The following is a 135,393-nucleotide window of genomic DNA, read 5'->3' on the forward strand; positions in this document are numbered from 1 at the left end:
CATTATCTGAGGTTTTAAAATAAATATTGTGCCAAAAAACTAATCAATTTTTATCATATGACTTCTCAAACTACAAATTCCCTCTTGGAGACTCTGTATGTTCCCCTAGATGAAAGTCACAGCTACAGTTATACTAAATTGCCTGTCCTCTATATGCATGTGGGTTGTTTTTTCTTTTTTCTTTTTTTTTTGCCTCCACTCCTGTTTTTTATTCATGCTATTGCCTTAGTTTGGAATATTCTTCCCACTGTTCTCTGCCTGACTGGCTAATTAATTTTCATCCTTCAGCTTCAAACATCCCACCCACCCTCCCTCTGCCCCTGTCTCCCCCACTCCACACCCAGACAGGAAGCCTTGTCTGAACTCCCAGCTTCCCTGACCGGCATCCTGTGCTCATTTCTATCACCACATTGTACCATATGGTGCTCTTCTCCTCCACTCAGTTTACTGGAGAGCAAATGCCATTTCAGTCAACTTGGTATGAACAAGGTCTTGATGGAAAGTGAGGAGCCTGTGTACTTGAGGCAGGAAATACAACACAGGCAAGCAGAAGTGTGTGTGGTGTGTAGTAAGGACAGGTCAGGACTAGAGATTCAGTTTGGGCATCACAACATCCAGGAAATTGAGGAGTGACAATGCATCAGAGGGCTTCATAGCTGAGATAATTCCATCTGACAAATGTAGAAACTGGTATCAAGATAAGCAATATCCCCCAAATTACTTGGTTAGTCATTGAGAAGGCAGGCTCTTAGTGACAAGTTCTCTGCACTTTTCCACTTCACATTGGAGAGAAGACTGAAGTTGGGTGCTCTTGTTTGCTTTCCATTTTTCAGACAGAAGCCTCTTATCTGCTGGTACCTCCTATCCTACGAGGAGTAAGGTGACCAAGACTCCTATCTGCTATTCTGAGGCTGGTGACAATGCTCTGTCCCCTTACTGGAAAGGGTGGGGTGGGAGTCGGTGACAAAAAGAACCCAGCCCACCATTCCTGCAAGGGCTCTAAAATCCCTCCTCTTTCCTGTTGCCTTTCTACCAGGAGACACAGTTCCCCATACTCCAGACAAGAATCTTCTCTATCTAAATCCTGCCCAATGTCAAGATTCATACTGGGAGAGCTGGGGGGAAGTCATTTAACCAGTAGGTGCTAAACCCAGCCAGCCGTACCCCAGCGACACAGAAGCAAAATCTCCAAAATAAAGAAATCCTGATTGGGTTCAAACTTCTTTTACAGTGACCCTCAGACAGTAAGCAGCCTGCCTTTGGTCACAGAGAGAGTCCTGCTGCTGCTAAGTCACTTCAGTCATGTCCGACTCTGTGTGACCCCATAGACGGCAGCCCACCAGGCTCCTCGTCCCTGGGATTCTCCAGGCAAGAACACTGGAGTGGGTTGCCATTTCCTTCTCCAATGCATGAAAGTGAAAAGTGAAAGGGAAGTCGCTCGGTCGTGTCCAACTCTCAGCGACCCTATGGACCGCAGCCTACCAGGCTCCTCCATCCATGGGATTCTCCAGGCAAGAGTACTGGAGTGTGGTGCCATGGCCTTCTCTGAGAGAGAGTCCAGGTGGTGATAAATTTGGAACTGAGGCTTCCAACATCACCCCTGAGGCTCTCCTCAGGACATACTCTCAATGCTACATCGTGCTCAATAAACATTTACTGGGTCACTGAGCTGCTAAAGATCTTCTAACATGATGAGAGGAAAGAACATGGATTTTCAAGTCAGGCAGATCCTGCTATGGAAGGCCAGTGGCAAGCTTCAGTCACCTTCACTGTAAAATAGGGCTAATAACTATCTCCTGGGGTTGTCAGTGAGGATTAAATGACATATCCCAGGTAAAATCCCTAGCCCAACCCTTGGCACAGAAAAGGCACTTAAATGGTAGCAGTTATCAGTGACAGGTGCTAGAACAGAGTGACAGGATAAGAACACAGAGTGTGGAACCAGGTTGGCTCCACTTTGTAAGATGTGTGATGTCAGAAGTTTCTTTTGCCTATTCCTTCATCAGTAGGATGAAGCTATTGGAGACGATGAAATGAGTATAAATAGAATGCTAAGAGCAACGTCTGGCACAAGGAAATAAGCATGATATGCTAGCTCTAATGATTATATCATTTGCAGTGGCCCTAAACACAGTAATCAAGTGCAGTCTGGAGAAGCATGTCAGAGAGAAAGAAGGGGAATAAAAAATAAAAACCCCACAACTCCACATTCACAGAAAGAGGATACAGGTATAGCCAGTAAAAATAGCCCATGGAAGCTATGGAAAGCCTTCCCAACAAACTTGTCAGGCCCCTTTGAATTGTTGCACACTTTTCTGCTCACTGTACTTTCGATTATCTGTTTTTGGTGTATGAACTGTGTCTCCTGTGAGGGCAGGGATCCTATCCCATCCCCACCTCAGGTATAAGGCTGGGCACGAGGGAAGAGCTGAGTTGATGGAAGCAACAGAGGGAATGTAAACAGAAGGTAATACTCCTGGACCCCAAGACCCCACCACTCCCACCACCACCACCAAAAAAATAAAAAAATAAAAAAGAATTCCGAGCAAAGCAATTGCCAAGATAAATCACTTTTATCTCTATAGGAAAAGAAGGATCAAAAAAAAAAATATAAATTACATTAGTAACACAACATAAGAAAAAAACAGGGGAAAAAAAAAAAAAAACAACAGAGAAGTCTGTATGATGCTATTCTAACCTGTTTATAAAAAGGCCCTGCATCAGAAATTCACAATCCTACCCACTTCTAAAAATATATTTAGACATGTACAGAAGCGGTGGGTTTGTTTTTAAATTGCTTTTCTGTAAAAATATATTAAAGGTAAATAGAAATCCTCTCTCCCTGTCCCCTTTCCAACCCCCAGCTCTGTGCTGGGGATTAGAGACCAGAGGTAACTCTCTCACAATGTTCTAAACCTTGGTTATGGCCACTCCCAGTCCCTTCCCAACTCACTTAGAACCTGAAACATTAAAAAAAAATACACTAGCCTCTTTGGAAAAGCATAAATCTGAGGGTAAACTTGCTTTTCATTTAAAACACAAAACAACAAACAGCAGGCTCTGAGAGCCCAACTAAATTAAACAGAAACCCAGTCAAACTGAGGTTGGGTTTCAGCTCCACAGAAACTTTTAACAAAGAAACAGAGGGGAAAGAGGCCTGGAACCAGGGGGAATATGCTAGTAATTAGCTGCCTTTGAAAGAGCAAGGGGAGGAAGTTGTTAATGGGCAGAAGGGCTGGGGTCCTGGTCTTGGTTATAGCAGTCAGGGCCTAGTCAGGCAGTTGCCTACATAGGGACACAGGCTGCCCTCCCTCCCTCCCGTCACTACCCTCTGTTGCTCTGAAATCCCCAAGAAAAGCAAAGCTGGGCAGAAACAGAGGGGAGGGGAGTGGTAACCCCAAGTGCTGGGGGGAGGTAGCCAGGCTTTTCTGCCTTTGGTGTAACTAGATGGAGGACTGCTTGGCCCCGGGGTCCCAAAAGACAGAAAAGGCAAATGGGGCTAAGGGACCCCTGATTCCAATGAAGGAGAGTAGATGTGGGGCTGTGGAGAAAAGAAAGACAAAATGGTGACATGAAGATGACTAAGGAAGCCTCACATATTCCCTGCAGCCTGCATGGTAGCTGTTAGGTTCCCCAGAAGCACTGGGAAAACTGAGGTGACATTAAAGTGGGGTGAGGGGTAGAGGACAAGGAAGCACTCCACTTGGGTAGTGCCAAAAATGGAGAGAGGGAGACATTCTCCATCCAGTCCAGGTCACCAGGGAGGGAAGACAGGTGGAGGTGGAGAGAGCTAGGGGAGGGCCAGGAAGGGGGTGGGCTCTGTCTGGACAATAGAAACATTCACAAAGGGAAGAGAGGGTGGGAGGATCATGATCTGCTCCTTTACAGAGGGGCATCACCACTCCTATACTCGGGGTTCTGAGTGACCTGTCAGCACTCTGCTTGAGCATCTACCTGACATCTGGGAGTATAGAGCCCCAAGAGTGAAAGTGTGAGTCCTGTAGCCTTCTTCAGACCAAGACCTCAAGGTGAGGAGAGAAGCAGGGAGGCTCCTGATGGAGAACCCGAGATGAACTGTCCTGCCACATCCTCTCCAGGAGGTCAGGCTGTGCTCCGTGGTATAGGTGAAGGGATCAGGCTATTGAGCAAGGGCTATCTGCTTCAGTGGCAGATGCTTTCAAGCTTCTGGGAGATGGTTTTTGCCTTCTGGTGCCCAGCCAAAGCTATGTGGATAATGTTCTGCAGTACCTCAAACTCAAGGCAAATCCCTAGAGCTCACCCTGGGAGAGGTGGCTTTGTCTATAGTCACCCAAAAGTAGCTTCCTCCAACAGGCTACAAAGTCTCAACCAAAGTCTTGGGTGTTGGTCCTGTCCCCACCTTGAGAAGTGACAGGAATCTTTCTTCTTTCCAAAGATGAATGAAGTCAGCCCATGGGCTTTCTAGGCCACCCTGGAAATGGGGCAGTAAGACAATTCTGGGCCCTCCTCTTTATTTCCATAAAGCATTTGGCAAGAGGGGGCTGAAGCCAGAGCCTTCTCCCAGGAATGAGTCTTGAGTGAGACACATCCACTGGGCTGAGGGGAGGAAGGAGAATGGGCAGAGATGGGTAGGCTTCTGGAGACAGGGCTAGAACTGCAGAAAGTGTTGAGTGCTGGGCCTCCCACTTCATGACCAGGGAAACACCAAGGAGCCCAGGCTCTCCTCATGCTTCTTCTCACTCTGCCTTCCAGCTTTAAATAGGGATGAGAGTAAAGGGCAGACAAGGCTGGTGAAAGGGGAATGGATTGGAGTAGCAAAAAAGAGGGCTCTAGTCAGCTGGAAAACTCTCTCATTTACCTGCTACTCAGAGATATGGAAAAGAAAGGCAGGATGCTCTAGTGGAAGTGGGGAAGGGAGTTGTGGGAATAGGTGAAGTGGCCCGTGGAAGAGTCCGTGCCTTTGGTCAGTTCCAAGAAAGCAGGACAATGCGCCTCAGCACCTTGTCCGGGGCAGGTAGGATCCAGGAGTGCCCCGAGAGTTGACAATGGAGAAGGCAATGGGGATGAAGGGGTGAGGGGCAGAACACAAAGGGGCTCACAGAAGCAATTTGCCATTTCTGTGGATTTTCAGGATACGGCCGAGTCTCTGCTTTGCTGTAGCCAGGCCCTTTTTGGGACGCTTTCCTGTGGGGGAAAGGAGAAGTAAGCAAAGGCTATGGTAAGGGTGATGGCAGCAGCTCCAGCACCAACTGTCCTTGAGCCATCCCCATCCTGTTCCTCTGCCTACAGAGCCTCCCAATCCTTATGCCTGTCTCCAGGACCATCTTGGGCCAAGAAGCCCTCCTTAATTACTTCCATCCAACACCACATGCTTTGGCTCTTCCTTCTATGACCTCCTGCAGTGGCTACAGACTTTCTGGTTACTCTGTCTGATTCTTTTTCCCCACTGATTTCTTTAGTCCCAATCATTTTCCTTCCTAAATTCTGCAAGGAGGTGATTGTGCCTCCCCATCCTCTTATCCTGCCCATCAGGATTGAACAAGTGCCTGGTTAGTGATTATAGCTCAGTGTCCCTGAAGCTGCCACCCCCCGGGCCTTGCTTCATGAGAAACCCTTATCCTCTTCACCCCAATGCCACACCAATCTCATCACCCTTGAGCTGTGTACTCTCAGAGCCAAAGTGAGGAAAAGGAGGGCTTGAACCCTCCCCATCCTTTTTCCCCATGTCAAACTACCTCCTACGTCCCACATGAACTCTTCCATATTTGATCAATTTATCCCCTCCTTCATTCCCTCTGCCAGAGCCCTAGCCTCTCTTCACTACAGCTTGGGCTTGTGTATGCATCTCCTTCCTAGACTTCCCATCTTCAGCTCACCCTCCACTTTGGCCCACCAGAAAGATCTTTCCAAACTCACATCTGAGTTAATCTCTGCTTAACACCAATGTCTCTTCACGAACTATGAGGTCAAACCAAGCATCTTAGGTTGCCCATCAGTGTCCTTCCTGGGTGTTTTAATTTACCAGAGGGCTTAGGGTTTGAAGCCAGTGATCCTAAGATCTTTCTCAGTTCTACAACCATGTGGCAGTCATACCTTGTCCTGCTTGATTGCTCTGGGAGCCAACTGAAGGGCGCCGCTGGGTCAGGAAGACACCTGGGGCCATGGGTGTGGTACTGCGGTTTGCTTGGGCCATGCCAAAGGCATTGGGACGAGCAGTATACTCATGGTCAGCAAGACTTCCTGAGAGCGCTTCTTGTTTAGGCTCAGGAGGAGGCAGGGGTGATGAGGAGGTGAGAAGCTGGGGTGTAGCAGCCAGAGTTGGGGCTGGTACTGCCATGCTGAGATTGGGCTCTTGAGGGCGAGGCTGTTCTACCTCCTTCAACAAAGGCTTCTTCTTGATGTATTTCTTCTTTTGGGCCTTCTGTAGCTCCTAAAACACAAGCCAAGTAAGAGAGGAGAATTTAGGAATGAATAAAAGAGAAGAAAATTCCCCAGAAAGGAAACTAAATGGTGGTCAGTATGGTTCCCCCCCAACTACCCTGCTTAGCTTGGATGTATGTACATAGAACACACAGGCCTTCCAATACCACAGGTCCTTTAGTACCATCCAATCTTCAGTCATCACTGCTACTAATTAGTACAGTGGCAACAGAAGGATAAATGAGTTCAGAAACTTGGGTTTTGGTCCTAGCATTGCCATTTATGAGGTGGACCAAGGACATGCCTAATAATAATAGCTAAATTTATGCTAGCAGCTGAGGCACTTTGAATGTTTGACCTCATATAATCCTTAGAACATCCCTGAGAAGGAAAATCTCTCAGTTTACACTGAGAAAACTGAGGTACAGGGATATTAAGTAACTTGAGCCCAAAGCCACACAGCTGAAGAGTTGTTGGGTTCAGGTTTCAACTAGGTATATTAAAATACCCACCCTGCACACTTCTCAAAATGGGACATCTGCAAGTGAAAGAGCAGCAGCTTTAGAATGAACTAAATTTGGGTTTAAATCTATGCTTGTGCTCCCTAATTTGGATGACCTTGGTCAAGTTACTAACCTTTCTGAAATTCAATTGCCTCATCTGTAAAATGAGCAAAACAATAGCTGTTTTCCAGGGTTGTTGGCAACATCAAATAATATAAAAACACATAGCAAATAATAGGTACTCAGTAAGTGGTAAACTTATTATTTTATCTTCATCTCGTACATCTTCTTTCTGGTCTTTTTCTTTTAATAAAGGACAGTCCTTCAGGTTACTAGATCTTAAAATCTCAATTTTGGATGGAAGGGATGAATAAGGAGTTGTGTCACTTCTTGCAATATATTGGGTTTCACCCATCCATCCCTCTATGGATATACTATCCACTGTGTAGTGAGTACCTTTATAATGAGTACCCGGACACCTGAGAACCTGGAAAAGTGGTGCTGGGAGCATGTGAATGACTTCACCTTCTGAAATGCTACACAGCCACACAGACCAACTTAGTGATTACATTTCTTTGCCTTCTCTTGGCAACAGAGGCCTATTCTTGCCTTTGGAAGATCTGACAGGCTATGGCTACCATAGGAATTTCTAGGACAAGAATAATAATATTAGTAATACATGCCAAGCACTGTTCTATAATTTAACTCATTTAATACTCATATGAAACATAAGAAATAAGAACTATAATTTCAATTTTATGAGAAGAAACTGGCACAGAAAGATTGTCATTTTCCAGTTCTCTTGCCTAGAGAATTCCATAGACAGAGGAGCCTGGTGGGCTATAGCCCATGGGGTCGTGAAGAGTCAGACATGACTAAGCGACTAACATACACACATATAGGAACAAAAATGGGAGGGATGAATAAAGAGTTGTGTCACATAATCCCAAATTGGGAACCATCTGTCTTCAGAGTCTCTTTTCTCAGCCAAAGTGCTTGCTACGCCATCGATACCAAGAACCCTGTTTCTGACCCCATTTCTCTCATCTGAAATCCAGAAATTATCTCTTCATACCTAGGTCACTTAAATTTTTCTACCTTTGTTGCTAATCTCCTTCTCATATATTTCATCCAGATTCCCCCACAGAAGACTAATCTATCTTATGACAGGGCCACTTTTACCTTATCAATTCCCTTGTTCAAAAGGCCATTAGCAAGTCCCCACCCAAATACAAACTCCCTGGCCTGACATTCATGGTCTTCCACAGTCTGGCCACTTATATCTAGCTAACCTGTAATGATAATGATGAAAAGTTAATGTGGCTATAGTATTTACTCTGTGGCAAGTGCTGTTCTCAGAGCTTTTACACTTATTACCTCAGCTAATCCTCAGAGTCTACGAGGAAACTGAGACACAGAGAAATTAAGTTACTTGCTTAAGTGAAAGGGTGAAGATTTGAACTCAGGCAGCTGGCTTCAGAATGCATTTTTTAAACTCTGTCTTACTCCATTCCCCAACAAGAAGTCTATAATCCAGAAAAATCTGTTCATCCATCCATTCATTCATTCAATCAACAATGACTAAACACATGCTTAACATAGTAGGGATACCAAGTTAAATTAGACATGTCCCCACCCTTGAGGCCCTTACAGTTTAATAAGAAACACAGAAAAGTACACACTATAAGTATCATGAGAGAATGCTATGGAAGCACAGAAGGCCACTGAAATAAACTGGTGGTGGATGGTGTGAAGGGGTGTTAGGTAAAGGCATCTAAGAAGGTATGATTCCCAATGTGCAGAGGGAACAGTTTGTGCAAAGGCACAGAGGCCTGAGACAATCTGATACACAGAATGAATATAAACACCGTAATGCAACAGTATGACTGGTATAAATGGCATACATGAAGGGCTGACACAAGGTCAGGGAGGAGAGGTAACCAGAGAGCAAATCAAGAAGGCCTTGTGTGCTGTACCAAGGAATTCCCTTATCCTGGAATGCCTCCCTATCCCCTCCAAAAGTTTAGCTTGCAAAACCCTTCCCAAATTCAAAACTTCTTCTTTGAGGTCATCCCTGATGAACTCAACCAGAAGTGAACTCCTCAGAAGGGACAACTTTAATTAATTTGTTTATTTAAAGCAGTCAAATCTCTCTCTTTTTTTTTCAAATTACATCTTACATGGTACACATAACAGAGAGAAGTTCTGGACAAAGAATGGCCACTTGGCCTGGTTGGTTTCTGCTGGCTCCCATCAAAAGTCTCCAAGACATTTCTAAGTAACTCTAGAACTTCACAGAACATCATATTAAAACCAACATTCTATTAAAAGTTAATTTATTTATTTTTATTTTTTTATAAAAGTTAATTTAAATAGGATGTAACTACTGAATCATATGGACATTTAATTATTTCATTTTATTTAAACAGCAAGTAACATGAAATTTGAAGTTAGAGGATATGAGTTTGAATCTTGTCTCCTCCATTTACTGGCTGTATTATCCTGGACTAGTCACTTAAAGAGAGCCTCATTTTCTTCACCTGTAAAATGATGAAAATATCGCCTATTGAACAGGGCTATTGGACAGATTACATGAAACACTGCACATGGAAACACCTAACATAAAGCTGATGGTGAATAAATGCTCTAAGCTATAGGATGTGGGATATAAGGGGATGTTGATAAGGAGAGAACCATAAGACTCGCCTCCAACTGCTCCCAGGTGGAGCACATTTAAGAACTTTGAAAACTATAACATGCTAGGAAGTCAACTTGGTTCTAGGGCAAAACTTGGTGGGTGGAGCACATTTAAGAACTTTGAAAACTATAACATGCTAGGAAGTCAACTTGGTTCTAGGGCAAAACTTGGTGGGTGAAGCTTTCTTGGGAAGCAGAGGGTGAAGATCAAGGCAGTAGGATCTGGTATAGAGGATAAGAAAAGCCTCTTTCTGAAAAAAGAAAAAAAATTCCCATACTAATGGGAGACTGAGAAATTGAGTGCACTCAACTGAGTCACCTCCTCAGAGCTTCATCTGAAGCCAAATGTTCTCACCCAAGGACACCTGGTCCTTCCCATATGAGAGGTTTTTACACACCCAAGTGATATATGCAAGCACTTTTCTCTGGCCCCTTATTTTCTTTCACCGTAAATCATGTCAACTGTGTGACCTGTGGAAGTAGCTTTGTCATTTGGGATATGTAGGATATAGGAGAGAGCTGGAATACTGCCATGGATAAAGGTCACAAGTTACCCACTTCCCAATGAGAACAGTGGGATCCTATCAGCCCGAAGGTCTGAGTTTTGAGACTCTAAATCAAACTATGATCAGTGGCAGAGCCATTGCCTAAGTGTCAGCACCTACCTGCTGGGCCAACTTTGCAGCTGCTGCAGCCAAGCCTGTCTCAATGGAAGCTACCCGGGTCCCCTCACGCACAGGACGGTCCTGCTTTGGTAAAGTTGGGGTTACACGGGCTGCAGAGAGAACAGGATGAAGACATTTATCTGAACGCCAATCATATTCATGACCCCTGAGCCCCCAAAAGGTGTCTCCTTAGTTTTCCTCCATCTAGCTTTTTACAAAGCCAGATTTTGCTTCCCAGTGGGTAAAAGGCTAATTTACAAATGCCCAAGGTACACAAAACACACACTGATTAAAAGATAAAAGTTAATATCCCTGAACTGGCATGTAAAGTTGTCCATGTTCTACTCCCTACCTACCTCCCCAACCTTATTTCCACTCCTATATCCTCAGCTTCTACAGACAGAATGGTTTCCTTATTATATATACCTCCAGAACATATACAGCTCATCCTCTCCCCCTGTGCCCTCATCCCCAACATCCACACTGCCTGGAGTACCCACTTCCCTTTTGTCCACCTCTTTAAAACCTGCCCATTATTCAAAGGCAAGCCAAAATCAATCTTCTATGCAAAACATCTAGGGCTTCTTTGGCTCACACTGACCCCTCCCTCCTTTGAACTTATGTACAAGTCACTTAATACATAACACATACCATCCAGTCTCATTCCCTAATGCTAATGTGTGCTATTTTGTCTAATAACCAGGCTATGAATTCCTGAAGATCATCTTTTTGTAAAACCTTTTTTATACTGTCTTAACAATCTTGAATGAAAAAATAGTTATTCATCCTACATTTTATATAGGAATTGTATTTCAGGATAACCAAACAGCCCCAGATGATGAGGGAAAGCTCTTTACAGAAGATGGCAGCTAATAAATGTAGAAGGAATAACGAAATTGGAAAATCACAGGTTTGACATTTCTCCAAACACATACAGATGGCCAGTAAACACATGAAAAGATGTTCAACATCACTAATTATTAGAGAAAGGCAAAGCAAAACTACAATGAAGTATCGTCTCATACCAGTCAGAACAGCTATGATCAAAAAATCTACAAACAATAGATGCTGGAGAGGATGTGGAGAAAAAGGAACCCTCTTGCACTGTAGGTGGGAATGTAAATTGATACAGCCACTATGGAGAAGAGTATAGAGATACCTTAAAAAAACTAGGAATAGAACTACCATATGACCCAGCAATTCCACTACTGGGCATATACCCTGAGAAAACCATAACTGAAAAAGACACATGACCTCAATGTTCATAGCAGCACTATTTACAACAGCTAGGACATGAAAGCAACCCAGATGTCCGTCAACAAATGAATGGATAAAGAAACCGTGGCACATATGTATATAATGGAATATTGCTCAGCCATAAAAAAGAATGAATTTTAGTCAGTTCCTGTGAGGTGGATGAACCTAGAGCCTATTATACAGATTGAAGTAAGTCAGAAAGAGAAAAACAAATATCACATATTAAAACAAATATATGGAATCTAGAAAAACGGTACTGAGGCAACTATTTGCAGGGGAAGAATGGAGACTCAGATATAGAGAACGGACTTGTGGATACAGTGGGGGAAGGAGAGAGGGGGGTGAATGGAGAAAGTAGTGTTGACATTATATACACTACCTAATGTGTAAAACAGATAGCTACTGAGAAGTTGCTACATAACACAGGGAGCTCAACCTGGTGTTCTGTGATGATGACCTAAAGGGGTGGGATAGAGGGAAGGGAGGGAGGCTCATGAGGGAGGGCATATATGTATAATTATGGCTGATTTGTGTTACTGTATGGTGGAAACAAACACACATTGTAAAGCAATTTCCCCCAATTAAAAATATATTTTTTTTTTTAGGGGAGGAGCCAAGATGGCGGAGGAGTAGGATGGGGAGACCACTTTCTCTCCTACAAATTCATCAAAAGAATAACTGAATGCAGAGCAAACTTCACAAAACAACTTCTGATCGCTAGCTGAGGTCATCAGGCGCCCAGAAAAATATTTTTTTTAAAAAGGAAGAAAACCAAAGGTTTGCAAGCCCTAATGAATTAACTGATTTTAGGGAACTGGATATTCAGATAGTACCAAAGTATTATTTTACGGATTACTTGCTAGTCTCAAGAGAAAAAAAAAGAATTTTATAATGGTGAGATCAGGAGTTCACCTCTTACTGTCACTAACAGCAAGATGGCAAGCTTCATGCACCTCCTAACATAATGCAATAGGAAATTTACAGCATCACCCGGGAAGTAGTTTTGCCAAAGACCTGACATCAAGTAAGCAGTTCATATTACTTCCAGTTTTCAGGAAACAACAGATTTTTAAAAAATTAAATGACACTGAGGGCAAACAATCATCCTACAAGATAACTGGCTTGGTTTCTTTAAAAATACAATGTCACAAGGAAGCAAACAAATCTAGAAGGTGGGATGTGCTACAGGACAATTACACTAGTTTTTGTAACAATTCAACAGCATCAAACAAGAAAGGAAGGGCTTTCTCTCGATTAAGAGAGATTCAAAAAACAAGAGAGCCAAATGACATATGGACCCTGTTCAGATCCTGATTTAAACAAATCCACTATGAAAGTGCTTTTTTGTTACACAGTTAAGGAAATTTGATTACAGAGTTAGTATTAGGTAACATTGAGGCAAATTATCAAATTATTATATTGTTATATATGATGACAGGACCGTGGTTATGTGAGAAAATGTATACTTTAGAGATGCATACTGAAGTATGTGGTGGAGAGGGAGGGAGTGACACTACCTGGGATTTGCTTTAGACAGTTTTAAAAAAAGAAAGTTATAGATGAGTCAAATATGGCAAAATTTTTATAACTTGATTCTCAGTGGTGGGTATATGGAATTTCACTTTTTTTAATTAATGGAAAAAATGTCATAGAAAAAAAGAAGTGGTGGTACTATTGGATCTATATTTAAAGATTCCTTGGTTGGTTACCTATTGTTATTACTATAAAGGAGACTTTCTGTATAAGCAGTATGCCAATTCTAGAACAGGCAATTCAGGAGGGTGAAGTCCTTTCTTTAAAGGTGATGTTTGATTTGTTTTAAAAATGATCTGGAGCCAACCTAGCAAAAATGTTACTGCACAATTTTCAGTCATGGATTCTTGGGGTGTATTTTATAGTGTTCTCTATAGTTTTGCAGAGATTCCCTGGTGGCTTAGTGGTAAAGAATCCGTCTGCAATGTAGGATATGCAGGTTCGATTCTCGGGTCAGGAAGATCCCCTGGAGAAGGAAATGGCAACCCACTCCAATATTCTTGCCTGGGAAATTCTACTGACAGAGGCTCCTAGAGGGGTCCATGGTGTTACAAAAGGGCAGGACACAGCTTAGCAACTAAACAACAACATAACTTTGTATGTGTGGTGGTTTTAAAACAAGATCCCAAATTCTTTGACACTTTTCCTATTAATAGGTGGGGGGGGGGTCTATGTTTCCTCACATTGAACCTGAGAAGACTGATTTGTAGCCTATAGAATGTGACAGAAGTGACACCGCATGACTTCTGAGACTATGTCAGAAAAAGCAACTTTAGTTTCTATGTTGCTTCTTGGAACAGTCACACTTAAGAGCCCTAAGCAGTCACATAAGAAGTCTGACTGCCTTGAGGCCATCAGGCAGTAAGGAAGCTATTAACCATCACATGCAGAGGTCACATAATGGCACTCTGCTTGGTACTTCTAGCCTTTGAGTCTTCCCAGCCCAGGCACCAGACATGAGTTAATGAAACTTCAGATGATCCAAACTCTTGATCATCCAGTCTTCAAATTATTCCAGCTGAGATCCCAGACATCAAGGAATAGACACAAGCTGTCCCCCTTGTGTCGTTTCCAAAATCCTGACCTGTTAACACATGAGCAAGTTATTTTAATCTGAAAAAAAAATTAACCTCCTGACCAGACCCAGATTTTGGGGGGGAAACTATAAAAGACATTTTGTAGGGATAGTTGAGGAAATCTGATCATGGACTGGGTTATTAAAAGATCTTAGAGAATTATTAACTGTTAAGTATAACAAAGGTAGTGTGGTTATGCAGGAGGGTGTTCTTATTCTTAGGAGATACTGAAGTACTAAGGGGTAAGATACTATGTTACAGTGGCTGCACATTAAAGTGGCTCAGCAAAAACTATAGACAGATAGATACAGATAATGAAGCAAATATAGCAAAATATTACAACTGTAGGATCAAAGTATTGAGAATATGGGTGTTCATGTTCTCTCTTACATTTACACACTTGAAAATTCTCATAAAATTTTAAATAATGAATAAGATTAAGTGGAAATGAAATGTATAGTTCTTGAATAGATTCTGGCTTAAATAAGCAAATTATATAAGATATTTTTTATATAATTGGGGGAAATTTGAATAAGCATTTGGTATTAAATGATATTAGGAAATAAATGTTACTTTACTCAGGTGTCAAATAATAGTACTATGATTATAGAAGAAAAAGTCATTTGCATAGAGATGAATACTGAATCATTGATATTTAGTAGGTCATGATGGAATGACATCAGCAAAAATGGCAGTTAAGGGCTTCCAAAATCTCACTTCTGCATGCAGAGGGGCTGTGAGCATAATCTGGAAAGGCTGACTTTGAGGCTGTGCAAAGCAGGAAGTGAAGGCTAAGGCAGAGTTGTAACTTGTCTGCCTGAGTGCTGAAGGTATGTCCCAACATGCACACAGAGCCCCTTGTCAAGTCCTGGAAGACTTATTGGTTCCAGGCATTTAAGGAAATCAACATCCAATTATCAGCTGACCACTAAGCTAACTGAGTAGAAACTTCTACTTCAGTGATTTTTCTGAATAAATTCCATGAATAAATAACAAGTAGCAACAAAACAAACCCTGGGGATTGAAGTGGGGAGTATCTGATTTCCAGAGTTGTTGCCACATTAACTTAAACATTTAGTTTTCAAAAATATTTAGAAGATATGCAAAGAAACAAGAAAGGGTAGCAACACACAGGGAAAAAGTAACCAAGAAAAAAAAACTATCCATGACTTTCTAAACAAAGTTGGACCTACTAGACAAGGACTTTATACCACCTATTTCAAACATGTTAAAAGAGGTAAAGGAAATCATGTCTAAAGAACTAAAGGAGAATATGAGGATGATATTTCACCAAATAAAGAATACCAATAAAGGGACAAACCATAAACAGGAAGCAAATGGATATTTTAGAGTTGAAAAGTAACTGAAATGAAAATTTCACTAGAAGGTTTCAACAACAGATTTGAGTAGGCAGAAGGAAGATTCAGTGATCTTAAAGAGAGGCTATTTGAGATTACCCAGTCTAATAAGCAGAAAGAAAAAAGAATGAGGAAAATGAGCAGAGCCAAAGGGATCTCTGGGATGTGATCCAATTTATCAACATACACATATGGGAGCCTCAAAGGAGAGAAAAAAAGGGAGTGAAAAGACTATTTGAAGAAATAATGGCTGAAACATTCCCAAATTTGATTAAAAAAACTAACCTACATATCCAAGAAGTTCAACAAACTTCATGACAGATAAACTCAAAGAGTTTATATATCATAACCAAAGACAGAGGATCTTGCAATCAGCAAGAGAAGTGACTCATAAAAGACTTACAGTTTACTGATCATCAGAAGCCATGGAATTAGATAAAAAGCAGTAGGATCACATAATGAAAGTGCTCAAAGAAAATCACTTTCAACCAAGAAATCTAAATCCAGCAGAATTATCCTTCAAAAAAGGAGAAATCAGAATATTCCCAAATAAACAAATATAGGACTTCTCTGGTGACCCAGTGGTTAAAGACTCCACACTTACAAAGTAGGGGGTGCAAGTTCAATCCCTGGTTGAGGAAGTTCTGCATGCCACCCGGTGTGGCCAATAATAATAATAAATGATCACTCTTAAAAAATGGCAAAAATATTCCAGAGAGTTCACTGCTAGTAGGCCTGCCCTATAAGAAATACTAGAGAGAGCTCTTCAGCTAAAAATGAAAGGACACTATACAGTAAGTCAAATCCATATGAATAAAATGCACTAGTAAAGGTAACTATATATAAAAGGAAGTATAAACATATTTTTGTTGTATCTCATTTTTTCCTCCTAATTAAAGACTGTTGCATAAAGCAATAATTATAACCCTATGCTCATGGGCACACAATTTATAAAAATGTTGTATTTAACTTGTGACAGTAATAACATAAAGTTTAAAAGGAATGGAACTATTAATATACAGGAGCAAAGATTTCATATACCATTGAAATTAAGTTGATGTTAATCTGAATTCAAACTGTATAAATTAAGATATTAATGTTAATCCCTAGATCACTAAAAAAATAACTCAAATATATATATAGAAAAGAAAAAACTAAAATGGACAATAGAAAGTAGCTTTTAAGCACAAAAGAAGGCAGAAATGAAGAAATGGGGAACAAAACAGAAATAAAACAGAGAAAACAGAGAAATGGACAATGTGAACCCTACTTTGTCAGTTATTACACTGAGTACAAATGAACTAAATTCCCCAATTAAAAGGCACAGATTGGCAGAATGGATAAAAAACCATAATCTTAATATATGCTATCTCCAAGAAACACATTTCAGATTCAAAACTATACTAATATCAGAAAAATAGACTTAATTGCTTAAGAAAAAGACTGTTACTAAAAACAAAGGACATTTTTTAATGATAAAAGGGTCAGTAGATCAAGAAGGTATGAGAACTATAAACACATATGCACTTAACAGCAGAAGGCCAAAATACATGAGGCAAAAACTGAGTGAACTGAAGGGAGAAACAGAAAATTCAACAATAGCTAGAGATTTCAATACCCTACTTTCTCTAATGGATAGAACAATTAGACATAAAGTAAGCAAGGAAACAGAAATGTCCTGATGTCTGAAATTTCCCATAAAATGCTTACAAAAAACAGATGAAGCAAATATAGTAAAACATTAGTTGTTAAATCTCAGTAATAAATAAGTATATGAGTATTCATGATACCAGCCTCGTTAATTTTGTGTATATTTGAAATTTTTCATAACAAGAATTCTTCAAACACAAAGGAAAAAATATTCACTATTCTTGTACTTGTAACCATTTAATTTGATTATTATAGAAATACAGTATATTTAAATCTTAAAAGGCTAATTTCTTTTCATCATATCTGTTTACTCTTTTAATCTTAGAATGAGTTCCCCACAACATTCCATTAGGATTTTGATTTAGGATAGTATTAAGTATATATATTAATTAAATGACCCTTTATAAAAATCAGTCTTTATAATCAGATGCATGCTATAACTCTATTTATTCAGGTCTTCTTATATGTTCCTCAGTAATGTTTTGAAGTTTCTTCACATAAGTCTCACACATATCTTCTTAAGATTATTCTTGGGTATTTTATATAATCATTGTTATTGTCAATAGGATCTTTTATCCCCCTCAGTGTATTATGCTTATTACTGATATTGGCAATTCCTGATTCTTAGATATGTGGCTTATATGCAGAGATTGCCCAATTTATTAAATTCTCATATTAGTCTTAGTTGTTTTTCAGCTGATTCCCTTACATTTTTCTAGTTATACAATCATATCATTTCTTTCACTTGTCAAATACCTATTATCTCCCATGTGCCAGGCACTCTGCAAGTTGCTACAGATACAATGATCAGGATTGCCACCCGTATGGTGCCTCATATCATGATAATTTGGTCTCTTAATTTCTAATAATTATAGTTCTTATTCCTGCTTCATTCCTAATTATGCTGTCTAGAACTTCTACAGCAGTGCTAAATAACAGCAGGGATGATGGGTATATTTGTCTTATTCTTGATTTTAATGAGAAAATCTTTAGTAGACTGCCTCAATCTTTTCTGAGTTAAGAATCTACTTTGAAAATGTGATAAAAGTTATTGGCTTTCTCTTTAGAGAAATATACATGCATATATGCATATTTATATTAAAAATACAGTGGTGTGCATTAATTATCTGCTCTCTGAAAAGGGAAACAATGGATAAGATCACATTTTGACATAGAAATATTCATATTTTTTATGTAGAATGAGGAAAAAGTATAAATAAATTATATATATTTGACTACTTATTATATATAAAGAGGGCCTCTGAAAAATCTTGAAGACCTACATGAATAAATGAGAAAAAGTCAGACATAAAATTTACAAAAGAAGAAATTCTAATGCTAATATAAACATATAGGAAATGTCTAATCAAAAAATTCAAATTAAATAGGTGAAATGCTATTGTTTGCTTGTGAATCACCAAAGGTCAAAAAAATAGACTGCTTGTTTTCAACCCAGTATCATTCTCCCTTTCTTGCTTACTAATAAAAAATATAACTTTGTGGAACAACTTAGCTAATTGGTATCTAACTAAAAACTACACTTCCTGGCCTTTTTAACAGATAACATTGGCCATGACACAATTTCAGCCAAGGAGTTTTTTTTTTTTAAGTAGAACTTAAAACTCCTTGGGGAGGGATGCCCATCAGGCCTATTCCTTTCTCTTTTTGTTCTTCCTCTTCTTCCTAACTGCAACTCAAGTCCCTTCCACTGGAGGGATAAGCACTCACTAAGGATGCCTGAGAGGTTCCTATTACTCATAGACAAAGACTATTCTTAGCTATATCCTCAATAGCTATGAGGATTCATAAACAAATATTCTCACACATGGCGGCATGGTTGGTGGGAGCGTAAACCAGTAAAACCTTTTCGGAAAACAATTTGGTAATACATATCAAGAGCTTTTAAAACATTCATATTAACAAATTATATTGGCAAGAGTGTAGGGAAACAGGCAGACTCATGTATTGCTTGTGGGAGTGTAAACAATCTTCAACATGTAATTGTTAAATGAGAAAAGTAAAGGCACATAACAGTATACAAAGTATGCTTCCAACTGAGTTAAGGGGGGAAAGAAAATATATACATGCATTTACTTGTACATGCATAAACCAAGTCTAAAAGGATACACGTGAAACTGGTAACAGCAGTTGACTCCAGGTGGGGAATTGGAAGGCTGTGGAACAGGGGTGGGAGGGAGACTTTTGACTCGGCCCTTCAAGAGTTTCATGGGAATCTATCCTAAGCATATAAATAGAGACACATTTACATAGAAAAATGTTCACTCCAAATGTTATCACTAGTTGTAAAAATTTGGCGATTGGCTAAATGTTCCATATTAGAGAGGTTAGGTAAATTAGGTATATTCATGGAATAGAATATTTTGTAGCCATTAAAATACTATTTATAAATAATGGCATAGGGATATGTTTACACTGTAATATTTAAAAGGCCAGATATATTTACTTGTTTTCAACTTTTACAGTCAACTTCTAGTCAACATGGAGTATTAATTACAAGACAGTGTTAACAACCGTGACAATATAAACAAAAATGTACAGCTTATAGAAGGTTGTAGGAAGAAATAAAGAATAGCAGCATTAATGTACACATCTTAGACAGTAGGTAATCAAGAGAGACTGACAAAAGCCAATGGAAGGAGAAATAGAGGTTAAGACAATAAATCAAGAAATGGTAGTATAAACCCTATCATCTTGGGTTTTGGACTCAACTACCAGAAAAATGAAAATGACAATGTTGCCTCTCAAGCATGGGATTGGAAGTAGGGAAAGCAGAGGCAGACCATTGTATTTCATCCTAAACTCCTCTATACTATTTGCTACCAGATATAGACATTATTTTGACTAAAAGGCAAAAAAAATTTTAAAACAGGATATATGACTGTGCTTTCAACACTAAAAAGAAAGATGCATAAAAAAAGACTAGAAGGAAATATAGCTGTTTCTGGGTAGCAGAATCATGGGTGATTTCTTCTTTATCCTTTCCTTGATTTACTGTATTTTCCAAATTTTCTATTATGCTAAAAGCCAGAAAGTATAGGAGAAAATAAAATCATAAAAGAGGCCTGAAGGAAGAAAAAAAGAAACATTTGCTGACTGACTCACTAAGAGAACACTTCCCAGGACTGTCCTGCCTGCCCACTCCCCCAATCCTAAGCAACTACCAGAAAGGTCAAATAAGGCTGGGTGGGGACAGAAAGCCCTTTATTTCCTAGAAAACCACACGGATAAGATAATATCCAGTACCCTCTATGGCAATGCCAGTACCCTCTATGGCAGACTATTGCAATAATGGCTCTCAATTTGTTCACATGTCATTGCATGCAAAGGAAGACACTACAGCTCCCACACCCAAGAAATAGAATCTACTTCTCCACTTTTGGAATCAAATCTTGGCCATGTAACTTGCTTTGACTAATAGGACAATAGAAAACAACACAGCAGAGGCTTGCAAAGTGCTCGCACATTGGGCTTATCCTCTCTTGCTCCTGGATACCCTTCTCCTACCATGTGAAAAAGCTACGGCTGACATCCTCCTAGTGGATGAAAGACCCCATGGAGAAAGGCCCTAGCCACCCCAAATTAGGTCCCAGATACCTGAGGGAGATCTTTTTAGACCATCCAGCCCCAGGCAATCTGGTCCAGAACTAGAATAATAGTTCAACCAATGCACAGAATCATGAGAAACAATCAACTATTGTTGTAAGACACTAAATTTTGAGTGGTTTGGCTAACTGACATACCATCCACTGGAAAAACCACCCAACCAGTGAGATGAATAAAATTGTTTTATTACCCTCTAAATTCCATATTCAACTCAACAATCATTTTTCCTTCCTTCCTCAGAGGTGGACTCTCAGCCAGTACAGGTAACAATCTAAGGAGCCTTGAGCCTTGCAGAGCTCAACAGTCAGCAGAATTTCCCTCCTTTGACAACAATATAATTACCAAAGGGCTTGGATGATGGTAGCTGAATGTTCTCAGGAGCCTTTGACTGCTTGCTGAACTCTGTTCAAGGTCTTCCTCCTTTCATCTCAAGCCATATAATATCAAAAGCAACATGCTCCATTACCTCTGGCTTTGCTGATCTGAGTGCATGAACTTTGTTTTTTATTGATCATTTTTGTTCCAATACCTAACATGGTACCTGGCATACAGCAGACACTCATCAAATGAGTGTCTTCCTATATTAAATGTCCCACCTAGCCAGTCTATCTCCTCCCCAACAGCCCCCACAGAGTTTAAGGACAGAATACCCGGTCACCTTTAGGACTCCATGGAGCATCATCTGAATTCTTCTTTTTCTTGTGTCGAGATTTCAAAGCAGGGTCATCATCATCAGACTCCAGGGAAGGGTAAACTGCAGTGAGAGGCAAAAGCAGGGTAAACTGAGATCTCATCCAGAATAGTGACAACAGAATGATACCTACCTGGGCTCCTCCCACTCCCCTACATGTGGACCCTTTACCTAATCCATACTCAACTGTAGGAATTCCTGAATATGCCACATACTTTTCATGTCTTTCTACTTTGTGCACCCTGACTGCAAATGTTCTCCCAGCATCATCTAACTTTGATTTCACTCGCCCAACAACCATTTAAACAGTAACTTCATGAATTAATGACCCTATAAAATTCAGCTTTAGATTCACGTCCTAAATAAGCTTTCCCTCTTCTTTTAATCTCTTTCAGATGCCTCCTCAACTCTCCATATGTATACCTCTACCTCTACTGGAGTTGTTATATAGTATTTAAGAGATGATTAGTAAATCTGCCACCTCCAATTTACTGTGAGGGCAAGGATATGTATTATCTGATTTTAAACTAAGGGAGCCAAACACAATGCAGAGTAGCTGCTCAGTAAGTGTTTGTTAAATTAATGGAAAAAGAAGTGGTTCACACATTCGTGCAAAGGGAACAAAAAGACCACTTAGGCTGAACTGGGAATAAGATTACTGGAATTGAATGATGTGAATGACAACACACACACATATATTTTATCCTATACAAATACATACAAACACCCAGTTTTATCATATATATACAACATCTATATGATTTAATAGGAAGAAAGTCTAGAAAGGTCCTACTGATGAGGTTAAGCTCTACTGCTACTAAACCTAAAAGAAAAGCAAAATGAGAGGGAAAATCTCTTCTTAGTGAAAATTTCCTCCTAATTTTCCCATTCCTACTAATGATCAGTTTCAAACTTCTCTAGAATTCTACTTCATCAGAGAGAGGAATCCACTCTCATAGTTCCTTCCAGATGGGCCTCTCTGTAGGAAAATGAGTCTGTTTTTCAGGCCTTCTTCCTTGAGCAAAGAAGTAAAACCTCTGCCTCCTGACTCATTAAATTTTTAAAAAATTTTATTAATTGTCCCTAGAAAGAAAAGACTACTAGTAATAGAGTTGTTTGACAAAGGTTCCATCCCTACTGGCCTAATGGCTGTCAATGTTGGGTTGGTCGATTATTTCAATGAGTTTGAAAAGTTTTTTCCACCTAAAGGAAAGAAGAAGTGTGGTATGGTAGAAAGACCTCGAGTTTCAGGATCAGACAATTACTTTGAAATTTGGACTGACATACTAGTTTTGTAGCCAAGGAGAACTTCTGTAAGTCTCACTACCTTCAACCATAAAATTGAAATAATAGATGCTATCTGCCTTGCAAAGTTCTGAGGACTGAGAGATAATAGGTATAAAGTAATATACAAAAGGAAATCTACTCTAAGGTTCATGTCTTATTCAAGATGAAATAAGATGTAGATAATAATTAATTTCAGACATTTAAAAAACACAAGTTAAAATATACATATTAAAAATATGAGGGTGGGAGGAATGATGCCCCCTCCAAAAATGATGGACTTAGGAGCTCCAAGGATCTGTTGTTCCTCCAGTGAAGCAACCATTAGGGTGTCAAAAACTTATATAATAAACTTTTGGGGGATTCTGTAATCCAATCAAAAACTTACAACAACAAAAGGAATGCTTAACAAAGAAAACACCTGCTAAATTAAGGCACTTATAGAAACTTTCAGGAAACGTCAGCTGACTGCTGAGGCAATGAAATGGATACTTCAGTGACCACACACAACAAGAACACAGTATTTGCAAAAAATCGTTTGTAAAGTCATTAAGTAAATAGATAACTGTAGCTCATAATTAGCAACAACAGTTAATCTCTAGGGAGAAAGGAAAGTATGATTTCCAGTTATCACATTATAATATTCAAAATGTCCAGGTTTCAACAAAAAAATTTATAAGGCATGCAGAGAAACAGAAAAGTATGTCCCATTTACAGAAAAAAAAATTGATAAAACTTATCCACGAGTAAGCCTGGACATTAGACTTACTATACACAAAGACTAAATCAATTGTCTTAAATATGATAAACAAAATAACCATGTCTCAATTTAAAAAGAGACTATCAATCAGGAAATAGAAAATATAAAAAGAAACCAAATAGAAGTTTTGGAGTTGAAAAGTACAATGGCTTGAATAAACAACTCACTAGAGGGATTCAAAAGCAGATTTTGAGTAGGCAAAGACTCAGCAAACATGAAGAAAAAATTATCTAATCTGATGAGCAGAAAGTAAGAAAAAAGAAAAATGAACAGAGGTAAAGGGACCATTGGGACACTGTCAAGTTTAACCAACATATTCATATGGGAATGTCAGAAGGAGAGGAAAGCATGAAAAAGGCAGAACAACTATATGAAGATACAATGACCAAAAACTTGCCAAGTTTTATGAAATACATGAAAATATACATCTAAGAAGCTCGACAAATTCCAAGTAGGATAATCTGAGATAGTCACACTGAGATGCATTATATTTAAACTGTCAATAGACAAAGATATGGAAGAAGAAAATATAGAACTACTTTATCAAAAAAAGACAAAGAAGAGGATCTTGAAAGCAGCAAGACAGCGCAATAAAACAACCAATTTCTCATCAGAAACAATGGAGGCCAGAAGACAGTGGGATGATATATTTTAAGTGCTGAAAGAAAAAACTGTCAACCAAAAGTATATCTGGAAAAACAATTCTTCCAAAATGAAGGCAAATTAAGACATCTCAAGTAAACAATGGCTGGGGTAGTCCATTAATAAATCTGCCATTTAAGAAATGCTAAACAACGTCCTTCAGAGTGAAATAAAAGGACATTTGAGAGTATAGAAAAACATCAATAAAAGCAACTACAGAGGTAAATATAAAAGTCAGTATTGTTGTAGTTGTGATTTCTAACACTTTTTTTCTACATTATTTAAGATTCCAATGTATAAAACAGTAACCATAAATCTATGTCAAAAGGAGCACAATGTTTAAAGATGTAATTTGTGACAAAAATAACATACATGGGTGGGAGAGCTGTATAGAAGCACAGTCTTTGAATGCTATAGAAGCTGGATTGTATTAATTCAAACTAGATTGTTATAAAGTTAGAATGTTAGCTGTAATCCTCAGGGTAACCATTTTTGAAAACTAAAAAGCATAAAAAAGGAACTGAGTGAGTCAATTTGGTATACTACCCCAAAATATCAATTAAACATAAAAGAAAGCAGTAACTTAGGAAATGAGGAACAAAAAAATATAAAGACATATTGAAACAAATAACAAAATAGCATAGGTAAGTCCTTCCATACCAGAAATCACTTTAATTGTAAATGGTTTAAACTCACTCTTCAGGACTTCTCTGGTGGCACACTGGGTAGGAATCTGCCTGCCAATGCAGGGGACACAGGTTTGATCCCTGGTCTGGAAAGATTCCACATGCTGCAGAGTGGCTAAGATCATGCACCACAGACCGTGCACTGCAACTACTGAGCCTGCAAGTCACAGCTATTGAGCCTGCATGCTGCAACTACTGAAGCCCACATGCCTAGAGCCCATGATCTGCAACAAAATAAGCCACCACAATGAGAAGCCCACACACCACAACGAAGAGTAGCCTCCCACTCACTGCAACTGGAAAAAGCCCACACAAAGCAACAAAGACCCACTGCAGCCAATAAATAAATAAAATTATAAAAAAATTCACCCTCCAAAAGGCAAAGAAAGATAGAATGGATCAAAAACAGGATTCAACTGTATACTACATATGAGAGATTCACATTAGGTCCAAAGAAACAACTAGGTTGAAAGTGAAAGGATGGAAAAAGGTATCCCATGCAAACAGGAACCAAAAAGAGAGCTAGGGGTAGCTATACTAATATCTGGCAAAATAGAATTTAAGTACAAAATTGTTACAGGAGATAAGGAAGGGTATTACATAGTAACAAAAAGGTCTTTCAACCAAGAACATATAAAGCAAATATTGACATACTTGAAAGGAGAAACAGTTCTATAATAATAGTTGGCAACTTCAATACCTTACTTTCAATAGTGAATAAGACATCCAGGTAGAAGATCAAAAAAGAAACGGAATACTTGAACAATACCATAAGCCAACTAGACCTAACCAACAAATAAATACAGAAAACTTTACCCCAAAACAGCAAAATATACATTTTCCTCAAGTATACATGGAATATTCTCCAGGATAGACCATAATTTAGCCTACAAGTCTCAATAATTTAAAAGAATGAAATCATATAAAGTATGTTCTCCAAAAACAATAGAATAAAACTAGGAATCAGTAACAGAACTGGAAGATTTATAAACTGGTGAAAATTAAACAATATACCCAAAAAAATCAATAGATCAGAGGAAAAAATCACAAGTTGATTTTTAAAAACTTTGAGAGGAAGGAAAACCAAAACACAACATACCAAAACTTACAGGATGCAGCAAAAGCAGTGCTCAGAGAGACATTTATGTGTGTAAATGCTTACAACATTAAAAAAGAAGAAAGATATCAAATCAGTAACCTAATTTTACAACTTAAGAAACTAGAAAAAGAACAAACTAAATCTGAAGCTAACAGAAGGAAGGAAATAATAAAGATCTGAGCAGAGATGACTGAAATAAAAAAAGAAAAATAGAATCAACAAAATCAAAACTTGGTTGCTTGAAAGATAATCAACAAAACATGCAAATATTTAGCTAGACTAACAAAGAAGAAGAAAGAGAAGACAACGATACTTGAAATGAGAAATGAAAGTGGGGACATTACTGCAAACTTTACAGAAATAAAAAGGATTATAAGAGAATACTATGAACAATTGTATGCTAACAAATTAGATATACTATACAAAATGACAAATTCCTAGAAGCACACAAATCACCTAAACTGACTGAAGAAGTGGAAAATCTGAACTCACATATATTAAGTACAGAGATTGAATCAGAAATCAAAAGGCTTCCAACAAAGTAAAGTTAAGGTTATTTGATGGTTTCACTGGTGGTTTCTCAGTTCAGTTCAGTTCAGTTCAGTCACTCAGTCCTGTCTGACTCTTTGCAACCCTATGGACTACAGCACACCAGGCTTCCCTGTCCATCACCAACTTCTGGAGCCTATTCAAACTCATGTCCATCGCATCAGTGATGCCATCCAACCATCTCATCCTCTGTCATCCCCTTCTCCTCCCGCCTTCAATCTTTCCCAGCATCAGGGTCTTTCCCAATGAGTTGGTTCTTGGCATCAGGTGGCCAAAGTATTGGAGTGTCAGCTTCAGCATCAGTCCTTCCAATGAATATTCAGGACTGATTTCCTTTAGAATTGACAGGTTGGATCTCCTTGCAGTCCAAGGGACTCTCAAGAGTCTTCTCTAACACCACAGTTCAAAAGCTTCAATTCTTCAGTGCTCAGCTTTCTTTATAGTCCATCTTTCACATCCATACATGACATTTAATGAAGAATTAACATCAACCCTTGTCAAACTCTTTCAAAAAACAGAAGAGGAGAGAACACATGCTAACTCATTCTAAGAGATCCTGATACCAAAGCCAGAAAAAGATACTACAGGAAAGGGAAACTACACATTAATATGCTTTATGAATACTGATGTAAAAATCCTCAACAAAATACTAGCAAACCAAATTCAGCAGCCTATTAAAATGATTACATGCTATGACCAAGGGGGATTTATCCCAGGAACACAAGAGTGGTTCAACATAAGAAAATCAATCAAACAACCTAAATGTCCATCAATAGACAAATGGATAAAGAAAATGTGATACACACACATACACATACAAATGAATGAATACTACTCAACCAAAAAAAGAAGGAAATCCTACCATGTGTGAACTGAAGAGCATTATGCTAAGTGAAATAAGTCATATAGAGAAAGGCAAATAATATATGATCTTGCTTATATGTGGAACCTGAAAAAGAAAGCCCAAAGTCATAGAAAAAGAGATCAGATTTGTGGTTACCAGCGGCAGCAGGTGAGGAGTAGGGGAATTGGATGAAGGTGGTCAAAGGCACAAATATTCAGTTATAAATAAATAATGTATAAAGTAACTAACTTCAGACCAAGGAAAATTAGCAGGGATGAAAAGGGATAGAAAAGATGGTAAACAAGACAAGAAAACATAGCAATCTTTAAATGTGGATGCACCTAACATCAGAGCTTCCAACTGTACAAAGCAAAAACTGATGGAACTAAAAGGGTAAACAGATAAATTCTCAATTATTCTTGGAGACTTCAACACATCTCTTTCAGAATCAAGAAAATAAGTAGATGAAAAATTAGCAAAGATATAGATTATCACTAATCAACATGATTAAACTGAAACTGATAGAATATTCAACCCAACAGTAGCAGAATACACATTCCTCTCAAGTTCACAACACAAAATTATCAAGATAGACTAAATCCCATGTGAAAAAACCAAATCTTAATAAATTTTAAGTGAAACCAAAAGCTGTTCTTTGAAAAGACCAAATTGATAAGATGACAGCAAGAATGACAATAAAAGATACAAATTACTAACATTAAGAATAAAAATGAAAAAAAATAACATCAAATTAAAAATATCACTAAAGGCCTTATGGACACTAAAAGGATAATAGAGGAAAACTACAAACAACTCTATGCTCATAAGTTCTACAACTTAGCTAAAATGGACCAATTCCTTGAATACCACAAACTATCAAAATTTACCCAAGACAAAATAGAAAATCTGAATAATTCTATATCTACCAAAGAAAATAAATCCATAGTTAAAACCTGAAAAGAAATTCCTAGGCCTGGGTGGTTTCACTCAAAAATTCTACTAAACGTTTTTTAAAACCCACTAATTCTATATTATCTCTTCTAGAAAATAGAGGAGGAACATTTCCCAACTCATTCTTTGAGGCCAGCACTGATTGCCCTGATACCAAAACTAAAATATAAGAAAAAAAATTATAGACCAATATCCCTCATGAACAAAGACACAAAAATCCTCAGTGATATACTAGTAAATCAAATCCAATAATATGTAAAAAGAATAATAGATCATTAGCAATTAAGGTCTATCTGTGATTTCAATTCTGTGATATTTGAAAATCAATCAATGTAACCTACGATAGTAACAGATTAAAGGAATAAAACAACATGATTATATACATTGGTGGAATAAAAACACAAAAATTCAACACCCATTCATTGAAAAAAAAACTCAGCAAAAAAGGAATGGAAGTGAACTTCCTTACCTTGATAACCTATACAGATAACATCATAATAGTGAAAAGATGACTTCTCCCTTAAATTGGAAACAAGGCAAGGGTGTAAGTTCACTCTCACCACATTGTGCTTGAAAATCTTAGCCAGAACAAAAAGGCAAGAAGGAAAACAAAGATTGGAAAGAAAGGAATAAAACTGTCCCTACTTGCACATGACATGATCACAATCATCTAGACAAAAAAATACAAAGAATATATCAAAAAAGAAGCTATGACAAACCTAGACAGCATATTAAAAAGCAGAGACATCACTTTGCCAACAAAGGTTTGAATAGTCAAAGCTATGGTTTTTCCAGTAGTCATGTATGGATGTGAGAGTTGGACCATTAAGAAGGCTGAGCACCAAAGAACTGATGCTTTCAAATTGTGCTGGAGAAGACTCTTGAGAGTCCCTTGGACTGCAAGGAGATCAAACCAGTCAATCCTAAAGGAAATCAACCCTGAATATTCACTGAAAGGGCTGATGCTGAAGCTGAAGTTCCAATACTTTAGACACTTGATGTGAAGAACCAACTCATTGGAAAATACCCTCATGCTGGGAAAGATTGAGGGCAGGAGAAGAAGGGGGTGACAGAGAATGAGATGGTTGGATGGCATCACCGATTCAATGGATATGAGTCTCAGCAAACTCCAGGAGATAGTGAAGGATGAGGAACCATTTTGAAATTTTTCAAAGAGTAAATATGGAGGAACATATCATGCACACAAATTAGAAGATTCAATATATCTAAGGTGACAATTCTCTTGCAGTTCTTGTGTAAAATGTTTCGGTGGTCCCTGAAAGAGTTAAACACAGAATTACCATAGGACTGAGTAATTCTACTCCTGGGTATATGTCCAAAAGAAATGAAAACATGTGTCCACACAGAAACATGCACACAAACATCTATAGCAGCGTTATTCATAACAGCCAAATGGTGGAAATAACCCAAATGCCTACCTAAAGATGAATGGATAAACAAACGTAGTATATATCCATACAATGAAATACTACTCAACCATAAAAAGGAACAAAACACTGATATGTCCTATAACTTGGATAAACCTTAAAAACATTATGGTAAGTGAAAGAAGCCAGACATAAAAGATCATATACTATATGATATATCCCTAATAGGCAAATCCACATGGACAGAAAGCAGATTAGTGGTTACCAGGGGATGAGATGAGTAGGGACATGGGACACAATTATTTAATGGATCCAGGGTATTTTTCTGAGGCCACGAAAATATATTGGAAACAGAGAGAGGCTGTGGTTGCACCACACTGTGAATGCACTAAATATCACTGAATTGTAAACTTTAAAATGTTTATAATTATATATTTTATGTTTAATTATATATATATATGTTTAGCTATATATTTCACCTTGATAAAAAATAAAGATCACAATTCTCTCTGAATTGATCTATATAGTTAACATAATTCCAACCAAAATCCTAGCAGAAATTGTTGTAGACTCAGACAAACTGACTCTTAAATTTTATGGAAAGACAAAATTGAAGATGTCGTATTACTTGATTTTAAGAATTACTATAGGGCTTCCCTGGTGGTCTAGTGGTTAAGAATCTGCCCACCAATGCAGGGGACACAGGTTCCACCCCTGGTCAGGGAAGATCCCACAGGCTGCGGAGCAACTAAGCCCAGGTGCCACAACTATTGAAGCCCGCGCTCCTAGAGCCAGTGCTTTGCAACAAGAGAAGCCACCTCAATGAGAAGCCAGCACACCACAATGAAGAATAGACCCAAATCTCCACAATTAGAGAAAGCCTGTATACAGCAACGAAGACCCAGTGCAGCCAAAAATAAATAAATCTTAAAAAAAAAAAGAATTACTATAAAGCTTCAGCAATCAAGACAGTGAGGTTTTAACAAAGGGATTGATAACAAAGATCAATGGAAAAGAACAAATCAGAGACAGAACCACACAAATATGGTCATTCCACTTTTGACAAAGGTACAAACGCAAGTCAATAGAAAAATAAAAAACAAAAATCATCTTTTCAAGAAATGGTGTTGAAACAAGTGGATATCCATATGCCAAAAAAAGGTTCACCTAACCTAAACGTCATACGTTATGTGAAAATTTAGTCAAAATGGAACACAGAAATGCAAAACCTAAAACCATACAGTTGTTAGGTTAAAAAAGGAGAAAACTGCAACCTGAGTTTATAGAAAGAGTTGTTAAATAAAAGCATAAGCCATGAAAGATAAAACTGATAAACTAGACTTTTTAGAATGTGAATGTGTCTAAGAAAGTCATAAGAGAATGAAATACAAGCCACAGAGTGGGAGAAAATATTTGCAAATCACATACCTGACGACTTGAATCCAGACTATATAAAGAACTTTCAAAGCTCAACAGTTAAACAACCTAATTTTTTAAAAGGCAGTAGTTGTTCCAAGTGTCTGTTTAAAGACATTTCAAAAAAGAGTATATGAGTAGCAAATAAATGCATGAAAAGATGTTCAACATAATCAGCCATTAGATGAGCGACAAAATGAGATATCACCACACACTTATTAGGATGACTAAAATAAGTGTACTAACAATACTGAGTGCTGATGAGTATGCGGAACAACTGGAACTCTCACATATTGCTGGTGGGGATGTAAAATGGCACAATCACTGGAAAACAGTTTGGCAGTTTCCAATAAAGTTAAAGCATCTATTGCCCACACTGTTCAGGAATCCCATTGCTGGGTATTTACCCTAGGGAAACATGTTCACACAAAAGCCTGCAACAAATGTTTACAGCAGCCCAATTCATAATTACCCAAAGCTGTAAACAATCCAGTGTCCTTCAATGGGTAAACTGATAAAGAAACTGTGGTAGAGGAATTTCCCTGGCAGTCCAGTGGTTAGGACTCTGTGCTTCCACTGCAGGGGGCAGGGGTTTGATCCCTGGTCAAGGAACTAAGATCCTGCATGCCACATGGCTCACCCAAAATAACAAAATGAAACTGTGGTAGAGCCATACAAATCTTCAATAAAAAAAGAACAAGCTATCAATATGCGACAACATGGATGAATCTTAAAGGCATTATGCTAAGTAAAAAAGGTCAGTCTCAAAATATTACATACTATATAATTCCTTTATATGACATTCTGGCAAAGGCAAAATCACAGTGATGGAGAACAGTGGTTGCCAGGAGTTAGGGGTAGAGAGAGGGCATGACTACTAAGGGATAACATAAGGGACTTTGGAGGGGTTATGTTCTACTCATTGTGGTAGTAGTGGTGATCGTGGTGGTTACAAGAATCTAAGCATGTGTATATCAACAAAGCCAATTTTACTTAAATGCTAATTTAAAAAGTAAAATTTAAAGAATATTTTATCAAAAGGGAACACAGACTGAAAATACATGAACAGAGCTTTCAACTCAAGATGTTGTACAAAGTACATTAAGAAAAAGGAATAAAATAAAACCAGAAATTGTGTGTGAAGTTGCTTCAGTCATGTCCAACTCTTTGCTATCCTATGGGCTGTAGCCTGACAGGCTCCACTGTCCATGGGATTCTCCAAGCAAGAATACTAGAGTGGGTTGCCATGCCCTCCTCCAGGGAATCTTCCTGACCCAGGGACTGAACCTGGGTCTCTTTTGTCTCTTGCATTGGCAGGTGGGTTCTTTACTACTAGCACCACCTGGGAAGCCCCAAATATAGCTAATTTTAAGACAGAAATATCATTTCTAAATCATTCTATTAATGTAAATCACTATTAGCAAATTAAGAGAAAAACTATGTGTTTATATGAAAAGATGTCCCCCCAAATCTGATAAAACCTAATTCCACTCCAGATTTTAAAACAAACAAAAACCTCTCAAACTGTAGAGACTCCCCTGAACTTCATGACAGTAGTCTACCAGAGACCTACAGAGCCCTATATATTGATTGGACAAACACTGGCAACATTACCTGTAAAGTCAGAAACAACATAAGGATGTCCCCACCACCTGTAATAAAACTAGAAAAATCTAGAGGTATGAATACCAGAAAGAAAGGACGTGTTATGGGATAACTGTGTCCTCCCTCCAAAATTCATATGTTGAATTCCTAACTCCTAGTACTTCAGAGTATGACTGTATTTGGAGATAAAGCTTCGAAAGAGATAATTAGATTAAAATGAGGCCACTACGGTGGGCCCTTACCCAATCTGACTGGTCCTTTTTAAGAAGAGATTGGGATATACAGAGGGACAACATGAGCCCGTATGCACAGGGGATGACCACGTGAAAATGTAGCAAGAGGGAGATCATCTGCAAGCCAAGGTGAGTCCTCAGGAGAAAGCAACTCTGCTAATAATTTGATCTTGGACTTCTAGCCTCTAGAACTGTGAAAAAGAATAATTTCTATTGTTCTGTGGGCTTCCCTGGTAGCTCAGCTGGTAAAGAATCCACCTGTAATGCAGGAGACCGTGGTTCGATTCTTGGGTCAGGAAGATCTCCTGGAGAAGGGATAGGCTACCTACTCCAGTATTCTTGGGCTTCCTTGTTGGCTCAGATGGTAAAGAATCCACCTGCAATGTGGGAGACCTAGGTTCAATCCCTGGGTTGGGAAGATTTCCTGGAGAAGGGAATGGCTACCCAGTCCAGTATTCTTGCCTGGAGAATTCCATGGAGAGAGGAGCCTGACAGGCTACAGTCCATGGGACTGCAAAGATTTGGACATGAGTGAGCGATTTTCACTTCACTTCAAGCGATCCAGTCTGTGGTATTTTGTTATGACAGCCCTAGCAAACTAAGATAGAGGACATAGATCACCTACTTCAAGAGCCCAAGACAATTACCTGAAAAACTAACAGAACTAACAAGAGGAATAGTAAGGCAACACAGGAACAATATAGAAAAATCAACTATTTTCCTGCATACTAGCAAGAGCCAATTGGAAAATATGATAGATAAAAAGTGCCATTTTCAATGGGAACCAAACTATAAAATAAAATACAAAGTAATAAACTGAAGAAGAGATATACAAGAAAGCCTGAATAGAGACAGACCATGTTTGAAGACAAAAGGACAAGATGGCCTGTTTTGTGACTATTCAAAGGTAAATGGCAGAATGACAGCAATGTCATCCAGAAGTTGCACTGGTTCAAAAGCAATTTTCCCTGGCATGTTGTTTTTAACCAATCAGTGGTAAGTATTCTCACATTTCAGAGAAAACCTATATATGAAGATCTACATGTAAAAGCTAAAAATCCTGCAATAGTGCCTCCTATCAGGAAGGGCAAATGGTGGCTTTGTTTTCTGCAAAATTAAGCTCCAGTGGGCGAGGAGGATGGTGGAAAGTGCACATGAAGAAGTTGTGAAGACACTTCTCCCTGTGTCTAAAAACAACAACAAAGACTGCTGATGACTAGGCTCTAGATCAGATTTTAATTTAATAAAGTTGCTATTTATCTTGAGCAAATACCCTCAAGAACCTACTTCTAAAAGAAGCCCAGGCAGAGTTTTAAGGCTACAAAGGATCCACTGATTACCCAGTACAATACTGGGTGCAAATGCAAATGGGCTCAAACTGGGCAAGGATTACTTAAGGTAATCTTATTAAGGTTAGTTCCCCTAACCCTAACTTATTAAGGTTACTTTCCCTAACCCTAATCCTATAGGTCAATGTGATTGCTAAAGGTAGATTGAGTAGCTAGGGAAACTTGGCAACAAATTAAGACCAATCACAGTTCAACACAGAAATAAATAATGGACTTGCTGAACATCCTTGTTCTCCAAAGCAAGTTCTGCAGAGGGGATTTGCCCTACCAGACACAAGGCCTGTAGTAACTAACCTATGAGGTAGTGCCACAGGAATGGACAAATCGGTTTTATGGAACAGAGTATTATTAATAATATCTAACACATAGCACTTATTATGTGCTAGGCAATGTTCTAATTGCTTTATGTATAATTCATTTATTCCTCACAACAATCTAAGAGGTAAGTACTATTATCACAGAGAAGTTAATTAGCTTGCCCAAAGTAATATAGCTATTTAGGAATAGAGCAGAAAAGCAAATTCAGGGAATTCCTTGGAGTCCAGTGGTTAGGACTCTGTGCTTTTACTGATGAGGGTATGGGTTCAATCCCTGCAGGGAACTAGGATCCCACAAGCCACTCAGCACCCCATCCCCTAAGGAAAAAAAGAAAGAAATCCACACATATAAGGAAATTTAGTTTAAGACAGAAGAAGAGCTTCAAATTAGGGGATAATTGATGAACAAGTCAATAAATGGTATTGGGGCAAATGACTATCCATGTGGAAAATAATAAATTAGATTCTTACCTCTCACAATTCATAAAACTTAATTCCAGAAAAAGACTAAAATTTTAACTTCTATATATTTTTTAGGTGAAAATATAAGAAATTTTCTTACCAAAACACAAAATAAAAATAGTTAATTAAGACGACTATGTAAAAACTGAAATCTACTACACACTAAGATACCATAAGTAAAATTAAAATACAAGCAACAGACTAAAAGAAAATATTTTTCAACATTTGCAGAATATATAAAAAACACTTCAACAAATTGAGAATATATAAAGAATTCTTATAAATCAATAAGAAAAACTAACATTCTAAAAATAAGTGAATAACTGAATAATTAATTCACAGGAAAGGAATAAGGAGAAGTCAATAAAGATATAAAAAAACTGTGACACCAGTTTTTGCCATCAGAATGGCAAAAATTAAAAAGGCTGATAACATCCACTGTTAGTAAGGCTGTAGGGAAACAGGTATTTCTCATACACTGCTCATATACTGACACTTGTGGAGGGAATTCAGCACCATTAACATTTATTTTGTATATACCTTTCAACTCAGCAGGTCTAGCTACCTTAGAGAAATGCTAACTGGCACATGAAAACAAAAGGTTATTTACAAGAATTTTCATAACACTAAAAATTAGAAACAACCTAAATGTTAACCTGTAGGGGACAGGTAAACATATGATGGTACACCTATGCTTCAGACTACTATGCAGCAGGTAGATCTCAATGCATTGATGAAGTAAACCTCTACGTACTGATGTTGAAAGAAATCCAAGCAAGTTGTAGAACCACATACACACAAAACAAAACTATACCTCTATTTACGTCTACAAATGGGCATAAACACAAAAAATTAAAAGGTATACTTCAAACTGATAATAAAGGTTACCTTTGGATAACTTCCTCAGAGAGGGAAGAATGTTAGTCAAAGGGAATTTTTGCTTTCTCTGTCCTAATTTTGGTCAACGAGGATTACTTTTTAAAATAATGTTAAAACGAAAACCTACAACTCAGTTGCACTATAAAAAAAAGTGCTTTATACACTGCATACTCAATACATTTTAGTTTAAAAAAGGAGTCATCTATTAAATGTGAAAAACCCACTAAAAAGTCATCATGTACCTTTGCAAGAGATGAACTGAACAACACATAACACAAATGATACAGGTAATGGAAGTAAAGGGGCTTCCCTTGTGGCTCAGTGATAAAGAATCCATCTGCCAATGTAAGAGATAACGGATTCGATCCCTGGATCAGGAAAAGTCTGCTGGAAAAGGAAATGGAAACCCACTCCAGTATTCTTGCCTGGGAAATCCCATAGACAGGGAAGCCTGGCAGGCTACAGTCCATGGGGCTGCAAAGAGTTGGACATGACTGAGCAACTAAACAATAACAAACAGAAGTATAATAGGCAAGAGGGAAAAAAGAGTCACCTGCACTGACAACTGGACAATGCTAAAAATGGATAATAGCTACTATTTAAAAAATTTATTTATTTAAATTTGGCTGCACTGGATCTTTATTGTGGCAGGCAAGCTCTAGCTCCCTGACCAGGGATTGAACTCAGGCCCCCTGCATTGGGAGCATGGAGCCTTAACCACTGAACCACCAGGGAAGCCCCTATAATAGCTATCATTTTTTGAGGGCCTCCCATAAGCAAGACACTGTGCCAGGTAGTCTGTACATCAACTTGTGAGATACTCCCATTTTACAGATTAAAAAAATACAGCACAGAGAAATTGAGTATCAGGCTTATGGCCAGGCCTTTGCTCACTACAGACTGTCCTGGACTGGATTTGGGATTGAGATTGGGGCTAGGGGGAGCCCTCCTGGCCTTGACTCCAGTGCTCAGCTGCCCTTACTATACTCTGCATCCTTGAAGCATGCTCCCAAGCTGTCCTGTTCATCAAGACTGGCGTTCTCCTCCTCCTCCTCGCTTTCAGTTTTCCAGTAGGCTGGCCGCTTGATGGGCCGCTTCCCTGGGGTGCGCTGGGAAGCAGGACTGCTAGACACTGTGCCCAGCCCACTGCTGGAGCTCGTGCTGCTTCGGTCCTGCCCCCCGGTCCACCAGGCCTGCAGGCTGGAGGTAGCTGGTGAGGATGATGAGGACTGCAGGTTGGCCATGCACAGCATGCCCTGGATAGCCTCCTGAGTGCTGGGAGAGGCAGGAGCCTCGCTGTAAGGGACAGAGGAGAAATGCTGAAGGAGTTTCTCTACTTGTCAGAGCAAACTAGTCACCAGAATAGTCAGGGAGGAGGGACAAGAGCTGCCTGGGTCAAGGTGGGAACAAGCAGGAGAGAATCATCCCAAATGAAAAACTAGAAAGCAAACTAAAGATCAAAATAGTATCAAAGACTATTTCCATAAAAAGGCCAGTCCTTCTTGACTGAAGTCTCTCCATAGACAGCAGCCAAGGTGGCAAGAACAAGGGTGCACCTCCCTTCCTATTCACATATGCCGCATTCTTTCTTTTTTTTTAAAGAAAAAAAAAACGAGATCCAGAAAAGGCCCAGCTCTCCTTCCATGCCTCTTCTGACTTCCAAAGAACCCCAAACTCATTGCCCTTGAAGGCTGTACATCCTTTCTAAATCAGATCTTAAATATCTTGGGACACATTTCATGTCTACTTTATTCTTTCAGCCCAAATGCCCTAGATAATTCTTTGTCCCTTTAAATAACTCAATTAATATCTACTGATTGGCTGACCTAGCCAAAGGTGGCAGGTGGGGGTGTGTGTTGTCTGATCACCTAGAAAGGGGAGAACAAAGCCAGTACTCACGTGAGGGCAGCATAGTCAGGTCCCCCCACCTGCCTGCTGGCCTTGAGCAGATCAAGAATTCCACCGGCTCCACTCCCATTTCCAAGCTTGCCTTCGACCCCTTCTACAAGGTCCTCATCTGTTGTATAGTCCTCCTGTTGGAGAAAAAGGATATCACCTCAGCTGCCCAGGCCCTAATATACAGTGGACACTAATATATTCTGAGCACCAAGTATCTACCAAGTACTAAGCAGAATATTTGTTTTTTCATCTTAGTCTCTGAAGCATCTTTGTGAGGCAAGTACTAACTCCCATTTTACAGATAAGGAAACTAAGGTTCAGTGAAGTTAAATATGTATGTAAAGTCACAATTGGATATTCCAAACCAGATACTCTTTCTACTACATCACACTGCCTTTTATTCTACTTTATATTAAAGATTTTTTAAATATTTCAACTAAAGTATAATCTTCCATTTATATGTTCAGGAGCACTTAGCACACAATCTTTCACTTTATAAATATTTTAGGAACTGAATGCATAGGATGTCTCCCCCAACCTCAACTAAAATGACAAACCATATTCTGGTTTTGTAACCAGAACAAGCAGAAGATAAGAAACAGGGAAGGCTCCTACCTCAATGTCAAACTCAACTTCTCCTGGTTCACGAACTCGATTGGGGTCAGAGCAAGGCTTCGCACGAGGCAGCTTTCGGGGAAATTCTAGAAAGCAATAGAATGTACTTACCATGAAGCTAAGGTTAGCATCTGAGCCAAATACCCAGGAGAAAGAGAATAAAACTATTATAATTTTCCTGAAAGTAATGACCACAGATAAGTAATTTAAAGAGGTTAGGAATTAGTTTATAAATTAATCTCCAGAGCAAAGAAAGCCTACAGAGCTGGTAAATCCGAAAGCCAACAAGCTCAGGCCTAAGGTCTTGAGTCTACTGAAGGGACCAAAACCAAACTGAAATGGGCAGGGCAAGAAAGAAAAAGAACAAGTACACACTTGGTCTTATTATCAGGGTCGCCTTCTCCTTTCCCAGTCTCTCATCAATCTGCAGTTCATCATCTGAATCCAAGTCCAGTTCATCCTCCATCACCTGTTCTGACACCAGCCTAGCCTTGTCTGCCTTCTTTGCGATCTTCGCTCGCCGAGACTTGGATAAGCTCTTCACCCTCTTGGTACTGGAGAGAGAGTGAAGGAGAACATAAAAACAGTCTCACACAAAGGCAATTCTCTCCAAATTGATCTATAGCGTCAATGCAATCCTATCTAATCCATCTAGTTTTGTGGAGATTAATAAACTGATACTAAAATGTATATGAGCATACAAAGGATATGTACATGGCCAAAACAATTTCAAAAAAGAACAAAGTTGGAGGACTTATACTACTCAACTTCAAAATTTACTATAAAGCTACAGTAATCAAGGTAGTATGATATTGACTTAAGGATAAGAATGAATGGAACAGAACTGTGAATCTAGGCCTAAATCCTTAAATTTACAGTCAACTGATTTCTGACAAAGGTGCTTAGGCAATTCAGTGGAGAAAGAATAGTCTTTTTAACAAATGATGCTGAAATAAGTGGATATCACATGCAAAAAAATGAATGTGAACTCTTACCTTATATCACACACAAAAATTAACTAAAAATGGATCATATATCTAAATGTAAAAGCTAAAACTATAAAACTTCTAGAAGAAAATGTAGGAAAATATCTTGTGGCCTGGGATTAGGTAAAATTCAAAACATTTGTGCTTCAAAAGATACCATAAGAAAAAGAAAAGATCAGCCACAGACTGGGAGAAAATATTTGTAAATTATTTATCTAGAAAAGGATGTGTATCCAGAATATTTAGATAACTCTTAGAACACAACAAAGACAAACAAAACGAATTAGAAAGTAAGCAAAAGATCTGAACAGACATTTCTCTAAAGTTGATACATAAATGTCCAATAATCACACCAAAAGATGCTCAACATCATTAGTCGTTAGGGAAATGCAAATTAAAACCTCAATAAAATACCACTTTACATCCATCAGAATGGCTATAATAAAAAAGATGGGCAATAACAAGCATTAGCCAATATATGGAAAAACTCGTAATTGCTGGTGAGGGTGTAAAATGGTAGATACTTTGGGATAAATTTTGGCAGTTACTTAAAAAGCTAAACAGAGTTACCAAATGACCCTAAATTTTATTCCTAAGTGAGAAACAAAAACATGTCCACACAAAAACTAGCAAACAAATGCTCAAAAGCACCATTATTCATAACAGTCAAAAAGTATAACCAATCCAAATGACCATCAACTAGAGAACCGATAAAGTAAATGTGGTAGATTCACACAGTGAAATACTATTTAGCAATAAAAAGGAATCAATTAATGATACATTCTACCTCATGGATGAACTTTAGAAACATGTTAAGTGAAAGAAGCGAGACACAAGAGACTACATTTACATAGGAACTAAATGACTTCTATTTATATGAAGTATCTAAAAAGGCAAATTCATAGTGATAGAAAGAAGATTAGTGGTTGCCTGGCTCTGGGGAAGAAAACCAGGACTGAATGTAAGTGGATATGAGTGATCTATTTGATGTGATAGAAATGTTTCAAAATTGGACTGTGGTGACAGTTGCATATTCTTTAAGTTTACTAAGAGTCATTTAATTATACACTTAAAAAAGGTTAGTTGTATGATATGTAAATTATATCTCAAAAAACGTGTTAAAATATATAAAGCAGAAAGAACTCAAAAGTAGCTTAAATCTTAATAATTCTACCAAACATGGTAAACAATGTTAACCAGTACAAACTGCTCAAATAAGCCTTACAAGTCAAGAGAAACAAGTTTTTGCTAAGTGAGTATACATTCAACAAATAGTCATTTGGTGAACTGGCTTTTAGTGAATTAGCTGTTTTCTACCTCAAAGGGTTGCTGGGAGGATTAATGAGCTAATGTAGAGACTGACATATAACAAGTGGCCCAATGGTAGCTAATCTTTTAGTTCTCTGGGTCTCACTTTCCCACATTAGTAAAATAGGGATAACAACACTTACCCCTAATGGTTGTTGTAAGGCCTAAATAATATATGTAGATTGCTAACATAGAGTCTGACACAGAGCAGGTGCTCAATAAATGGTAGCTATTCAACCTTGATCTTTTATTAACTTCTAATTATGAAAAATGTCAAACATATACAAAATATTAAAAACTCCCATGTATCTAGGACCCAGTTAAGTTTCAGTAATTATCAACATACAGCCAATCTTGTTTCATTTGCACCTCAGCCCCCACAAAACATGGCACTATTCTGGAGAAAAGATCAGACATAATAAGTATCATATCGTCTGTAAATATTACTGTACCTTGACTCCCTAGGTTCACTTAGCAGCAGCCTCTAGTAGGTGGAAGGAAGTACTAGAAGCAGCACAAGGAAGACTGATGAGGAAAGGGAAAACGTCTCATGTCCTTAATAACCATTACAGGCTGGAACCTCAGGACTTTCAACTTTCTCTTCCCCAGCAGACCAACCATAGGTTCTAGACAAAGGCAATGCTCAGTCTATCTTATTCTTCAGTAACTACATTTTCAAATCACAAAGATAGTTCTGTTGCTTTCAGAATCTGCCCTGCCTTCACACCACTTTTCCTGTATTTCCCAGCCAGGTAGACTTACTATACTCACCCTTGAGATCTGAAAACAATCGTTTCCTACAAAAAGGCTGTAAGGTATCCTTTTCCCTTGTGTTCCTACACTGTTCATACTCTATACTTAGCTCTTGACTGCTCCTGTCTGGTGTTCTGAGTGTCCAGAAAATAACTTTTACCATCTTCCTCTGCCTCCCTACATGTTTGAGGATTTCTGACAACCTAGTTAGCTTCTGGCCATACCCACAACTATCATCATCATCACCACCACTGTCATCTTTCATTTTCAACTTCATTATTACATTTATAAAATCAACCATTTATTAAACATTTACTATGTGCCAGGACCTGCAATAAGCACTTTACATATATTACTTCATTTAGTCCTCCAACAACCCTAAGATAAGTTTTATCTATAGAACAGATAAAATGAAGATAGAGAGATGCAGATATGTTAATTAGCTTGCCATAGGGAATATGTGTCAGAGCTGGAATTCAAATTTGGAATTGTCTGATTCCCAAGCCCAAGCTTTTTGTCAAGATGTGCTTTTATTCTTTTAGAAAACAGTCTGCTAAAAATTATTCTGAGAAAACTAATATATACTCACTGTACAAAATTCAAATACTTGAAGTGAAAATTTCCTCTCTTGCCTCCCCTATCCTACTTTCCAGAGATAACTTACTGTTACAAGTTTGGTGTGACAAGCGTAAAATATGTAACAAATATTGATATATTTATTTGTGTGAATGTGTATAAACATCTCTGGAAGGAAAGCACTGACACTGGTGTTCCATGTATGCAGAGGAAAACTGGAGAACAGAGAAGGGTGGGAGCAAAATTTTTTCCTATGTATTCTTTCACACTTTTTGAATTTTAAACTGCATAAATTTTAAACCTCTTCTAAAAAGTTAAATTAAAAATAAAGGCAAGGGACATCCTGGTTGCCCAGTGGTTAACAATCCACCTTGCAATGCAGGGAATTCAATCCCTGATCAGAAACTAAGATTCTACATGCCACAAAGCCACTAAGACCACATGCCACAACTACTGAGCCCATGCGCTCTGGAGCCTGTGTGTCTCAACAGCACACATGCTGCAACTAAGATCCAATACAGCCAAATAAATAGATTTAGCCAATATAGCCAAATGTAAAAGACTGTATGTTACTTTTTTACACACACACATATGCATACATGCCTTTTAAAAAAATTAAAATGAACTATTCCCATATATTATCTTACAACCTGATTTTTTCACTTAAAATGTATCTTGGAAATCTTTTCACATCAATAGATACTAAACTCATTCTTTTTAAGTTACACAGTATTCTATTCCATAGATGTACCATAATTTATCCAACCCTTATTAATGAACGCTTCCAACTATTTACTATTACAATGATATAGTGAACACTGAATATTTCTCTTTACACAGCCGGCAAACATTTCTGCAAAATAAGTTCCTAAAAATTGAATTGCAAAAGGTATATAAAAAACTAATGCTCTTAACCAGTATATTATATTATTTTTTATTCCTGCCAACAGTTCTGATCTACTGACTTGATGAAATTTCTAGAACTTATATAAGATTTTTCTCAGAATTGCCAATTAGTTCCAGACCTCTCCTCTTACCCACTCCCAACACTACCATGGTGGTCTGTACTAAGCAATGTTTTCTGATAATATCTGGGTATTTCCCAAAGTACAGTCCCTCCCTCACCCAAGTCCCAGCCCCAGGTCCCAATTCCATGCCTTGTCTTAATGGCATATTGCTACCGAAAATCCCAGCATCTCTGCTTCTTCTTCCCACCTCACCTGCCATTAGACATCAATAGGGCCAGCGGGCCCTCATTCCCATCAAGGTCCAAGTCTGGTGAGTCATCATCTGAGTCATTCAAGCAGGTGCCAGTGATGTTGAACTGCAGGAGGAGGAGGCTCAGTTGTCACCTGTCTGGAACTCCCATGTGAATCAGAATAACCAGTTCCCTCTGGTTTTACTGGTGGAGTTCACTATCAAAACCACCTGAACCAAGGTCTTCAACTATGCTGTCCCCCCACCCCCAACCCAAATGGTCACAAGAGCAGAAGGTTGAGAATGTATGGCTGGCTCAGGGGAAACCTATCAATCTTGCAAAACATGTTCCCTAGGAGGGTGGAGCATCTTCACATGACCATGGAGGGTACCACAATCTTTAAGCAAGGTGGGGCCCTGGAGGAGGACTTATCTAAAAAATCTGTTCAAGACTCCAACCTGCCACTCATATACCATGTACTCAAGTATCATTCTTATCCTAGTATTTCAAGATCAGCTCAAATGTCATGTTTTCTGAGAAGAGCTCCTGACCATCATCCCTACCCAGATACAATCATCCCCTCCCCTGTGTCTCAGGGTCCCACACTCACCCTTAATTGTGGCATCCACATCTCATTGCACTCATTTCTTTTTATGCCTATCTTTCTCACTAGCCTGTTGGCCTCTTGAGGGTTGTCTGCAGCAGCTATCACAGTGCCCAGCATAGACAAGGTCTCAATAAATGCCTGTTAAGTGAGTGGGACTGGTAGCCAAACACCAGGGGCCCTAAGGGAGGTGGGAGGACAGGAGAGCCTTTCCTTTTGATACTCTGCTCTTCCAAGGGACCCAAAAGGGTTGGGCTGAACCCATTGGCCAGCACCCACCTTTGCTTTCTGGGAAGAGCCTGTCTTCAGTGCCTGATGATTGTATGTATCCATGAGATTATAGCTCAATTGGCCAGCAGGCCCCAAGGCTGAGCTCTCCTTGCCCTTTCGCTCTGCCTTCTTGAAGAATTCCTTGGGCTTCAGGCCTTTCTTCTTTGAACCACTTTTGGAGGGCAGTGACAGCCTGGACATGGATACTGAAGTGGAATGGGCTGGCCTGGTTAAGGGAATGGAGCCGGCTGGGAAGATCCTCTGCAGCCCAAAGATATTGCTCGTCTTCCCAACGTTCTGTTGGAAGATATCCTACAAGAGTGTTAGGACATGAGGGGTTAGAGCTTACTCAAGGGTTCTCTCTATACTAAGAGCAGAGGTCTGTTCATGGCACTGGTGGTACTGCCATGAAGGGGCTTAAAGATGCTCCACATAGGTACTTATGCACACCCTAGTTTTTGCACAATAAGTCATCAAGAATTTACCGGGTGGCATTTCTTTACCCAGCCATTGACGAGTAAGAAGACGAGCAGAGAAAAAGCCCAGCACTACTATCAAAATTGGAGAGAAAAGACTCCAAGAGCAGCTGACATGAGACAGAAAATAATTGAGTACTAAAATGTGTGGTTCCAACTCTAAGGACTACAGGATTTAAGAGAAGAGTGCTTCTAGTTCTAAATCTGCTACTCATTAGCTCTGTGACCAAGGGTAAGTTCTCTGATCACTCTGGGGATCTGTTTGCTCAGCTGTAAATTTAAAGGAGCAGACTGGAAAAGATGGTTTTCAAAGATGTTCTGTGGCTTCTTTGAACTTCTTGGGAAGAGCCCTGGGGATTGGAGGTAGGTGGAAGGCAAATAAGAGAAGCAAGTGGGGTTCTAAGCCTCCCACCTTCGTAACTGCTACTTATTCATAGTAGTTATGCTTCAATTGGTTGCATATATTGAGCTTCCACATAAGATTTCATTTGAAAAAAAGGATTTCACTTCTTCAAAACATTTGAAATTCAGTGAAAAAAATATGATCCACCTCTAAGTCCTCTTCCAACCAGCCCAAAGTTCTGTGTATACAAAACTTATATAGCCAGAGAAAAGACAGGCATTTTAACTAAACCCTGATGGATTCTGACAGATGGAAGTGGAAGAAAATGAGGTAGGAGGCGGGCAATGTAAGCCATGGTGTAATGGTGCAGGCAGTGAAACATGCTGCAAGAGGTGAGGCTAGAAGTCCAACTTCCCAGTAGTGCACTCTGACCACCCTTTAGCATGTTTAGTGTCTATATTCTGGGTGCTAAATGGAACCTTACAGCTTCTGAGCTAAAGGAAAGTTGAAACTTCAAGTCCAATTCTCCTCTGGTGCCTCTGCTACTTCACCAGCCCACACTGAGTTCTCTCTTCACTGCAAAGTCTAGTAACAACAATGGCTCACATTTATTGAGTACTTACTCTGCCAGGCACTGTGCGAGGGGCTCTACATACATTAGCTCTTAATTATAACAAAACTCTGAAAAGGTGGTATTATCCCCACTTTACAGATAAGGATACTGAGGCCCTGAACGGCTAGCAAGTGACAGAGCAGGAACCAGAACCCAAGTTTCTCTGAGTCTCTTACCACTACACCTCACTGCCTCGTGGTATATGCCACCTGTTGAAACATGGCTTTGTAATCATCTTCAACCCGGGAGAACTGTCATTTTGTAGAATGCAGAGACTGAGTCAAAATATTAATAACAACAACTACTACTATGACCTCCACCACCCACAACCACATGGCCCACCATCAGAATTTACTGAGCACCCACTATCTGCCCAGTCTTATACTTTGTGCTCAACCTATATTACCTTATTCAACCCTCTTAACAATCCCTCAGTAGTTATTAGCTATAGCCACTTTAGAGATGAGGAAACTGAGGCTCAGGCAGGTTAACTTTGCCCAGGGTACTCTACTAGATTGTGAGTTCTTCGTGGGCAGGCACTGTAGTTATTTATGTGTCCTAAGCACCTAGCCCAACATGTGGCATACTTGAGGCACATGATAATTATTTGAATGAATGAATAGGGTCCTTGGTGGGGTCTTCTCAATCCTTCCCCTGAGCTCCCACGCCAGCTGCAAAAGCCTGACCTGCCACTTGAGTCTTAAGCCCTTTCCAAACGCCTTCCCTGTTCCCATGCTCCTTACTTCCACCAGGCGGATCTCCCTAGCCAGATCTTTAATGAGCTGAACAGTCCGCACTGTCTCTGGGATTTCATCCTCGTGGTCTGGCAGAGCCTGTCAAACAAAAGGCATGAGAAATAGATCCACACATAAGAAACAACTGATTTTCAACAGTTACCAAGGCAATTCAATGGAGAAAGGGTAGTCTCTTTAACAAATGGTACTTAGATTGATCAGATATCCACATGCAAGAAAAGACCTTCATTCTATATTTTGCATCAGATATACACAGACTCAAAATGGATTATAGAATTAAATGCCGTAACTAAAACTATAAACCTTTTAGAAGGAAAGAGAGGAGAAAATCTTTGTGACCTTAGGTCAGGCAAAGATTTCTTAGGACATAAAAAGTTATGAATCATAAAAGAAAAACTGATAAATTAGACTTATTAAAAAAACACTGTTAAGGCAAACCACTGACTGGGAGGAAATATTTACAAAACATAAAGGACAGTGTCAAGAGATGTGAGGAACTTAGTTGTGGGCTTGAACCATACCCCTCAGAAAGTCAAGAACCTCAGGAAGAACCCAGCCTCTTCACTTGTGAGCACAGAACTCAGTGCTGAGCAGCTACAGGCCCACAGCTAGCCCAACAGCAACCCAGGGAGGGACCTGTTGGTTATCTCTTTTTCAATTCATTAATGATTTTATTTACATCTTTATGCAGACAGACCTCTCAAGTTTTTCCTCTGTGATTTCTTCTACCAGTTTTGACGTGAATTCTGTATCCAGAGAGTACTGATAAAAATTCCTCAGCATTTCTTCCTTGCTTCCCATGGTTTAACTCTTTTAATCATCTGGAATTTATTTTGGTGGCTGGGCAGCAATGCGGACTGAGAACCCATGTGACCCACCTGGATAACCCTGACAGCTCCCTCCTCCCAGCCCAGGGGCTCTGGAAAGGTGAAGGAGCAAGTGTTTCTCATGGAAGTCATTTGCACTTCACAAAAGTTTTCTTCCATGAGTGTGGGCTCTTCAGTTCTATGTCCTCCTCTCTTCCAGCTCCCTCTGGTCACACTGTCTGGGGCCATTCTTTGGTCCTTGAGGCCATCCTGGCCCAGGACATGAGTGCTTAGGACCTACCCACCTCCCTCCCTTAAAGGTGTTCCTGAGACAGAGTCAATCAGAAGTTCACTTCATAGAAGGGTCTGGTGGGATGCACAGTCAGAAATGAAACCCAAGGCAGCCACATCTGAGGGATGTGGCAAAACAGAATCGAAGGCTAAAGTCCAGGTGCAGGTGAGTCCATGGAGCAAGAGAAGGCCCAAAACATGAAGTCCAAGAGTATTTGAGGGGAAGGTTGTCAACAGGAAAAGGGGAAATTGAGCAAATTAAGCCTTCAGTGGCTGAAAAGTCTCCTTATACTACTGTATGCAGGGGAAGGAATCTACAAGAATATCAAAAGTATAAAAGAATATATTGATATTTCCTTTTTTGCATTTCTTAAAATTGTTTTTTTTTTTTAAGTAAATCCAACATTTTGAGTAGGTAATCCATTCACATAGCTCAAACAATAGAAAAAGATATATATTGAAAAGACTTTGTCTCTGCCATCAACCCCTCTAGCCCACCCCAACAGGTAATCACTTTTATTACTTTCTTCTGAATCCCTCCAGATTGTGTTTTCAGGCAAATACAAGCACATACAAATATAGTTCTTGTCCCCTCCCCCCCTTTACACATAAGGCAGCCAGCACACTATACACACAGTTAGACACCTTTACATGATAAATTCTAGAGGTCTTCCCAAATCAGTACATAGACAGCTTCCTTAATTTCTTTTATAGTTGTTTAGTATTCAATTGGATAGATGGATATTGGTATATTCCTAAAAAGCCATTTTGGCAGCATGCATCAAGAGTCTTACATTTTTCATATACTTTGATTTAACAACTGCTCTTCTAGGAATCTATCCTGAAGAAACAATCAAGAGATGAAGGACAAAGACTAATGCAAATAGATATTTACTGCACGATTTTTTAGAACTATCCCCCAAATAAATAAATAAAAAGGAAGCAACAATAAACAAGTGGTTAGGTAAGGATGTTGCATCCCGACAAAAGAATATCACGTAACTATCAATGTTTCTGGAGAACTTGGTGACACAGAAAAATTAAGATAAACCAATCAATTCAGATACAAAATTATATGTACAGGGTGATAGCAATCATGCTTTAAAAATGCATATTACAAAAAAACAAAATATATCCACATGTTAATTCCCTCTGTGAGTGTTAAAATTATAGGTGAAGTTTTTCTTTCTTAATACTCTTCTGTCCTCCACTCTAATGCCAGGAGCCCACAAACCTCCCTGGTATCTTCTACCTCCCCAGAAGATCTTCCCAAAGCCAGTCCCTACTGACAGTAGACCTCTAAAGTAGATAGAGAAATAAGTATATTTACTTCTTTCTTTGTCCAGGCTCTAAAGGCCAAGTTCAGGGCTTTACCACCATGGACCAGGTAGGAGGCAGGGTGTCTCCTGTTTTCTCGCAAACCTACAGGGGGAAAGAGGAAGGTAGAGTGTCAAAGAAACCATGCAGGGAGGTGAAGGACTTTTTACTTTTTTCAGGCAACCAGAGAAAATGTTCAAGGTTCTGAGCACAACTCCAGATCTCAGTTCTTATAATGGTGTTCATTTTTTGAGTACCTTGACATCTACTATCTTACTGAATCCTAAACCCAACCCTGTAAGCCAGATATCATCTTCATTTTATAGTTCAGAAAATAAGGCCCAGAGAGGCAAAGAATACAAAGGCCACACCTGGTAAGGGACAAAGCCAAGACTGAAACCACGTCTGTCAGAATCTGACACCTGTCTTCTTTCTACACTACTCTGCTTCTTGGGTTTCAAAATATGAACACTCAAGAGGACCATGATTGCCACCTACACAGATCTGAAGAGCCATTAATGCCTTGTTCTGAGTTACTCCAGGAGAAGATTATAACAAACATCCAAATTTAGGCTCAATAACGAGTTTTCTACTGAACTAAGCTGTTCAGAACAGATAATAAGCAGTTAGTCATCTAGCCCCTGAATGAACACTTACATGACAGTCTATCTAGGTGGCAGAATAAGGGCTTGAAGTATTGCATAAGAGACTATACTCATTGGCCTCTGAGGTTCTTTGTAACTCTTTCTGGCCAAGTCACTTGGGAAATCTCAGGTCTGAGTAAGGGAGCCACTCTATTTCAGAGCAAACCAGGAAAGAAGAAACCCAGTAGGCTGGCTTCTACTTGGGCTGATACCCAAGACCAAACCAATGAAGTCAGTGTAGGACTGGGCCTTGTCCCCAGGAGAGGGATATCCAGAGAACTCTGACACTATTCAGATTGAGTTTCTTATTTTAAGAATAGGAATAATTTTACTGTGATCCAATTTTCTCAGCTCCTTTTACTAAATAAGATGTTTAAAATCCATGCCTTACCCTACATTATACTTAGTAAAAAAAAAAAAAGCCAATTTCAAAAGATCACAACATTTAGTTCCATTTTTATAACATTCTTGAAATGACAAAATTAGAGAGATGAAAAACAGATCAGTGGTTTCCTAAAGTTATGGATAGTTCAAGGGGAAAGAGTGGGTGAGATTATAAAGGGGTAGCATTACAGAGATTTTTGTGGTGATGGAAAAGTACTGTATCTTGATTGAGGTGTTGGTTATGAGAACAGGGCAAAAAGGGCAGTTGGCAAAGGGCTCCATACCTCGAAAGATGTCCAGAATGTGCTTTCCCACATACCAACAGATGGTCTCAAAATTGGGGAACTTGAAGAGGTCTGCTGTGCTCAACCGCTTCTCAATCTCGTAGGCTCTGGAGGAAGTAGTTACAACAATAACAATGATGTTTACTGTTTACTGGGCATCTACTATGTATCAGGTATTGTTCTGGATGCTTTGTATCCATTATCTCTAATCCTCACAACTATCCTTTAAGGCTTTATTTTGTGGAATTTGCGCTCAAAGATTATGTGACTTGATAGTCACATAACTGCTAAGTGAGGAAGAGGTATTCATCCTCCACTGAACATCAACAGGAACCAGTATCCATTCCTTTATGATCATCTCGCCTCCTTCTATGCTGTACTCCTCACTATAGGGGAGAACTCAAGGACTCTAGCAGATGGAAATGGCCAACTTGGGATCACCAGAGCTTCAGGACTCACTTGAGCTGCATTTCAATATTAAGGCTGTGTAAGAAGTTCCCTCCAAAGGCGAGGCAGTCCACGGGGGTCAGCACAGCATGAATCCATCCTGCAGTGTAACAAGGCAAAAATCATAGCTGGCAAAGGGCCTTTCTTCCTTTGGACATCTACACTGCCCACTCAGCTCAAACACAATACCTTAGAGCATCCAGTCTGGCAGTAACTCAGAATATTCTAGGTTCTTTCACATTCCCAACACCCATCCTGGCCAAGTCTGCCATCATTATAACCCTGTACTGGACCAACCTATAGGGTTAATAAACTCCTTCTACATCCTCCTCTCTATACTTCAAAATCTCTTTGGTGCCTCACCTATCCTCTCTCTTATCACTAAGAAAGGCATCATCTCCTTGCTATGACTACCTCTTCGAACTCTGCCCTAAGTAAAACAAAAAGCTTTTGTGTTAGACCTGGGTTCAAATCCTGCCATTTTCTAGCTAAATATCCACTTCACAGGTTGATTGTGAAGAATGTACCTAGCTGAAACTAAATTATTTTCCTTGCCCTTGACCTTATACTGCCTTCTAGGACCTCCTGATTTTCCTTCTTAAATCTCTCTCATATTCATCTCCTCTTCTTCATCCATCCATCCTACTAATGGTTTGGTTCAGATCCCTCATCATTTCTTACTTATGCTACTTATAACAGCCTCCAAACTGTCTCCTCTAATACCTTGGTTCTTTAAGGGGTAATACAGGGAATCCTGGGGCTCCTAGAGCCTCTTTCAGAGCATATGCAAGGTCAAAACTATGTTCATAATAATACTAAGATGTTATTTGTCTTTTTTAACTCTCATTCTCTCATAGGTATACAGTGGAGTTTTTCAAAGGCTATAGGACATGATATCATAACATGCAGAGGCAGATTTGAGGGCCTTAAGTTTTCTATTAACCCAAACACTAAAAATATTTGAAGAAATGTAAAGGTCAACCTTTTAACTAAATTTTTAGTTTGAAAATAGTTATTTTTCATAAAAATTGTTACTTATGCTAACATATAATGGGTTTATTCTTCTTTTTTCTCACTGAACTAATAAATATTTTGGAATTATCAGTTTTAATTTATAATTTAGTAAATATGAATACATATAAACCACATAAATAAAAGTTCTTTGGGATCCTCAATAATATTTAAGGGTATAAAGAGATCTAGAGTCTGAAATGTTTGTAAACCACTGATCCACAACAATCTTGATCTCTGAAGTCTATCTTCCAAATCCCAATCCTAAGTGATATATCCAAAATACAAATCTGCCCATATCATCTCTTGCTTGAAACTCTTCAATGAAATGTACATCCACAGGAGAATAGATAAATTGCTGTAGAGTGGAATAATAGAAAGCAAGTAAAATGAATGAGCGATAGCTACACATATCAATAGGATCTCACAATTATAATGTTCAGAGAAAAATGTTGAGAAAATACATGTAATATGATTCTATTTATATAACAAAAACATGTAAAACAGAGACTTCCCTAGTGACTGGAGGTTAAGACCACACCCCCTCCCCCCCAAAAAATCATGTAAAACAATACTATACACTGCTTAGTTGCTTAGTAAGGCATACCTATGTAATAAAGGGATAAAAATGCAGGAGAATGATATCATCAACTTTAGGACAAGGGCTAGCTCTGAGAGGGCAGAATGGGAAATTGAGGAGAGATATATAGAAGGCTTCAAATATGTTTGCAATATATTATATTTTTAGTTAATTTATAAACACATAAATGTTCACTATTCTTTATATCTTCTGCTTCATCTGAAATATTTCATTAGAAATTAAACAAATAAATCTTTAATAGTCCCCAGTTGCCTCTGAAGTAAGTTCAGCCTGCAAATCTTTTCAGCTTCATCTGCTCCTAGCCTTTGGTCTTTAGGCTCTAGTATTCATAAACTGCTTCACACATGTTTGCTTTGCTTATGCCTTTCCCTAATCTGAGAGGTCTTTTATGCCTTTATTTCCTTTATCAGTACCTACTTACCCTTCAGGTGTCACTCTTCTGAGAAGATTGTCACAAACTTCTGGCCAGACTAACTGTTCTTCTCTGTGCTCCCCAAACTTCTGGTGACTACCTCTATTGTGTCTATTAGAACATTATACTGAAATGGCCTATACATATCTTTAATCTCTAGCACCTAGCACAATGTTGGGGCAGAGAGTAAACATGAAATGCTTGTAGAACTAAGCAGATTGCCCCCAGTTGTGGGAATATGTACCAAGAAGCAAATGAATCCAACTCAAATCTCTGGTAGACAAATTCAATTTACCAGTTGCCAACTGTCCAGTGTAAAAAAAAAAACCAACCATGTGAAACTCAGCAAAGAATTTAAAGATGGGTAAATAAATGCCTGGGAATAGAAAACTATAAAGAGGAAAGCAGATGGGTATGGGGGTGGGGGGTGTGACTTGCCTTAAACATTCTATAAAACCAATGTAATCAAATCAAGATAAGAATAAACAAATAGATCTGAGTAACAGAAAAGTCCAGAATTATACAATATAATGTTAGACAAAGATGTTAGAATTATATGACATGAATTTTAAAGGAGTCATCATAAAAATGCTTCAATGAACAATTACAAACATGCTGGAAACAAGCAAAAGAAGTAGAGAGAGAAGCCATAAATAAACAAATGGAAATTATAGAACTAAAAAAATACTTCATCTGAAATATATAATGAAACAATGGATCCAACAGAAGAATGGAAACAATGAAGAAAAGAATCAGAGAATTTTAAAACAGGGCAACAGCACCCAACATAAAAAAGAGAAAGGAAACAGACTGAGTGAAAAATAAACTCAGGAACCCAACAAGGAACCTACTGTATATGTATAGCACAGGGAACTATATTCAATATCTTATAATAACCTATAAAGGAAAATAATCTAAAAAAGATATATACACATAAAATTTAATCATGTTGCTGTACACCTGAAACACTGTAAATCAACTATATGTCAGTAAAAATTCTTTAAAAGACCAAAAAATAAAGAACCATGCAATGGGACAGAAAAAAAGTCTCAGGAACCTGTGAGACTACAGCAAAATGTGTTATATTCATAGCATCAAAGACCCAGAAGAAAAGTTAAAGAGTGTGGGGCTGAAAAAGTATTTGAAGAAATAATAACTAAAAACTTCACTAATATGGCAAAAGACATAAACCTACACATTCAAGAAGCTCAGTGAACACATAATAGTATAAACCCAAAGAAATCCACACATTATTGTCAAATTGCTGAGAAACTAAATAAATAAAAAATATTGAAAGTAGCAAGAAATAACACATACTGGAGAAAAAATAATTTGAAGTATAGTCAAAATCTTTTCATACAGAAGCTAGAAGGAAGCAGCACAACATTAAAGTACTGAAAGAAAATAACTATCAACCCAAAATCCTATATCCAGCAAAAATCTTTTAGGAGTGAAAGGGAAATCAAGACATTTACAGATGAAAGAAAACTAAGAGAATCTATTGCCAGCAGACCTACCCTGAAACTCTAAGAAACTTCTAAGAGAAGGAATCCTGGAACACCAGGAAGGAAGAACAATGGAAGAGTAAAAATACAGGTAAAAACAACAGACTTTCCTGCTATATGGGTATTGAAATTATGTTTGACAGTTGAAACAAAAATTAAAGCATGATGTGATATGGATCTAATGTATGCAGAGGAAATATTTAAGGCAAATACATTTAAAGGGTAAAGAGATGTGAAAAGAGGTAAGGTTTGAACCTTTTCCTCAAACTGGTAAAATGTCAATTAAAATGTCAATACCAGTAGACTGTGGTAAGATTCATATATGTATGTATGTATATACATATATAGATATAAACATATTTACACATGTAAACACATGTACATATTTATCTATACATGTACATATGCATGTGTATACATGTATACACAAATATATTCACACATATAAAACTAGAGCCAACACTAAAAAAAACTATACAAAATCTGAAGCTAAAAAATGTATACGGAAATTAAAGGTGAAAAACAAAGTTGGAGGGCTGATACTTTCCAATTTCAAAACTTACTACAAATGTACAGTAACTGAGACAGTGTGATACTGTCATAAAGATAGACATACAGATCAATGGAATAGAATTCAAAGTTCAGAAGTAAACCAACATATGTCTATATGTCTAACATATGTCTATCAATTGTCTATAGTCAATTGATTTTTGACAAAGGTGTCAAGACAATTCAATGGGGAAAGAATGGTCTTTTCAAATGGTTCCAGGACATCTGGACATCTGCATGCAAAGGAATGAAATTGAACCCATATCTCATACCATACACAAAAATTAAATTGAAATGGATGAAGCACATAAACGTAGAACTAAGAAGAAAACACAGGTGTTACTCTTCATGACTCTGAATTAGGCAATGGTATCTTAGATATAATACCAAAAGCACAAGCAGAGAAAAAAATAGATAAACTGGATTTTTGTGCTTCACAGACCAACAGCAAGAAAGTGAAAAGACAATTCCAAGAATAAGCGAAAGTATTTGCAAATCATACATCCAATAAAAGTCTAATCCAAAATACATTAAGAATTCTTTTTTTCCCCAAAAAATACATAAAGAATTCTTACAACTCAACAACAGAAAGATAAATTACCCAATTAAAGAATGGGCAAAAATTTTGATTAGATATTTCCTTTAAAAAAGATATATAAACATCCAATAAGCACATGGAAAAATGTTTAAAATCAATAGCCATTAAAGAAACACAAAATAAAAATCTCAGTGAGCTACTACTTCACACCACCAGAATGGTTATAATCATAAAGATAGGCAACAACAAGTGTTGGGAAGGATGTGGAAAAACTGAGACTCTCACAAATCACTGGTGGAAATGTAAAATGCAGCTGCTTTAGAAAATAGTTTGGCAATTCCTTAAGAAGTTAAACACAGAGTTACCATATGACTCAGCAATCCCTTTCCTAAATAGATACACCCAAGAGAACTGAAAATATAATAACTGTTAGCACAATAACTTGTACATGAATGTTCATAACAGCACTATTCATAATAGGCAAAAGGCGAAAAAAACCCAGATGTCTATAAAATGATGAAAGGATAAACAAAATGTGGTGTATCCTTACAAATGGAGTACTTATCAGCCATTTAAAGAATGAAGTATTGATAAATGCTATAACATGGATGAACCTTGAAAATATTATGCTGGATGACAGAATCCAGACATAAAAGACCACATACTGCATGATTCCATTTACATTAACTATTCAGAAATGGAAAATTCATACACAAAGAAAAGTACAAAAGTGGCTGATAGGGGCTGGCAAGAAGGAATGGGGAGTGACTGCTAATAGGTACAAGGTTTCTTTTTTAAAGCAGTGAAAACTTTCTGGTATTAGTGCTGATGTTTGTACAACTTAATGAAAACCTGAATTGTACCCTTTAACAATATGGTAATTTTAATGGTATGTGCATTATATCTCAACTTTTTAAAAGGCACATTTAGGGGACTTTCCAGGTGGTCCAGTGGCTAAGACTCTGTGCTCCCACTGCTTCGGGCCTGGGTTGATCCCCAGTCAGGGAACTAGATTCCCACATGGCACAACTAAGACCCAGCACAGCCAAATAAATAAATAAATTTCTTTTAAAAAAGCACATTTAACAAAATGAAAACTACAACATATCAAAATATGTGACATAGCTAAATCCATGCTGAGGGGGAAATTTATAGCACTAAATACATTAAAAGGGAAAAAAATCTTAAGTCAATAATCTAAGCTATCATCTCAAGACTGAAAAAAAGGAGAGCAAAATAAACCCAAAGTAAGCAGAAAGGAAAAAAGATAAAAGCAGAAATCAACGAAATTGAAAACAGACTACATTGAAAATCACAATGAAACAACAGATGATTCTTTTAAACGTTCAACAAAATTGAAATTCACAGATTACTAACATCAAGAATGAAAAGAGGGTACACTAGAGACTTAGAAGATATCAAAAGAATAATAAGAAATACTATGAACAACTCTTCACATATAAATTTGACAACTTAGATAAGATGGGCCAATTGCTCCAAAAGCACAAACTATTACAACTCACCCAGTATAAAATAATTTGAATAGCCTAATAAAGTTTCAGGAAATTGAATGCTAATTAAAATCTTTCCCAAAAGGAAAGCTCTAGGTCCATATGGCTGCAGTAGAGAATTATACTGAACATTTGGAGAAAATTTAACACTAATTCTGAAACCAAGGAATTAAGAATTTAGATAGTCAAGAAAAATCTAAATAGAGAGACACACTGTGTTCATGGAAGATGCAACATACTAAAGATGTCAACTTTCCCCAAATGGAGACAGCTAGGTTTTTTCCCCCAAAATAGTCACACTCAGACCCCACTTCAGACCTATGAATTCATAATTCTAGGGGTAAAGCCTAAGCATTTATTGTTTCAGGAAAAAAAAAAAACTATCCCCACCCAGGTCATTCTGACTTATAGCTTACAATGCCAGTCTCTCCAGTCACTATCTCTAGAATCACGGGGCTGAGTCCTGTTTTCTGTCCACCAAGCTGACATCAGTTCAGTGCATAGAAGCCTATCAATTTCCTCCTGGACCTCCCCAAACAAGCACACTGGTCACCACTTTGGTCACCACTTGAATTTTTCTGATGTGCAATTCTGAGCCTATAACTGATATGAGAGGGGTATCTCACATTCAGGTCAAAACATTATGGGAAGGGGTTGGTTCTGGTGCCACAAGCTCCCTTCTTCTTCCCATATTCCTCAAACCCTCCCAGAGGGGCCCAGGGGAGACCTGTAGGAATGAAAAGTGTCTGTCCTTGCTTCACAGAACACTTGTAGCACTTGTCCACCTGGTCCCCAAAGAACATCTCATTCTGGTTAGAGGAGCTGCTCCAGCACTCAAAGAGAGTCAGGTTGGCATTTGTTGGACGGATCAGGTAGAAGATCTTCTCACCCTGAAACAAAGATGGAAGGGCCAAAGCTATCAAGGGAGTCTCCAAAAGAATATTCTCTCATGTTCCAGGACCATGTAGTATGCTAGAATTCTTTCTGTTCAAGGATCATTTATATACAAATATGGAAAACTTCAAAAGTTCCTTTTCACTTTGTACTTTTAAGCTTCTATAAGACTAATAAGAACAATCTGGAAAGGGCATTTCAAACAAAATTGTCAACTTAAGACAAATGTACACCAAAGGCTCCAGGAATACCAAATGAAAAATGTCCTCTACAGATGAGCAGATCAATACTATCAGCCCCAGGAGAATTTAAGGCCACATTACTAATGAGAAGAAAATTGAATTTGCCTTTAAATGCCATTTGCAGAGAGTGTTTCTTCTCACACCTGCAATCACAGCTAATAAAAGTTTAAAAGTTCAGTAATCACCCAAGGACTTCTGGAAGATTATATGTTGGGTGATTATCTGTTGGAAGAACATTTTATTTCTTAATTATGCTTTGCCTGGATAATCACCACATAGGTAGTTTGGCAGAAAAGAAAGAAAAACCCACTAGCACAAAAATCTTCCCAACCCATAGCTTGATTAGTTTAACCAATATTTCATGACAATACATTTCAATGTAGAAAAGCAACACTAGAAAATATCTACTGTACAACTGGAGAAATTTGAATCAGATCTGTAGATTAGATAATAGTACTATATCAATATTAATTTTGATTTTGATAACTATATTGTGATGATATAAGAGAATACCCTTGTTTTTAAGAAATACACACTGAATTATTACAAGATAAAGGGACATCATGTCTGCAAATACTTTTGAGTGTTTCAGAAAAAATATATATGTAAGATTATTTTATTATGTTTGCTTCAGAGAAAGAGAATATAATAAAATAGTAACATAGGAATTTGAGTGAAGGGCACACAGGAAATCTTCCCATTAGCAATTTTTCTGTAAAAAACTATTTAAAAATTAAAATGCTAATGGGGGAAGAGATAGGGAGTTTGGGATCTCCAGCTATATTTAAAATGGATAACCAACAAGGTCCTAGTGTATAGCACAGGGAATTCTGCTCAATGTTATATGGCAGCCTCAATCAGAGGGGAGTTTGGGGGAGAATGGATACATGTTTATGTATGGCTGAGTCCATTTGCTGTCCACCTGAAACTATCACAACATTGTTAATGGGCTATACTCCAAAATAAAAAGTAAAAAAATAAACAGTTATAACATTTGCATAATAGCACTTTCATTTACACACTCCAATTTCTTCATGATAAACAACTAGTTCAGGATTCGTGATCATTTGGACAAGAGCCATATCCAAGTTTTTGCTCTTTTCTTGGTATTTCTGATAAAAAAACTAAATAGCATGAACAGTGGTAGAAAACAATAAGTTATTTAAGAAATTTGTTTACCAGACCTCAAAAATCCTTTAGTCACTGACAATCAATATGCTAATTACAAAACTGTAACAACAACGTAAAGGGAAACTATAGGAAGGCTGACATTTAGAAAAAACCATCTCAGACTTCCCTGATGGTCCAGTGGTTAAGAATCTACCTACCAATGCAGGGGACACAGGTTTGATTCCTGATTCGGGAAGATTCCATATGTCTTGGGGCAGCTAAGCCTATGTGCCACAACTACTGAACTGCATTCTAGAGCCTGCAAGCCACAACTACTGAGCCTGTATGACACAACTACTGAAGCCCATGTGCCCTACAGCCCATGTTCTGCAACAAGAGAAGCTACTGCAATGAGAAGCCCATGCACCACAACTAGAGAGTAGCCCCCACTTGCTGCAACTAGAGAAAGCCTATGTGCAACAATGAAGATGCAGTGCAGCCAAAATAAATAAATAAAACTTTAAAAAAAAACCAAACACCTCATACATGCTCTATCTTCAGTGGTGGCAGTCATGCAACTATTTATACAATTGTCAAAACTCATCAAACTATGAACTTAAAATTGATGAATGTCATAGTACAAAAATTATAATTCAATAAATCTGGGAGGAGGGGGAGTGTCTCATGTTACCAGAAATTTCTGCAGTAAATATGGACATTTCCAAACCTAGAGGTAGGAGTACAGATTGGTTCAATTAAGATAACAGAGAAAACCTTAGAAATCTGTTGTTATTTTTTTAAAAAGTTAATCATCAAAACTATGAAGCAGAGACAACTTATACTGCATATCCACTCAATACCCAACCCTGATAAGAGTAGTTATGTGTAAATGTTACCCAAATAGAATCTGGGATGCAGGTAGGCCTTAGCAGCCTGTTTTATGCAACCACTTGAAACAAACAGGGAGGCCCAAGGCCTGGTTGTCTTCAGAAACCATACCCATTCTTACCTTGAGCACATGGTACCACACCGAGGTGCCACCAAAGTCAATGTGAAAGTCTGTATAGCTATCCCGAACGCTCATGAGGCAGTACTTCTGCACATTGGGCCTCTCAAAGATACACTCCTCTGGCCACAAGTTCTCCACCCATGAGAGCTTCCGAACAATCTTGGGTGTCTCCACAAGGTTAGAAAGCCTATCAAGGAAGGGGTGGAGAGCAGATGTCAGCTGATTGGGAATTGACAGTTGAAGCCAGTATAAAATGCCCCCCATCCTAGTGAGAATCAGGGAAGACAAAGAAGTTCTCTCCACAGAATTCCCAAGAGCACACAGTACACTTATTTTTGTAAGATAAGTCAGCATTCTCTTTCCACTCAGCTCTGGAAGTTCCAAGTTCCAGCTCCACAGCCATCCCCAGTCAAAGGTGATCATTTCCTCCACTGAATGCTCAGAATCTCCACACCCAGGCCCACTCACTTGGCACATGGTGTTTAACAGTATTGTACTGTCCCTATGTCATAGTGTCTTCTTCTTTATGAAGATTAAGTAGAGAAACCTGTCAGAGCTCAGTTCCAGGTAAAGACGTGTTTACCTGGGACAGTGGAGCTATTCGGGAGTTAAACAGTGACCATGCCACAATCTACATACCAGAAAAAAAAGGTCTAAGGAAGCTGTCCTGGATCTTGAAAGAGACAAAAATTAATTAAAACAGCCACTGAATAATCTATCCAATGCTAGAAACTGTAAAGGGGAAACATGATTTGGTTGTTATAATGTGAGCAACTACCCTAGAAAGTATAAACCAGCTCGCCATGCCAAAGGAAGAAACCACCCGGAGGAAGGGAGAGGAACACTAATACATACTCAGTATATACAAGTCCTAGGTACTCTGTGAGGCTTTTTACTTACCCCTGCCCCTCTTACCTGGTATCAGAGAATTCCAAACTAATAACATTGAGGACTTTCTCCCTCTTCCCGCTATAATAATATTTCACAAAATCACCAAGCTTCATCTTGCAGTCAGCCTGGCGGGCCACATCAATCACATCAATCTCTTTGTCAGAACCTGGAATAAAGAGATAGGCTCTGCACCAAGTGGCCTCAGGGACCAGGGAACACTCATCCCCTAACCGGTCCTAGAGTGACCTTACACTGAAAACTTCTCTCAATGTATTTGTCTACACATATATGGGAAGTGGAGGATTCCCTGGTGGCTCAGATGGCAGAGAGTCTGCCTGCAATGCAGAAGACCTGGGTTCAATCCCTGGGTCAGAAAGATCCCCTGGAGAAGGAAATGGCAACCTACTCTAGTATTCTTGCCTGGAAAATCCCATGGATGGAGGAGCCTGGCAGACTACAGTCCATGGGGTCGCAAAGAGTCAGACACATATGGGAAGTGGGGGTAGGTGTTCCTCACATTCTGCTTAGACCTATGTGCCAGGTCCAGACATTCTAGGGCAACAGAAATGCCTGACACATGGTCTCACAGTACAATCCATCTGCCTGGGTCCTGCTTCCTCACTTCTCTTCCTCTCCCCTAAAACTCATGTCCAGAATACAACTAGCATATGAGGGCAAAAGTCAAAGGCTTTCTCATCTCAACAGAGTACAGAGAGGTCATAAAAATCTTTGGAATTCCCCAGGTAAAACATGGGGCTCAGTCTGGAGTTTGTGGTCTATTAGGAGGAAAAGGAAAAAAGACCAGGATTTTGGTTCTAGCTTTGCCTAAGAATGATGGCAAGGTACATCACATCAGATTTCCAAGATGGCCAGAAAAGAAATGAAAACTGGAAGGGAAGGGTCATATGTTTTGTTGGGAGTGAACAATGTCACAGTTAAGAGGGTCTGTGGTGCTTACCAACATAGTGTTCCACATCCCTCACAGTGAATGACGGTGAGGGCAACGTCATCCCCAATCCATCCTTCTTCAAGACCAGGATGGGCACACTGAAGCTATTCTCTTCCAGGAATTCCACAGTCAGCTGACTTCCAGTGGGCTTCAGAATCACTTCATCTGAACTGTGGGCCACAAAAGAGAAAGCGTGAACCCTACAAGCTCTGCTACTGAAGGCCTCACTGGGTGCTTTCACTCACCAAAGGTGTGGGGTCTTCCTGAGGGGACCTAATGTGGGCTGGCAACTAATGAGTGGCATAAACTTCACATCCCAGCTAATAAATGACCTATCGAAGGCAAGAAGCCAGGCCATTGGCAGAGGTGGGAAGTTAAATCCAGGATATTCTGTCAATATGATGCTCTTGTCTAGATGACAAAGGAACAAATCAGTCAACAGCCTGCCCCAGAAGAAAAGACGTATCTGACAAGTTTAGCTGATTTACACTAACCCAGAGCAGCACCTTGGGCTTCCCTGGTAGCTCAGCTGGTAAAGAATCCACCTGCAATGCAGGAGACCTTGGTTTGATTCCTAGGTCAGGAAGATTCCCTGGAGAAGGGATAGGCTACCCACTCCAGTATTCTTTGGCTTCCCTGGTGGCTCAGGTAGTAAAGAATCCACCTGCAATGTGGGAGACCTAGGTTTGATCCCTGAGTTGGAAAGATCTCCTGGAAAATGGAACAGCTACCCACTCCAATATTCTGGCCTGAAGAATTCCATAGACTGTATAGTCCATAGGGTCGCAAAGAGTCAGACACGACTGAGCGACTTTCACTTTCAGAGCAGCACCACCCCATTTTAAAATACTGGAAAATAGAGAAAAGACTGATTTAGAAAACAAAAACAATTTTTACAACCATTCTCTTGACATACATAGTTAGTTAACTAGAAAACAGGGGTTTCTGGTTTTCTTAAAATCATGTTGGAGAAAAAGATGGGCTATTTGACAAATTGTGTTGGGATAAACATCTGGAAAAATATTAAGATCAATGTCTGGCTCATTCTTTACCTAATTCTAGATGGAACAAAGATTAAATTAGAAAAAAATAAAGCCACAGGGTAGAAAAAATTATGGAAAAAGACAAGGCCCAGTGGCCACTAAAAATAGTAATAAGTAAATTTAACTACCTAAAATTAAAAATTTTCTGCATGGAACGCTATTACAAATCAATAAGAAATAGGAAGTAACCCAACAGAAAAACTGTCAAACAATGTAAGCAGATAGGTAACAGAGAAGAAAAATAAAGATGACTTATAAATGTATCATAATATACATGCTTCCTTAATCACTAAAGAAATCCACATGGAGACAGTGAAATCTCATTTTTTATCTTATCAGAAAGGCAAAAAAAGTTTGATAATAAACAGTGTTAGCCAGGATAATAGGGAAATAGGCACCCTCACACATTGTTTAGTGGGAGTATGAAATAATGTGGTCACATTAGAAATAACCTAGCAATATCTACAAACATGTTTAAAGCATATACCCCTTAACCTAGCAGTTTTACTTTTAGGTAGTAAATCTACACATACTCTCACTCACATATGCAAACACTTAAGTACAAAGACATTCACTGCAGCATTTTTTTCCTAATAGCAAAATACTAGAATCAATTTAAATGTTCATCAAGAGGACTGCTTAAATAAATTATACATTCATACAATGGAGTACTAACTATCCATGAAAAGGAATGAAGAACATCGGTATATGCTGTTATGGATTGATCTCTAAGATACAGAATTTAGATTTTTAAAAAAGCAAGATATAGAACAGTGTTTCTATTTGTGTTTTTGAATTTTAAAAAAGGGGCAACACATACATTCATATATGTTTGTATAAGCAAAAACTATTTCTGAAAGAATGCATAAGAAATTGGTTGACTTTGGAGAAGGGACCTGAGGGGGTAGGGTAAAAACGAGACTCATTGCCTTTAAATAAAACAAATATTAAGTTGAAGAAACACTTATAATCCTAAATAACATTTCATTTACAGGAGAGCTGAAAATGGTCAAATGAATTAAAAACTAAGCAAAAGACAAGTGTTTTATTCATTAATTTTTCTAACTCATTATTTTTGTTCAAGTAATTTATTTTCAATAAGCCAATCTTAATTTTTTAAGGAAACAAATTTTTTCTTGATTGTAAAAGAAATACATGGCTACTCAAAAAAGTATTTTCCCAGAGAGTTTCCGCTTCTCTACAATGAGAGAATTAAACTTCCTGGTTTCTAAGACTCTTTCTAGTTATAGCATTCCCTGGGTACATGTAAATATCCTCTCCTGACTGAGGCAAAAACTGCCTCTCTATCTACTCAAAGTTTCTACAAGTAGACCTTAACATACTCTGTACATCAAATGAAATTCTGACAATAGTTCTCAGAAACTGACTAAAACAGAAGATCTCCCCACAAAGGGAACTCACAGAGCCGTGCAGACATCCCCAAATGATGGAGGCACCTAGTGCGACAGCCAGTGGAAAAGCTGAGAAGAGATGGGTCCCAGCTTCCCAGAACAGTAGCGTTCACTGGCCCTTGGAGTAGGGGGTCCTCACCTGTCAAAGGTCCTACTCCGGAGCTCTCGAATGAATGTAGGGCTTCCCGTCTTCACTGGTTTCCCCTTGTGTGTATCATGGCCTTTGGAAGATACACGGCGTTTTTTCACTAAGCCAGAAAAAGACAAGAGACTGAGTCAAAATGGCTACAGGATATGGTTCTAAAAGCAAAAGCCTCAGCAGATCCTGCTTCTCGTCCAATTTAACAACCCCCTGGAGCATCTGGAGTCAAGGAAGCCCTCATGGACTCAGAAAAGCACTTGGTGAGGATTGGTACTTCCTTTGGGGAATCCCTAGATAATGGAGGGAGGTGAAACTGCATTTCTGCCCTCTCAGTGGAGCAGCTGCTAGCCTACAGGGCCTACATAAGCTTCTATTTCCCAAGGGAGACAAATCTGAAGCACTCAGGCAAAGGCAATTTCCCTTCCAAGCTTCCTTTGCTTTGTCTCTCTGGATTGTCTTCTCTTTAAAACCCCAAGATCTACTTACTAATGGAGGGCCCATGTAAGACCTCACAGTTGGGACAGTGGTAGAGGTCAATGTCAGCAGCCTTCTCCTCTTCAACACCAACACAACTAGAAAAGAGAAAATCAGCCAATGTTTGTGGAAATTTTATTTTTTATAAGGTCTAGAACTGTGCTGTTCAATACATAATTAAGTAAAATTTTAAATGCAGTTCCTCCATCACTCTAGGAATATTTCAAGTGCTCAGTAGCCACATGTGGTTACCATATTGGGCAGATTATCAAACTGTTTTGTCAACGCAAAAAGTTCTATTACACCACAACAGTCCAAAATAATTACAACAGAGCTAAAAATGTACAGACAATAAAGCTTCATTAAGACTCAGAATGATCAAAGCTGGAAGAGACTCTAGAGCACTGCTGTCTGACAGAAATATAATGTGAGTCAAATATGTAATTTTAAATGTTCTAATAGCCCCATTAAAAAGGTAAAAAGAAACAAGTGAAATTAATTTTAATAATAATTTAATAATATTTTATTTAACCAGTATATCTAAAATATTATTCCTACATAAAATCAAACATTTAAATTTTATTGAGCAATTTATTAAATGAAAAGGAATGAAAACAGTGGTTCCCTTTCAGTAAAGGATTATATAACCTTATATAAGGTTATATATATATATATATATATATAAGGTTATATTATATAACCTTATTATATTATAACCATTTTTTCTTCCTTATCTGTATTTCCTAATTTTCTTTTTTTTTTTTAATTTATTTATTTATTTTTTCAGTGGGTTTTGTCATACATTGACATGAATCAGCAATAGATTTACAGGTATTCCCCATCCCGATCCCCCCTCCCACCTCCCTCTCCACCCGATTCCCCTGGGTCTTCCCAGTGCACCAGGCTCGAGCACTTGTCTCATGCATCCCACCTGGGCTGGTGACCTGTTTTACCATAGATAATATACATGCTGTTCTTTCGAAACATCCCACCCTCACCGTCTCCCACAGAGTTCAAAAGTCTGTTCTGTACTTCTGTGTCTCTTTTTCTGTTTTGCATATAGGGTTGTCGTTACCATCTTTCTAAATTCCATATATATGTGTTAGTACACTGTAATGGTCTTTATCTTTCTGGCTTACTTCACTCTGTATAATGGGCTCCAGTTTCATCCATCTCATTAGAACTGGTTCAAATGAATTCTTTTTAACGGCTGAGTAATAGTCCATGGTGTATATGTACCACAGCTTCCTTATCCATTCATCTGCTGATGGGCATCTAGGTTGCTTCCATGTCCTGGCTATTATAAACAGTGCTGCGATGAACATTGGGGTGCAGGTGTCTCTTTCAGATCTGGTTTCCTCAGTGTGTATGCCCAGAAGTGGGATTGCTGGGTCATATGGCAGTTCTATTTCCAGTTTTTTAAGAAATCTCCACACTGTTCTCCATAGCGGCTGTACTAGTTTGCATTCCCACCAACAGTGTAAGAGGGTTCCCTTTTCTCCACACCCTCTCCAGCATGAACATGCATTATTAATTTTGTATTATAATATCTGAGAAAGATATAATTTTGAAAATCTGAGTTTACACGTATGTGAGCTAGTAATCTCACAAAATGTAAACCCTTCCTCACCAAAGAAGTCATCCGCAGCCCTCTAAAAATCTTCTGGCTAAGATCTAACTCTTAAAATCTTTGGTCAGCCACACAGAACAGGGAGCATAAAAATAAGGCAGAGCTCCAACCATTTTGGTTCAAGACTATGCTCATGAACTGACTTCCTCGGATCAGGACGCCACCACCTTCCCCATAGCTAACCCTGTATATCTGTTGCACATCAATAAATTGGGGACATTTTATTTCATAAAAGCATTAGTCCATTACAGATTGGAAATTTAAAAAAAATACCCTGGTCCTTCACCTCAGAAAGTCTCAGAAGCACTGTGTTAGAACTTGGTCAGGCAGAAGCTGTACATTCTCCCAGACCCTTACAACTCAGGGCTGGGCTGGGGGTGGACGTCCCCCTCACTTTCCAGTGAGACTCTGAAATTATCTCTCCTCTGTCCTTGTATAAGATCTCCTACTCTTCTGAGTTCTATATCATTCATCTATACCTCCTCCCACTCCTCTTCACTGTCAGTTACTCATCTCCCAAACATACCTTTTTCGTTCACTGAAGAACCTGCTCACAGATTCCTCTCCATCTCAAGTCCTGCCAACCTCTCACGTGACATAATAAAGGATATAGAGGCCTAACATCCCAGCCTCTTAGCACATTGACCTTCTCATCTTCAGAGATTTCACTCCAATTTCAGCTACCAATTCTCATGGCCATCCCCCCAAACCCTATCAATACTTGCAACTGCTCCACCTCTGGAATACAAAATGCACACATCACTCTCTGACCACAAGGTCATCCAGTCAGCTCTCATTCTTTACACCTGTTCTTTGCCCTCAAAATCTCTTGATTCTACTTTTCGCCCGATCAACTACTATTGCCTTCACCCTTCTTCCCTATCTAGTTTATAGATTCCATCATTCCTCACTTCAACCATTGTCTTACAGATACACTCAGCTCACTTGCCCCACTGCCTTTACATCACTCCCACATGCAAATCCAAGCCCTGGCTCAATCCACTGAACCACTGAACATGGCTAGAAGGAAAAAAATCATTCAATGGATTGGTGCCACAATAAACTGAGTGTCCAAAATATCTAAGTCATAGAATAACCAACACAACATTGAAGGAGAACAATGTTGGAAGATGGATGCTACATGACTCAAACACTGATTGTAAAGCTACAGTAATCAGGACTTCCCTGGCGGTCCAGCAGTAAAGACTGTGCTTCCAATGCAGGGGTAGCAGGTTCAATTCCTGGTCAGAGAACTGAGATCCCACATGCTGCATGGTGCAGCAAAAATTTTAAAAAGCTACAATAATCAAGACAGTGTGGCACTGATGGAAGAATAAACAGATCAATAGAACAGGACAGAGTGCCCAGAAATAGATCAACAGAAATAGAGTCAACTGATCTTTGATAAAGGAGCAAAGGTAATACAATGTGGCAAAGACAGCCTTTCAACAAATGGTGCCAGAACAACTGGACATGAAAACAAATGAAATTACACACAGACCTTATACTCATCACAAAAAAAGAACTCAAAATGGATCACAGACTGAAATACAAAATGCAAAGCTATAAAACTTCTAGAAGATAACATAGGAGAAAATCTAGATAACTTTAAGTTTGGCAATGACTTTTTAGATGTAATACCAAAGGCACAGTCAGTGAAAAATGAGAATTAATAAGCCAGACTTCATTAAAATTAAAACCCTCTCTGTGAAAGGTAGATAATGAAAAGATAAGCCAAAGACAGTAAATATTTGCAAAGGACATATCTGATAAAGCACTGTTATCCAAAATACACAAAGAACTCTTAAAACTCAACAGTAAGAAAATGAACAACCCAATTAAAAAATGGGCATAAGATTTGAACAAATACCTTACCAAAGAAAATGTACAGATAGCAAATAAGTATATGAAAAGGTGTTCCACTTCATATATCAATAGGACAATACAAATTAAAACAATGAGATATCACTATACACCTACCAGAATAGCCAAAATTCAGAACACTGACAGCACCAAATGTTGGCAAGGAGGTGGAGCAACAGGAATTCTCATTCTTTGCAGGTGGGAATGCAAAACACAGCCACTTTAGAATACAATTTGGCAGTTTCTTACAAAACCAATTGCACTCTCTGGCATTTACTCAAAGTAACTGAAAACTATGTCCACACAAAAATCTGCACACAGATGTTTATGGCCACTTTATTCATAATTGCCAAAATTTGGATGCAACCAAGATGTCCTTCAGTAGGTGAATGGATAAACTGGTAATTCAGACAGTTGAATATTATTCAGCACTGAAAAAAAAGAGCTATCAAGCCATGAAAAGATATGAAAGAAACTTTGAAAGAACACCATCAGGCTACATATTATATGATTCCAACTACATGACATTCTGGAAAAGGCAAAGCAATGGGGACAGTAAAAAGATCAGTGGTTGCCAGGGGATGGCAGGAAAAGAGAGATGAATAGGCGGAGCACATAGAATTTTTAGAGCAGTGAAATTATTCTGCTACTAAAACAATATCATGGTGGGTACAAGTCATTATACATTTGCCCCAAACCCACAGAATGTATAATACCAAGAGTAAATCTTGATGTAAACTATGGATTTGGGGTGTAAATCACGTGTCAACATAGATTCATCTACTTTAACAAATGTACCGCTCCAGTGGTGGAAGATGTTGCTAATGGGGGAGGCTATGCATGTGCAGGCAGGAGGCAAATGGGTAATCTCTGAACCTTCCACTCAATTTGGCTGTAAACCTAAAACTACTCTAAAAAATAAAGCTTATTTTTAAAAAATCTGGGTAATGCTGCCTGATGATTCTCCTGTATTTCCCTGCTCAGTTCTCTCCCCCATTATCCACAGTGGCTATTTCAAATCTCTGACCCCACTACCTTCTTTTCTCTCAACAAATGACCTTGCCTCCAACTTCTTAGATAAAATGAAGTAAACAGAGGGGAACTACCTCAACTTTCCACACCAAATCCACTTCCTTATACACCCTTCTTTTTTTCCTGTCACAACAAAAGAACTCTTCCCTTCTTTGTAAAGTCAGCTTTTCTACCTGGGTCACATTTTTACCTTCTCAATAAATTATCTCTTCTTTCCCTGATATCTTCAACCTCTCCCTCTCTACTTTCTCCTTCATAATAGCATTTAAACCAGCTCACTAATCTTTACAGATATAAAAAAAACAACACCCTCCTTCCCTCCTGTCTGCCCTTCTTTGTCACTTAAAAGCTGAATATCTTCTTTGTTTAACCTATGCAGCTTCACAATGACTTTTATTTAAATAAGTATCAATTACACATTTTATGAAACTCAAAAGGTACAGAAGTGTTATACAGTGAAAAGTTTCCCTTCTGGGACTTCCCTGATGATCCAGTGGTTAAAACTTCATCTTCCAATGCAGGTAGTGAGGATTCAACCCCTGGTTGGGGAACTAACACCCCACTTGTCTTTGGCCAAAAAAACAAAAAACAACAAAAAACACAAACAACATTGCAACATTGTAACAAATTCAATAAAGACGGTAAAAATGGTCCATCTTAAAAAAAAAAAATCTTTTAGAAAAAAGTCTCCCTCCTATTCCTAGCCAACTGGTAGTATCCAGAGACCTTCTACCAGGGCCAAACCGATAAAAAGAATTTTTTCAGGTTGCTGTGTACACTTTCTCACCCACTGCTACAGTCTGATTTTAGTCTTTTCGTTGTTCGGTAGCTAAGTCATGTCTGACTCTTTGTGATCCCATGGACTGCAGCATGCCATGCTTCCGTGTCCTTCACTATCTCCCAGAGTTTGCTTAAACTCATGTCCATTGATTCAGTGATGCCATCCAACCATCTCATCCTCTGTCATCCCCTTCTCCTCTTGCCATCAATCTTTCCCAGCATCAGGGTCTTTTCCAACGAGTCAGCTCTTTCCATCAGGTGGCCAAAGTACTGGAGCTTCAGCTTCAGCAGCAGTCCTTCCAATGAATATTCAGGGTTGATTTCCTATAGCATTGACTGATTTGATCTCCTTGCTGTCCAAGGGACTCTCAAGAGTTTCTCCAGCCCCACAGCTCCAAAGCAAAAACAGACCTCACTGATATCTTAACCTCCTTATTGATACATGCAATAAGTACTTCTTTCCTTTATCTCACTTGACCTAGCAGCACTGCCACAGTACTGACCCTGTGCTCTCTTTACTTGACTTCCACAATACTCCATTTGCCTGGGGTCCATTCCTCAAGCTAACATTTAATGAGCATCTGCCAGGCCCTGGTCTTGGTGCCGGAGAGACAAAGCCACAGAACAAAGCATACAAAAATCCCTGCCCTTAAGAAGCTGACATCCTTTTTTTTTTTTAATGCACATGAGTTTGAGTAAATTCCAGGAGTTGGTGATGGACAGGGAGGCCTGCCGTGCTGCAGTCCATGGGGTTGCAAACAGTGGGACATGACTGAGTGACTAAACTGAACTGAAGGTCCAAATGTGTTATATGGTGAAAGAATTTTGCAAATCTTTTTATTTTGGCCCTTAACTCAAAATTCACTAATTTTTTTGACTAGTTTGATAAAATTTTCAGCAGTGGTATGATTGGTACATATTTTGGTTCTTTTTTTAGTTTTTTAAAATAAATTTGTTCATTTTAATTGGAGGCTAATTACTTTACAAAATTGTAGTGGTTTTGCCATACATTGCCATGAATCAGCCACGAGTGTACATGTGTTCCCCATCCTGAACCCCCCCTCCCACCTCCCTTCCCGTCCCATCCCTCTGGGTCATCCCAGTGCACCAGCCCCAGGCATTGAACCTGGACTGGCGATCTGTTTCACATATGATAATATACATGTTTCAATGCCATTCTCTCAAATCATCCCACGCTCGCCTTCTCCCACATAGTCCAAAAGACTGTTCTATACATCTATGTCTCTTTTGCTGTCTCGCATACAGGGTTATCGTTACTATCTTTCTAAATTCCATATATATGTGTTAGTATACTGTATTTATATTTTTCTTTCTGGCTTACTTCATTCTGTATAATAGGCTCCAGTTTCATCCACCTCATTAGAACTGATTCAAATGCATTCTTTTAGAAGCTGACATTCTAATGGTTGATGCAGACAAGAAACAAAGTAACTCAATGTATCAGTGAAAGATATTGTGCCTTAGATAGTAAGAGGAGCTAAGTAGAAAAATAAAGCAAAAGGGGAATATGTATGCATGTGTAAGCAAGTATATACACACACACCGTGGGGTGGGGGGTGGCAAGAGGAATGACAGTGGTGCTGGAATTTTAGGTAGGGCAGCCAGGGAAGGACTCACTGACAAAACAACTTTTGAATTGTTGTTTTGACCTGAAGGAAGTAAAGGAGCAAGCCATATGTATATGAGAGAAGAGCATCCCAATTAGAACAGCAAGTACAAAGGCCCTATGGTGGGAGTCTGCCTAGATTATTACTCCCTAGATTATTAAGGCAACAGAGAGGAGGAGAGTGCAAGGGGGACAATAACAGGTTGGAAGGGCTCATACAATAGGGTCCTGTAGACCATCATAAAGAACTTTGGCTTTTCCTGAGTGAAGAACTGGGTGAAATCCACCAGAGGATTATGAGCAGGGATGTGATGTGATCTTAATTACACCTCTGGCTGCTCCTTGTGTTTCTCAGTGCACCCTTTTTCTCCTGTCCCCTTCTTAAATGTTGACATTTCTTAGGTCCTCTTGCCTGGGCACCCTTTTCTCATTTTTCCTCGTTGGTTTCACTCACTCCCAGGGTTCCATGTGCCCTCTATGTACTTACAACTGCAAGCCAGATCTCTCTGGTGAGTTTCAGATCACTCCCTCGAAATGTCTCCTGGATATTTCTACTGGATAGCCCACTTACATAGATAGCACTTCAAATTAACATATCCAAATTCAACTTGACCCTGATTCTCCAGCAACTGCACCCAAGCCTGGTGATACAGGCAGCCAGCTGAGAATCAATTCAGGGAGGCAGGGAAGCAGCAAGAAGTAGGACCACAGGTGAGCTAAAGCTCCAGGTCTCCCGGACAAACTACACTGTCCCATTGAACTTCACATACAAAACACAAATTCAAAGGTAAAATTATTAGGAATTTCAAGATAACAACCACATAGCATTAAACCTCAAGCATGGGCATGGGGCCCCCTTTCAAATATGAGGCTGTGTGTGACTACAGTTGTCACACGTACCATGAAGCCAGCCTTGCTCTAAAAACCCAGCTCAACTCTCAGTGCCAAGCTCTTTCTGGTCTCTGGCACTCATCACACATGGCTCCTTGTGCCCAGAACATTCCTTCCCTTTCTCTTCCCTACTCCCATGCCACCCACCCCCCACCAACTATCTTTATTTCAGCACTCACCCTACAGACTTGCTATTGCCTGTTTACTTGCTCTGCCTCTACTACATACAGCAGACGGCATCTCTTGTTCACCCCAAGTCCTCACCTTATCCATCTCCCAAGTCAGCTTATTATTCAATCCAATTCACTGGGCTAGATAACATCTCACATCAGGCTTCTGGCTGCACTGTCTCAATAACTATCACCTGGACCAAGGTTCCTAAATGCTGTTGTGCTTCCCTAGTGAGGAGGACAATTATCACAGCACCAGGTCTCAAGATTAAGATGAATAATTCCCAATATGTACCACAGAGCTTGGCACATGGCAGGTACTCAGTATTTGGATGTAAGTTGGTGCACAAATTCAATAAACATTGATTGAAAATAGCTACTGCCCTCATGGAGTGGACATTCTAGAGCGGGGACAGGTGGTAAAAAATAGTTTCATAAATGCTATAAAATAAAGCAGGGTTAAGGGGATGGTGAGTGAATCTGAAGTCTTCATAAAAGGAATTGAGGAGAAAAGTGAGCTATGAATATATTATCACCCATATATTATCACATTTAATCTCTACAACAAACCAGGGCATCTATACAGTATTCAGAAACACAGAGTTTAAAAGTACAAACTTGGGAGCAAAACTGCCTGGGTTTAAATCTCACCTCTGCCACTTACTAATTGTGTGAACTTACGCAGTTTACTTAACCTTGCTGTGCCTCAGCATCTATAAAATAAGAATATTAATAGTACCTCACCTCATAGGGTTGTTAGGCTTAAATGAGCTCAAGTAGGTAAAGAAACTGAGAGTACCTGGCACATCATTATTAATATTATTCTAACTTAACAGATGAGAAATCTGAGTGGGTAAATAACTTGTTGGTCATTACAAAAGTAATAAATAAAAGAGCAGGATAAAAATCTGGATCCGTTTGACTCCACTATTCCACTACAATATATAATCAGAATATAACGTAGGGTTATTAGTAGAGTACAAGTGCTATGAGAATACAAAAGTGGGCATTTAACCCTTCCAGGGTTTGGAACTAAGATGGGGACTAAGGGCTGGAGATGCTTAAGAGGTAACAAGATTGCTCAGGATCCTGTCTAGCTTCTTATGTGCTCAAGCTCTGCTCTCTGAGGATGTCCAAAAAGCCAAGTGCTGTCACCACCTATGCCTGGAAAAACATCTTCTTTCATCAATAAAAAGGAAAAAGAACATATTTTACTTTTCTTCATTATTCAAAAACTATCAGAAAATCCAAGTCAAATTCTGGTTCCTGCAACAATCTTGATCAGGCCAAACACAATCTATAAAAACAGGGATGACCCATCCCTAGATGCTGAGGCACTCACCATTCATACCAATTCCCCCTACCTCCAAGCACATAGAACTGGAGGAGTACAAAGAACACCGATCAAGTTTCAGTGTACCAGGGAAGTTTCTTTTCTGGTCTACCCAGTCTCTGGCACATAACTCTGCCAATAACAGATTTCACTAAATTCTGGATGCACCAAAAGAACTATTCTATATGTTCTGACATGCACACAAACAAGGTGTCACCTCTATCTCCCCAAAAAACCCAAGCAAACAAAAAATCCTCTTGTGACCCCTTCTGTTATTGCTTATTACTCTATTCCCCTGTATACCAAAGCCCTTCAAAACAAAAACTTGACTCCTTTCACAACAAATATTGTATCAATATATACTCAAAATCTAATCACTTCTCATCACCACTGACTCTGGTCCAAATCACCATTACCTAATTAGATGAGTGTTTTCTCAAATATTAGGGCACATGAGAAACACCTGGAAAACTTGTTAAGACAGATTCCGAGGTCTATCTCCAGAGATCCTAATTTGATAGATCTGGGGTGGGGCCCAGAAATGTGCATTTCTAACCAGACCCCAGGTGATGCTGATGCTGCTGGTCCAAGGACCACACTTTAAGAAATAATGATCTACAGTGATCCCAAACTCTCCCTGCTTCATCTCATACTCCTCATCTTGAGTCTGTCCTCACAACAGCCAAAGCCTAAACCAGATCACAACTCTCCTTCACTCAAAATTTTTCTGTGGTTCCCGTCCCACTTGGCATAAAAACAACTTAACAACGGGTCATAGGGCCCTATACCTGTGGTTCTCAAACTGGAGTGTGCATTAGAATCACCTGGAAGGTTTGTTAAACCATAGCTTCCTGGAGTCGACCCCCACTTTCTGATTTGGTATGTCTGGGGTAGGACAATGGACTTTGCCTAACCAGTTCCCAGGTGATGCTGATCCTGCTGGTCCTACTTGGAGAACCATTGATCTGCCTGATTTATGCCCCCATCCCCACTCCCAGCCCCTATCATCAGCTTCTACTACTCTCTCCTCACTCTGTCTAGTAACACTGGCTTCTTCGCTGTAATTGGAATGGTAACATGCCAGGCGTGCTCCCCACTCAGGTCCCTTATTTCCTCTACCTGGAACCCTCTTCCCTAACTTCCCTCCCTCACTTTCCTTCAGGCCTCTGCTCAAGTGTCACCCATATAATCACCCTATACACCAATAAAATAACTATGCCTCCAGCCCTGGAGATGGCACTCCTTTTCATCTTGCTTTACATTTCTCTACAGCACTATCACTTAACACACTATATGAAAGTGAAGTGAAAGTGTTAGTTGTTCAGTCATGTCTAACTGTTTGCAACCCTAAGGACTGTAGCCCTCCAGTCTCCTCTGTCCATTGAATTCTCTAGGCAAGAATACTGGAGTGGGTAGCCATTCCCTTCTCCAGGGGATCTTCTCGATCCAAGGATCAAATTTAGGTCTCCTGCATTGCAGGCAGATTCTTTACTGTATGAGCCACCAGGGAAGCCAAACACACTATATATTTACCTGTAAGCTTACTGTCTCATATTCACTGCTGTATCCACTCTCCCAGTATCTAGAAAATACCATAGCACACACCTACTGAATAAGTAAGTCCATAAATGAGTGAATAAATGAATGAATTGGTCTTGTTTTCTAACATGAAATAATCTAGAGGTCACAGCCTGTGTGTCATTCATCTCTATCTCCTACAGCTCTTAGCTCACTCCTTAGCAAAGAGTAAATACTCAAGAAATATTTATTTCATTAATATTCTAGGTGACAGCCAGAACTGGGTATCTACTATGTGCTAGGACTGTGCTAGGCATTTTACAGAGGTTCTCTTACTAATCTTCATAACAATCAATGAAATAGAGATTCTTTCTGTTTTAAAGCTAAGACAGCATGCCCAAAACTAATGCAGTTACTATGAAATCTACACTTCAATTAAAAAAAATTTAAATATATGAGTAAAGCTGAGAAAGCAGACACTTAGAGAGGTGAAATGACCTACCCAAAGAAATGGGGCTAGTAAAAGGAAAAGTTAGGATTCCAGGCCAGTTTTTCATCACTATTCCTCTATTACCAAAAGCAGATGTTCATTTAGCTCCCATAACTCATTCCTGGGCATCATGCCTATGAGGTCTTCCGGTCTGAATTTTTATAACTCCTCTTGGATACTGACTACCCATCCTTTGGTACATATTCGCCATCCCAAATTTCTCCTAGGTGAGTTGGGGCAAAAATTATGCTACCCCACTGGTGAAGGAATGGCTCTGAATCTGGATTTTGGAGGTTATATGAATTTACAAGTATGATAAAATGTATAGAACTAAATACACATATACACAAATGAGTATGTGTAAAACTGGTGAAATTGGAATAAGATTGGTGGGTTGTACCATTGCAGTTATATAAGATACCACCACGGAGGAAACCGAGTAAAGGTACAAAGGCCCTCCACATACATTTTTTGCAACTTCCTAAAAAAAAAAAAAAGAATGTAAAGGACTAAGGCTGAGACTTTCCTGGTGGCTCAGATGGTAAAGCGTCTGCCTACAATGCGGGAGACCCAGGTTCTATCCCTGGGTCGGGAAGATCCTCTGGAGAAGGAAATGGCAACCTACTCCAGTACTCTTGCCTGGGAAATCCCATGGAAGGAGGAGTGTGGTAGGCTACAGTTCATGGGGTTGCAAAGAGTCAGATACGACTGAGCAACTTCACTTTCACTTTTCATGAATCTATAATTATTAAAAAATAAAATTTATTTAAAAAAATATGCCACTCCAAAGACAACCTATGAGCCCTGACAGAGCAGACTGTCCTTCTGATCCTTCTAACTCCACACCCTACAAGACTTTCTCCAGGCCAGGGATTCAGCAGCCCATACACTGCATCTAGTAAACTCTGAATATGAATGCTAGGCCTTCTCTTCCCTTTGCTACACACTCTGAAAGCTGTGGGTTACCCTTCTGCTGCTTTAAAGAGAGTGGTATCCACTTTAACCTGATTTCACTTGGAACAAAAATGTGGAGTGTGTGCGAGCTTATAAGCCTGATTTTCTCTATCTCCCACTTGAAAATGGTTTAACCTAACTGCCTTATACTATCTACAGTATTATATCCTATAGCAAAAGTCCAAGGAACCCAAGTTTGACTTGTGGTTGAATAACTAACTGGCTGTATAGCTTTGAGCAAGCTATTTAACTTCATGAGAGAAAATAACAGCTCCAAAGAGCTATTTGAAAGATTAATTGGTCACTTTTGGTTGAGGAATAATGGAGTAAATGCACTTCTCCCTATTACTCTCACTAAGTACAGCTAAAAATCTCAGACATTAAGAAAAATAAAAGGTAAGATGACTCTGAAAAATGGAGAGAAGGCAGCCTGACCAGATGACAGCAGGACCTGAGGTAGTGAGGGCCAACAGACAGCAAGTGGGGGAACCCGGACTTCTACTTCTACCTGGCAGTAAAGAGTAGTACCTACCCCTTACCCTGACAATGAAGTGCAGTGTCTAAAGAAGTCTGCAAATACATAAGATATAATAATATCTAGAGTCTCATAACATAATACCCAAAATATTCAGGATATAATGAAAATAATGACTCAGCTTATCAAGAACAAAAATAACACAGCTTCAATGAACTAAGAAAATCAGTAATCTCACTAATGAGGTGACACAGATGCTGGAATTACCTGATGGATTTTAAAGGAAAAACCACAAAAATGCTTCAATAACAATTACAAACATGCCAGAAACGAATAAATATAAAGTATAAGCAAAAACTAGAATCTCTACAAAAAAATAGAAGATATAGAAAAGAACCAATTTCACTTTTAGAAAAAACTGTTGTTGCTTAGTCACTAAGTCATGTCTGACACTTTTGAGACTCCATGGACTGTAGCCCACCAGCTCCTCTGTCCATGGGATTTCCCAGGCAAGAATACCAGAGTGGGTTGCCATTTCCTTCTCCACGGGAATCTTCCCAACCGAGATCAAATCGGCATCTCCGGTATTGGCAGGCAGATTCTTTACCACTGAGCCACCAAGGAAGCCCTTAGAAAAAACTAAAGCAACTTATATGAAAACTCACTGCATGGGCTCAACAGCAGAATGTAGACAACAGAGGGAAAAAATAGTAAACCTAAAGACAGAACAATAGAAACTATCCAATCTGAACAACAGAAAGAGAATAGATTGAACTATGAACAACTATAAGTCAAATAATGGACAACCTAGAAGAAATAGATTAATTCTTAGAAACATACAACCTGACAAAACTGCATCAGGAAGAAATAGAAAATTTGAAGAGACTAATAAGGAGACTGAATCAGTAATAAATAAAAAAAATTTCCCAAAGAAAAGACAAGCCCAGGACCAGATGGCTTCATTGGTAAATTTTATCAAACATTTAAAGAAGAATTACCACCAATTTTTCTCAAACTCTTTTTAAAAAATCAAAGAGAAAGGAACACTCCAGTACTCATTTTATGAGGCCAGAATTACCCTGATACCAAAGACAGATAAGAACATTACATGAAAAGAAAACTACAGGTCAATATCCCTGATGAATACACATGGAAACATTCTCAATAAAATACTAGCAAACCAAATTCAGCAGCAAACTAAAGGGAACATTTCCCAGGATCAAACGGGATTTATCCTTGAAACACAAAGCTGGTTCAACATAAACAAATTAATAAAGGTGATACATCACATTAATAGAATGAAAGAAAAAAGTGATCTCAAAAGAAGATACAGAAGCATTCGACAAAATTCAACACTGATTTATAAACACTCAGTGGGGTATAGAAGAAATGTACTTCAACATAGTAAAGGTCATATAAGATAAGCCCACAGCTAACATCAGACTCAATGGTATATGGTTGAAAGCTTTTCCTCTAAGATCAGGAACAAGACAAGGATACTCACTCTCACCACTTCTATTCAACAGAGTACTAGAAATCCCAGCCAGAGCAATCAGGCAAGGGAGGGGGAAAAGGCATCAGAATTGGAAAGGAAGAAGCAAAATTATCTCTGTTTGCAGATGACATGATTTTATATATAAGAAATCCTAAAATTCCATCCCAAAACTGTTACAGCTAATCAATAAATTCTGTAAAGTTGCAGGATAAAAAATTAACATGTGGGATTTCCCTGGGGTTGAGAATCAACCTGCCAAAGCAGGGGACACCAATTCAACCTCTGATCTGGGAAGATCCCAAATGCCATTGGGCAACTAAACCCATGCACCAAAACTGCTGAAGCCCATAGGCCTAGAGCCCATGTTCTACAACAAGAGAAGTCACCATAATGAGAAACCTGCACACTGCAATGAAGAGAAACCCCTGCTTACTGCAACAGAGAAAGCCCACATGCAGAAACAAAGACCTAGCACAACAAAAAATTAATTTAAAAAATTAATATTAAAAAATCAGTAGCATGTTTATACACCAAAAACATTATCTGAAAAATAAATAAAACAATTCCATTTACAATAGTGCCAAAAACTATAAACTACTTAGGAATAAATTTAATCAAGAAGGTGAAAGATCTCTACACTAAAAACTACAAGACATCAGTGAAAGAAACTGAAGAAAACACAAGAAATGGAAGGATATCCTGGGTTCATGGATTGGAAGAATCAATATTGTTAAAAAGTCCACATTACCCAAAGCCATCTACAGATGCAAAACAATCCTTATCAAGATTCCAATGGTAATGATACAGAGAAGATTACCATGGCCCCTGTGCAAGTCAGTCAGTTCAGTTGGTCACTTGTGTCTGACTCTTTGCAACCCCGTGGAATGCAGCACTCCAGGCTTCCCTGTCTATCATCAACTTCTGGAGCTTGTTCAAACTCAAGTCCATTGAGTCAGTGATGCCATCCAACCATCTCATCCTCTGTTGTCCCCTTCTCCTCCTGCCTTCAATCTTTCTCAGCACCAGGTCTTTTCTAATGAGTCAGTTCTTCGCATCAGGTAGCCAGATTATTGGAGCTTCAGCTTCAGCATCAGTCCTTCCAATGAATATTCAGGACTGACTTCCCTTAGGATTGACTGGTTTGATCTTCTTGCAATCCAAGGGATTCTCAAGAGTCTTCTCCAATGCCACACTTCATTGAGCCGTTTTTTTTTTTTTTTTTTTTGGCGGTCATGTGGGTCGGTGCGGGGCAAGAATACTGGAACGGGTTGCTGTTCCTTTCTTCAGCATATTTTCCCGACCCAGGGATCGAACCCAGGTCTCCTGCACTGTGGGCAGACACTTTACCATCTGAGCCATCAGGGAAGTCCTTCAAGGCCATGGAAAGGGTTCAATGCCACACTTCAAAAGCATCAATTATTCAGCACTCAGCTTTCTTTACGGCCCAACTCCCACATCCATACATGACTACTAGAAAAGCTATAGCTTTGACTAGACAGATCTTTGTCGGCAAAGTAATGTCTCTGCTTTTTAACATGCTGTCTAGATTGTTTCTCATAGCTTTTCTTCCAAGGAGCAAGCGTCTTTCAATTTCATGGCTGCAGTCACCATCTGCAGTGATTTCTGGAGCTCAAGAAAATAGTCTATCACTGTTTCCATTGTCTTCCCATCTATTTGCCATGAAATGATGGGACCAGATGCCATGATCTTAGTTTTTTGAATGTTGAAGTTTTAAAACAGCTTTTTCACTTTCCTCTTTCACTTTCATCAAGAGGCTCTTTAGTTCTCTTTGCTTTCTGCCATAAAGATGGTGTCATCTGCATATCTGACATTATTGATATTTCTCCCGGCAATCTTGATTCCAGCTTGTGCTTCATCCAGCCTGGCATTTCACATGATGTTCTCTGCATATAAGTTAAATAAGCAGGGTGACAATATACAGCCTTGACATACTCCTTTCCCAATATGAAACCAGGCTGTTGTTCCATGCCTGGATCTAACTGTTGCTTCTTGACTTGCATTCAGATTTCTCAGGAAGCAGGTAAGGTGGTCTGGGATTCCCATGTCTTAAAGAATTTTCCACACTTTGTTGTGATCCACACAGTCAAAGGCATTCACAGTCTATGAAGCAGATGTTTTTCTGGAATTCGCTTGCTTTTTCTATGATCCACAGGATGTTGGCAATTTGATCTCTCATTCCTCTGCTTTTTCTAAGCCCAGCTTGTACATCTAGAAGTTCTCGGTTCACGTACTGTTGAAGCCTGGCTTGGAGAATTTTGAGCATTACTTTGCTAGCATGTGAAATGAGTGCAATTGTGCAGCAGTTTGAATGCTCTTTGGCACTGGAATGAAAACTGAACTTTTCCAGTCCTGTGGCCACTGCTGAGTTTTCCATATTTGCTGGCATATTGAGTGCAGTACTTTCACAGCATCACCTTTTAGGATCTGAAATAGCTCAGCTGGAATTCCATCAGCTTCACTAGCTGTGTTCATAGTGATGCTTCCTAAGGCCCACTTGACTTCTCATTCCAGGATGTCTGGCTTGAGGTGAGTGATCACACCATCATTATTATCTGGGTAATGGAGATCTTTTTTGTGTAGTTCTTCCGTGTATTCTTGCCACCTCTTCTTAATATCTTCTGGTTCTGTTAGGTCCATACTGCTTCTGTCCTTTACGGTGCCCATCTTTGCATGAAATGTTCCCTTGGTAGCTCTAATTTTTTTGAAGAGCTCTCTAGTCTTTCCCATTCTATTGTCTTCCTCTATGTCTTTGCATTCATCACTGAGGAAAGCTTTCTTATCTCTTCTTGCTATTCTTTGGAACTCTGCATTCAGATGGATATATCTTTCCTTTCCTCCTTTGCCTTTCACATCTCTTCTTTTCTTAGCTATTTGTAAGGCCTCCTCAGACAACCATTTTGCCTTTTGTGCATTTCATTTTCTTGGGGATGGTTTTGATCACTGCCTCCTGTACATGTTACGAACCTCCATCCCTAGTTCTTCTGGCACTCTATCAGAGCTAATCCCTTCAATCTATTTGTCACTTTCACTGTATTTGTCACTATCAGAGCTAATCCCTTGAATTATCACTTCCACTGTAAGGGATTTGATTTAGGTCATACCTGAATGGTCTAGTGGCTTTCCCTACTTTCTTCAATTTAAGTCTGAATTTGCCAATAAGGAGTTCATGATCTGACCCACAGTCAGTTCCTGGTCTTGTTTTTGCTGACTGTATAGAGCATCTCCATCTTCAGTTGCATATAATCAGTCTGCATATAATCTGCATATAATCAGTTGCATATAATTCAGTTGAATATAATCAGTCTGATTTCAGTAGTGACCATCTGGTGATGTCCATGTGTAGAGTCTCCTCTTGTGTTGTTAGAAGAGGGTGTTTGCTATGACCAGTGCATTCTCTTGGAAAAACTTTATTAGCCTTTGCCCTGCTTCATTTTGTACTTCAAGGCCAAACTTGCCTGTTACTCCAGGCATCTCTTGGTTTCTTACTTTTGCACTCCAGTCCCCTATAATGAAAAGGACATCTTTTTTGGGTGTTAGTCCTAGAAGGTCTTGTAGGTCACCATAGAACCATTCAACTTCAGCTTCTTTGGCACCAGAAGTTTGGGCATAGACTAGGGATACTATCATATACAATGGTTTGTGTTGGAAATGAATAGAGATCATTCTGTCATTTTTCAGATTGCATCCAAATACTGCATTTTGGACTCTTCTGTTGACTATGATGGCTACTCCATTTCTTCTAAGGGATTCTTGCCCATACAGTGGATATAATGGTCATCTGAATTAAATTCGCCTATTCTGGTCCATTTTAGTTCGCTGATTCCTAAAATGTTGATGTTCTCTTGCCATCTCCTATTTGACCACTTCAATTTATCTTGATTCATGGACCTAACATTCCAGGTTCCTATGCAATATTGTTCTTTACTGCATCAGACTTTACGTCCATCACCAGTCATATCCACAGCTGGGCACTGTTTTTGCTTTGGCTTAGCCTCTTCATTCTTTCTGGAGCTATTTCTCTACTCTTCCCCAGTAGCATATTGGGCACTTACTAACCTGGGGAGTTCATCTTTCAGTGTCACATCTTTTTGCCTTTTCATACTGTTCATGGGTTTCAAGGCAAGAATACTGAAGTGGTTTGCCATTCCCTTCTCCAGTGGACCACGTTTTGTCAGAACTCTCCACCATGACCCAGCCATCTTGGGTGTCCCTACACGGCATAGTTCATAATTTCATTGAATTAGACAAAGCTGTCATCCATGTGATCAGTTTGGTTAGTTTTCTATAAGTGTGGTTTTCATTCTGTCTGTCCTCTTATGGATAAGGATAAGAGGCTTGTGGAAGCTTCCTGATGTGATGGACTGGCTGAGGGAATCTGGGTCTTGCTTTGATGGGCAGGGCCATGCTCAGTATATCTTTAATCCAGTTTTCTGTTGATGGGTTGGGCTGTTACCTACCTTTAGTTTGGCCTGAGGTAGGGGTAATGATGACCTCCTTCAAAAGGATTTATGCCAGCATGCCATGGCTCCGAGGACTGTTGCATTCATTGCCCCTGATCCCACAGCAGGTCACTGTCGACCCATGTCTCTGCCGGAGACTCCTGGACACTCACAGGCAAGTCTAGCTCAGTCTCTTGTTGGGTCACTGCTACTTTCTCCTAGGTCCTGGTACACACAAGGTTTTGTTTGTGCCCTCTAAGAGTCTGTTTCCTCAGTCCTATGGAAGTCTGTATTCAAATCCCACTGGCCTTAAAGTCAAATTCCCTGGGGGTTCTCAGTCCCTATGCCAGATCCCTAGGTTAGGAAATCTGTTATGGGCCCTAGAACTTTCACAAAAGTGTGAGAATTTCTTTGGTATAATTGTTCTCCAGTTTGTGGGTCATCTGCTCAGTGTAAGGATGACATGCAAATTCATGGAGCATTTCATATTTTTGAATTGAGAGAGTAGCACTGAAACATATACACTACCATATGTAAAATAGGTAACCAGTGCAGATTTGTTGTATGACTCAGGGAGCCAGACCCAGTGCTCTGTCACAATACAGAGGGGTGGGATGGGGTGGGAGAAAGGAGGAAGGTTCAAGAAGGAGGGGACATACGTATACCTGTGGCTGATTCATGCTGATGTATGGCAGAAACCAACAAAACATTATAAAGCAATTACCCTTCAATTCAAAATAAATTTTTAAAAATATGCCAATGGTATTTTTTTAAAAGAAGTAGAAAAAACAACATTCAAATTTATATGGAACCACACAGGACCCAGAATAGCTAAAGCAATTCTGATAAAGAAGAAAGTGGGAAGTATCACATTTCCTGGTTTCAAATTGTATTACAAAGTTATGGTAATCAAAACAGTGTGGTACTAGCATAAAAACAGACCCATAGACCAAAGGAGCAGTATCAAGGGCCCAGAAATAAACCCTGCATACATGGTCAACTAATATTGGACAAGGGAGTCAGGAATACTCAGTGCAGAAAAGACAGTCTCTTAAATGGTGCTGGGAAAACTGGATATTCAAATGTAAAAGGAGGGGCAGTCCTAAGATAGCAGAGGAATAGGACAGAGAGACCACTTTCTCCCCCACAAATTCATCGAAGGAACATTTCAACGCTGAGCAAATTCCACAGAACAACTTCTGAATGCTGGCAGAGGACATCAGGCATCCAGAAAGGCAGTCCATTGTCTTCAAAAGGAGGTAGGAAAAAATATAAAAGATAAAAACAGAAACAAAAGAGGTAGGGACATAGATCCGTCCCAGGGAGGGAGTTTTAAAAAAGAGAAAGGTTTCCAAACACCAGGAAACACTCTCACTGGCAAGTCTGTGGCGAGCCTTGGAACCTCAGACGGCAACATAACCAAGAGGAAAAATAAATAATTAAAACTCACAGATTACATGCCTAACAACAACTCCCAGTGGACAAGCAGCACAGACACTCACATCTACCACTACAGCAAGCAGGGACTGGACAGGGAGGCGCGCGCTGCACTGCTTAGGATAAGGACCGGGCATGAAAGCCCTGAGGGTAATCGGAGGGAACGAACTTGAGATAGCACCCCAGACTGTGGGATAGCTATCCCGCAAAAAGCCCTAACCTAAGACACCGCCAGGTCTGCTCACAGAACAAAGGACTGAGCAGAGCTAGCCAGCTGCAGACCAGCCCATCCCCCGCCGGAGACAGGGAGGTGAGAGCAGCCACAGCTGGAAGGGGGCAATGCGGCCCCAGAGAGGCATCATCTACCAAAGGGCAAGCAGGCTTTGTTGCTAACCAAGACTCCTTGGGATTCTGGACGGTCAACATCCACTGGAAGGGTCGCAGCCAGAGATCAGCTCCCCAGAAGAGACACACGGCACACCTGAGAAGGTGTGCTGGAGGTACACCCAAAACACTGAGCAGCTGGGATGGGAGAGGCGATAAGATGCAGCCCCCAATTGGGGGAGACTGCACTCGCCAAGCACCTGGTCACCTGAGCTGCTCGGACCTGGGAAGGGCACAAAACGCAGGCCCAAACCAAGTCTGCACCTTTGTGGAGTACCCAAGAACCTAAACCTGAGCGACTTTGACCTGGGAAGTGCACACAACCCAGGGCTGGCCTCCGACACTTCCCAGCAGAGCAACCTAGAGCCTGAACAGTGCAGACCGGGAAAGCACACACGCCAGGAGCAGAGGTAAACCCAGTGTGGCTGAGACACTGTGAGCACTCCCCCCACACACCAGTGATGTTTGTTTGCAGTGTTCCTCCCTCCCCACAGCATGACTGAACAAGTAAGCCTAAAAAAGTGACCACCACCGCCCCCTTGTGTCAGGGCGGAAATTAGGCACTGAAGAGACCAGAAAACAGAAGAAGCTAAAATAAAGAGGGAACCGCTTTGGAAGCGACAGGTGCAATAGATTGAAACCCTGCAGTTAGCATTGACTACATAGGAAAGGGCCTATAGATCTTGAGAAGTATAAGTCAGATCAAGGAACTATGTGAAAATGAACTGACCCCACACTGTCCACAACAACACCAGAGAAAGTCCTAGATACATTTTAACTATTAGCATTTTCTTTAATTTTTAAATTTTTTTATTTTTAAGTCCTCTATTACTCCTTTCTCATTTTTATAACATACTATTACTTTGCCAAAAAAACCCCTATTTTTAAAGCAAACTTCATATATATATATATATATTTTTTTTTATAATTTTTGTGACTTTGTTTTTTTCTTTCACATTGTATTTTTGAAAATCTAACCTCTACTCTACATTTTTAATCTTTGTTTTTTGGTATTTGTTATCAATTTTGTACCTTTAAGAACCCAATCTTCAGTACCCATTTCTACTTGGGAGTGAGATTACTAGCTTGATTACTCTCTTCCTCATTGGACTCTCCTTTTTCTCCACCAGGTCACCTCTATCTCCTCCCTCCCCCTTTTCTTCTCTATCCAACTCTGTGAATCTCTTTGTGTGTTCCAGGCTGTGGAGAACACTTAGGGAACTGATTACTGGCTAGATCTGTCTCTCTCCTTTTGATTGCCACTTTTATCCTCCTGGCCACCTCTGTCTCCTTCCTTCCTCTTCTCTTCTCTGTGTAACTCCATGAACATCTCTGAGGGATCCAGATTGTGAAGGGTACATAGGAAAGTGATTACTGGCTACCTCGCTCTCTCCCCTTTAGATTCCTCCTCTTCTCCTGGTCACCTTTATCTCCCTCCTCCCTCTTCTCTTCTCCATGTAACTCTGTGTACCTCTCCAGGTGTCCCTCACTGTGGAGAAACTTTTCATCATTTAACCTAGATGTTTTATCATTGGTGCTGTACGGATGGGGAAGTCTTGAAGCTACTGTAAGAATAAGAGTGAAAACCAGAGGCAGGAGGATTAAGTCCAAATCCTGAGAACACCAGAGAACTCCTGACTCCAGGGAACATTAATCAATAAGAGCTCATGAAAAGCTTCCATACCTACACTGCAACGAAGCACCACCCAAGAGCCAACAACTTCCAGAGCAAGACATACCACGCAAATTCTCCAGCAACACAGGAACATAGCCCTGAGCATCAATATACAGGCTGCCCAAAGTCACACCAAACCGAATGACATCTCAAAGCTCATTACTGGACACTTCATTGCACTCCAGAGAGAAGAAATCCAGATCCACCCACCAGAACACCAATACAACCTTCCCTAACCAGGAAACCTTGACAAGCCACCCGTCCAACCCCACCCACAGCGAGGAACCTCCACAATAAAGAGGAACCACAAACTGCCAGAATACAGAAAGGCCACCCCAAACACAGCAATATAAACAAGGTGAAAAGGCAGAGAAATACCCATCAGGTAAAGGAATAGGATAAATGCCCACCAAACCAAACCAAAGAGGAGGAGATAGGGAATCTACATGATAAAGAATTTCAAATAATGATAGTGAAAATGATCCAAAATCTTGAAAACAAAATGGAGTTACAGATAAATAGCCTGGAGACAAGGATCGAGAAGATGCAAGAAATGTTTAACAAGGACTTAGAAGAAATAAAAAAGAGTCAATATATAATGAATAATGCAATAAATGAGATCAAAAACACTCTAGAGGGAACCAACAGTAGAATAACAGAGGCAGAAGATAGGATAAGTGAGGTAGAAGATAGAATGGTAGAAATAAATGAAACAGAGAGGAAACAAGAAAAAAGAATTAAAAGAAATGAGGACAACCTCAGAGACATCTGGAACAATGTTAAACACTCCAATATTCTAATCATGGGAGTCCCAGAAGAGGAAGACAAAAACAAAGACCATGAGAAAATACTTGAGGATGTAATAGTTGAAAACTTCCCTAAAATGGGGAAGGAAATAGTCACCCAAGTCCAAGAAACCCAGAGAGTCCCAAGCAGGATAATCCCAAGGTGAAACATGCCAAGACACATATTAATCAAATTAATGAAGATCAAACACAAAGAACAGATATTAAAAGCAGCAAGGGAAAACAACAAATAACATATAAGGGGATTCCCATAAGGATAACAGCTGATGTTTCAATAGAAGCTCTTCAGGCCATAAGGGAATGGCAGGATATACTTAAGGTGATGAAACAAAAAAACCCTACAGCCCAGATTACTGTAGCCAGCAAGGATCTCATTCAATTATGAAGAAGAAATCAAAAGCTTTACAGACAAGCAAAAGCTGAGAGAATTCAGCACCACCAAACCAGCTCTCCAAGAAATGCTAAAGGATCTTCTCTAGACAGGAAACACAGAAAGGGTGTATAAACTCGAACCCAAAACAATAAAGTAAGTAGCAACGGGATCATAATTATCAATAATTACCTTAAATGCAAATGGGTTGAATGCCCCAAGCAAAAGACAAAGACTGGCTGAATGGATACAAAAACAAGACCCCTATATATGTTGTCTACAAGAGACCCACGTCAAAACAAGGGGCACATACAGACTGAAAGTGAAGGGCTGGCAAAAGATATTCCATGCAAATAGTGACCAAAAGAAAGCAGGAATAGCAATACTCATATCACATAAAATAGACTTTAAAACAAAGGCTGTGAAAAGAGACAAAGAAGGACACTACATGATGATCAAAGGATCAATCCAAGAAGAAGATATAACAATTATAAATATATATGCATCCAATATAGGAGCACCGCAATCTGTACGACAAATGCTAACAAGTATGAAAGGGGAAATTAACAATAACACAAGAATAGTGGGAGACTTTAATATCCCACTCACACCTATGGATAGATCAACTAAACAGAAAATTAACAAGGAAACACAAACTTTAAATGATACAATAGACCAGTTAGACCTAACTGATATCTATAGGACATTTCACCCCAAAACAAGGAATTTCACCTTTTTCTCAAGTGCACATGGAACCTTCCTCAGGATAGATCACATCCTGGGCCATAAATTTAGCCTTGGTAAATTCAAAAAAATTGAAATCATTCCAAGCATCTTTTCTGACCACAATGCAGTAAGATTAGATGTCAATTACAAGAGAAAAACTGTTAAAAATTCCAATATATGGAGGCTGAACAACACACTGCTGAATAACCAACAAATCACAGAAGAAATCAAAAAAGAAATCAAAATATGCATAGAAACAAATGAAAATGAAAACACAACAACCCAAAACTTATGGGACACTGTAAAAGCAGTGCTAAGGGTAAGGTTCATAGCAATACAGGCTTACCTCAAGAAACAAGAAAAAAGTCAAATAAATAACCTAACTCTACACCTACAGCAACTAGAGAAGGAAGAAATGAAGAACCCCAGGGTTAGTAAAAGGAAAGAAATCTTAAAAATTAGGGCAGAAATAAATGCAAAAGGAACAAAAGAGACCACAGCAAAAATCAACAAAGCTAAAAGCTGGTTCTTTGAGAAGAAAAATAAAATTGACAAACCAGTGCACCAGCCCTGAGCACTTGTCTCATGCATCCAACCTGGGAAAGTGCTCAGGGCTGGTGCACTGGGAAGACCCAGAGTGATGGGATTGGGAGGAAGTGGGAGGGGGTAGATCAGGATGGGCAACATGTAAATCCATGGCTTGATTCATGTCATGTATGCAAAACCACTGCAATATTGTAAAGTAAATTAGCTCACAACTAATAAAATAAATGAAAAAAAAATTGACAAAACCATTAGCCAGACCCATCAAGAAACAAAGGGAGAGTATCAAATCACAAAATAGAAATGAAGGAGAGATCCAAACGGGACAATACAGATACAAAGGATCATAAGACACTACTGATCAGCAACTATTTTTCCAATAAAATGGGACAAACGTGGGGAAGAAACCGACAATTCTTAGAAAATACAACTTCAAAATGACCCACGCAGGAAGAAATACAAAATCTTAACAGACCCATCACAAACATGGAAATTGAAACTGTAATCAGAAATCTTCCAGCAAACAAAGCCCAGGACCAGACAGCTTGACAGCTGAATTCTACCAAAAATTTAGAGAAGAGCTAACACCTATCCTAATCAAACTCTTCCAGAAAATTGCAGAGGTAGGTAAACTTCCAAACTCATTCTATGAGGACACCATCACCCTAATACCAAAACCTGACAAAGATGCGACAAAAAAAGAAAACTACAGGCCAATATCACTGATGAACATAGATGCAAAATCGTTAAAAATTCTAGGCAACAGAACCAAAACCATATTAAAAGATTCATAATCATGGACCAAGTGGGCTATCCCAGGGTTCAAGGATTCTTCATATCTGCAAATCAATAACATAATACACATTAAATGGAAACAATAAAAACCATATGATTTATCTCTAGGTGCAGGAGAGCCTTTGACAAAATTCAAGCATCCATGTATGTAAAACCCTCCAGAAAGCAGGAATAGAAGGAACATATCTCAACATAATAAAAGCTATATATGACAAACCCACAGCAAACATTATCCTCAATGGTGAAAAATTGAAAGCATTTCCCTTAAAGTCAGGAACAAGACAAGGGTACCCACTCCTACCACTACTATTCAACATAGTTTTGGACGTTTTGGCCACAGCAATCAGAGCAGGAAAAGAAATAAAAGGAATCCAGATTGGAAAAGAATGAGTAAAAACTCTTACTGTTTGCAGATGACATGATCCTCTACATAGAAAACCCTAAAGACTCCACCAGAAAATTACTAGAGCTAATCAATGAATATAGTAAAGTTACAGGATATAAAATCAACACACAGAAATCCCTTGCATTCTTATACACTAACAATGAGAAAACAGAAAGATAACTTAAGGAAACAATTCCATAGAAAACTATATTTATAGAAATACAATTTCTAGAAAACAATTTATTTCTAAAAAACAATTTGTAGAAAACTATAAAACACTGGTGAAAGAAATCAAAGAGGACACAAATAGATGGTGAAATATACTGTGTTCATGGATCAGAAGAATCAGTACAGTGAAAATGAGTATACTACCAAAACAATCTATAGATTCAACGCCATCCGTATCAAGCTACCAACGGTATTTTCATAGAACTAGAACAAATAATTTCACAATTTGTATGGAAATACAAAAAACCTCGAATAGCCAAAGCAATCTTGAGAAAGAAGAGTGGAACTGGAGGAATCAACCTGCCTGACATCAGGCTCTACTACAAAGCCGCAGTCATCAAGACAGTATGGTACTGGCACAAAGACAGAAATGTAAATCAATGGAACAAAACAGAAAGCCCAGAGATAAATCCACGCACATATGGACACCTTATCTTCGACAAAGGAGGCAAGAATATACAATGGGGAAAAGACAACCTCTTTAACAAGTGGTGCTGGGAAAACTGGTCAACCACTTGTAAAAGAAGGAAACTAGAACACTTTCTAACACCATACACAAAAATAAACTCAAAATGGATTAAAGATCTAAACGTCAGACCAGAAATTATAAAACTCCTAGAGGAAAACATAGGCAAAACACTCTCCAACATAAATCACAGCAGGATCCTCTATGACCCATCTTTCAGAATATTGGAAATAAAAGCAAAATTAAACAAATGGGACCTAATTAAACTTAAAAGCTTTTGCATAACAAAGCAAACTATAAGCAAGGTGAAAAGACAGCCTTCAGAATGGGAGAAAATAATAGAAAACAAAGCAACTGACAAAGAGTTAATCTCAAAAATATATAAGCAACTCTTGCAGCTCAATTCCAGAAAAATAAACGACCCAATCAAAAAATGGGCCAAAGAACTATACAGACATTTCTCCAAAGAAGACATACAGATGGATAACAAACACATGAAAAGATGCTCAACATCACTCATTATCAGAGAAATGCAAATCAAAACCACAATGAGGTACCATTTCATGTCAGTCAGAATGGCTGCTATCCAAAAGTCTACAAACAATAAATGCTGGAGAGGGTGTGGAGAAAAGGGAACCCTCTTACACTGTGGGTGGGAATGGAAACTAGTACAGCCACTATGGAGAACAGTGTGGAGATTTCTTTAAAAATTGGAAATAGAAATGCCATATGACCCAGCAATCCCACTGCTGGGCATACACACTGAGGAAACCAGATCTGAGAGAGACACGTGCACCCCAATGTTCATCGCAGCACTGTTTATAATAGCCAGGACACGGAAGTAACCTAGATGTCCATCAGCAGACGAATGGATAAGAAAGCTGTGGTACATATACACAATGGAATATTATTCAGCCATTAAAAAGAATACATTTGAATCAGTTCTAACGAGGTGGATGAAACTGGCCTATTATACAGAGTGAAGTAAGCCAGAAAGAAAAACACCAATATAGTATACTATCGCATATATATGGAATTTACAAAGATGTTAACGATAACCCTGTATGCGAGACAGCAAAAGAGACATAGATGTATAGAACAGTCTTTTGGACTCTGTGGGAGAGGGTGAGGGCAGGATGATTTGGGAGAATGGCACTGAAACAGGTATATTATCATATGTGAAATGAATTGCCAGTCCAGGTTTGATGCATGATACAGGGTGCTCGGGGCTGGTGCACTGGGATGACCCAGAGGGATGTGATGTGGAGGGGGGGTTCAGGATGGGGAACACATGTACACCATTGGCGGATTCATGTCAATGTATGGCAAAACCAATACAATATTGTAAAGTAATTAGCCTCCAATTAAAATAAATAAATTTATATTTAAAAAAAGAAAAAAAATGTAAAAGGATGAAAATAGACCCCTGACTTATATTACTCACAAAAAATAACTCAAAATGGATTAAAGATTTAAATATAAGACAGAAAACCGTGAAACTCCTAGAAGAAAACACAGGAGAAAAGCTCCTTAATGTGGACATTGGCAATAATTTTTTGGCCGTGACACTGAAAGCACAAAGTGACAAAATCAAAAATAAATAATATCAAAAAATAAATCAAAAATTTGGTTTGGCCATATCAAACTAAAAAGTTTCTGCTATGCAGAAATAAAAAGGCAACCTATGGAACAGGAGAAAATACTTGAAAATCATATGTTAAATATTAAATAAGGGGTTATTATTTAAAAAAAAAAAGGAACTCCTACAGGTCAACAGCAAAAAAAATCTGGTTAAAAAGTGGGCAGATGAAACACATGAAAAGATGTTCAACATCATTCATTATTAGAGAAATGCAAATCAAAACTACAGTGAGATATTATGTCAATATAATGGCCATCATCAAAAACTACAAACAATAAATACTGGAGATGGTGTGGAGAAAAGGGAACCCTCTTGCACTACTGGTGGGAATGTAAACTGATACAGCCACTATGGAGAACAGTATGGATTTCCTTAAAAAAGTAGCAATAAAACCACCATACAACCTAGCAATCCTACTACTAGACATATACCCTGAGGAAACCAAAACTGAAAAAGACACATGTAACCCCATGTTCACTGCAGCTCTATTTACAATAGCTAGGACATGGAAGCAACCTAGATGTCCACTGACAGATGAATGGATAAAGAAGCTGTGGTACATACATACCAAGGAATATTAGTCAGCCATAAAAAGGAACACATTTGACTCAGTTTGAATGAGGTGGATGAACCTAGAGCATATTATACAGAATGAAGTCAGAAAGAGAAAAACGAATATCGTATATTAATGCCTATATATGGAATCTAGAAGGATGGTACTGATTAGCCTATTTGTAGTGCAGCAAGAGACGCAGACACAGAGAACAGCCTTGTGGACACAGTTGGGGAAGGAGAGGGTGGGATGAATTGGGAGAGTAGCATTGAAATATGTATTTACCATACATAAAATGGAGAGCCAGTGGGAATTTGCTATATAACACAGGGAGCTCAAACCTGGTGTTTTATAATGACCTAGAGGGTTGGGAGGAGAAGGCAATGGCACCCCACTCCAGTACTCTTGCCTGGAAAATCCCATGAACAGAGGAGCCTGGTGGGCTGCAGTCCATGGGCTCGCTAAAAGTCGGACACGATTGAGCGACTTCACTTTCACTTTTCACTTTCATGCATTGGAGAAGGAAATGGCAACCCACTCAAGTGTTCTTGCCTTGAGAATCCCAGGGACGGGGAGCTTGGTGGGCTGCCGTCTATGGGGTCACACAGAGTCAGACACGACTAAAGCGACTTTGCAGCAGCAGCAGCAGAGGGTTGGGATGGGGTGGGAGGTAGGAGGGAGGGGGCATGTGTATACCTACGGCTGATTCATGTTGATATATGGCAGAAACCAACACAATATTGTAAAGCAACTATCCTCCAATTAAAACAAAAGACATTCAGATGAACTGAATAGACACTTTCACAAAGACACACAGATGGCCAACAGATACATGAAGGCATTATGCTAAGTGAAATAAGTCAGAGTACTCTATGATCTCATTTATATATATATATATGAAAAAAACCCAAACTCACAGAAAAAGTGAGATTTGTGGTTACCCTCCAGAGATGGGGGTGGGGTGGGAGAATTACATAAAGGTAGTCAAAAGGTACAAACTTCCAGTTATATATGTATTGAGGATATAATTCACAACATGATGACTATAGTTAACACTGCTGCATGGTATATTTGAAAATTGCTAAGAGCAATTCCTAAAAGTTCTCATCACAAGCAAAAAGCTTAGTTTTCCTTTCTTTTTTGTACTTACATGAGTTGATAGATGTTAACTAAACTGTGGTAATCATTTCATTCTACACCTTACTGTGGTATAGTTATCGCATCTATACCTAATTGTGGTAATCATTATACTCTATACCTTAGACAGTACTGTATGTCAACTACATCTCAATAAAACTGAAATAAAATAGACTGAGAAAAAAGAACAGAGCTTCAGCAACCTGTAGACTAAAACAAAAAACGAACCCAAAGAAATCCACACTCAGAAATAGCATAATCAGGAAACTCCCTGATGGTCTAGTGGTTAGGACTCGGTGCTTTCATTGCTGTGGCCCAGGTTTGATCCTTGTTCAGGGACTAAGATCCCACAAGCCATGTGGTACAGTCAAAAAAAAAATAAATCAAATTTCTGAACATAAAAAAAGACAAAGAAAAAATCTTGACATCAGTGAGAAAAATGACATTTCCTAAAGGAGAATGCCAATTTAAATGACAGATCTCTTAACAGAAACCATGGCAGCCAAAAGGCAGTAGCACAACAGTTTTCAAGGGCTGAAAAGAACTAGAAACCTAGAATCTGGAATCGGGTGGAGAGGGAGGTGGGAGGGGGGATCGGGATGGGGAATACATGTAACTCCATGGCTGATTCATGTCAATGTATGACAAAACCCACTACAATATTGTAAAGTAATTAGCCTCCAACTAATAAAAATAAATGGAAAAAAAAAAACCTAGAATCTGATATCAAATGAAAAGACCCCCTCAGCAATTCTAGGGAAATCAAGACATTCTTATATGAAGGAAAACTAAGAGTATTTGTTGCCAATAGGCCAATTCTAAAAGCATGTCTAAAGGATGTTCTTTAAACAGAAACGAAATGATAAAAGGACTCTTAACAACACCAAAAAGTAAGACAGAACAAGGGAAAGACTGAAACTATGGGCACATACAATATATTTTCCTTCTCCACTTGAGTTTTCTAAATCATGTTTGACAGTTGAAGCAAAAACTATACTACTATATGATATGGTTCTCAACATATATAGGTGAAATATTTAAGATAACTATAGCAGGGGAGCATAAAGAAATTTAAAATAAGATTCCTACTCTTCACTCAAACTAGTAAAATGTCTATACAAGTTGATTGTGATAAGTTATGTATGTATTATGTCAATGCCTAGAACAAGAACTGAAAAAGCTATACAAAGAGATATACTCAAAAACATTATAGATAAATTTATATTTATATTTATTTTATATATATATCTATATGTATATCTAAATTTATTATAGATAAATCAAAATGGAATTCTTGAAAAGATTTAAGTAACTCAAAGGAAAGCAGGAGAAAGAAAACAGAATGAACAGAGAAAACAAACAAAACAAATTACCAACTTATGCCCTAACACATCAATAATTGCATTAAGTATATATGGTCTAAATATACCAATTAAAGCGATTAGCAGAGTGGAAAAAAATAATTCCAAACTTATACGCTGTCTACAAGAAACTCACTTTATATATAATGGTGTCAGTTGAAAGTAAAGGGATATAAAAAGACACAAGGCAACCATTAATGAAAAGAAAGGAGTCTATATTTTAAAGTGTATATATTTTAAAGTCTATATTAATATCCTATAAAATGGACTTCCATGCAGATAAAATTGGCAGTGACAGAGAAGGATGTTACATAATAATTAAAGGGTCAATCCACCAAGACACAGCACTCCTAAATGCATCTGCATCAAACAACAAAGCTGCAAGATATTAGGCAAATGATAAAACTGAAAGGAAGAACAGAAAAATTAACAATTATACCTGGACGCTTCACCTCTTTCTCAACAACTGACTGAACAATTATACAGAAAATCAGCAAAGACAGAGAAGAATTCAGCAACACCATCAACAGGGGTAAATCAACATTTACAGAAAACTCCTCCAAACATCAGCAGGACATACGTTCTTTTCAAGTGACCATGGAAACATCTACCAAGACAGACCATATCCTGGGCCGTAAAACAAACCCCAGTAAATTTAAAGGAACTGAAATTGTACATAGTATATTCTATGGAAACAAACCAGAAATCAGTAACAGAATAACAGGAAAATCTGCAAACACCTGGAAAGTAAACAACATACTTCTATACAATTCACAGGTCAAACATGAAGTACCTAACCTAATTAAAAATTAGAGTGAACTACATGAAAAGGAAAACATCAAAATTTGAGGGACATAGCTAAATCAGTACTAAGAGGAAAACTGACAGCATTAAATACTTAGAATACAGGAAGAATCTCAAATCAATAACCTAAGCTCCCATCGCAAGACATTAAAGGGTACAAAATGAACCTAAAGCAAGCAGAAGGAAGGAAATAATAAAGTGTAGAAATCAGCGAAGCTGAAAACAAAAACAATAGGGAAATTCAATGAAATAAAAAGCTTGCTCTCTGAAAAGATCAATAAAACTGACAAATCTATAGCAAGTCTGAAAAGAAAAAAAGAAGATATCAGAAATGAAATGAGATGTCACCACAGAGCCAGCCTGCAGACATCAAAAGGATAATAAGGGAATATTATGAACAACTGTATACACTAAATTTGACAACTTAGAAGAAATGAATCAATTCCTTGGAAAGCACAAACTACCACAACATATCCAATATAAAATAGACAATTTAAATAGTTCTATAACTATTAAATGAATTGAATTGATAATTTTTTTTTGAATTGATAATTTTAAAACTCAGAAAAAAAAGACTAAAGATAGTTCAGTTCAGTTCAGTCACTCAGTCGTGTCCGACTCTTTGCGACCCCATGGACTGCAGCACACCAGGCCTCCTTGTCCATCACCAACTCCCGAAGTCCACCCAAACCCATGTCCATTGAGTCAGTGATGCCATCCAACCACCTCATCCTCTGTCGTCCCCTTCTTCTCCTACCCTCAATCTTTCCCAGCATCAGGGTCTTTTCAAATGAGTCAGCTCTTCGCATCAGATGGCCAAAGTACTGGAGTTTCATAAGTAAAGTGTTTAGCATAATGACTGGCAGACTAGCTAGTACTCAATAAACAACGGTCATTACCATTTTATTTAAATCATCACAACCTCTCTTGGGGAAACTGAGACTTCACAGAGATGAAATCCTTTGCTAAAAAGTAACAGTCAGAATTTGAACCCAGATCTGAAGCCAGTGCCAATTTCCCTAGAGTTTAAGAGTTCACACCACAGCCACCACCTTGGGGATGTGCCAACCAATACTTCCTTTATAGATAGGAAAACTGTAAAGGAGTGAGGTTTTGTCAAAGCCCCAGATATATGCTTGCCAACTAACTTCCCCCACTAGTGTACAACAAGGTTTCTCAAAAGTTAGGATATATCAGAATCTACCTGTTTGTTAAAATAGACTGCTGGGTTCCAACCCAAGAATTCACATTTTTAATAAATTTCCAGTTAATGAACCACATTTTGAGAACAACAGTGTACAGTTATGATATGTTAGCCCACCCATCCCACAATATCAGAGGCTGTCACACTCCACAGAATGGGAAGGAATTGAGACAGAATAATACTCTAAATCAGTGGTTCTGAGAGTGGCTCCCACTCACATACTGAATCAGAAATCCTGCAGGTGGGGCCTACCTATCTCATTTTTTAAGAGGTCTTCCAAGTGATTCTGATACATGCTAAAGTTTGAGAACCACTGCTCTACAAATCAAAGTGCTCTTCAAAATCCAGCCCTTTACAATAGATGAATGGAGCTATACCTTGTTTTTTCCACTTTTGAGAATCTGGTCTCAAGCCAGATAATTCTAAGTTCAAATCCAGACTCAAAGAGTACCTTAATTCCATGAGTTCCAGATTCTCACCAGCAAAATGGAATAATCATCTTTCTTGTTATAACCTTTCCAGGAAGTAACATGGCATTACTAACCCCTAACTGGACTTTAAGAAATCTGGCCTTTGGAAGTCATCAGAGATATGAACAGATTTATATCATCTACAGGCGTCTGTGGGCTTAACTACTGTGGGCAACCATGAAAAATGCACAATATTTAGTAATTTTCAATTATACTAAAGTACTATGAGCTTAGGATGTGTGTATATGTATGTGTGTGTGTGCATGTGCATGTGTGTGCATGTGCGCAATGCACTTAGTAACCAAGAATAGCCACCAACCAAGGACCTGATTCTCAGCTGGCTTCCTTATTCTCTGGCAGTCCATAGAAAAGCATGGTAAGAGATAAAATTTTGGTCTCTTTCATGGGGAAAAAAATTAAGGCAGTTAACTTATGTCAGGGTATGCACAGAAACACAGGACTCACCACAAAAATGTGATTAAGGAGGGGCCTGGCCCATAAACACATTTTCATATTGTAAATTTGGAATTCTTAAAGGCCTCAGTGGTACTCCATATAAATGTCAGGTCTCTACTGTGCAAAGATGCTTACCACAATGTTTTCCTTTTTGTTTCAACCAGCACCCAAATAAAAATGCCAAACATTTACAGAAACCCTAAAGTTTCCCTCATATCATAGTATTATTTATAATATAAAAAAGTAGAAACAACCCAAGTATCCAACCTCAAAGGAAATGACCGAGTAATGATGACACAGATATATGATGGGATATCAGAAATCATGTTTAGATCAATATTTAATGACTTTAACTTTATAATGTTAAGTAGGAATAAAAATCATGTTACAAAATGGTGTTTATAATACAATCCCACATTGTATTGGGTTGGCCAAAAAAACTGGTTCAGGTTTTTCTGTAAGAGGTTATAGAAAAACCCAAATGAACCTTTTGGCCAACCCAATAAAATATATGTTTATATTCTAAGTCAAACGATGGGAGTTAATGCAACAAAAAATTAAATAGTAGATTGTGCTGGATAAAAGGCCCATAGATGATTTTTATTTCCTTCTTTATTCTTTTCCTGTATTTTCTACAATAAGCATGTCTCACTTACATAGTCAGGGAAAATTTTTTAATATTATTTGAAAACGAAATATCTAACTTCCAGGCTTGGATTTGCATTAGATGAGATAAATGGATGCCAAGTCTCTGTCATGGAGCCTGGCACACAGTAAGCACTCAGGAAGCATTCAATCCTATTTCCTGTTCCCACAATGCAGAGTTAGGGTGTCTGTACTGTGTGCAGAAGTTCACTTTTCAGGTTTAAACCTACACAATCCAAAGCAAGGGCCACAGGCAATGAATCAAGAAGATTCATTCATTTGGTCATTGAAAAATGTACTCAGCATCTATTACATGTTTAGCATTGAACTAGGTTCTGAGGATACCAAATATGAAAAGATTGCATCTCTGCCCTGAGGTAGCTCTTGCTAATGAGTGACAACAATATATTTATAACTATGATATGATGAAATAATTACTTTCAATAAGAATATACATAAAGTGCCATGGGAACCTAAAAGGAGGCCTTCTACAAAAGAGGTATGCTATGAGTTGTAAATGGAAGGACATTAGTGGGAATATCATGTGCAAAGACAAAGAGGCACAATGAAGTACAAAATCTCCCCAGAACTATAAGTAGTTCAGTCTTTCTGGGATATAAAGAACTAGGGAGGAGGAGTGGTGGTAAATGAGACTGAACAAGTATATCACAAAAGGTTTTGTCTGTCACACAAAAGAGACTGATTTTTATTCTGTAGGAGGATCACTGAAAGAATTTTAAGCAGAGGAGTGACTTGATCAGCACTAGCAAAGATACCAGAAATCCTGAAAGACATCTTTTTTTTTTCTGAAAGACATCTTAATCCCATTTCCAGGGGAAAGAAAAAGGCCCCATCATCTAAGTCTGTCCCCTCTTAAATGAAATAATATGAGGCAGTAAACAGAACTCTGCACCTGGCACACAGTAAATACTCAACAAAGATCAGCTCAATATGAATTTGGATGTGCTGCATGGGGCAGTCCCTGCTAAGAGTAGAATTTTACCAGTACCAACACCTTCAGTTTAGTCTTGGGTGTGGTAACAGGAACACCTCCTTTGGAAAGTGCACGTGTGGTCAGTCACTAAGTCATGTCTGACTCTTTTCGACCCCATGGACTGTAGCCTGCCAGGTTCCTCTGTCCATAGGATTTTCCAGGCAAGAATACTGGAGTGGGTTACCATTTCCTCCTCCAGGGTATCTTCCTGACTCACAGATTGAACCCACGTCTCCTGTGTCTCCTGCATTGGCAGGTCACTAGAGACCCTGTGAAGCCTCCCTTTGAAAAGGACTGATAACAACTGAAAATTCTAGAACCTAACAACATGCAACAGCAGGAGGGCGCCATACACTGTTTTGTTGTACTCCAATGTACAAATCCTCTCATGGTTTTCTTTCCAGAGCTGGGACATAAGTCCCAATAATGGGATAATATTACAGGTTTATTCCACACACTAACCCTTCTGGAATCCTGGGTGACAGGTGCTTATGTGCACACATGGTTACCTGGAGGGAATTCATTAGTGGTTTTACTCCTACTGTTTTACCCAATATCTCCTCTGCCTAATTCAATTTACCTGGACGGTTCTGCAGCTAATACTGTAGAAATAAAATACTACTGCATTTCTGCCTCCATTTACTAGGTGCATGCAAAAATGCTTTAAATAAAGAGGAAGGATGTATTAGATATATTTTATCTAATAGATAAAGAAAACACTCTGTCTGCCTGAAGACAAAGAGGCTCAGAGAAGCAAAGCAACTTGTCCAAGGTCACTCTGATAGTAAGCTGCAAAACCACAACTCAAATCCATGTTTGTTGGACTCAAATATCTCAAAAATGCAGTACAGTCTCTCCCAAAGCCAGCCTCTGAGGAAAAACAAAATTACCAGAATACAAAGATGATACATTCTTTGTAACTGAAATGAAAGTATTTTTCTAAGAAAAAAAAATAGAAGGAGGATTCAAAGTAGAAATATATATAGGAAAAGAAAAAAGAGGAGAAACCAAATGTCAATGTTAAGCTAGGCCATAATCTACAAGGAGGGATGTAAGAACCTGTGTCTGGGGGTGGGTTGGACCTAACTATCCCGGAGAGAGGGGAAATTAAGTTTCTGAGGAGGAACCTGAACCAGAGTTGAGAAAGGAGCAAGCCCGTGAGCACCTGGCCACTGCACCCTGTCCAGGGTGCCCTGCCCTCCTTACCTGCCATGAAACCAGTCCTGGCACATGTCACACTCGATCATGAAGCGGGTCACATCGTAAGGCAGCCGACAGAGGCAATACACTGGTACTGAAGCCATCTTCACCAGGCCTTGGAGCGTTCTGCAGTGGGCCAGGTTCTTAGCTTCAAAAGGAGCAGGAGGCGGCAGCACGCGTCCCCTCTGGACCAAGCCTGGGCACAAACGACACTTTTACAGAGTGAATCAGGTCCCCCAGGGTACCAACCCTCAGCTCTCAAATGGACAGTTACCGCTGCCGCTGGGATGCAACACAGCTGGTTGGAGACGTAGGGGGCAACTGGAGAAAGTCCACGGGCCGCTTTAACAAATAAAGAACAGCGCTCTGCTCTCGAAGCTTTATTTCCCCTCCTTACCTCCTTCAGCCCCCTGGGTCAGTGATAACTTCTTTCCGGATTTCAGGGAAAGATCTGACGCCTTTTCAGGAAGCTCCTTTAATCTCTAACTGCACCCTCTCCTTGTTAGCAACGCTGCTTCCCAGGGCTCTCTTTATTATGACGCAAACGACAGCCTAGAGGATGAGGCTGGGGGTATCTTAGAAAAAGCCCCTTCTCTCAATCCAAAAATAGAGGCAACAAGAGAAAGAATAGGGATCCCTGGAAGTCCTAAGGTTACTCGAGAATTACCTCGATGCCTACAGGAACGAGGCAGACAAGACTAGGCGCCCAACTAAAATCACAGTTCTGGGGTCGTGTTCCGAGAGTTTTAAATGATCTGCTCCTTCACTTTCAAACTTATTCCATCCACGACCAGACGGGAGTCTCATCACCCCAACAACTGAAATAAATCTCAACCTCAAAACTAATCAGCTCACTCACTACTTCAAAGCTGACAGGCTTCTGTTGACCCCAGAAACTCAAATAGTTCGCTTCAAAACCCCTGAAACTGACTAGAATTTCCTCACACTCCGCAACCAAGTGAGGATTTTCCTCCCACAGCTCTGAAATTGGCAGACATCCCCTCACAGCCCCCCTCAAACTGACCAAGACTCCTCTGCCCCCTTAAAACTGACAGGTATCTCATCACAGATCCCAAAGTGACAGGAATATCCTTCCTGCCCCCGAAACTTAGGAGAATCTCCTCACGCCTCCCAAATTGACAGGAACCTCCTCCTGCCCCAAACCTGACAAGAACGTCTTCGGTCCCGAACCCTAAAGGGACCTCCTCATCCGTAAAGCTGCAGAGAGTCCTCAAGCCCGCGCAGCTCAGTCCTACCGAACTGCCGCCGGCCAGGCTCGCTCCGGAGCGGCTCAGCGTCTTGATCAGCGGGAGGCTCGGCCGGCAGTTCCGGCCCCACAGGCTGCGCGCGCCGAATTGTGGGATCGTCACGGCAACGCGGCGAACCTCACTCGCCTTACCCTCGAACCACCCGCTGGGTCTCGCTGGTCGCCCCGCGGTGCTTCAGGGCAGCTTTCTCCACAGCTCTGCCTCGGGCCCGGCCGTTAGGGCCTACTGGAGCCCTCGGCTCGGGCCTAGTCCGGCGGCCGCCCAATGAACGGGCTAGCGGCGGCGTCGCTGGGCTGGCAGGAGATCGCCGCGAGCAAACCAACGAAGAAAGAGACGAACCGGCGGCCGGGTTGGAGAAAAGCAGTCCGGAAAGTCGCTGGGAGATGCTCAGTGGCGGTGTTAGGCAATTCGTAGTAGTCAATAAAGTTTATTCAAAACAACGAGGAAGTTGGGGCGGAGAGAGCAGGAGAAATACGGGGTAAACAGCTACCATGTTGAGAGTGGCGGCACCGCCGTGGGGAGGCGACCCAACCGCCATCTTATGAGGTCCAGACTCGCGAGGTAACCGCGGCAGAGGCGGGCCCCGGCTCCCGCGTGACGCCACGAGGGGCGGAGCGTCACCTTGGGAAGCAGGGCGGGGCTCAGCCACCTTTGGACCCGCTGGACTCCCCAGGTACCCAGTCGACGCCAAGGACCCGGAACCAAGAGGCGGAGGGGCCGCCATCTTAGGCGAGGCAGGCACTTGGCTCCATTTTGAGTGGGGCCAGAGCCTTGCCTGCCTTCCCCCTCCTCCGGGCAAGCAGGGAGTTAAGCACCCACCACCAACACAGACACTGAGACACACACATACTCTCGTTATCTCTCTTCTCACTCCTCCCCAGCTTTTTCTTATGAGAGGGGGTGAACTCTACGACTGTGCGCCGCAAACTTAATAGGTGGCGGCAGCGTGGGGGATGGGGGGAGGGCGAGTACTCACAGAGGCTCCTGTTCACTGAGCACCTTCAGCAGGTCGGCCTGTTTCACAGGGTCTCCAGGTCTTTAATCTTCACCCTGCAAGAGAAGCTATCATCCCCGAGTGAAGACACGGGCTTAGAGAAGCCAAGCTGCTTGAGTTTCAGAGCCAGAAAGTTGAACCTTGCACTCTACTACCCCCAGGGCCCTGCCCTCAGTCCCTCCATAGAGCCTCTGTCAACTCCCCAGCTCCCTCTGAAATCTCTCTTCTTTGGTATTCCCCAACGCCGTCTGGGCTTCCCTGGTGGCTCAGCTGGTAAAGAATCCGCCTGCAGCATGGGAGACTTGGGTTCAGTCCCTCGGTTGGGAAGATCCCCTGGAAAAGGGAAACGCTATGCACTCCAGTATTCTGGCCTGGAGAATTCCGTGGACTGTATAGTCCGTGGGGTCACAAAGAGTCAGACCGGAAGGAGCAACTTTCACCCACACCACCCCCCTAGTTCAGTTCAGATACAATTGAAGGGTTTCCATGTACCTGTCCCATGATTTTCTTACTACAGCCTGAGGATGGAGTAGGATGGAGTAGAATAGGTTGAGGAGATGGAACTCCACACACATGCTTCAGGGTGGCGCTGGTTTTCTCAGATGGTCTAGAAAATTCTCTAAGAATCCTCTTACTATTTCATTTTCTTAACGGGTCCCACTGCTTTAGAAAAGAAAATACGTGTGTGCACACTGATTTCCTAAGTGATGAGGGGGTTTGGCCCTGGGGATAGAATGATGAAAAAGAGGTACACTGCAGTGGGAAATTGCCAGCCAGCGCAGGAGACAAGGCTGCAGGTAAATGGTTGGAATACAGCATCCAATAAGTACACAGATACCTCTTGCAAAATGTAGAATGAGGCTAAGAAAGTGCTCAGAAGCTGCTTGATGATGTCAAGGAAGATTTCAGAGAGACTTGGAGAGTATATAAAAGTTCACTAAATTAACAAGAACATTGTATGTAAAAGGATTATGATGTATAAATGGGATTCCCAGGTAGCTCAGTGATAAAGAATCTGCCTGCTAATACAGGAGATACAGGAGATGTAGGTTGGATCCCTAGGTGGGGAAGATCCCCTGGAGAAGGGAATGGCAACCCACTCTAGTACTCTTGCTTGGAAAATCCCATGGACAGAGCCTGGTGGGCTATATAGTCCATGGGGGCTGCAAAGAGTCAAACACCACTGAGTGCGTGCACATGCACAGACACACACACACACAAGCAAACATTGTGTACAAATGCATGGATGCACATGGGAAAACATTTACAAAAAGGTTGACTTAAATTTTATGCTGTAAGCAATAAGAAATCACTATAGTTTTTGAGCAGAAGCAACAGGGTCACATTTGTGGCTTAGGCAGAGGACAATCCAGGTTTAGTGGGACCTGAAGCTTATACAGTTTGTGAGGTTCATTTCATTAGGAAAAGAATATAGACTTGCAAATGCAAAATTACATTAAAAGGTAAAGTTTTTCTAGAAGTCATTCTTACACCTGGGTAATAACTATAAATGGAAAAGCCACAAACATATAGATGTCCCCACTAAGCCCAAACTAAATTTATCCCACAAATCAACTTCTACTTAGCTGAATCTCAAAAATGTCTGAGGCAGCTCCAACACCACCTACAAAGAAAATGTGACCAGGAAAACTCTTAGTAGAAAGGGACAGCAATTTTAACCAATTGTGGTTTAATTACACTTTGTAAACTTTATAAAACGTATAACCACATAACCATATGGCAGGTGACAAACCCTGCAGCTAAGCTTTCTTAACTTCACACGAAGGCAGAAGGATGTTTGCTTAAGCAGCACATATATTAAGATTGAAAAGACATTGAGAAGATTAAGCATGGTCCCTGTATGAGTATGACATACAAATTTATGAAGGATTCCATAATAAATGGCAGAAAAGGGGGAAGGCAGAGAGGAGGCAGTTGGAATAGTCATGAAAAAAAGATGAGGCCTGAATCAGAATAGTTGCAGCAGGGGGTACAAAATGATCAGATAAGTGGGGTATTTTGGAGGTTAAAAAGCCAGGGCTAGGAGACTAATTGAAAATAGTAGATGAATGAGTGAAAGGAGTGTGAGTTCATTTATGGATTGGGTGTCATTTCTGGATGACGATGCCATTGACTGAGCCAGGATACATAGAAGGAAAAGCAGGTTTTGTGCAGAAGAGACTAAGTTCAGTTCTGAATATGCTGGGTTAAAGAGCATTAATTCACTTACCCAACAATTCTTGAGCATCTACTATGCACTAGGTACTGTACTAGGTGTGAGGATGTAGTAGTAACCCAGATAAGGTCCTGGCCCTGGTGGTATTAACATTCTTCATGGAGATCAGTCAATAATCATGTACAATTCATTCATATATTTATTGAACACCTACTGTAAATGATCAAGCCATTCAATCATAAAGGAAATCAATCCTGAATATTCATTGGCAGGCAGGACTGATGCTGAAGCTGAAGCTTCAGTACTTTGGCCACTTGATGTGAAGAGCTGACTCATTAGAAACAACCCTGATGCTGGGAAAGATTGAAGGCAGGAGGATAAAGGAACGACAGAGGACGAAATGGTTGGATGGCATCACCAACTCAATGGACATGAATTTGAGTAAGCCCTGGGAGATAGTGAAGGAGAGGGAAGACTGGCATGGTGCAGTCCATGGGGTTGCACAGAATCAGACACGACTGAACAACTGAACAACAACTATATACAAGGTACTGTTCTAGACACTGAGGATTCAGACAAGGTCCCTGCCCTCCTGTGGTTCACATTCCAGAGAGCAAGACAACTGAGTTAAGTAAGAGAATTTTAAATTGCAGTGAGTGCTGTGAGGACAATAAAACAAGTTATGAGACAAAGATTTAAATAGTTGCTCAGTCGTGAGTTGCTCAGTCATATCCAACTGTTTGCAACCCATGGACTATAGCCTACCAGGCTTCTCCATCCATGGGATTTTCTAGGCAAAAGTACTGGAGTGGGTTGCCATTTCCTTCTCCAGGGGATCTTCCCAACCCAGGAATCGAACCCAGGTCTCCCGCATTGTTGGCATAGGCAGATGCTTTACCATCTGAGCCACCAGGGAAGCACATAGTCTATTTTAAATAGTCAAGGAAGGCCTCTTGGAGAAGCTGACATGTGAGCAGAAGGCCTGAATAACAGGAAGAGCTGGCCAGGGACAGGATAGAAGGAATAAAAAGTGTAAAGTCCCTAATTTGGTTGTGGGGCCATTTCAGGGCTCTCTCTCAATAACACCTCCTGAACATTTATGATGGACTGGTGGGGTTTGGGGGTGGGGTCTCCTGAATTAGAGACCCTGTACAATCTAATTAGGAAGGCAAGATTCAATGAACAATAACAAGGCTTAAAAGGTCAAACCCTCTCAAGTGCTAACTAGAGGTATGAATAACAGGTGTAAACAGAAAGGGAACCACAATTAATTCAAATGTATTCAGTGGGTGTGTCAAGAAAGGCTTCACAGGAGGTGGTGTTTGACCTAGGTACAGTGGTACCCATCCCTAAAATTATCCTCAGTGATCTTGGGTGGTAAGGTTGGTGGGATAAAAGATAATGGGGAAAGCAAAGCTGTCAGGGGGCTAAATCGAGCCAGTTAGATTTGCTGACAAAGTAACTCACACTGCCCTGGTTGGGAGGCAGCCCGCTGATGCCCTGAAAATGTGTGCTCCAATTGTGCCTTACATCATCAGTGCATGATCTGAACTGGCCGCCATAGCACAAGGCTGCCCTGGAAACTTTCCTCCTCTATCCCACCTCCACTTAACAGCTGTAAACATTTACTTTTAATTACATAAACAATAGGAAATGCATTCCCATTGTAAATTAACATCCAAACAGGCTGAAGATCCACCCTGACCACCATTCAATCCCTGCTTGCTTTCCTAGAAGGAACCTCAGCGAGCTCTTTTCTGATTCATCTGTCTAAATGTACATACATATAACTGTTGAGATTAAAAAAATATGAGGGCCAAAGTGAACTATAAAATTCATGAAGAAAAACAGGGGGGAAATGGGAAAGCATTACATAAGAACAGACTTGCTCCAAAATAGACTTGAAAGTACAAAGACAGTGAAAACAGAAGACAGAGTAACGATAAATAACATTATCTGAGAAGTTATTGTGTGTTAAGCACCTGTTCTAAACTCTTTATATGCATTAACTCAATCCTTACAGCAACCCAATGAAGTAGGTACTAGTAGTAGTACTATCCCCATTTTATGGATGAGGAAGCTGAGTGTAGACACTTAAAACCACTTGCTCGAGGCCATATGGCTAGTATGTATGCAAGCGGGGGTTCCTGGTGATACAGGACCAGACTCCAGGCTTTTCACCACTCCATTTGTGAATCTAACAGGAACTGGTGACTCTAAGATCCATATAATAGGAGAAGGTGATCAACAGTTTTTTGCGTAATTTGAATCATAGAAGCAAAATAAGGTTTACACTCACTTGGAATGAAAACTGACAAGATAGTCCCCCAGGTACCAAAGTAGGTAACTAAGAACACCAGCCCACTCCTCCACGGCCATCTTGGGGTGTGCAAGATATACAGAGCTATACTCCCAGAAAGGACTTCAGGCTTGATTTAATGCTCTGTCACTGTCTTGACATTCTTAATTTTATGTTTCAACTTGTGTCTTTTAAGTATGGTCCAGTGTGACAGTGGAGCATACACATGAGCAGAAGAGATATACTGAGTGGCAGTGAGCACAGCCTGTGGACATGGCAGTGCCTGGTATGTATAAGCAAATCAGGGGCAGTCTGGGGCACTATGGGGCCTGGAGTGGGGGGTGTTAAGCCAATGACAGTGGTGGCAGCAGTAGCAGTAGCAGCAGCAGCAGCAGCAGCAGAAGTATCAGTAGCCATAGCCCTGAGAGAAAGGATGGCCTCTGCATGGGGGTAGTGATGGGACCTGTAGTGAGAGGCAGTCTTGCCCTTCTGTCACAGAACCTGTCCCTTCCACTGGACACAAATATTAACTCTGGCCTGAGAACTGGGTCAGGAACTGCTAGAATTCAGGCAGTAAACTTTGTCAGTAAATTATTACAAAATCAAAAGGTACTCATGGACACTGCAGAACAATAACTTTCAGTTCAGTTCAGTTAATTTCGGTTGCTCAGTCATGTCCAACTCTTTGCGACCCCATGGACTACAGCACGCCAGGGTTCCCTGTCCATCACTAACTCCCAGAACTTGCTCAAGCTCATGTCCATCGAGTTGGTGATGCCATCCAACCATCTCATCCTCTGTCATCCACTTCTCCTCCTGCCTTCAATCTTTCCCAGCATCAGAATCTTTTCTAAGGAATCAGTTCTTTGCATCAGGAGGCCTAAGTATTGGAGCTTCAGCTTCAGCATCAGTCCTTCCAATGAATCAGGACTTATTTCCCTTAGGATTGATTGGTTTGATCGCCTTGCAGTCCAAGGGACTCTCAAGAGGCTTCTCCAACACCACACTTCAAAAGCATCCATTATTCAGCACTCAGCTTTCTTTATGGTCCAATTCTCACATCCATACATGACTACTAGAAAAGCCATAGCTTTGACTAGATAGACCTTTGTCAGCAAAATAATGTCTCTGCTCTTTAATATGCTATCTAGATTGTTTATCATAGCTTTTCTTCCAAGGAGCAAGTGTCTTTTAATTTCATGGCTGCAGTCACCATCTGTAGTGATTCTGGAGCCCAAGAAAATAAAGTCTGTCACTGTTTCCATGAAGTTTCCACTATTTGCCATGAAGTGATAGACTGGATGCCATGATCTTAATTTTTTGAATGTTGAAGTTTTAAGCCAGCTTTTTTACTCTCCTCTTTCACTTTCATCAAGAGACTCTTTAGTTCTCTTCGCTTTCTGCCATAAAGGTGGTGTCATCTGCATATCTGAGGTTATTGATATTTCTCCTGGCAATCTTGATTCCAGCTTGTGCTTCATCCAGCCTGGCATTTCACATGATGTTCTCTGCATTTAAGTTAAATAAGCAGAGTTACAATATACAGCCTTGATGTACACCTTTCCCAATTTGGAACCATTCCATTGTTCCATGTCCGGTTCTAACTGTTGCTTCTTGACCTGCATACAGACTTCTCAGGAGCAGGTAAGGTGGTCTGGTATTCCCATCTCTTTAAGAATGAATGTTCCAAAAAAGAAGAATGAATGTTCCACAGTTTGTTGTGATCCACACACTCAAAGGTTTTGGTGTAGCCAATGAAGCAGAAGTAGATGTTTTTCTGGAATTCTCTTTCTTTCTCTATGACCCAACTGATGTTGGCAATTTGATCTCTGGTTCCTCTGCCTTTTCTAAATCCAACTTGAACATCTGGAAGATCTCAGTTCATATACTGTTGAAGCCTTGCTTGGAGAATTTTGAGCATTACTTTGCTGGCATGTGAGATGAATGCAATTGTGCAGTAGTTTGAACATTCTTTGGCATTGCCTTTCTTTGGGATTGCAATGAAAACTGAACTTTTCCAGTCCCGTGGCCACTGCTGCATTTTCCAAATTTGCTGGCATATTGAGTGCAGCAGTTTCACAGCATTATCATTTAGGATTTGAAATAACTCAGCTGTAATTCCATCACCTCCACTAGCTTTGTTCATAGTGATGCTTCCTAAGGCCCGCTTGACTTCACATTCCAGGATGTCTGGCTCTAGGTGAGTTTTCATACCATCATTATCATCTGGGCCATTAAGATCTTTTTTATATAGTTCTTCTGTATATTCTTGCCACCTCTTCTTAATATCTTCTGCTTCTGTTACATTTTTATCATTTCTGTCCTTTATTGTGCCCATCTTTGCATGAAATATTCCCTTGGTATCTCTAATTTTTTTTGAAGAGATCGCTGGTCTTTCCCATTCTATTGTTTTCCTCTATTTCTCTGCATTGATCACTTAGGAAAGCCTTCTTATCTCTCCTTGCTAATCTTTGGAACTCTGCATTCAGATGCATATATCTTTCCTTTTCTCCTTTGCCTTTCGCTTCTCTTTTTTTCTCACCTATGTGTAAGGCCTCCTCCGACAACCATTTTGCCTTTATTTTTATTGAGTTTTGATCACTGCCTCCTGTACATGTCAGAACTCCATCCATAGTTCTTCAGGCACTCTTTCTATCAGATCTAATCCCTTGAATCTATTTGTCACTTCCACTGTATAATCATAAGGGATTTGATTTAGGTCATACCAGAATGGTCTAGTGGTTTTCCCTACTTTCTTCAATTTGTCTGAATTTTGCAATAAGGAGTTCATGATCTAAGCCACAGTCAGCTCCAGGTCTTGTTTTGTCTGACTGTATAGGGCTTTTCCATCTTTGGCTACAAAGAAGATAATCAATCTGATTTCAGTATTGACCATCTGGTGATGTCCACTTGTAGAATCATCTCTTGTGTTGTTGGAAGTGGGTGTTTGCTATGACCAGTGCATTCTCTTGGCAAAACTCAGTTAGCTTTTGCCCTGCTTCATTTTGTACTCCATTGACAAACTTGCCTGTTACTCCAGGTATCTATTGATTTCCTACTTTTACATTCCAGTGCCCTATGATTAAAAGGACATCTTTTTTTGGTATTAGTTTTAGAATGTCTTGTAGGTCTTCATAGAACCGTTCAGCTTCTTCGGCATTAGTGGTTGGGGCATAGACTTGGATTTCTGTGATATTGAATGGTTTGCCTTTAAAGTAAATTACTTTGAGGTGTGGTTATTAGAATTTTTTGAGCAGTGTAGGATATCTCATTTTGAAAACTAGTGCAAAATTGCAAAGCAAATATCCACAGACTAGGAAATGAAAATTAAATTTAAAAATCATCAAAATAGACACATTAGATAAAAACTTTGGATTAACCAATTATTAATGAGGAAGATAATTTAAAAGTGTTTTCCTTATAATTGAAGGTATACTGGTAGAATGCATACAAATATGTTTTAAATTATAAATAAATTATGAAGCCATTTTCATTTCCTGTATGACCTTGTATTAGTCTATTCAGGCTACTATAATAAAATTGCCATAGACTGCATGGCTAATGAACAAAGATTTATTTCTCATGGTTCTGAAGGCTAGGAAGTTCAAAATCAAGGTGCTAGCTTGATTTAGTGTCTGGCTCATAGATGGTAATCTTGCTGTGTGGGTGAAGGAGTGAAAGAGCTCTTTGGAATTCTTTTATAAGGGCACTATTCCCTGGTGACTCAGATGGTAAAGCGTCTGCCTGCAATGCGGGAGACCCTGGTTTGATCCCTGGGTCAGGAAGATCCCCTGGAGAAGGAAATGGCAACCCACTCCGGTACTCTTGCCTGGGAATTTCCATGGATGGAGGAGCCTGGTAGGCTACAGTCCATGGGGTCGCAAAGAGTCAGACACACTGGGCAACTTCACTAAGTCACTACTCTCATTTATAAGAGTCCCACCCTCAAGACCTAATCACCTACCAAAGGCCCCACCTCCTAATACCATCACATTGTGGGGGTTAATATTTTAACATATGACTTTGGGGGTCAGGGACACAAGCATTCAGTCTATATAGCATACCTCCACAAGTTACAGGAAATGTCAGAGGAAACATTAAATGCCATTGTAAAAATTATATTTAAAATTAGATTTAGACTTGGACAAAACTGATCTGTATGAAGAGTTAAATCTTTTTAGAGGTGTTCTACAGGAATCTACAGGAATCTACAGGTTTAGATGTGTGAAAATTTGTATCTTGAAATAATTTATCAGGAATCTATCCCATTGTTGTCACAGCCTACAAAAGCAGCGCCAATGCATCAGCAGAAAGCTCCTTATCAAAATGAAGTTTCAAATATTTACAATCTTGTGACTGATGTTGCCTTCAATCATATTGGTTCAAAATGAGCTTGGTAAAATGACTAAGTAATTGAATTTGCAGGGAAGAGAGGCAGAAAAATCTTATGATCAATCAAGATATCTCATTAGTAACATGTTATTTATTTTATTATAAAATTATAAAAATATTGTTCTGCAATTTGTAAATTATTTTTCAGGTATCACTATTATCACCATGTTTTATAAGTAATAAAATATTTTTAAAGAAAACATATTTTATTTTCATGCCTTTAACTGTACTTCCCACCTCTCTCCTAGTTTTTGAGCAAGGAACCCTCCATTTTCATTTTGCAGTGGGCCCTACAAATTATGTAGCAGGCTCTCACTCCTGCTAGATGGTAATTGTGAGATGACTTGAGGGAACTGTAGCCACTCAAACAGTTACTGCCCTAACCAAACTTCTTTTCACTGGGAGTAGGAGGTGGGGGTGGGTAGAAACAAGATGATAACACAGAAAATGGAGGTTATTGTAGATATCAATCATTTCCATGTGAACGGGATCATACTGTCCATATCATTTGGCCAACTGCTTTCTTCACTTGGCAACATCTTGGAGATCTTTCTACAAGGAAAATAATCAACCTTGTCCTTCTTTTTTGAATTCTTGTTCAGGGAATTCCATGATTTGGATGGCTCTTGATTTATTTATTTTTTCATTTATTTATATTAGTTGGAAGCTAATTACTTTACAATATTGTAGTGTTTTTTGCCATACATTGATATGAATCAGCCATGGATTTACATGTGTTCCCCATCCTGAAACCCCCTCCTACCTCCCTCCCCACCCCATCCCTCTGGGTCATCCTGGCTCTTGATTTATTTCTCCACTCCCTGATGGATATTTACAGTGGTTTAATTTTTCAGTAATACAGAGCTGCAGTGAACATGCTAGTAAGGGCCTCCTTGTGCACAGGCATGTTTCTGTAGGTGGACACTCACAAGTGACTTGCTGGGCCATAGAGTATGGATAGTTTCAATCTTTTTTTTTTTTTTTTATTTTTTGTCATACATTGATAAGAATCAGCCATAGATTTACACGTATTCCCCATCCCGATCCCCCCTCCCACCTCCCTCTCCACCCGATTCCTCTGGGTCTTCCCAGTGCACCAGGCCCGAGCACTTGTCTCATGCATCCCACCTGGGCTGGTGATCTGTTTCACCATAAATAGTATACATGCTGTTCTTTTGAAATATCCCACCCTCACATTCTCCCACAGAGTTCAAAAGTCTGTTCTGTATTTCTGTAGTTTCAATCTTAATACATACTGCCAAGTTGCCTTTCAAAAGCATTATGTCAGTTTTCACTCCCATCAGCAGTGTAGCTTCACATTTTCTAAGACTCCAACCTTTAAACTGTTTGCCAATCTGATGGAGAAAAAAAAATGGCAACTTGTGTTTGTTTTTAACTTTGCATTTTCCGTCACTAGTGCAGTTGAGCATCTTTTTATTTGATGTTTATTGGCCTATTCTCTGTGAACTGTTTGTAACCTTTGCCTACTTTTTCTTACAGGTTGTTTGTTTTTTTCCATATTGAGTTGTCAGAGTCATTTATATTTCTGGATATTAATCCTTTGTCTATTATATAGCTGATATTTTCCTATAGTATGTACCATGTTTATGGTTTGTGTTGTCATACAAGAGTTTTAGATGTTTGTGTAGCCATTTGATATATTTATATCAGTCTTCTGTGGATTTTCTGTTTTGTTTATTGCTTTGCAAGACCTTTTTTTTATCCAAGGCAATAACCATATTATCTTTTTTTTTCTCATTCTGTTATAGTGCTTTCCATTTAGGTCTTTAACCTACCTTAAACTCATTTCCTTCTCAAAACTTTGCATTTCTCCTATCTGGAACTCTTTTCCCCTGAGATGTTCCTACGGCTGACACCCTCAGGGCTCAGCTCAAATATTACTTATTCCAAAAGGCCTTTCCTGACAACCTTAACTAAATTAACCACCCTCTCTACATTAAGATGTGCCCTAGTTCATTACCTAAATTTATTTTCTTCATAGATCACCTTTTACTGAAGTTACCCAACTTTTGTTTATATGTTCATGGTCTGTCTCTCCTTAGATTGAAAACTCCATGAAAGTAGGGATTTTGTCCTGTCCCTAGCTTCTAGAACACATTTAGAGTTTATTATAGTGAACTTGATAACGATAACTTAATTTTTTCCAAAGGATTGTCACAACACCCAGGACTCCCTTTTCTAAAGGAGAAATATTTCAGTCATTCTGTTTTTCTACTCTTACTAAATACTGAGTAAGTCAAGGATGGTTATGACTATTATTTGGTCCAGTGTTTCTCAACCTGTGGTGTTTTGGAATCACACTTGATTTATTTTTAAATTTAGATATAGAGTGTGTATATCTTTTTGCCTTTTCATACTGAACTCTGAATATTCATTGGAAGGACTAATGCTGAAGCTGAAGCTCCAATACTTTGGCCACCTGATACAAAAAGCTGACTCATTGGAAAAGACCCTGATGCTGGGAAAGATTGAAAGCTGGAGGAGAAGGGGATGACAGAGGACGAGATGTTTGGGTGGTATCACTGACTCAATGAATATGAGTTTGGGTAGGCTCTGGGAGGTGGTGGAAAACAGGGAGGCCTGGTGTGCTGCAGTCCATGGGGTTGCAGAGTCAGACGTGACTGAGCAACTGAACAAATAAGAGTGTATATAGTTTCCTAGGGCTACCACAACAAAGTACCACAAACTGCATGGCTTAAAACAACAGAAATTTATTGTCTCACAGTTCTGGAGGCCAGAAGTGGTGATGGTGGGCCATGCTCACTCTGAAAGCCCTAGCAAAGTATCCTTCCTTGTCTCTAGCTTCTAGTGATTGTAGTCTTTGATATTCCTTGACTTGTAGGTGTATCACTCTGCCTCCATCATCACATGTGTGTACCTGAATTTCTGTCTTGTAAGGACCTCAGTCATTGGGCTAAGGTCCACCCTAATGTGATATGATTTCATTTTAACATGGTTATATCTGCAAAGACCATATTTCTAAATAAAGTCACAATCACAGTTTGGGAGGACATTATTCAACCCAGTACAGAGGGTCACATTTAAAAAATCTGCTTTATTAGGTCTGGAATGGAGGCCCAGCATCCTTAATTTTTAAAAGCTTTACAGACTTGACTGATGTTCACCTGGAAAGGTGGACATGGGGGAAGGCCCTTTTAAAGCAAAATCCCAAATCCAGATTCCAGTAAAGAAAAATACTGATGAATTTCACTGCATAACATTAAAGCTTTGGCGGGGGGAGGGGGGTGAATACCATAAACAAATTCAAAAGATCAACAAAGCTGGGAAAACATATTTGCATCATATATAATAAAAGGCTAATTTCTTTAATTTACAATGAGTTCAGAATAACTAATATAAAAAAGACAAAACCCAATAGTAAAGTGAGCTAAAGAATAAGCAAGTGATCTATAAAGACATGCACACATCAATAGAGATTTGAAAAGATATTTAATTTCATCCATGAGTAAAGGCATATAAATCAAAATAATAAAATGCCATCTTTATCTATAAGACTGGGAATTGTTTAAAGTCTGATTTAAACAGCAAGTCAGGGTATGAAGAAATACTAGATGTTTTCATATGCTGCTGGTGGGCTTGAAGTTGTTACAACTTTTTTGATGTATAATTTGGTAGAATATATCAAAATAAAACATGCAGATATTCTTTGAACATTGTACGCATTGCTCGTGCCTTCTCAGCAAACATTCCCCATTTTTTCCTTCCCAAGAAGTTGTAGATTTTTATTTATGTGTCTGTTCTTTCCACTCATAGCCCATGTATTTGTGAGTAAACAGATTGTACTCTCAGTTCTTCTGACCACAGACATCATTAGTTCAGAGGACTTGTGACCTAAGCAAGTCAGTGAGGGAGAACCACGGGAATCCTACTTACTTGGAATGTTGGATCAGAGTTTTCTCTTCTCTGTTGGACTTAAGGAAGAGATTCAAAGCCTCCATTGCCATTGTCAGCCATTTCATTGGCACCTTGGCTAAAGCACTGGTTCTCAGTCTTTAGTGTTCATCAGAATCACCCAATCTGTTAAAACATAGATTGCTGATCTTTACCTACTCTCAGAGTTTCAAATTCTGCAGGTCTGTGGTAGGGACAAAGAATTTCCTTTTCTAAGAAATTATCAGGTGAGATTGATGCTGCTGGTTCAGGGATCACACTGAAAAAAACTACTTGGATAAAGTAGGGACTGCACAGCAAAGAGACTTAAAGAAACTGGGTAGCTCTAGCTCACCCTATCCCTGGAATTGTGCTTTGTTATTGTAACTAAAAGCACCATAACCAATATATTCAGCAATTTTGGACTAAAAATTTACCCTATGGATATACTTGCAGAACTTTATCAAAACATATGCTGATGGATAGACTACCCTTGTGGCTCAGAGGTGAAGAAGCCACCTGCAATGCAAGAGATGCAGGTTCAATCCCTGGGTCGGGAAGATCCCCTGGAGAAGGAAATGTCAACCCACTCCAGTATTCTTGCCTGAAAAATCCCATGGGGCCAGAGGGATTGGGTGGAGAGGGAGGTGGGAGGGGGGATCGGGATGGGGAATACATGTAAATCCATGGCTGATTCATGTCAATGTATGGCAAAAACCACTACAATATTGTAAAGTAATTAGTCTCCAACTAATAAAAATAAATGGAAAAAAAAATCCCATGGGCAGAGGAGCCTGGCAGGCTACAGTTCATAGAGTCAGTAAGAGTCGGACACGACTAAACACAGCACGCGCATGCGCACGCGCGCGCGCGCGAGCGCACACACACACACACACACACACACACACACACATGCCGATGGATGATAATTGCAGCATTGTTTGTAATAGCTAAAACTGGAAGCAATCAAAGCAGTTGTCAATAGGGAATTGATCCATCAGATGGAATCATCCATCTAATGGAATACCATGTGGTTTAACAATTATGAAATACTCTGTATATGCTTATAGAAAAATATCTCTAAGATATATTAAATATAAAAATCATGATGATTAAACAAAAGAGTAAACATATATGCAGGTATGTGCTTAATTATTTCCTGGAAGGTTAATTCTGATTAAGAACAGCAATATTTGAGAAAAAGAGTTGGAATTGAGGTGGTGCTAGCAGTTTTTCGGTCTTCATTTTGTATATTTTATTCTGTTTGAGTTGCCTAACCTTAGGTAAATTTTCCTTTTGTCAAAAAAGAAAAGTCATTTGGTGTTATCTGGGCAAGGCATAATTCAACTTTAATTTCCTTCTTTGTATTTCTCTATTGAAGAAACAACTAATAAATATATTATTTTTTAAAAGATTAAATAATGAAAAGATAAATGGAAAGTTGAAGACTTCTCAGGTATTCTGATGTGCAGCCGGGCTTGAGTGCCACTAACATGGTGCATAGTATATATGCTGGTGAGGACTTACACCTATCCTGATTGAGACTTAACTAGGGAGTTGCTAATTGTACTTTAATGTGCATATGAATTATCTAGGGATTTTGTTAAAATGCAGATTCTGATTGAATAGATCTTTAGGTGGGGCCCAATATTCTGCATTCTAATAGTCTCCCCAAATGATGCTGATGTTGTTGGACTACTGGTCACACTTTGATAGCAAGAACAAAGAAAGAGTAAAAGAGCAAAAAGAAGCAGCAGAAGGAGGAGGGACTATGAAGATAGAGGGAAGGGACAGATATGAGACATTGCAGAATGACTGGGCATATGGAGAGTCTTAGGTGATGAACTTTTTGGCCTGGGTGATGTGAGGATGGTAGTGACACTATCTAGAGATAGAGAAATCAAGTTAGAGGAGGAGGAGGTATAGGAAACAATGAAGGAGTGTGAGTAAGACTTCACATTTGAACATATTGAGTCATGATTTTTCTGGGAGAATATTATATAGACTTGTCCAGTAGACCATTTGAACTCTGACTCTGCTCAGTAAAGTTCACATAGAGGTAGATTTGGGAGTCATCTGTATAAAGGTAAGAGCTGAGGCCATGTGATAGGATGAAACTGACCAGGGAGAAAGACTAGTGAGAAGGTGACTGAAAACAGAAACTCTGAGAAATGCTAATCTTAAGAGACATTCTAAGAAGAAAATGGAGAAGTAGTGGGAGAGATAGTACAGAAGAATAAATATCTTGAAGGGCCTTCCTACTAAACAACCAGATTCTGCATAAAACGTACTTTTTATTGTATTGCTGGACGTGTGAGTTAGCAACTGCTGCATAATAAACCATCCAAAACTCAGTAGCTTGAAACCAAACCATGTATTGTTGCTCATGAGTCTATAGGTCAGTGCTCTGTTGATCTGCACTAGGCTTGGCTGATCTTAGCTGGGCTCACTTATGTATCTGTGGCTGGTGGGTTGGTTGAGGACTGACAGGTCTAAGCTGGTCTGGCTGGATATAGCTAGACAGATGGGTCTCTCCTCCAGAAGGCTAGCCCAGGCTCATTCCCATGGTAACTCCAGGGGTCCAATAGAGTGAGCAGAAGCATGCAAGGCTTAGAACTGACATAATATCACTTCTGCAACATTCTATTGATAAAAGGAAAACACAAGATTATTCTAGATTTGAAGGGTAGAGAAACAGATGCCATCTCTTAAAGGGAAGAGCTGCAAAAGGTGTACATACAGGGAGGTGCAAACAGCTGTGACCATTTTTGTAATCAGTTTATCATGCTGGACTTAGAAGTGAAAGAAGTCTTTTTTTTTTTTTTGAAAGAAGTCTTTAAAGAGCAAGCAAGATAAAGCAAAGAAACAAAGCCATGACAATAGCAGTAATAAACTCCAGTGAGCTGGCTAAGGAGAGTGGGGCACTTGAGACACTTTCAAAAATGGAACAGAGGTAGTTCTTTGGAAAACTGAGGTGCTGTTATTGGAAGAAATGAGGAAAGGCTGCTGATCAGGTAGGAAAACAAACAGACATCTGCCTCAGAATCTAAGAGTCTAGTCTTTATCATGAGAAAATTCTAGAAATACTTTAAATTGATATGGAACAGTCTTTCTGGTCCTTGAAACCAGTATGCACATGACACATCCTTCAGTAGTCTGACCTTGGCCTCAAAACCAGCATGCTAATTGTGCCATCTTAATGTATTAATGTATAACATGTTCTCACATCCACTAGCTTGTGTTACTCTTACAACTACCTATAAGGGAGGTAAAGCAGGCATTACTATTCCCACTTAATACTACTTCTAAAAATAATTTTGTCACTATCTTATAAAACTGAGCATTTGCCTGCCTTAGGTCCCAGCAGGAGACATGTACACAAGCATTCATGGCAACATTGATGGAAATAAGAATGGGTAGAGCTTGCCAGAGTTGACCAGAGCCGAGCACCCACCACTGCCCGCTGTGTACACCTCTGCTCCGTGGCTGGCCTCAACTCCCTGGAGGCGGTGAAATGCAAGATGCAGTCCCTGCAGCAGCAAGCAGATGAGGCAGAGGACCGCACGCAGGGCCTGCAGTGGGAGCTGGATGGCGAGCGTGAGCAGCATGAGAAAGACCAAGATGATGTGGCAGCTCTCAATTCACACATCCAGCTTGTCGAGGAATGGGACAGGGCTCAGGAATGACTGGCCACAGCCCTGCAGAAGCTGGAGGAGGCAGAAAAGGCTGCAGATGAGAGCGAGAGGGATGAAGGTGATAGAAAACCTGGCCATGAAAAATGAGAAGATGGAGATTCAGGAGATGCAGCTTAAAGAGGCCAAGCACATTGCTGAGGAGGCCGACCACAAATACAAGGAGGTAGCTCATAAATTGGTCATCCTGGAGGGCGAGCTGGAGAGGGTGGAGGAGTGTGAGGTATCTAAACTAAAATGTGGTGACCTGGAAGAACTCAAGAATGTCACTAACAACCTGAAGTCACTAGAGGCTGCATCTTTAAAGTATTCTGAAAAGGAGGACAAATATGAAGAAGAAATTAAACTTCTGTCTGACAAACTGAAAGAGGCTGAGACCCATATCAAATTTGCAGAGAGAACAGTTGTGTAACTGGAAAAGAGAATTGATGACCTGGAAGAAAAACTTGCCCAGGCCAAAGAAGAGAACAGGGGCTTATCTCAGACACTGGCTCAAACACTGAATGAACTAAACTGTATATAACCAAAACAGAAGAGTCTTATTCCAGCAGAAACTCCAGAGCTCCGTGTCTTTTCTCTTGTAAGAAGTTCCTTTTGTCATTGCCTTTTCGCCTTAGTGGAAATGTCAAAGAAATTATGAATACATGAAAAATATTTTGTATCAGAGAAGCTTTGAGCACCAGTTAAATCTACTCCTTTCTTTTTTTCAAGTGGCACCAGTTTTTTCAGCTCTATTTTTACGCTTACATTGCATACATTCTTAAGGTAGGCAGGGGATTTCATATTGAGCATACTCTCTTTTAAGACCGAGGGCATTTGGTTCCTGGGAGAATAGACAAACCCACACTTTCAAAACACAGATTCCGACATCTGGTCATGGGTCAGTTTAAAAGGTTGAAGAATTCCACCATTGGTCACACTGTAGGAGGCCAGGGATTATCATATTAAAATCTCCAGTGGATCTTCCCAACACTACATTAAAATGGGTGGCAATTTTCCACCAGAGCAAAAAAGGGGGGTGCGGTTACTGTGGGAAGTTATAAACTACCAAGAGGTTAACCTGATCATCCTGGCTCTTTTCCACACTCCACCATTCAGAACATTATCTGAGTAGTCAGTGTGAGAATGCTTGGAAAAAAGTCATAATAATTACCCAAATGTTTTCTGGACTGATCCTTGATATACTCTTCTATATGTTTCTTTCACTCTAAAGTTGTTCTCTGAGGAGCTTATTATTCCAGTAATGACACATGCTTATATGCTTTGATATGAGGCCATTCACTCAGGAGAAATGAATGTTTGAGAATTCAGTCCTATTAGGAGAAGTTGTCTTTTTCAAAAAGACTGCTTAGCCATCAGTAATTGAGCAAGACTGTTTTTCTATGAACAAATATTGGACAGAATGGCCTTCTCAGACTACAAAGTAAAAATAAAAGAAGTAATTGACCCAACTTCATCACCTCTGTACTCGAGGGAATGGCAAATTGGAGATTTACTTATTTAGAATTTTAATTCCTTTTTCAGGACCAAGTTAATAAAAAACCAAGAAACTCCTGATTAAACTGGAAATGCAGTATTTTGTAGACAGGGCTGCACGTTTTATCTTTGTTATATTTCTGCTTTCTCAGTTAACATCTCAGAGCTGAAACATTCCACATTGCCCATCAGTGTGGGGGCCAACTCAAGTTTACAATTCTGACTAAAAAATCACCCTACTTCTAGCTTATCTGAATGCTCTGCCCTCACTCCGATTTATTAAGTACCACACTATGCAAGAAATACACTAGCAAATTGTGCAACTGAATAAAACCCACACTTTTCATTTAGGTTCTTGCAACTGTATCATATGTAATAGTATCACTTTTTCTACATTTTGGTCAAATAAACTTTTACTCCAAGAAAAAAAAAGAATGGGTAGATAAATTGTTGTATATTCACACAATGGAATACTATATAGAAGCGAAAAATTAACTACAGCTACAGCAGCAATGTGTTTGTGTCTTGAAGGAAAAAAAGTTGGATGAGAAAAGGGAGTTGCAGAACCTACATATAATAACATTTTTATAAAATTAGAAAGCAAGTACAACCTAACAATATATTGTTCAAGAATAATTACATATGTGATATAACTATTTAAGAAGAAATCAAGGGAATGAAAACTAAAAGTGAAAATACTGGTTACCTCTGGGGAAGGCAGAGAGATGGGATAGTTCTTAGGTTGGGCAGTGGGCTCAGGAGAGTTCAGTTTATTATTGAATTTCATAACATATGTTACATATCCTTTTGCATTTATCAAATAATGTGTGTGAGTGTGCTAAGTCGCTTCAGTCATGTCCGACTCTTTGTGACCCTATGGACCGTAGCCCGCCAGGCTCCACTATCCATGGGATTCTCCAGGCAAGAATACTGAAGTGGGTTGCCATGCCCTCCTCCATGGGATCTTCTCGACCCAGGGATTGAACACACACCTCTTAGTCTCCTGCATTGTCAAGTGAGTTCTTTACCACTGGTACCACCTGGGAAGCCCTTATCAAATAGTACATAATAATATTTTTAAATAGTCAAAAAAGGAAAGCAAAACAGCAGAGAAGTGTCGAGGAAGCCAGAGAGTTTCATGAATGGTTGTATTTCAATGTCAATTGCTGTGGAAGGCCTCAGCAAGATGCCTGTATGAAAACTGTGGACTTGGTGACAGGGCGCACACATCACCTTTGGAAGCAGCCACATTCAAATAGGAAGGGCTGATGCCAGATTATAGGCCAGGGAGAAATGTGTTATGAGGAAATCAGGACCTGGAGCTTTGACAAGTCTTTCATCTACTACCAACTCTTCCCCCATCCCCTGGCCAAACCTGTAACAGCTAACATTTATTGAGGCTGCATTATATGCCAGGCATTTTACATACACTATGTCATTTAATCCTCAGGACCACCCTCACAGGGTGGGCTGCTGCTGCTGCTGCTAAGTCACTTCAGTTGTGTCTGACTCTGTGCGACCCCATAGACGGCAGCCTACCAGGCTCTGCCGTCCCTGGGATTCTCCAGGCAAGAACACTGGAGTGCGTTGCCATTTCCTTCTCCAATGCAGGAAAGTGAAAAGTGAAAGGGAAGTCTCTCAGTCGTATGCGACTCTTTGCGACCCCATGGACTGCAGCCCACCAGGCTCCTCTGTCCATGGGATTCTCCAGGCAAGAGTACTGGAGTGGGTTGCCATTACCTTCTCCCACAGGGTGGGCTAGGGGGAGCTAAACTCAATGCTTGCTTTCCCACTTGATTATATCCACTTCAGTGCACATGCAGAAAAGCCCTATGACACTAGAATGGGAATGAATGCTTTACTATTCCATTACAAATTTTACAAGTGGTTAGGCAGTGGCAACCAATCAAAAGACAATTAATTGGAGTGGGTCCCTGGGCCCAGTGGTGGTGGCCTGCGGGGCCCTGGCCTGAGGGTGGCAGCAGCTCATCTGAGCACCTGGACTTGTTGGTGAAGGACAAGGTGGTGGTCTTCCTCAAGGGGACGCTGGAGCAGCCCCAGTGTGGCTTCAGCAACGCAGTGGTGCAGATTCTCCGACAGCACAGCATCTGCGACTACATGGCCTACAACATGCTGGACGACCCCCAGCTCCAGCAAGGCATGAAAGACTACTCCAACTAGCCCACCAACCTGCAAGTGTACCTCAACGGTGAGTTTGTTGGGGGTGGGCTGTGACATTCTCCTGCAGATGCACCAGAATGGGGACCTGGTGGAAGAACTCAAAAAGCTGGGGATCCACTTGGCCCTCTTAGATGAAACCAAAGACCAGGACTCTAAGTGAGGGAGGCTGGCCCAGGTGAGAAGCCGCTGATGTCAGAAAAGCCTTACCCATTCTGGTTCTCGCTCTTCAGATGACTGCTTGCACTTGTTCCTCCAGTTTGTAAGTAGCCAAGTGATTTTAGCGTGTCTGGTGTTTGGGCAAGGAATATTCTATCGTGAACATAATCGTAACCACTGCACTGTCATAATCAATGTGGTATTAGGAGCTTGTTGTAAACAAAATTCTTTCTTGCGTTGTCCTTTGCTCTTTGCAAAGGATTCAGGAGTAAACCTAGGGGCTTTTTAATCATTGTTATTATTCACGAGTCCTCTGCAAATATATCAGCCTGCAAAGATAATATAACTCCCCTCCCCAGTTTTTTATAACTTTTTCTGTTAAGGAAAATGATGTTCAAGGAAGAAAATAAGATAACTGCTGTTTTTTTTAGAAAATAAACTGCCAACCCAGGGGGAAGAAAAAGGCAATGAATCAAATCTACCCAGAAATGGGTCATTTCTCCCTGTGATGCTATTATTTTGACTCACCAAACTTATTTCTTCCATGTTTCAGGGACATAGTAGATTTGTACTTTCCACCTCCAGGAAATTAGGTGCAACCATGTGGGCCATTTCTTGGGTAATGAAGAGAGAAGTGATGGGTGACATTTTAAGCTGTAAGGATCAGTGTGTGTTTTGGTCACATCCCTTCCTAACTCAGTGCTGGGGCTTCTGTTTGGTTTGAGTTTTCAAGTGGCTTTAGATGAACAGAGCTCCCCTGCCAATCTATGTTGGACATAATGAGCAAGAAGTATACCTTTATTATGTGAGATTTCGGGATTATTATAGCAAAGGGCTTCCCCAGTGGTTCAGTGATAAAGAATCCACCTGCAATGCAGGAGATGCAGGTTCGATCCTTGGGTCAGGAAGATCCCCTGGAGGAGTAAATGGCAACCCTCTCCAGTATTCTTGCCTGAAAAATCCCAAGGACAGAGGAGCCTGGCAGGCTACAGTCCGAAGGGTCACAAAGAGTCAGACACAACTGAGCAACTGAGCATGCATACACACGTAGCAGCAAAATCTAGGCTATACAACTGATAAACTCCCCTTTTCTAGAGTTGAAGATTATAAATGTATAAGGACTTAATAATAAAATGCAAAATTTTAAAAGGTATACAGTGCCTAGAATTCTCTCTGGCACATAGTAATCCCTCAAAAAGATCACTTTCTGCATCTGCTCCTAATAAATGAGCACAGAATTTTCCTATTTCTTACACACAAGTAGAGATTAGTTGAAGATATAAATAGAAGACAATGTTCCAGGCTCACATTATTCTTAATGCTTGTGATTTTAGGAGAGATATCTGCCTTCTTGGTCACGTTCTCCTTCAAGTCCATGAAAATAACACAATTGGTGCTGCTTGGGTCATATACCCATTGCTGCACTGAGGGAGGTGAAGCCATGTGACTGATGGTCAATCCACCTCTACCCCAAGATTGGGAGGAGAAGTTCCCCAAAGGGGAAAAAAACTAGGCTTAACTGCTGCCATAGGAGGAAGGAATGCTGAGCAGGGTTCAGTATTATCTACTCAGTCAACACAAACTTAGATTTAGAACTCTGGTTCTTAATCACTTATTAGTTGTGTGTGAACTTATGTAACACTGAACCAGTTTGCCCATGTGTAAAGTGAGGATAGTACTTACTTTGCAGAGTTGTTCAAGGTTTAGAAACAATGTACAAGAGCCTAGTACTGATAGCTTAGCGGTGAGTGATGCTGCTGTATTCGTGGTCTCTGAAGGACAGTTTCAGTCACTCAGAGCTTTGTGTAGATTTTATTTAAAGTGAAAGTGACAGAAAAAGCTTCTGACATAGACAACAGAAGGGGGCAAGAGAATACCCACCTCACTAGTTTAAGCTGGGCCTTATATACTTCTCAACTAACTGCTGAGAATAGATAAAAAAATACCTCAATGCTGTGAGAATTTTGCCCTGACCCTTTCCCATAACATACATCCTGGGATGACATCAGTGCAAGATTAGCCAAAAGGAACAGGTTAACCCAGAGCTCAAGGCTGTGGAAGTTTTTACCCAGACCTTTTCTCATAACATTCATCCAAAGCTCAAAAAAAAGGCATGTCCTTGAACAAGAGATACTGCTGCCTACAAAGGCCTACTTGTCCATGGCAAAAAAATGTGAAAAAGAAAGAATGTGTACCTCCTCCATAAAGGGGCCTTAGGCTTGGACTCCTTATCAACCTGCCTAAATTAACTATCTCATTCTCCCCTTTTTCTTTTAGGAGAATATTGTTGCTGAGGGGAAAGGGGTGGAGAAATCTGTCAGTAACTGCTTCCTGCGGGTGAGGGGGGCAGACCCTAAGTTGTTGAAGCAGCGTATTCTCATTACCCCTTTATTTAGGGTTTCTGATCCAAGGATCCCAAGTAATAGCTAGAGGAGGCAGTAGAAATTGTAGGAGCATGAACAATCATTTGTAATTTAAGTGTTTTCAGATGGTTAGAGACAAATCTTGTTACACAGTTACAGATGTAAGGAACAAACAGCAAAATAAGAATGATTACAAGTATTACAGTCAAGATAGTTCTTCACCAAGGAGAGCTTGTAAACCAAGATTATATCTATGACCAGAGTGGAACATCAGGGGAGTCCAGTTTTGAAGAGTGACCAGAATCTCTGCATCACTGTTACTTTGTATGGAAAGCTGTTATATCCTTCAGAAAGAACAAACTAGACAAGTAGATTAAAAGGCAGAGACCAAAAATCAGTAAAAGAATTATTGTAATCAGCAGTCCAAGCAAGAGTAAGAATCAGGTTACAGTTGGTAGTAACTTAGATCCTGGTTTAGATATAGTCAACACTTGGGCTGCCCTATTTATAAGAATGGAGCCATTTGGCATGTTCACATACATTTTGAATGTAGGTATAACAAACCCAGTTAGAAGTAGTTGAAAGAGTGACAACCTGAACCTTAACAGACAAAATAAATCTTACCATTTCTTTTTAGAAGAATGAGCCTGAACCCCTATGTATACAGCTGTTTTAGGGAGACTTACAGGTTACCCACTCCAGTATCCTGGCCTAGAGAATTCCATGGGCTGTATAGTCCATGGGGATGCAAAGAGTCGGACACGACTGAGCGACTTTCACTTTCACTATGGTCATAGCTAGTTGTCTAAGTTTGTCCAAGTAGGCTTTAGCCTCTTATTGTGGTATTAACATATAAGCAAAAGTAGTTATTACTATTAACAATTATAGATAGTGTTTTTCTAGGTATGAGAAGATGCCAAGAATTTGGGCTCAAACATTTTTTTACCTGAAAATATCTGACTATCCAAAGGCTTGTTTTGTCCATTTTTTTTAGAGCACAGAACAAGTGTCTAATCTCTGATTTTCACCCTGAACTCCTTTCAGAGAATGTTGAAGGTCAGCAGCTGTAGTGTCCATGAGTTAATCTTCGTAGAGGCAGATGGCAAGGGCCAGTTTCCAGTCACAGGGCCCCTTTATGGCCATGAGTTTGACCATGGTTTGGGGGCGTTTCATGACCATCTTGTCCCACAGTGCTGGGAAGGCTCATTACCAGGTCTGTTGAAGATTTCACTGATAGGCCACTCAGTGTGCTGTTACTGGACTAGGCCCTGTGAGTAGCAAAATCTCTGGACCACACCTGTCTCACTAGTATCTTGGTCCAGGAGAATATTCCCTCTTGCTTCTTTTCATATACAGAGTCACACCATTATAATTATGGATTTTATATGGAACTGTACACCATCATTATATCAGTGGCTCCATCACATACTTGATAATGTAAGGGACAACACTTCTTGAAACAGGCAATATAGAAAACAATATAGTTAGCAGTAATATTAAAATCACAAGTAAGACCTTAAGTCAAGAACTTCATTAGGTATAGCCCAGTGATATCTCCAGGTCATCTGACTGAGTTTGTTAAATGACTATAGCCTGCTGTTAATCTTCTGGTTGTAGATCCTGGAGCAACTGATCTTTATTTAAAGACTGGTTACTGGGATAAACTTTAGAAACAAACTCAGAGTGTCCTTTTTAATAACTTAAACCTCTTAGCAATGTAACATAACCATAAGGAACTAACTCAGAAGTGAGTCAGTAAATATAGACCTTAATTAATAAAACTAGAATGTAATACTCAGTGAAACATGATAGATACCATAAGCCTGACATCAGTTGGGTGATTTTTCTTTTAGAGCTCCCCAGTATACTTTAAGATTTCTGTATATGTTAGGTCACATCTTTTTTACCTTGATAAGGCTGTTCAGAACCCAAGTGTCTCCAATTTCTGGAGGGACGAGGCAGAGAGAGAGAAGAAAAATGTTTTAATTTTACCCATAGGTGTAAATCATTAAATTGTTTTAAATCATCAGTAACTTGAGAAGAAGAACTTCTTTATATCTGAAAACAAAGATTAGAAGACAGTAATACATCAGACAGAAAGTCATGAAAATTGTAGTCATATTTTGCAGTCTATTCAATCCCATGCAACCGACCCCTTTATTCTGCCACCTCCTGCCGGATGACCAAGGACATCAGTGAAAGCAATAGTCTCGAAGAAGCTCATAAAGTTTTTGCCAATGTCTGTATGACCTGTGCAGCAAAGTGGGTGCCCCAATCACTGGAGACTGCAGAAAACACATTTTAACCATTTTTTTCCCCATTGTGAGATATTAACCCCACAACCAGGAAAGGCTTTAGCCTATCAAATAAAAGTGAGGTTTGTCAGGGAGCTGGGAAAAGCCAAGCGGAGGTGTTGGACCTCCCATAGCCCTGACTGGTTTACAGCCATTCTTTATCCATTTAAAAATCCCTGATGAGGGGTTAATTTTGTAGAAGCAGAATGAGCTTTGTTTATGTGCGCCATAGTCCATTATCTAAAGCCACATTTCAAGAAAACTTTGTTCTTTTAATCAGGGAGAGAAAACCAAATTCCAGTTTGGTACCAGCTTATGTTCACTGTGAAACAATAGTTGTTCACTTAGTCAAAGTAACAATAAAAGACCTCAAAGGCAGTTTAATGTCTTAAGAAACTTGTATCTTGCACAAAACTCTCTTCTACTTGCCACAAATCTTTTTTCATTTGTCACAAATCTTTTTTTGTATTTTCTGTATTCATCACTTTATTTGCCCATTCAGAGAACAGAAACCTCTAAGTTCAGGTTTACTTCCTTTTTCTTAATAGAATGTAATTTCATTTCTTATACCTTTTTATTGAAAACACACATCTTACTTTCCTTCAGCAACCATGAACTGTACTTTATATCATCATTTTGTAGACTGGTAAACATAAATCACCCAAAGCTATGTCATTTGCAAAAGTATCTTCACAATGTCTATGTTAATTAGGTCAATAAACAAACATCAATACCAGATATTAATTCAATAGTGAATATTTCCCAGTTCACACAAGCCTGAAATTCATTTTAGTTTAATTTTTTTGAATTTAGAATTGTTTGATTTCTAAGCGCTTACTTCTCTTTAGGCCAATTAGGCTTCAGCAATATTGTCCAAGGACAAAGACACACACAGAGACCTCACAGTTTTCCACTAGAAATTTAAAATGTCTCTTTGCCCTTTTTTTTTCTTGGCTTGAAGTTCTACCAACTTGCTCATGGTTGGAGTCCCAGACAGAGTGGGTTGTGTATCTCAAGGACATGGTAAGTGTTAACTTCAGGTTTTTCCCTAGGCATGTTTTCTGTTTCTCAGGCAGGATCGGAGCTCCAAAAAAAGTATTTTAACAAGTCAGCTTTTTCCTAATTGCATGTGCTAGAAGAACTGGTTTTGCAATTTCAAAAAGATTTCATTTTAACCTATTTTCTCCAGAGTCTAAAAAATATCATGGCCATTCAGTGTAAAAAATGTCATCTTTTCTTTTTGTAGTCACAGTTTCATAGCTAAAATTTAAACCAGAGTGTTCAAATTGGCTCTGATGACAGGGGTAGACTGATTGATAAGATGCTGTCCCAGCAGGGATTGTCTCTCTGGGCAAGTGAGGTCTTCTCTTAAAGAAAGCCTATATATAAGGGACATTCTGGGCTCTGGGGATAAAACTTACCCCAGTTTTTCCAAGATACAATTCAAAGGGGGTAGTTCTGGGACTGCTAGCTCCCATCTGTGAGAGAAAAAAGCAGCGCCCAGTGCCGTGGCTTTTTTCTACCAGAGGCGACCCTCCCTGCTCTAGATAGGGGTGGAGACAGGTCTTCCACCTAAGCTTCCTTCCCCGGCCAGAGTTAACCTGTTCCTTACCAATAGTAATCCAAGTCTATGCCCCACTAAAGCTGAAGAAGCTGAAGTTGAACAATTCTATGAAGACCTATAAGACCTTCTAGAACTAATACCAAAAAAAAAAAAAAAAAGATGTCCTTTTCATCATAGGGGATTGGAATGCAAAAGCAGGAAGTCAAGAGATCCCTGAAGTAACAGGCAAGTTTGGCCTTGGAGTACAAAATGAAGCAGGGCAAAGGCTAACAGAGTTTTGCCAACAGACCACACTGGTCATAGCAAACACCCTCTTCCAACAACATAAGAGAAGACTGTACACATGGACATCACCAGACGGCCAGTACAGAAATCAGATAGATTATATTCTTCGTAGCCAAAGATGGAGAAGTTCTATATAGTCAGCAAAAAGAAGACCAGGAGCTGACTGTGGCTCAGATCATGAACTCCTTATTGCAAAATTCAGATATAAATTGAAGAAAGTAGGGAAAACCACTAGACCATTCAGGTATGACCTAAATCAAATCCCTTATGATTGAGTGGAGGTGACAAATAGATTCAAGGAATTAGATCTGATAGAGTGCATGAAGAACTATGGATGGAGGTTCGTAACATTGTACAGGAGGCAGTGATCAAAACCATCTCCAAGAAAAAGAAACACAAAAAGGCAAAATGGTTGTCTGAGGAAGCCTTACAAATAGCTGAGAAAAGAAGTAAAGGAGAAAAGGAAAGATATATTCATCTGAATGCAGAGTTCCAAAGAATAGAAAGGAGAGATAAGCAAGCCTTCCTAAGTGATCAATGCAAAGAAATAGAGGAAAACAATAGAATGGGAATGACTAGAGATCTCTTCAAGAAAATTAGAGATACCAAGGGAAAACTTCATGCAAAGATGGGCACAATAAAGGATAGAAACAGTATGGACCTAGTAGAAGCAGAAGATATTAAGAGGTGGCAGGAACACACAGAACTATACAAAAAAGATTTTAATGACCTGGATAACCACGCTGGTGTGGTAACTCACCTAGAGCCAGACATCCTGGAGTGCAAAGTCAAGTGGGCCTTAGGAAGCATCACTATGAAAAAAGTTAGTGGAGGTGGTGGAATTCCAACTGAGTTATTTCAAATCCTAAAAGATGATGAAAGTACTGCACTCAACATGCCAGCAAATTTGAAAAACTCAGCAGTGGCCACTGCCTGAAAGGGTCAGTTTTTATTGCAATCCCAAAGAAAGGCAATGCCAAAGAATGTTCAAACTACTGCATAATGGCACCTATCTTACACACCAGCAAATATTCAAAATTTTCCAAGTGAGGCTTTCACAATATGTGAACTGAGAAGTTCCAGATGTTCAAGTTGGATTTAGAAAAGGCAGAGAGAGGAACCAGAGATCAAATTGCCAACATCAGTTGGATCATAGAGAAAGCAAGAGAATTCCAGAAGAACATCTACTTCTGCTTCATTGAGTATGCTAAAGCCTGTGACTGTGTGGATCACAACAAACTGTTGAACATTCATTCTTAAAAGAGATGGGAATACCAGACCACCTGACCTGCCTCCTGAGAAATCTGTATGCAGGTCAAGAAGCAACAGTTAGAACTGGACATGGATCAATGGAATGGTTCCAAATTGGGAAAGGAATCCGTCAAGGCTGTGTATTGTCACCCTGCTTTTTAACTTATATGCTGAGTACATCATGCAGAATGCCAAGCTGGATGAAGCACAAGCTGGAATCAAGATTGCCAGGAGAAATATCAATAACCTCAGATATGCAGATGACACCACCCTTATGGCAGAAAGTGAAGAGGAACTAAAGAGCCTCTTGATGAAAGTGAAAGAGGAAAGTGAAAAAGCTGGCTTGAAACTCCAACATTCAAAAAACTAAGATAATGGCATCTGGTTCCGTCACTTCATGGCAAATAGATGGGGAAACAATGGAAACAGTCAGACCCTATTTTCTTGGGCTCGAAAATGGCTGCAGATGGTGACTGCAGCCATGAAATTAAGACACTTACTCCTTGGAAGAAAAGGTATGATAAACCTAGACATTATATTAAAAAGCAGAGACATTACTTTGCTGACAAAGGTCTGTCTAGTCAAACTTATGGTTTTTCCAGTAGTCATGTATGGATGTGAGAATTGGACCATAAAGAAAGCTGAGCACTGAAGAATTAATGTTTCTGGACTATGCTGTTGGAGAAGACTCTTCAGAGTCACTTGGACAGCAAGGAGATCAAACCGGTCAATCCTAATGGAAATCAGTTTTGAATATTCATTGGCAGGATTGATGCTGAAGCTGAAGCCCCAATACTTTGGCTACCTGATGGGAAGAACTGACTCACTGGAAAAGCCCTTGATGCTGCGAAAGATGAAGGCAGGAGGAAAAGGGGACAACAGAGGATGAGATGGTTGGATGGCATCACTGACTCGATGGACATGAGTTTGAGCAAGCTCCAGGAGTTGGTGATAGACAGGGAAGCCTGGTGTGCTGCAGTCCATGGGGTTGCAAAGAGTTGGCCACTACTGAGCAATTGAACTAAATTGAACTTACCGATGCAGGTGTCTCATTACCATCCCTCCCCATTCTACCACTGAGGTGGGGTGCAGATGCAGCAGGGGTAGTCCTGATAGCATCCCAGATTGATGTCCAGTTCCTCACCATTAAAACCTTTGCATGATTTCTGCTCCTCCTCTGATGATACCCGGGTTGATATGTGATTAAAAAAAAAAAGGTGGTAAAGGGCCAGCCAGCGAGGAAAAAGTGATTTTTGTTGAGCTATTAGGGCCAATCCTTCCAGTTCATTTCCACAGATTACACAGAAAGAATATCTAAGGAGTTGAGACAAAAGCCACTGGAGAACCTCCTCTGGCCTGCTAAGAGCCAGCCTTACCAAATGAAGCCCATTGCACTTCCAATCTGATCAGATCCTGGAATTCCCAATCTGTGTCCTCAGAAATCTCACAGTTGCCAGCAGTGCCTCCATCCATATAGACCAGATGCACAGCTGTGACAAGGATTCATTTTCAGGTTGTTGGCCCAAGGCAGGCGGCTAAGGGAACAATCTCTAACCTAAGAGATGTTCCTGGAGTCAGAGCTCCACCCAGCTCCCAATTGTGCTCCTGTCTGCAGTGCATGAAAAGACAACCCAGGTGTAACTTTTGGCTTCTAGCAAGACTAGGTGCTTTGTGACTGTCAATCCAAATTTGAGGTCTAAGTAATAGTATACAGTAACAGAATGGATGGCAAGTCCCTTGAAAGTCTATGATTTGACAGATTAGGTTAACAGTTTCAATTCTCCAGGCAGTTATAAAATGGTCAAAAAGACCAGGAAAAGGTGACTGAGAAAAGAAAGTTTGGTCCATACACTTCATCCATTTCTGGCTGCTCCCCTCGCGGGGATGTTGGCTGCCTCTTGGTATCACCAGGTCAGTATAAATCCTCGACAGGCTCCCCTTTGGGGCTGCCCTCAGTCGTTATGAGGTGCCACGGAAACACAAACTGGGCTCTACTCTCGCTTCGCACTTGTTTTGTGCATCTCTGGCTTTCAGTCAATCACTTGCACAGGCACACTGTCGAGTTAACAAAGCAGAAAACGTGTTTACTAGGAGAACAAAAAAACTAGAGCTCCAAGTGTCCTTACCTTGTCTTGAAGATCCTGGACGAGCACCCAAATGATAGCTTAGCGGTAAATGGTGAACAGGGCCGCGGGATTCGTGGTCTCTGAAGGAGATTTAACTCCGGGACCAAAGACAGTCTCAAGTCACTCAGAGCTTTGTGTAGATTTTATTTAAAGTGAAAGTGACAGAAAAAGCTTCTGACATAGATATCAGAAGGGGGCAGAAGAGCACCCACCTCACTAATTTAAGTAGGGCTTTATATACATCTCAACTAGCTGCTGAGAATAGATAAAAAATACCTCAAGGCTGTGAGAACTTTGCTGATCCTTTCCTGTAACAAACATCCTGGGATGACATCAGCACATTAGTCAGAAGGAACAGGTTAACCCAGAGCTCAAGGCTGTGGAAGTTTTTACCCAGACTTTCCCCCGTAACATACATCCAAAGCTCAAAAAGAGACATGTCCTTGAACAAGAGATACTGCTGCCTATGAGGCCTACTTTTCTACAGCAAAAGAATGTGAAAAAGAATGCTTACCTCCTCCATAAAGGGGTCTTAGGCTTGGACTCCTTATCAACCTGCCAAAGTTAACTCTCAGTACTATGCTAAGTCACTTTAGTAGTGTCTGACTCTGCAACCCCATGGACTGGAGCCCACCAGGATCTTCTGTCCATTGGATTCACCAGGCAAGAATACTGGAGTGGGTTGCCATGCCCTCCTCCAGGGGATCTTCCCAACCCAGGGATTGAATCCACGTCTCTTATGTCTCCTACTTTGGCAGGCATGTTCTTTACCACTAGCATCACCTGAGAAGCCTAGTACTATGCTTGACCTAATAGGTCCTCAGTTAACAGTAACTTTTAAAGGCCAAATGTAAAGATTTCCCACTATCAAATTTTTTTTTCTAATTGAAATACTCTATTGTTGACTGAATTTTATCATGCTTGAAGTGAAGTGAAGTGAAGTTGCTCAGTCATGTCTGACTCTGTGAGATCCCATGGACTGTAGCCTACCAGGCTTCTTCGTCCATGGAATTTTCCAGGCAAGAGTACTGGAGTGGGTTGCCATTTCCTTCTCCAGGGGATCTTCCCGACCCAGGGATCGAACCCGGGTCTCCTGTATTGCAGGCAGATGCTTTACTGTCTGAGCCACCAGGGAAGCCCTTATCATGCTTAAGGTGCTGAAAAACTGAGGCACTAGTCAGGAACC

The 135,393-nt window shown here is 39.7% G+C and overlaps 1 protein-coding gene, 1 non-coding gene and 2 pseudogenes across 8 annotated transcripts; 3 read left to right on the forward strand and 1 right to left on the reverse strand.

Annotated features, from left to right (window-relative positions):
- Positions 1 to 2,554: 2,554 nt before the first annotated feature.
- On the reverse strand, positions 2,555 to 104,041 carry PHF8 (PHD finger protein 8). 7 transcript variants are annotated; one of them, XM_043458492.1, is made up of 22 exons: positions 104,023 to 104,041; positions 101,785 to 101,974; positions 64,792 to 64,877; positions 64,303 to 64,411; positions 61,718 to 61,878; positions 60,784 to 60,925; positions 59,869 to 60,055; positions 57,341 to 57,503; positions 50,499 to 50,586; positions 50,040 to 50,146; positions 48,741 to 48,832; positions 46,302 to 46,391; positions 44,136 to 44,438; positions 43,275 to 43,378; positions 38,807 to 38,985; positions 38,432 to 38,517; positions 37,817 to 37,950; positions 36,900 to 37,213; positions 21,421 to 21,516; positions 10,265 to 10,374; positions 6,073 to 6,409; positions 2,555 to 5,163 (listed from the first exon to the last, which is right to left on the reverse strand). In XM_043458492.1, exons 2-22 carry the CDS (start codon positions 101,880 to 101,882, stop codon positions 5,075 to 5,077), a joined length of 3,075 nt encoding a protein of 1,024 aa, XP_043314427.1. In that variant the 5' UTR covers positions 101,883 to 101,974; positions 104,023 to 104,041; the 3' UTR covers positions 2,555 to 5,074. The 7 variants fall into 7 exon arrangements, with proteins under 7 accessions (XP_043314427.1, XP_043314425.1, XP_043314422.1 ...); XM_043458490.1 differs by lacking the exon at positions 104,023 to 104,041 and adding an exon at positions 103,386 to 103,573; XM_043458487.1 differs by lacking the exon at positions 104,023 to 104,041 and adding an exon at positions 103,178 to 103,573.
- Positions 104,042 to 105,838: 1,797 nt separating this feature from the next.
- Positions 105,839 to 105,942, forward strand: LOC122436157. Its single transcript, XR_006267919.1, has one exon. It is a non-coding gene; the product is annotated as a U6 spliceosomal RNA (small nuclear RNA).
- Positions 105,943 to 108,788: 2,846 nt separating this feature from the next.
- Positions 108,789 to 121,035, forward strand: LOC122435560 (annotated as a pseudogene).
- A 458-nt stretch (positions 121,036 to 121,493) lies between these two features.
- LOC122435561 lies at positions 121,494 to 124,328 on the forward strand (annotated as a pseudogene).
- The last annotated feature ends 11,065 nt before the right edge of the window (positions 124,329 to 135,393 follow it).

The sequence above is a fragment of the Cervus canadensis genome, chromosome X (genome assembly GCF_019320065.1).
Source record: "Cervus canadensis isolate Bull #8, Minnesota chromosome X, ASM1932006v1, whole genome shotgun sequence".
NCBI classification, from domain to species: domain Eukaryota; kingdom Metazoa; phylum Chordata; class Mammalia; order Artiodactyla; family Cervidae; genus Cervus; species Cervus canadensis.

Bases quoted from the DNA above. Each gene is read 5' to 3' on its own strand.
- PHF8 (XM_043458492.1), bottom strand. From the start codon at position 101,882: ATGGCTTCAGTACCAGTGTATTGCCTCTGTCGGCTGCCTTACGATGTG. The intron at 61,879-64,302 runs GTGAGGACCCCC...TGTGGCCCACAG, and splicing joins CGGAGTAGGACCTTTGACAG to TTCAGATGAAGTGATTCTGA. The intron at 37,951-38,431 runs GTAGGAGCCTTC...TTTCTCCAACAG, and splicing joins AAGTTGAGTTTGACATTGAG to GAGGACTATACAACAGATGA.